The 121,089-nt window shown below is 52.4% G+C and overlaps 1 protein-coding gene across 10 annotated transcripts; it reads left to right on the top strand.

The window, feature by feature from the left end:
• Nucleotides 1-666: 666 nt before the first annotated feature.
• SCN5A (sodium voltage-gated channel alpha subunit 5) lies at nucleotides 667-103,800 on the top strand. Of its 10 annotated transcripts, none has more exons than XM_035277747.3 (28): nucleotides 667-832; nucleotides 17,213-17,537; nucleotides 20,017-20,135; nucleotides 27,481-27,570; nucleotides 28,932-29,060; nucleotides 36,424-36,515; nucleotides 40,206-40,436; nucleotides 41,948-42,011; nucleotides 43,321-43,462; nucleotides 43,975-44,172; nucleotides 46,136-46,315; nucleotides 46,963-47,334; nucleotides 51,919-52,051; nucleotides 52,960-53,198; nucleotides 63,382-63,555; nucleotides 64,870-65,220; nucleotides 69,396-69,836; nucleotides 71,450-71,608; nucleotides 74,572-74,692; nucleotides 75,850-76,004; nucleotides 85,205-85,378; nucleotides 89,045-89,167; nucleotides 91,117-91,398; nucleotides 94,687-94,740; nucleotides 95,374-95,511; nucleotides 96,046-96,150; nucleotides 97,230-97,500; nucleotides 100,168-103,800. In XM_035277747.3, exons 2-28 carry the CDS (start codon nucleotides 17,265-17,267, stop codon nucleotides 101,403-101,405), a joined length of 6,048 nt encoding a protein of 2,015 aa, XP_035133638.3. In that variant the 5' UTR covers nucleotides 667-832; nucleotides 17,213-17,264; the 3' UTR covers nucleotides 101,406-103,800. The 10 variants fall into 10 exon arrangements, with proteins under 10 accessions (XP_035133638.3, XP_035133635.3, XP_035133639.3 ...); XM_035277744.3 differs by having other exon boundaries at nucleotides 71,447-71,608; XM_035277748.3 differs by lacking the exon at nucleotides 36,424-36,515 and adding an exon at nucleotides 36,196-36,287.
• Nucleotides 103,801-121,089: the final 17,289 nt, after the last annotated feature.

Here is a 121,089-nt window from a genome sequence, read left to right as displayed (position 1 = left end):
AGTGTGTGCGTCTCTGTGTCAGTGTGTCAGTGGATGTGTGTCTAAGTCATGTGGGTGTCTGAGTTTGTCAGCGTGTCTTCCTCAGTGTCACTGTGTGTCAGTGATGTGTCTGTCTGTGTCTGTGGGTGTGTGGGTGTGTGTGTCTGTCTCAGGGTGCAGGTGTGTGTCTGTGTCAGTGCAGGTATGCCTACGGCAGCGTGTGTCTGTCTCGGCATGAGTGTCAGTGGACTCCCGTGTCCACGTGGGTGGGTGGTTGGGTGTCTGCTGTAGCCTTCCCAAGTCAGCAGGTCGTGTGTGTGGGTGCGCGCGCGCGCGCGCGACAGTGTTTGCCAGTGTGTGCCTGTCCGCCTCTGCGTGGGTGGCCATTTGTGGCGAAGCGTCCCCGGGTCGGCGTGTGTACCCCCCGCGTGTCTGTCTGCCTCTGCGTGGGTGGCCATCTGTGGCGCTGCGCCCCCGGGTCAGTGTGGGCGTGTGCGCCCGGGCGGGCTGGGCGGGCGCGGGTGTGTCCCCCTCCGAGCGGGCGGAGCGCCACGTGCGGAGCCCCGAGCGCGTCGCTCTGGGGCGGAGCCAGCCCGGGGCCCCGAGCCCCAGGCCGAGCCCAGGCGGGCCCCGCCCCCGACCCCGCCCCCAGCCCGAGCCCGCGCCGCCTGCCCAGCCCGGGAGCCCGGACCGAGCCGCGCAGCCGAGACGGCGGCGGCGCCCGTAGGATGCGGGGATTGCTCCCCCGGGGCCGCTGAGCCCGCGCCCAGTGCCCCGAGCCTCGCGCCGTGCCAAGCCGAGTCCGCGCCGAGCCGCAGCCGCCCACCCCGGGGCCGGGCCGGGGGACCAGCAGGTGAGCGAGCGCCCCCGCGTCCGGCAGCCCCGGCCCGGCCGGAGCCCCCTCTGCCTGCCGCCGCCCAACTTTCCTCCCCGAGAGCCGAAGCCTCCAGACCCTGCGTGCTCCTCCCCTGCCCCAGGTCCTCCCGGCCGCTCCCTCCCCGACCAGTGCCCCAGAGGGCCGGAGTGGGAGAAGGAGCGCAGATCCGCCCGGCTGGAGGGGATCCCCGGGGGAGGCGTCCCTGATCACCGCGCGCCCCCCTTCCCTTCCCTTTCCTTCCGGGTTTCCCGGTGCGCTGTCGAGGGCCGGGGGAGGGGGAACTGCGGCCCCCGCTTCCCGGCCATCCCTGGCGCAGGCTCCGGTAGGGTCTGGGATTGGGACCCGGATTCCGGAGGCCGGAGACCCCAAGGTCAGAGCGGCGACTGGGCGCGCAGTGATCGTGGTTCCAGAGAGCGGGGGTTGCGGGGGCTGACTGAGTGGGGCTGGATACGAGGGAGGAAGCCAAGCACCCCCTTTCTCTGGGCACAGAGGGAACCGTCTGCTCGGGCTGTCCTCTGTGTGGGACGAGATCTCTGCGCCCTTAGATCATGGAGAGATTTCGGTGCCCTTTGACGCACTAAAGGGGCCGCATCTCTTCTGTCTGATCTCTGTGCTGCTAGAAGGGGGAGAGATCTCTACGCGCTGAGATGGGAGAGGGCTCTCTGCCTTCCTCTCTCTCTCAGCCGGACAGATCCACGAACCCTGATGGGAGGTGTCTCTCGAACTCTGTGTTATTTGATCGTCTTTGGTGGCGCCCTGGTAGAAAGTGGAGGTGCCAAGCCTTGTCTGAGAGGCCAAGGGCTGGTCGGGGGCAGAGGTGTGGGGACTGTTAGTGGTAGTGATGAGGGTGGGGGGAAACGATATTGGGGACAGTAGGCCTGCCTTGCAAACAACTGTTGGAAAGCAGCGCACAGCCAGATCAGGACGCCATGGCTGAGATAGTGCAGGACACACTTGTGCTCCTTAGTGCCTTCAGCCCAGCCCCGGGCCATGGGATCCATCTCCTTTTAACATCCTGGGCCTACGGTCCATTCCCAGGTGTCTGCTCACCTCCTGCTGAGACCCCTGGTGTGTTTCCCGGTGAGCCTAGGCGGTATCATCCAGACAGGAACACCACATGACCCCCACCATGCCATGGCATCCCAAGCCCTCTCCCAGGTTCCCACCATCCTTCAGGATCTAGCGGACCCTAAGCAAAAGCGGCACCAGCTACTGGAGTCCCAGGCCCTCGCCACTGCCCTCAACTCCATCTCTTTGACTTCATCTCCACTCAGTTAGAATTGGGCAGGTACACCTGAGTCGGTGGTAATGAGTGGGAGGAGGAATGAGGGCGGTCAGGCTGCTGTCTCAGGAGCATGGAGAGGGTCAGGTCAGTCGACAGCCAGGGTATGGAATGCAAATTCTATGTTTCAGTGTCCAGCCCTGTGCTGAAAAGAGCCTCATTAAACTTTTGATCCTGTCACCACCATATTGTGCAAGTGGGGAAACTGAGGCCCAGAGGGGCTCAAGGAATTATTCAATGTCTTCTAGAGAGTCAGTGGAATGGGAGCACCACTCAGGGTGAAGATACCTTGAGATCTGCTTTCTGTGGGGCAAATAAGCCTAGAATTGACCCAAGAGGATCTGAGCAGAAGAGGAACTGGCCCTGGGGTGCCAAGAGCCAGCATTCAGCCCAGTGTGGCATGGGCAGCTGCTGTGCTCCAAGGTGCTCGGCCCCTTCTCTGTGGTGATCAAAGCTCCTCTGAAAAAATTCTAGGATTGACTCACTCAGCATGAAGACTGGGCTTGGAGGACTGGTGGGAAGCACCAGAGGCAGCTGGGGTTAGGGGAACAGCGGAGGCTGGTGCCCAGGCAATCCAAGGAGAGGGGAGTCCTGAGGGCAGCCAGGGACAGTGGCAAATTGCAGTCTGTGTCCTGTTCAGAGTAGGCTGGCTTCCGCTCACTCTTGGGAAGGTTATTGGAAGGGTGTGCAGTGATAGAAGTGTGTCCGTTCCCGGAGCCCACTCACAGGAGAGGTGGTTTCCTTTGGCTGGGATAGTCAAGAGTCTTATTCTAACAAAAATAACCTTCCACTGGGTTTTGAAGGGTGAATAGGAGTTTTCCAGGCAAGGACAGTGCAGTCTAGCCACCAGGACCAGTATGTACGAAAGCACAGAAATGTGAAACAGCGCAATTATTAGTTAAGTGATTCCTTGGGCCCCATGATGTGAGGAAGAGAAGAACGGAGTTCAAGCCAAGGTCACAGTCACGGGGGCCCTTGTGAGCTCTGCTCAGGAATTGGGAATTTATCCTCAGTAATGTTACTAAAAATAGCTAACATTCACTGAGTGCTTTCTGCAGGCCAGGCACTAAGGGCTTTATAAGGTTAATCTCACTGAATCCTTGCATCAACCCTAGAGGTAGGGACCATCATAATGGCCATTTTGCAGATGGTGAAACTGGGGGTCCAGAAAGGTGGTACACCGTCACACATTTTCTAAGTAGCAGAACTTGGGTTTGAGCCCAGGTGGCAATATCTGCTGTGCACTATACCACCTCCCCGGCTCAGACCACGGGTGCCATCCAAAGTCTTTCCATTGAAGGAGAGGTGACTGGCAGGTTACCACAGGATACAGAATTTATGGTGTTCTATCTTCCTTCTAAGTGACGTGCTGCCCTCCCATTCCCCACCTCCAATGTCTCACTAAGCGAGGTGTGCTGCCCGCTGTCGCGCCATGAGAAGAGGAATGGGCAAGTGAAATTTGCGTTGGCAAGCCTGATGAAGAGCAAACGAGAAGGGACAGATGTTTCATGGGTCCGATTTGAACCTGTTGTATTTCTGGGGACAGATGCTGACATCCAGAAGGTAGTTGGAGGGAAGGGCCCAGGAAGGAAGTGTGTTCAGGATGGAGATCTGGGCTGGAAATGGAAACTTGGAGTCTTCAGCAGAGCTTGGTCATTGGAGGCGTGGCACCGAATTAGATTGCCCAGCGAGAATGCAGACCTGGGGTTCTCAATCCTGGTGACGTCAGCATCACTTGGAAAGCTTTAAATAAAAATACCTCTGCTCAGGCTCCACCCCTAGACATGCTCATTCATTTGGCCCTGGGAGGGGCCTGGGCATCAGGAGTTTTGAAAGCACCCAGGTGATTGTAACGTGGTGTAGAGGGTGAGAAGGAAGGAGGTTGAGTCGGGAGCCCAGAAGCATTCCAACAATCAAGGCAGAAGAAGTCTGCAGAGAAGGCTGAGAAGGAGGAGCCAGAGAGGTAGGAGGAAAGCCGGGAAGGCAGGAGAGTGCCCTGTTCCCTTCTGTGGAGAGACTTAAGGTGCATTCTCAGAAGTTCATGGATAGATAGAAAAAGAATGAATAATTTAAAAAGAAGTGTCCATTAGATCGAGCCACAGTGAGGGTGCTGGTGACCTTGGCAGGAGAAAAGTCCACTCAGTGCCCACAGAATTTAGTGCCCGACACAGACAGGTTCTTGTTGAATGAATGAATGGGTGACTTGGTGGGAATGGAAGCAGTTTGGAGTGGGTTGAGAACTCAGCTGGAGGTGAGGACGTGGAGACAGCAAGTGTAGACAGCTCTTTCAAAAAGTTTGATGGTTGAAGAGGGAGGAGAGAGCTAGAAGGGAGCGGGTGAGGGGTGGGGTTGGGGAGGGCTGTCGGGAGAGCCTGGAGCGGACGCTGTAGGCGCGCCTGTCCCGGCAGCACATGGCCTGTGGGAGCTTGGGGATGGCCTTTCCCTCAGTGAGGCTGCAGGTCTGTGCGTCAAATAGTGCCCATGCAGTGTGTAGTGGTTACGATTTGTTCCGGGGGCAGTTAGGGAGGCTGGGTGGGAGGAGTAACTCTTTCTGTGAATCTCCGAGATAGAGATTTTGATGGCAGGAACTGTGATTCCTGCTGCGGATGTGGGCAGGAAGGGGAGGGAGCCCTTGCTCTGCGGAGAGAAGGGTGTTCCGGAGAGCCACATTTGGGGACAAGATGAGGTTGTCTAGGGCAGGTGTCCAGGGTGATAGGATTGGGAAAAGGAAGCTGGAGTAAAAGTCCTGTGGCTACTAAATACGTGAAGAAGGCAGAGACAGAGGAAAAAACAGGGCCAGTGGGTAGCCTGTTGACAGAGGCTGGGCCCCATGGGAAGCAGACCCACTGCAGGGCTGGCCAGGGCTGCAGGGGGAGCCTGGGACGGGAGGGCCCCACTGCCTGCTGCCAGCCCAGGCTGCCCTGATGCAGAGGTCTGAGACAGAGTTCGTGCCTTTGGGCCATGGAAGGTTCTAGAAGGTGTACAAGCTATAAAAATTGCTCTCGTTAAATTTATGTACCAGTGGGGAAAGACAGACCGGATACCATTAAAGCAATCCATACAGAAGATCATTTGAGATAGGGGCTGGTGCTGTGAAGGAAATACAACAGGGCAGTGTGGTGGAGAGACATGGGTGGCTCTAGACTGGCTGGGCAGGGAAAGCCCCTTGAAGGAGGAGACTGAACTGAGACCTGAATAACATGAAAGAACCAAACCTGAGGAGATCTAGGGAAAGAACGTGACAGAAGGAATGGCAGGCGCAAAGGCCCTGAGGCAGGGGCGAGCTCCGTGGGTTAGAGTAGAGGGAACAGGGTGAGGATGGAGAGGTTCTGTGCCTCCGTTTCTGACCCCCTACTTTAGACTGCACAGCTTACACCACTCGCCCTGGGCTGGCAGCGGTTCCTGAGGATGAGACTATTTTTAGACATAACTCTCCTCTCTGTGGGCCTAGAACATACCGTGTCTTTTTAAGATGATCAATATGGAATTATGCTATTTATAGAGACCCCTCGTCAATTCCCAGAGCCTGGGACCCCCCCAGTGGGGGGCAAGTCCAGGACCAGGCTTTGTGGAGGTAGGCACCACCCCTGACATAACATGGGCCATCTGACATCAATTCTCTAATGCTCGTCTTACCTCCTCTACCCTGCCTGCTATCACGTGTCTTCCCTGAAGAGCCACAGCCAGGGGCTGGGGAGCTCAGGACCCACCACTGCCCCAGCAACTGCATTTCCCCACTGGGTACCTGGTGTGCCCCAAGCCCCGAAGAAAATTTAGTTGTGATTTTTGAAGCCAGAGTCTGATAGAACAGTTTCTCAACTTCTCTTGTCCATTCCTCAACTCTGTTTACTATTCTGGAGGGACAGAAAAGGACAGTGGAAATCCTTAGGACCTCCCGGGTTTGCCTCAGAGGGCCAGGGAGAGATCTGCCCAGCACAGGAAGAATGAAAGGTTGAAGTTAGGGGCTGACATTCCCTGGCGGGAGGTCAGTGTGGTCCAGAGCAGCCAGGGGAGGCTGCCTGGAAGAGGTGGGACTGGAACCCCACCACAAAGGATGCCTAAAACTCAGAGAGGTGAGTGCTTTGATCGTGTGGCCAGGCCTGTTGTCAGGCAGGACAGAATGTTCATGCTCTGAGGCTTCAGTTCTTTCTTTCCCCTTCAGTTTCTTCTCCTGATTAAATCTCCTAGGAAGGCAGTGGAAAGTCATCCCCACAGGGTATTAGCAGAGTGGAGGGATGGAGCTGCTCTCACAGCATCCGTGTGGGCCCAGGAGGGTCCCTCGCCCACTCAGAACCCTCTGTCATCACCAAGGGCTTTCCCTGCCCTCCTAACAGCCCTGGGTGGCTGAGGCTGGTGCTGGCTGCCCTATAGGCTCAAGGTCACATGGGGATGTGGACAGAGCTCAGACAGGACCTCACCCTTGCCCTTGCCCAGGGAGCCCCCGTGCTTTCTGGGAAAGGATTGTGAATAGGAGAGAGGCTTCTCCTGGCACCAGGAAAATGGCAAATGCTGTTCTGGTGGGTATTGATTCCTCGAAGGCTTGCGCAAGGCAGGAGGCCTGGCTCAAGAGGCTGCTTTCAAAGAGATGGCAGAACAGAGAGAGGTAACCTGGCCTCAGGCACCGAATCAGGGTACTCAAGCTACATTAGCCATCCCCCCACACTCAGGCCAGGCTGGGAGGTACCCCAAATGATCTAAGTTCGGGTAAAAAAATCAGACCACGTGCAGGACCAGCCCAGCCCAGTCAGTGCACCCGGCCCAGCCATCAAACCCCAGCCTCATCGACCTGGGCCAAGCACGGAAGGTAGCCCAGACTAGCCCCTCAGAGCCAAGGTGCCCGCCCTCGCCTGCCCAGCTCTGCTGCCTCTGGACATGCTTCTGGGAAGAACCCAGTCCCGTGTCCATTCTCTACTGAGCCCAGGGCTCCACCCAAGGGACACCAGCTGGTGTGGGGTACAAGGAGGCTGAGGGCCAGAGGCCACCCACCATAGCCCCTGTTCCTCACGTGTTGCTCACAGACATAATCGGGAGAAGACACAGGAGCTCAGCCGGCCCTTTGCAGCAGCAGCCCTGCCACTGTGCTGGGTCAGAAGCAGCACAGACTGCCAGTTAAATAAAGCGACAGCCTGTTCCATCAAAACTGGAAACCCGAGGAAAGCCCCCACTCACTTGCTGAGCCTGGGTGCCTATTAGATGTCTAATTGCTGAGCTTCTGTTTCAGGAAATGTCTGAGGGAAGGAGAGAAGAAACTCCCTAAGAACCCGTTGGGGCCTACAGTCCCCAAAGTTAGCTGGACTTCAGGTCTCTTCCAGTCCTCACTTAGGATCAAATTAAGGACGTGTCTCCAGGTGGGTGAGCTGTGTTCACAAGAGCATTACACACGGAGCTTAGATCACACTTGCCAACAAATGAAAAGCAAAAGTCTCAAACAGTGTGTTGAGCAAAAGCAGCCTGGCACAAAAGAGCCCATATGTTAGGATTCCATAGGCGTGAAGTTCTGGAGCAGGAGAAACGAGTCAGGGGACAGAAATCAGAGCCGCTGAGCGCAAGGATTCGCGGGGACCTTTCTGGGCGAGGGGATGTTCACTGTCTTATTGGAGTGGCACTTACGTGTCCTTTGTCAGAACTCGTCCAACTGTACACCTAAAGCATGTTCTTGTGTTTAAAGTATACCTCCGTATCAAAGAATATTGAGGAAAAAGGATTGCACGTTTCGTTCAGCTTCATCATGGACATTTTGTGGCATAAATGTAGCATTTCGGTGGATTGGCTTATTTCTCTCTGGACGCTAAGGGACCCTAGAGGTCGGCCTCCCAGGTTTCTGTCTCCCTTAGTGCACACAGTAGGCGCCCTGTAAATACCTTGGTTGCCATGCCATCAGTGCACAGTTCCTCTGTGAAGCTTTTTTTCAGCTCAAGTATTGAGAAAAATAAGTTGGGAGGAATGGAGCTAGGAAGAGTCGTAGAGCTCTGATTGCTGTGACCGGCACCTGTGTGCCATGTGGGTGTACACAGAGATGATCTGGGGTCTGGGGTGGAATGCTCCTGGGTGACTGAGCTGGCTCTCCAACTCTGGGTCTCTGTGGATGCGTGGTATTAGACCGTCCAGGTCCCCACCCTGGAGACCCAGGGCCAGAGGCAGTGCTGCCCTGGCTGACAGCACAGTGACACTCAGCGTATTCTAGATCCCCTGTGCATGGACCTGGGCATGTGTAAAGGGGCTGACAAGGAAGACTTGGGACCTGGGCATGTGTAAAGGGGGACCTGTACCCTGTGGAGGGGGTACCTGCGAGGAAGGGCCATGAAGACAAAAGCAGGGCCACCTGTCTTTCAGAGAAAACAGTGGCTATCCCCAAGCCAGTTTGTCACTGGGAGGTGGGCTAAGTTCAGTGAAAATCAACGGGAAGTTTCAGACTGTCCCTCCCGCCCAGGCAATTCTCTTCACAGTCTCGGCTCTCCCGCAGTTGGCCAAAGGGCCCACTCTCCGGCAGCTCCCACCTCTGCAGGGGACCTGGTCTCAGGGACTCCCATTTCATTTCATCCTTGCCTGGAGAATCACTTCAGCAGAGCCCCAGAGCTAAAGCGGGTGGGGTTTTCCAGTCAGCTGAATTAGCCTCCGCTTCAGCCTAAGTGTTGGAATAAATGAGATGCAAATGTATGTAAATGAGGGCATCCCTGGCTTCAGGGTGGGTGTGCTCACCTCCACCTCTGGGAGGGTCGGGGATGATTCTGCAGGACTTACCAAGGTCGTTGGAGGCGGAGATTAAGAGTAGACGAGGACTGGCGCCTCAGACTCTCCCACCTCCCCCAGAACTGGGCTCCGCACTGGACAGGGTTAACGCTTGTGCAGCCTCCAAGGAGTGAGCCAGTGGGGAGCTGGTTAGCGGAGGCCTCATGCAAGGACAGACCAATGTGCCTTTGATCTGGGAGCTGGGACCTGAAAGCACAGGCCACCAGCACCAGCTGGCACCCCCACTGAGCCTTTGTCCGAGTGGTTAGCCCGGGGGAGCCGAGACTATGCAGATAATTGCCTGGGCGGGAGGGACGGTCTGAAACTTGCTGGCGAGCCCTCCCACTTCACCCCCCACCATCCCAACCTGTGGCTTGAGCCTCCACAACCACCCACAGACGCTGCCAGAAACCAGGGTGGCCGGTTTCTGGTCTGTGGAGGGCAACACTCTTCACTCCTTCCCTGCAGCAGCCCCCCAGCCCTACCCCACCCACCACCTATCTTCCCCAGAGACTAGCCTGACGTTCAGCCCCAAAGCAGGTAGAATTCCTTTTTGTTGTTGTTTTCTGTTTTTTGAGACCGTCTCACTCTGTCGCCCAGGCTGGAGTGCAGTGCAGTGGCGTGATCTCGGCTCACTGCAACCTCTGCCACCTGGGTTCAAGGGATTCTTTTCAGCCTCCCGAGTAGCTGAGATTAGAGTTGCCCGTCACCACACCTGGCTAATATTTTGTATTTTTAGTAGAGACCAGGTTTTACCGTGTTGGCTAGGCTGGTCTGGAACTCCTGACTTCAGGTGATCCACCTGCCCCGGCCAGCCAAAGTGCTGGGATTACAGGTGTGAGCCACTGTGCTTGGCCTCAGGTAGAATTATTTAAAGGCTTAGGGCCTGGTAGCTGGAACTCCATGTCAGTGTCATTCAATAGAAATACAGTATGAGTCACCAATGCAAGCCACATATGTAATTTTAAATTTTCTGATAGCCATATTTTTTAAGCTAAAAAAGTGAAATTAACTTGAACACATTTAATCCAGTATATTGTCAACTTAAATATTATCTGTTCAACTTGTAATCGATACTAAAAATTATTAATGAAATAGTCAACATTCCTCATTATACCAAGCCTGCGCAATGGATGTGACTTCACAGCCACACAGCTCAGTCCACAGTAGCCACATCCCAAGCACTTGGTCACCATATGCGGTGAATGAGTGGCCGCGCTGCCTTGGACAGTGCTTGAGCTGGAGAGAAAAGCTGCTGGGGAATCGGTTCTGTCGTGAAAACTGCTAACTCTGTGGGCATGAGCAGAATCGGTTAGGTCTCCCTGGGGGCGTCTGGGCTGCATAGACAGAGAACCAGGCTCAGATGAGGCCAACAGGGCTGACTCCCAGCCTTAAAGTGGGGTCACAGACACACTCAGCCCAGGCACATGGGCCATAGGTAAGCCGTGAGCCTTTCTCCCACTCTCTGCACGCAGAGGTAGAGGACAATGTAGAGCCATGGGTGGGCTCACAGGTCCGGCCTCAGACAGACTGGAGCTCATTTCATCTCTCCTGGAGTTAGATTTCCCATCTGTACAATGAGGATAATAACCCCTGTCTTCCTAGGATTGCTGCAAGGATGAAGTAAGTTGATCCGTTAACAGCACTAAGTGCAGTGCGGGGCACAGAATGAGCATGTGACGCTGCTGGGGTGCAGTGCCGGGGCCGGAGAAAGTTAGGTCTAGAAAGGGGACCAAGTCCCAGTGTGAGTATGTGTCCAGGCAGGAGCGTGTGTCCAGGCACGAGTGTGTGTTCAGGCAGGAGTGTGTGTCCAGGCACGAGTGTGTGTTCAGGCAGGTGCGTGTGTCCAGGCATGAGCGTGTGTCCAGGCAGGAACGTGTGTCCAGGCAGGTGGGTGTGTCCAGGCAGGTGCGTGTGTCCAGGCAGGAGCGTGTGTCCAGGCACGAGCGTGTGTCCAGGCATGAGCGTGTGTCCAGGCACGAGTGTGTGTTCAGGCATGAGCGTGTGTCCAGGCACGAGTGTGTGTTCAGGCAGGTGCGTGTGTCCAGGCACGAGTGTGTGTTCAGGCAGGTGCGTGTGTCCAGGCACGAGTGTGTGTTCAGGCAGGTGCGTGTGTCCAGGCATGAGCGTGTGTCCAGGCAGGTGGGTGTGTCCAGGCAGGTGCGTGTGTCCAGGCAGGAGCGTGTGTCCAGGCACGAGCGTGTGTCCAGGCACGAGCGTGTGTCCAGGCACGAGCGTGTGTCCAGGCAGTGGGAAAGTGAATCTCGCACTTACTCATTCTTTCCTTCCTTCTTTCACCAGTCCTTGCTTTGAGAGACCAGGACAAAAACCCAGGGGAGACACAGGTGTTCAGGGAAACGACTTCGTACTGTGCTGAGGTAGGGAGGGGAATTCAAGTGTGCCAGGAATACAGAGAGGAGGGAAAGATCCAGCCCAGGCAGGGAGGGCTGCTGTGGGCAGCAAGGAGGCCTCTGAGCTGGATCTCCCATAAGAACAGTAATAATAACAGCAAAACCATAATAGCAACTGGATTTATCTGGCACTTTCTGTGCGCAAAGCATGTGCAAATACCAGTACATTTACGCTTCACAGCAACTCTGTGAAATAGATATTATTATTAACCCCATTTCAGAGATGGGAAAACTGAGGTAGAGAGACATCAGTCAATCAATCTGCCCACAGACACAAGACAAATGCATGGCCAGGGCCCAGATTTACTCGGTAGCTGGCTTCCCAGCACAGCCCTACTTCCTTATCCCTAGGAACACGAAATCTTCAGGAGGGTGAGGTGGGAAGCCAGAGTGGGAGGCAGAGATGGGTACAAGGCCTGGTTCTCTGGCTCAGGGCATTTCCTTGTTGCCAATGTCTGCGGGTCTGGGTGAGTTTCCTCGCCGGCCACCACGGACTCTTTGCTCGTGACTCTTCCTGTTCCCCGCACTATCCCCTGTTGGTCTGGGATCCATCGCTTTGGGAGGACACGTATTCTGTGTAGTCATTGTCAGGGCCATTGTCACAATGGATGCTGATTAAATGGTCACTGCATCATTCAGTTAAGACGGGTCTGTGAGGTGTTGACGGGTGACATGTTCTCAAGGAAGAATGCACTTGCCTTGCAAGCAGGACTAGAAGTTCTGATGGGGCTCCAGGCGAGGAAGCCCAGAGAGCGAGGTTCCTAGTTGTCATCTCCACATTCGGGGGCCTGTGGGTGACTGGGGTGAAGTTACAGCCTGTCAAGCTGCCCCTACTCCCGTTCTCCTGTCCCTGATCCTGCCAGTCCAGGAGCACCCACTCGTCTTTGTGGGATGTCCTGTCAGGCAGGGTAGAGAGGAGGGGCCCATGCCCGTCTGTGGAGTGTGATCAGGGCGTGGGCAGGAAGTCCTTGCACCCTGACCTCCACCTTTAGGGAGCGAGCGCTTGCTTTGAGGACACCCACACCCTCTCCCTCAGCCTCTTTAGCACTGAGGAGCAGGCCGAAGGGGAGTGCCCTGTGGCCGGGCAAAGCTGCACTGCGTTCTGGGGTCGGTGGGACTGCAAGCCTGAGGTCACCCCAACTGCAGGGCAGGAGAGAGGAGCTCAGAGCGGAGGAAGCCCACAGAGATTTTCTAGGAAGCCTGGGAACCACTTCCACACAATGCTTTGCATAAATTTACATGGCAAAGAATATTCTTTGCATGCCGTGTTCCAGAGGCTCCGATTCCAAGGCGACCAAAATGCCAGACGTGACTCAGGAGGTTGAAGTGTGCCTGCCTCTGGGATCAGGGAGGGAAGTGAGTAGGGAGGTGCTGCAAAGAGAGGGAGACTCCCCGGGGTGACCAGCCACCCTGATTTGTCCGGGACAGGTGGGGATCCCAAGATGCAGAAATTTTAGTGCCAAAATGAGGAAAGTCCCGTGTAAACTGGGACAAGTAGTTCCCCCCACGCCCACCTCCCACGTCAGACAGTGCCTCCAGCTGCACTCTACCTGCCTGGCTGTTGTGTGTGTGTCATAGCAGTGTAACCATTGCTGACTGAGTACCAGCTGTGTGCCTTTGCCTTCAGAAAACCCTCCTTCAAGAAAGCCAGTTGAGAAAACAGTGCAGGGGGGTCTAGTTTCTGGTGTGAAGAGTGAATATTCTCCTCGTGCAGCATCTCTGCCTTGACGTGAATACGCGTGCTTCAGGACCTGTCTGTAACCAGCAGAGGCCAGGAAGGGGCCAGAGCTGAGCAAGGGCGAAAGGAGGAAGGAGCCAGTGTGGGTGGGTGGGCAGTCAAGGGAGGTGCCCTGGAGGAGGTGGAGTGGAGAGGAGAGCAGGAGGTGACTCTGGCATGGCTCAGGGCACACAGCGATGGTTCAGGGCACACAGAGTGTTGGAGAATGTCTAAATCTAGGAGCAGGGTCTGCATGTGTGGGATGGAAGGCAAGAGGGAGACACTGCCATGGTCCAAGCAGGGGCAAGGAGGTCTGTCCCAGGGCAGCGACGTTGGGTGAGGGTTGGGAACTTATGGGCAGTGCCAGAAGAAGGGGTGCCAGGAAGAGCCAGTCTGGAAAGGAGGATTCAGAGCCTGCTCCCATCATGAGCCCCCAGGAGCCTTCCAGATGCAGGGACCGATGCAGCTAGTTCCAGAGGCTGATGAAATGGGGCAGGATGGAGTTGGGGAGGGGGGCAGGCTGTAGAGTGAAGCCCAAAGGACAGGGAAACCTGGCCCAGGAAGCGTGGATAACCGGAAGGAGCAGCCCCAGCCTGATGAGCTGCGGTAGGGCTGGGGCAGATGGCAAAGCTGATGCAGATGGAACAGCTGTCCTGCGGGGGGAGAATCATGAGGTGCTGGCATCTGGGGGATCAGTGACTGTGGACTTACAGTCAAGCCAAACACTGGGGCAATGTGAGATAGGTGTCCCCTGCTCACCTGTTTTCCCCTACAACCTTCCACAGCTGGGGATGGGTTCCTCTGAAATCTGGAAGCCTGACATCCTAGACCTGAGGGGTGTGACTGAACCTGTACCCAGAACATCCTCAGACCACCCCTGAGCCCTCCTCACCCTGGCAGCAGCGGAAACCCTGCAGCCGGGGCTCAGCCAGGCTTGGCCACAGCAGGGCGTGGGCCCTGAGCTGCTAGAGGAAGGGCAGGGCCAGAGCCAGGTGCAGGTGGCGGGAGAACAAGGGAGAAAGCGGATCCCGCCCGCCCACCAGGAGCCGCCTGTGGGGCCCAGAGACAAAAGACACTTTCCATGGGTTTACTTTGGAATAGGAGGCTGCAGCAGAGAACTTCATCTAGAATCTGGTTTCACAGCTCCCCTGGGCAGCCTGTCCCCTCCCAGGCCAGGCCCCTGAGGGAGTGGATGCTCTGTAGAGGCCAGCTGGGGTTGGCTCCTTCTCAGGACCCAGTGCTTCATCTCCAGGCCTTGGGTGGAAAAGACTGGGGAGGGTATGGAAATGCATGGGCACAGGACATCGGCCCCCCTGGTCCTCGTCCATCCCACAGGGCCACTGCAGGACTCAGAGTGGAATTTCTCAAGTCCAAGGGCGAGGCAGACTTGGGTCCCAATCCACACCCAGAAATGACACAAAGTCCAAGTCAGTCAGAGCTGGAGGCCAGGGGAGCAGCTGAAACCACTCGTGGTAAGAGCGTTATAGAATCCCAGAAAGGACTGGGAGGTGCGTCTCAGCCTTCCTCACTTACAGGGTCAGTACCTGAGCGCAGACCACGCCGGGTCTTAGCTTCTCTCCACCAGTGAGTGCAGCCCATCTCAGAGGCACATATTCTGAGACAAGATAAAACACAGGATTAAAAAGGAAACCAAGTGTATTGAAATGCAGCTATTGGAACACAAACAACAACTTTTGATAGTGTAAGGTACGTCTTTGTTCATGTTCTAAGTTTTAAGATCTAGCAGCAAAGCTAAGTGCTGTGATTTTGAAGTCGTGGTGAGTAGTAATGTGATTTGAGAGACCAGCAGCAGCTATGACGTGACAGGGAAGCATCTGCAGTTTCTTTTGGTCACAATTTCTGCTTTGTTGCCTACATTCGTAATTGAAGGAAATGCTAAATTTGAATTAGAGGTTAATGAGAAGGAGATGCGATTTCTTCCCTGAATTTTTCCACCACCCCTTCACGGGCTCTGTTAAGAAGGGCCCCTGAACTATTAATACATAGACAGGCAAAACCAATCTATGCCATTAGCAGCGAGGAGAGTGGTTCCCTTGGCAAAGGAGGGTACTTAGTGACTGGAGGGCAGCCTAAGTGTAAGAGGCTGGGAGCGTTTTATCTCTTTGTCTGGGTGCCGGTTACCAGGTGTGTTCCGTTTGTGGAAATTCACCCAACTGTACATTTATGTGTGTCTAGCTGCATGAATCCTTTATTTCACACAAATTAAAAACACCTTTACTAGAACAGATTTACGTGCAGGTGGAAGGGAGCACCCGCACACACGCGCTCGCTCTCTTCTCTGTCTCTCTCTCTGTCACACACGCACACACACACACACCCTTGCCAGTGTGTACCAGTGAGCCTCTGCAGACCCATGGGCGGGCTTGTGTCCCCACAACCCTTGCAGGCATATGGACACAGATGGATACAGTGAGACAGAGAACACTATTTTTAGGAAGTAAGTCCAGGCAAAAGAGGTGGCTTCCCAGTTTATGGAACTGGTCGCTCACAGTGGAGAGGGTTGCCCTGTGAGAAGCTGCTGTCATCCAGACTGGTTTCTTTTTTAATTTTTAAAATAAAAAGACGAATGAGTTTATTGTTTCCGTAAAAATAATGCAAGCTCATTATAAGGAATTCAAGCAATGGAGACAGGTATAAAGAAAATAATTTAAAATTACCCACATTTCCTCGAGCTGGGAGAAAGAAGTCTCCACTCACGTGTGTTGATGAGGGTTGCAGATGCCTGCCTGTTCACTCAGAGATGGAAGGGAGACAGGGAAATGCTCTCATAGAGTGGAAACCTACTCCCTCACCTGCTATTTTTAACAAAGATGTTCCTTTAACTTTATTTGAATGAAACAAGAAAAAGACACACAGTGGCTCTTAACGAGCAGGTCCTGGGACTCTGTCCTGCCTCCCTTCACAGTTTTCATGCTGCACTTCCCCAGGGACCAAGGCACCTTTTCAGGCCTGAGTGTGTTGTGTTTGCTCACTGTTTACCTGCCTTGTGGCCAGGTGCCTGCTTCACAGCAATCCAGTGCTCAGGGCTGCGCCCCCCAGGTCCAGGCCCTTTGCTGCCAACGTGCAGGGGTTGGCACAGCAGCAGCTCACTGGGGTCATCGGTGACAGGTTTTGCAGGAGGAAGATCAAGGCAAAGCTGACCCTCGTGAGGGAAAAGGATTCTGTTCTGGCAGAGATGTCCAACAGGTGTCCACCGTGCCCTTTTGAACGGGCGCCCGCCATTCCCGGGTTTGATGTGGTCATTAGCCATGCAGCCTCCCAGCCTGGTGTCAGAGTCAGGAGCTGCCCTGACCACATCCTGTTTTGGTGGGGCAGTTGGGACTGCATTCTTCTGCCTTGGTGTCATAGGCAGAGTGTGTTCACACCAGGTTCTGGATTGTTGGAGGCCACCAGGGGCCACATTCTCCCGGTTTGGCGTCACATGCCTGTGCCGGCTGGATGTCCTCGCTGATGAGTGGTCACCATTTTCCGGTTCTGCTGTCACTTGGGATCAGCATTCATTTATTCACATTTGGGAGGAGGGGAGCAAGGAGCAGTGTGAGGAGCCAGAGATGCTCCATCAGCTCTTCCCATTATGATTCAATCTATTGCTAGAATTTTATTTGGTTATTACAGAATCTGTAAGAGTGTATGTATTTTTAAAGGGGATGGGGGACATGGAAGGCAGAGTTATCTTTAGGTTACCTAAAGTGCCAAGAAAGGAAAATAGGTCAGATGGGCAAGGGAGGCATTGCCCATTTTTTGAGCCAGATTGTTTGGGAAGGTTGCAGCACCCCGGGGATTTCCTGGGGAGCCTCTCTGCAGGGGCTCCGCTGCAGCTGTGTACACCAGGGTGCCAGCGTCTGGATGAGAACTCCAAGCTGAGAAATGTCTCAAGTGGTGACAGTTAAGGAATCAAAAGATGCAAGTGGGGCAAAAAGAAGGTGCTTGGATGACACAGTCACTCTTGCCTGCTTCAATTCAGACATGCTGGTTAGGAGGGAAAGGGTAGGTGGCCCTGCTGCCTGTCCACATGCGTGCCCCGTAGCCGGCCGGTGTTGCCCAGGTGTGCCTGTGGAGTGGTTGACATCCTGGGGTCTGGAGCCTCTCCACAAACCGTGTCCCTCCCTCCGGTAGCACAGCCACCCCCAGGAGGTCTGCCCGCCCTGCCCTTTGTCCCTGGGCATAGCATCAGGGCCACTGTCTGTGTCTTCCAGCTTCTCCGCAGGCAATGTGAGGAGAGCCTGTGCCCAGAAGCAGGATGAGAAGATGGCAAACCTCCTATTACCTCGGGGCACCAGCAGCTTCCGCAGATTCACACGGGAGTCCCTGGCAGCCATCGAGAAGCGAATGGCGGAGAAGCAAGCCCGCAGCTCGGCTGCCTCACAGGAGAGCCGAGAGGGGCTGCCGGAGGAGGAGGCTCCCCGGCCCCAGCTGGACCTGCAGGCCTCCAAAAAACTGCCAGATCTTTATGGCAATCCACCCCGAGAGCTCATCGGGGAGCCCCTGGAGGACCTGGACCCCTTCTATAGCACCCAAAAGGTGACTACCACCCACCTCCAGCCTTGCCTGCCCTTCTGTGCAACTCCCTTGTCAATGGAGCAGATGTGGAGAGGGCCTGGCCTCCATATGGGGCTGTGTTTAGGGCAGCCTGCCAGACTCTGGGGGAATGAGTCACTGGTGATCTAGATTCCAATCACCTTAATTTTGGAGTTCTGGAATAAAAGACAGGGATCATGCAGCCCGAGATGCTGGTTTGCTGTAATGAAGAAAAGAGAGGGTAGCCTTAGGGCCAGTCATGCCTCCTGACTGCCTTCTTTGGGAATGCCCTGTGGTTAGATTTTCACCTCTGAAGGTCCTCCCCATTGTGTGTGTGGGGTGTGTGTGTGTGTGTGAGAATTGGGATCAAGCCCTGAGTTTCAGCCCCTACTGGGGACAGCATGTAGCCCCCACACCCCACCTGCCTGACAACATGAACTTGCCGTGCATGACTGTGCTGGCTGGCTCAGGCCATCGCCACAACAGCAGCTCCCTGAGCTTTGAGAGCCGGCAAGGGACTAGAAAGGCCAGTGGGGAATCTGAGAGGGATGGAGGGGGCAGTGACTGCTGGGGGATTTTGGGGTGAGGGTGGCATGTGCTGTTCTGCCATTGTCCCTTCCATGATAGGGAGGAGAAGTGGCTTTTGTCCACTAGGGCAGGGAGACTCAGGCTTCCTCCCAGCATGGCTCTGGCCCACGAGGTAACTACCCCTGTCTCAATCCCCTGCCCTGGCCTCCCTCCTCCGGATCTCAGGCCCATTTGTGCCCCAAGCGTGCACCCACCACACGCAGACGTCCCGCGGAGACTTGGTCCCCCAGCTGCCCACACTTCAGGCCTTACTTCCAGAGGAAGGGGAATTGGAATTTGGGGAAGGTCTTCTTCCAAGAAGGCTGAATACAAGGAAGGCAGTGCCATGCACGGTGCTGCAGTCAGCACCAGGCTGAGGAAGCTCGTGGGGGCAGACAGGGCTGGTGTGGCCAGTGCGAGGATGTGACTGAGGCGGGTGGGACTGCAGTGCAAGACCAAGAGCCTGGGAATGGGCCTGGGGCGCGTCTTTGGGTGTGCATGCATGCCTTGTGTGTGTGAGTGGGTGTGCGTGTGAAGGAAAAGCCCACCCAGTCCACATCAACAGGCGGGGGGGGAGGCCTTGAACTTGGTCTGCTCCCACCCTCAGATGAACTTTGCCTTGGTTATAGTGACTCCAGTGGCATCCAGGCCAAGTTGGGGCCACAGCTGGTGTTCGAGTGAGGCTGGAAGGTGGGATTAGTCAAGGTGGGCGGGCCTAGGTCATGGCTGGTCAGAGATGGAAGTGGGAATTGGGGTTGGGGTAAGGCCACAGCTGGTAGTGAGTCAGAGTTACAGTGGGAGGATGAGGGGCAGTCAGGCTGCAGTTAGCTGGGACAGGCAGCTCCACGGCAGGTGGACCCCACTGAGGTTGAGGTCGAGCCTGGGCTGGGCTTTTGGGGGCTGGTGGCAGCTGAGGAGTCAGGGACACCATGTCTTCTGTCCATGGGTCTGGGAATGCTTTCACAGCAGCTGCAGGGATGATTCCGGCCTCTCACCTTCTGTTTCCACTTGTGGATCCCTGGCCACGCTGCCCTCAGCCCCGCAAGGCAATGGAGGCCACAGCAGAACTTTCGGTCCTAATCTATCTGGTCAGCTTGTCTTCCCAGACCAGGTTAGGCAGACCCTTGTCCCAGCAGCTCAGCCTGTGGAGAAGTGAGACCGCAGAGCTGTGACCACCGCACACCAGGGAGGCACTGCTGTCCTCAAGGGCTGCTTGGGCACCTGACATGCATGTGGCTCAGCATTCAGCTCTCATCTCTCCCGTGCCCCATTGCTGTGTAGAAAGGATCTTCTATACAACCCCTCCATTCTAGATCAGGGAGGGGTTGCATTGCACTGTTCATGACCCCCTTGGGGGGGCAGTGGGTTGTAACCTGCAGGATGGGCTGACATTTGTCCTGGACTCCAGGAGACAGGGTCCCAAGCTCTCTCAGGGGACTGCTTCTGCCTTTTCTTTTTCCCTTCTCCTCACCTCTAAGTCCTCCCTGCTGACCCAGCCTCCCATTCACGCCCTCCTTCCCAGTGGGGCTGGCAGGGACCCCATGCATGGTGAAGAGGGGTCAGCTAAGGAAGAAGGGGAGAGAGGAGACATTCTCAGGTCTGCTGAGCCTCTGCTGTGACAACAGCTGGGCAAAGACTGTGAAAGTTCCCTTCTTTTTGTTGACTATAATTTTGAAACTAAATCTCAACCAACCTGACATCCCCCTAAACTAGACCTCCCTCCCCATGACCCTTGGGCAAGACAGGGAGTCCACCGACCTGCTGAATGTGCTGGCAGCCTCCCTTCCCCTTTTCCTCCCTCAGTCCCTCTCCTCCTCCTCCCACCCCATCCCTCAACCACAGTCCAAGGCCTCTGAGCCATAAGCTGCCCCAAAGCCTTGCTACACAAGGGCCTAATGTTACTGTCTGTCCCCAGACTTTCATCGTACTGAATAAAGGCAAGACCATCTTCCGGTTCAGTGCCACCAACGCCTTGTACATCCTCAGTCCCTTCCACCCCATCCGGAGAGCAGCTGTGAAGATTCTGGTTCACTCATATCCTTTGCAGTTAATAGCTGCTGAGTATCCCCTGGGGGCCCACACTGGGGATGTGCACAGGGTGCTGCCCACCTCCATCCTAGTTTAGGAGTGACAGTGCTGCTGATTCCTTGCTGGTCCTAAGACAAGCAGCATGGCCATGACCTGGGAACTGGTTAGAAATGAAGACCCTCTGACCCTGCTCCAGACCTGCCCAGTCAACGTCTGCATTTTCATTTGAGCCCCAGGGGATTCTTGAGCACATGAAGGTTTGAGAAACCCTCTTCTGATTCTTCAGGAGAACAATCTAAAAGCTAAGCTACTGAGGATGCCAGAAGAAATGACATCTGTCGGGCTCTGCTGTTGGCTCCAGATGTCCCTCCCACCACACCCCCTTGGGCCATCCTCCTCCCCACCCACTTGCAGGAACCTTCAAGCAGGTCACCAGGCCTCAGCCAAGGAAAAACCAATCCCCAGTAAAGAGGCCTCCAGTTATTCACATGTGGGCATCTTTCGAGGGGGGGCAGCACTTGCTTTTTGATTAGGTGTTGACAAAATGTTTGCAGTTTCAGAGTATCTCAAAGAACTCTGGTTAGCATTAAATTATATAAACCACAGCTGAAAAAATAAGCGTCAGCCTGCGGAGGAGAACCACTGGAGTGACGCAGCGTAATGACAGACTTAACAGGCGCGGGTCTGAGAGGGGCGTCATTTGGGCAGCACACAGCATGGGGCGCCAGCAGCTCATCACTCTGTTCTCTGGACTTCAGAGAAGGGGCCCCGCAAATGGAGCCTTCAGGGAGGGGGGTGCCAGCTGCAGAGTCAGAGGCATGAGTATTTTACTTCGAGGGCCTGGGCAGTCCTCCCCGTGGCAGTGGCAACCAGGGTGAGTGCACCCATGCAGGTGGCTCTGCTGTTCATCTGAGCAATGCTACCAGCTCAGCAGTGGGACCGATTGTGGGTCTAGTAGGCTGGCCCCACAGAGCTCCCCAAGGTCCCCTTCAGCCACTTCTCTGAATGGACCTTTTTGAGGCTAGGATAAAGACTTCACTCACCTCCGGCCAAGGCAGGAGGCTTCGGGATGACAGCTGCCTACTAAGGGACTAAGTAAGCAGGACAGAGGCCAGCAGGTCAGGAGCTTTTCCTGTCCAGGCAGGGATGGAAGGTGCTCCTTCTATGGCTCCACTTTCTTCCCACTTGTGTCCAGTGCCTGATCCTGACCCCAGAGGGTAGTTGGAAGGGTGTCCGCTGCAGGCAGTGTCTGCGTGCAGATGTGAAGTGAAATGCATGCCTCCAACCACGTGTCTGCTCTCCTCCAGCCCGCTCCGCCTTTCTGTTGGGGTTCCTGAGAGCCCCACATGCAAGCCATGGCTGTGGCATCTGCAAGGCGGGAGGCAGACACTGGAGAGGGACATATGCAGGGGGCAGCCTGCCGTTCACAGCTGTGTCTTACTGTGTGGGGCAAGTGTGGGTCCAGGTTTCATCTTGAGCCATCTCGAGTTCCCTGTAGGTGTCAGGGGGCTTGCTGGGCACCCTGGGGTATCGAGCCGACAAGGACTCCATCTGACCCTCGGGAATTTTATAGTCCCCTAAAAGCGATAAGGCAGCTTCACAGATAGTTACCATTTCTATTTGGTTATCATTTCTGCCAGAGTGCGGTCACGGCCTGGTAAGCAGAACAGAGCAGCAGGAGGAGGAAAAGCCAGCTTCTTTCTTGCTCTGAGCCTGTCTCCAGCCCCGCTCCATGGGCGTGGCCTCTCTCAAACATCCTCCAGCTCTCACCTGGGGCTTCTCCTCCAGGTATCTAACCAACCTGGCACTGTTTGGCAGCCACAGAAGCCCTTGGGGAGGCAGCAGCAGCTCCAGGGCTCCCACGAGGGGCTAGGCTAGGCGTGGGGCAAATGAGAGTTCAAGGAGGCAGGTGGGCAAGGGAGGCAGTAGGGCCCCTCGAGTGCCCAGCCAGGCCAGGGGGTCCATTGAACAATGGCTCTGAGGCTGTGAGGTCCTGCTTCCACCTGGCAAAACTGGCCCTGAGGACTCAGAGCCAGCCTGCCTCCCCCAGGACAGCTGCCCCAGGGAAGTGCGGAGCATTAGTGAGGACCTGTGCTGGGTTCCCGGTGGCTGCCCAGGGATGGCAGCACATTGCTGGCCCTCGACAGCGCCACTTAGTGGGCTCAGTGGGCACTGGGGGGAAGAAGAGGCCTGGATTGTGGGGTTTGGGAGCAGAGCCTCTGCAACACCATTGAGCCTTCACATTGAGTGTGGCGTGTGGACCAGTAGCATCAGCTTCACCAGGACGTTGTAGGCATGGCCGAATCTCGGGTCTCACTCCAGAACCTGTGTTCTAGCAAGGTCCCGTGTGCACGCGACCCTCGCACAGCTGCTCCCAAATGCCAGTCTGAGGGCCGCCTCAGTCTCACCTGGGAAGTTTGTTACAATGCAGATTCTTAGCTTTTTCCGGATCAGAATCACCAGTGTGAGGCCTAGAAATCTACAAGCACTCCATGAATTATTTTTTTTAATTTGAGGTATACTTCATATACCATAAAATTGGCCATTTTTCAGTGCACGGTTCAGTGGCTTTAGCGTATTCTTCAGGTTGTGCAGCCATCCCACCGTCTGCTCCCAGAGCATTCGCACCACCCCAGAGGAAATCCTGTGCCCATTGTCAGTCACTGCGCGTTCTAAACATCATCACGTCTCATGTTTCGAATGATGAACTTTTGCTCTGCTTAAATTTTTATATTCATTCAGACAGCTACCAAGTTCTCCGTGTGCAGAGTTCCATGCTACACCCTTTGGGAAGGGCAAGTGGGGCAAAGATGAACTTAAAAGGGGGCAGGGATGCAGCCCGGTGAGGAAGCCTGCTCACTCGTGGCGATCCGGGAACTCACAGGCAGTAGCGAGTGTGCACTGATCCCGCTCGGCCTTGTTCTGGGCTCCACACTTGCCGTGGCTCTCTGGGAACTTACTGAAAAAGCAGATATGGGCACATAGAATGTTTTTTCTTCATGTGTATTTTTGTTATAATCCTGCAGAATGTGTTCCTGCCGGTATTAAATAAAAGAAAGCAGCTGAACTCCGTACTCCACCGCAGTCACATTCAGAGAGGCCTCACGCACACACCGAGACGCGTTCTGCCTTCCTGGGTGTACAGAATCTGTGCACAGAATCCTCCCACGTTCCTCTCCCAGATTCAAATGGGCAATCAAACCACATGTCTCTGGGTGTATGTGTGCATGTCGATTTAACAGCACAAATACGTGAAAATGCCCCACCCCACCCCCAGCTACAGTTAATTCCCTTTCTCTGGGAGGTTTTTTCTTTTTTTTTTTTTAAAACTCCCTGGGATCTGAAGACTTAGGCAGCCCAAGTGTCAGGCATTCCCCACAACTCAAGCAGTCCTTGCTGGCATTTTAATCACGAGGCTAGGAGTGGGTGTTTGGGGACAGTGACATGACAAGATTGCAGATGTTCGGTGGGGCGCAGACCTGGAGAGCTGGCCTTTGCCTCGGCCCACACGAGGGACCGGCTCCATCTTTGGCCTGAAATGACAAGGCAGTGCAGACAGGTGTGCCCTGGCCGGGAGCTCAGTTGCCTCATCTCTCTGGCATTGACTGCGTGCTGGGCTCCATGGGGTCCTGGGTGCGCGTTAGTCAGAGTCATCTGGACCGGGGGCTGAGTCTAGGAAGGAAGAGATCTCATACATGCAGAAGAACTGACAATTGTATAAGTGCTGTCCTCAAGGCCACGGGAACCAGGCAAGGATTTTGAGCAGTGAAGTGGCAGAGAGAAGAGCTTGCTACACCTCACCCTAAGCCATTGCTGTGTCTGGAAAAGATAAAACCCAGATAGATAGGTTGCCCACCCTGGGACCCAGGCCCTGGCTGATGGGATTCAGAGGGCTGTATGCCCTGGCTCTTCCCTGAGTGTGGGTGTTCAAGTTCTCACTCACCTCTGTCTAGGTCCAGCCCATCCTGTAGTAGAACACAGCCTGTCCACCCTGCTGCTCCCTGCAATGGGGCCTGTTCCCCACTCTTAAGAGGAGCTGTGAGTAGTCCCCCTAGAGCTGGGAGGGACTGGGCCCCACTGGGTCCACCACCCAGCCTTCAGCCCACCCTGCTTCACCATGACCAACTGGGCTGACTGGTTGCTGGAGCAACCCTGGCCAGCCTTGGTGCTTATCTAAATGCCTCCCCCAGGAAGCCTTCCTGCCCAGCCCAGCCAGAGACATGTCTAGTTTTCTCATAACATCCCATGTCAGAGCATTTTGGGAACGCAGCTCCATCGCCTCCCTGGCTCCCACTCACGGCCACGCACACATGCTCAGGTGGGATTTCCTTCCTCCTGTATGGTAGTCTCCCATATTCGACGGTGCTCTTTACCTCTTTTGGTTTTCACACTGCCCCATGGGTGACAGAGGCCAGGCGTGGAATAGCTTACCTGCTTGGCAGGTGAGCACTGGAAGCAGCGTGACTCACGCAGGCCCTCCAGTCTGGAGGCAGGAGAGTGGCCCGGGGGGGCCTTGAATGTCATCTTGCAGAGAGTGCAGCACAGGGCCTCGGAGTAGGGCCAGGATCAGGAGAGCTGGGGTGCAGGCTAGTCCCTGGAGTACTTTCCCAGGACTGCTGTAACAAATCACCACCAACGCAGTGGCTTAAAGCAACACAGATTTATCATCTTACAGCGCTGGAGGTCAGAGGTCCAAAATGGTTCTTGCTGGACTCAACTCAAGGTGTCAGTAGGCTGCACCCCTTTTGGAGGCTCCAGGGGAGAATGTTTTTCCTGGGCTTTTCCAGTTTCTAGAGGCTGCACTGGATTCTTGGCCCGTGGTCCCCTTTCATTGTCAAGCCGGAATGGCCAGTTGAGTTTCAGATCACAACAGTCTGCATCTCCTTCTTTTACATAAAAGGACGCCTGTGATTATACGGAGTATACCTGGATCATCCAGAATGATCTCCCAGCCTCAAGATCTTTAATTTAGGGCCAGGCACAGGGGCTGACACTTATAATCTAAGAACTTTGGGTGGCTGAGGTGGAGGATCACTTGAGCCCACGAGTTCGAGACCAGACTAAACAACATGGCATGACGTCATGTCTACAAAAAAATTAAAAATTAGCTGGATAGTTAGTGCACATCTATAGTCCTAGCTACTCGGGAGGCTGAGGTGGGAGGATCTCTTGAGCCAAGAGTTCAAGGCTGTGGTGAGCTTCGATCATACCATCGCACTCCAGCCCCAGGGACAGAGCTGGACCCTGTCCTCGGAGGTGGGGGAGACACACATGTTCCCAGTCTCATTTTCTCACACAAATTAGCATATTCACAGTTCCGGGGATTCGTCTATGGCTACCTTGGGGGTGCTGGGGGCATTAGTCTGCCTACCACAGTGACCTTCAACTTGACCACTTTGTGCCTCAGTCTTCTCGCCACCTAAAATGGAAACAAAGTCCCCACTGCGTAAGGTTGTTGGGAAAATTGAATTAGCAGATGGACACGGAGAGGAAATTCTGACATCTAGAAAGGGCTCAATAAATACTCACTCTCAGCATCATTGCCTGCGTATTCTAGGGGTCACCTGGGATCCTCATAGACGCTGAGCGATAGATCCGTGGGAGTGAGTAAAGACTGGTTGGGGGGGCTTGTTAACAGTCTACCCAGTGAGGAAAGCCTTGGCACATAGCCCAGGTGTGGGCTGTGTGTGTGTGTGTGTGTGTGTGTGTGTGTGTAAGGGCAAAGGGGTGCTGATACTGAGATGATTATCTGATCCTGCCTTGAAAGCTGGAGAGGGATGTAAGCCTGGGCCTAGAGACCCTCACACAGGCAGAGAGCTGGGCAGATACCAAGCTGACGGAGGGACCCCAGGGCCTGAAGTGATGCCTTCTGGCCAGGGAGGAATCAAGGCTTCCTGGATCCCAGAAGTCCTGTTGGCTCAGCCCTCGTTTAACTAAGGGAGATTCCCAAAGCCTAACTCCCTCTCTCCCAGATGAGAAATTAGATAATTATAAACTGGTGGCTGGTTTGAGATGCTGATTTCCTGATTGCCTGACTCCCTAGAAGAGGACTGGTGGCATGGAGGGCATCTACCTGGTTACATTCCTGAGAGGCCTCCGCACTGTCCCCAGCTGGGGCAGTCAGCACCGCAGCCGGCCTGGTCTGTGGTCGGACTCCACTGGCCTCCCCTAGCCTCCCCGTCAGACGAGGCGGAGCTGTGCTAGGGAGGAAAGAGGAAGCCCCCGAGCTCAATTACTGCAGCTCCTGGGCAGCCCGTGGGAATCGCCAGTTTGGCAGCTCTGCATACGGGGCTGAGGCCGGGTGTGGTGTCGTGCTTGGGGGCAGCCATGGGGTGTGGAAGGCCCAGGCTCTCCTCTGAGGCTGGAGGGGGAGGTTTGTGAGAGAAGCACAGGGTCCCTGCTCTAGGCCAGGCTCCCAGGGGTGCCCCAGTTCACAGGAGGCCCAGAGTCTGCCCGCTTGTTCCCCTGCAGGCCTGCAGGAGTGAGGTAGAGGTGGAGGAGGGCAGCCAGAGCTTTGTCTAGCCGGAAGCAGCAGCCAGGACTGTAGCCAGAGTTAGGGTCACAGAAGGCCTGGACAGCTCATTTCACTGCTAGGAGCCCACAAGCAGGCCTGAGGCACAGTTCTGGCATTTGAGGACAGATGGACATTGCCATTCAGTGAGCCACTATGGCTAAAAGAGGGGTGCCCGAAGGCCCCAGGGCACAGAGGCAGCAACATGTTACCAGAAAGGCAGGGCAAGCTGTGGGGAGTTGGGTGGGGTCCCGCTGAGGGGCTCCTGCAGGGCGAGAGGATTTCTAGGTGGAGCTTGAAGGGTAGGTGCACACGCAGGAAGCAGCAAGAGGGGCGGCCCTTGCCTCCCCAGGGCAGCAGGCCCCGGCCACGAGTGTAGCTGTGTGGCAGCAGAGCGTTCTGCAGAGAAGCCCTAGACAGAGCCTGCCACCCTGGCCTCGCCTTCCCCTGAGGAGCAATTTGTGAATGCCCACTTCTCTCCTATGTGACTGAGGACAGGGCCCCTCGCCTGACTGCAGTGAAAAGCCTTTGAGGCCTGGTGAACACCTTTCCTGCCTTCCCTCCACACGAAACCCTACCAACGGTGTGGTTTCAGGTCTCTGGTGCCTTCTGGGTGTCATGGAGCAGGGCAGGGCCAGCTGAGGTGCTGGGGAAGGGGCAGAGACCAACCTGGGTGGAGGGGGGTTGGCATGGACTGGTCACAGCCCCAGTGTTTCTCTTTAGAGACCCTATTTATTGCTCTGGTAGCACTGGCCTGGCAGTGGTGACCCCAGGGGCAGGACCCCCAGCGGTGGTGGCACAGCTGACCCGCGTGGCTCGGCTTTCCTTGACCCCACGCACGCTCTTCAGCATGCTCATCATGTGCACCATCCTCACCAACTGCGTGTTCATGGCCCAGCACGACCCTCCACCCTGGACCAAGTATGTCGAGTGAGTATCTTCTCCACGTGGCCCCTCCCTTCCTTTCCATTCCATGCCGTGGCTTCTGAGGCCGCCCTGGAAGGGGGCTGTGTCCAGGCCCAGGAACGTGCCCGTGGCAGTGGGGAGGCCCTGGCCTCAGCTGCTACCCTCTTTTGACGTTCCCAGTCCTGCCAACTTCTGGCTTTGAGTTGTGCCTTCTGTGGAGGAAGCGTTCCAGATTGGCAAAGTAGGGAGTTTCTCCCTGCCCCACCTAAAGAGGGGTGATGACATTGGAGAAAGTTCTGAAATAGTAGGAACGTATTGAGCATTTTGTGCACACCGGGCACTGCCATAAGGACAGTAAGCATCATCCTTTAGCCCTCATGGCGACCCAGTAGTGTGGGTGCAGCCATGTGGCCCGTTCCACAGATGAGGCTAAGAATTGGAGAAATAGCTGGCCTGAGTCACGCAGCTGGGAGGTGCCCCAGGGCTCTCTCCACTTCAGTAACACCCTCTGCTGCCTTTTTTTTCCCCCAAGTCCTGCCTCCTATAACCATCTGCACGGTTTGAGAAAACCACCTCTGGTCTTTTCTTCTTGAATAGAAGTACCTTACTGAGAGGTTCTAAGCAGACTTGATAGGCACTGACTGCATCTGGCTGCTGTTTTGAGGAGGCCGGCAGAATGCTGGGGCAGCCTCTCTCCCCAAAGCAGCCTGTCTGGTCGTTCTGCACGTTCACATGCAGCTGCTACATGCAGCTGCTCTGAGTCTTGGGATGCGGTCCTCTCCCAGTCCAGCCCTGGAGGCCCCAGTCCCAGCATGCAGGCATTGTGGGTTCCTTAGGCTGCCCCAGGCAGAGAGAACAGCACCCCCACTCCCACCAGCCCCATGCATTAGAACATCAACACCCCTTCCAGCCCAGGGTGGACAGCTGGACCCACCTACCCTGTAAGCAGCTGAGGATTGACTGGGCCCATTGCTAGCTGCTGAGGCCCCACAAACAGGGCTGAGGGCCCATGTATACTGTCCTGCAGCACAGACCCTGTGCCACTGCATGCCTGTTGTGCACATGGCCCCCCAGGGCTGGGGGAAGGAGATTGGGAGGGGGTTTTATTCCACCAAGACAACCGAGAGAGAACACAGAGTTCAGATGGACACATGGCAGTTACTCAGTAATACGGAATTAACAGATTGGACGATGTATTCGTTAGCCAGATGTTTATAGCAAAGCTCCTTCCCCCAACTGCAGCTCAGCCATGGGGGCATTGCAGACAGCGTCGCTTGATGGCCCCTATTGAAGGGAGCTATGTGGGCTTCACGCCATGTAGGGAACCTGCAGAACCTGGCCTGCTTGGGCCTCCCTGAGAAACTCCACTGGCCTCTCCTGCCCAGGTACACCTTCACCGCCATTTACACCTTTGAGTCTCTGGTCAAGATCCTGGCTCGAGGCTTCTGCCTGCATGCATTCACCTTCCTTCGGGACCCATGGAACTGGCTGGACTTCAGTGTGATTGTCATGGCGTAAGTATCTCGTTTGCTGTGCGGTGCGGTGCGGTGCTGTGCTGTGCTATGCCAGCCGCACTGGGATGGGGTGTGCACCACCCCAGGCCCCGGACCGCCCTCTCTTTCTGGCTTCCTCCCCGCAGTCCACATGCACACACACTGGAGCAAGGCAGGGCAGGGGCCCTCAGCTTGTCCTGTGGGTAGAGACGGCTCAGGCAGGCCTTGGTGGTCAGGCCCGCTGGCTCACCTGGGGCTCCACGGCAGCCCTGGGCTCTGGGGACATCATTAAGGTTCTGGTTTTGTATCCTCTGCCCTTTCCACCAAGAGAAACCAGTATTTCTACCCCTGGCCCACTGTGAACGGTGACCTGGATTCCAAGATGATTAAGAATGAAATTGCAGTAAAGAGAAAGAGCCTGGAGAAGTGACTAAGCATCCGCCGAAATGCACGCCGGGCACACCCGCACATCAGCTTGCTCCATCCAGAGGCTGAACACTTGGCACATTATAAATGCACGCCGGGCACACCAGCACATCAGCTTGCTCCATCCAGAGGCTGAACGCTTGGCACATTATAAATGCACGCCGGGCACACCAGCACATCAGCTTGCTCCGTCCAGAGGCTGAACGCTTGGCACATTATAAAGCACCCGGCCACTCACAGCATACAGTGGATCCTCACACCAGCCAGTAGGCTATGTGGCGATGGCCTAGCCCATTTTATGGGTGAGAAAACTGATGCCAAGGACACACAGAGAGCCTGCCAGGAAGTGAACATGACCCCAGGACTGCTGCAGCCCAGGCTGAGGCCCCACCTCTTTGCAAGGAGAAACTCTTGCTGAGGGGTCTGTCCTGTAATTCCAGCAGTTTGGGAGGCCGAGGTGGGCAGAATCCTTGAGCTCAAGAGTTCCAGAGCAAACTGGGCAACATAGGGAGACCCTATGAGAAACACAAAAATGAGCTGGGCATGGTGGCACACACCTGCAATCTCAGCCATTGGGAGGCTGAAGCGAGAGGATCACTTGAGCCCATGAAGTCAAGGCTGCAGTGAGCTGTGATCACATCCCTGCACGCCAGCCTGGACAGCAGAGCAAGACTGTCTGAAGAAAAGAAAGAAAAAGGCCTTTCTGAAGTCAGAGGACCCAGTGTGTGCGGGCTGAGCACTGCACCTCAGCAAGGAGCAGAGCCGGTGAGGCTTAGATCCCCTGCCCTTGCAAACCCTGCTTCCCGACATGTGAAAGGACATGTTGGGTGCTGTGGTGTCAGAAGCTCAGCTCAGCTGTCACTTTCTAGGATGCCTGAATCCCCAAATCTACCTACTGAAGATAGTCTTTAGCCCAGACGTGAGCAGCCCTGAGCTCAGCCATGCTGTGGGGGGGAGAGGGCAAGAGGGAAGCTGTCTCCTGTACCCTATAGCCTGTTCCCTGAACCCTGAACCCTGGACCCTGTTCCCTGTACCCTGTACTCTGTACCCTGAACCCTGAACCCTGTACCCTGTACCCTGAACCCTGTACCCTATACCCTGAACCCTGAACCCTGAACCCTGTACCCTGAACCCTGAACCCTGTACCCTGAACCCTGAACCCTGTACACTGTACCCTGAACCCTGAACCCTGTACCCTGTACCCTGAACCCTGTACCCTGTACCCTGAACCCTGTACTCTGAACCCTGTACACTGTACCCTGTACCCCGAACCCTGTACCCTGGTGAATGGGGCACTTTCAAGCTAGGCAGTGAACCTGGCAGTGGGTAAATGCATCAGAATCTCTGTTTCTGGGTATACTATTTGTGAGCCAACTCTCGCCCTATTTTACAAGTGGAAAAACTGGCTCTGAGAGACAGTACCACATACTTGCCCCAAATCCAGTATGGATTTAGGCCTCAGTGGCACTGAGCAAGCAAGGGAAGAGTGGCGGGGGACAAAGTTACAGAGCGGTGGAATGCAGGACAGATGGTGGTAAAAGGCAGGTGTGATGGGAGCCCTGGGGTGTAAGAACAGGCCGAGCCGGGACTTGCTTTACATCCTGTAGAGACTCCCCTGGCTGTGGTGTGGACCACAGACTGGAGAAGGGCAGACAGAGGCAGGCAGAGTAGTTAGGAGGATCTCTTGGCAGCCAGGAGAGAAGGTAGTGACTGGAGCCAAGGACCAGGTGGAGAAGGGGAGCACCTGGTCAGCTTCTGGAGCTGTATTTTGCAGGTAGGGCTGATGGGAGGCCCCCTCGGTGGTTTTTGGTTTGGGCAGATTCTGGGTGGACAGTGTTCCCATTGGTTGAAATGGAAAATTGGAAAGAGTGGCACTGGCTGAAGTAGGAGGAAAATCAAAAGTCCAGAGTGAGATGTGTGACATTTGCAGGCACCCAGGGTGAGATACCGAGTAGGCAACGGGATATTCCAGTCTAGGGTCCAAGAAAGAGGTCCAGCATGGAGGTATACAGATGTTATTTAAAGCCAGGAGACCAGATGGCATCACCTAGGCAAGAGTGTGGCGTGTAACCTGAATATACTGTGGGGCGCTCCGACATCGGGAGGCCAGGCGCGAAGACTGGAGCGTGTAGGCAAGTCAGGAGAGAGAGGTGTCTGGGAAGGAATGTGGTCCACTGGAAACCCACCGCCGGGTGGCTGCGGAAGGCAGCAACTAAGAATGGACTGCTGGACTTGACAGTGGGAAGGTCACTGGTGGTAAAAGGCAGATGTGATCAGAGCCCTTGACAAGAGGGGTGCACCTGGTTAAGGAGGGTTGGAGGAGTGGGAGGAGGGGGGCGTGGGAAGTAGAGACATCTGTTTTGTGGGGCTTGCTGTAAAATGGGACCGAAAATGGTGTGGTGATTGGCAAGGAATGTGGGTCAATCAAGGGAGAACTTTTAAGGAAGGGGGGTGTCTTTGCAGGCCGGTGGAAATGATCCATTCTAGAGGGGGGATGCCAGGTGATGTAGATGAGCAAGGGATTGCAGGAACCAAGCCCTCGAGCTGGCCCAAGAGGGTGGGAATCCAGCGCCAAGGGGGAGCATCAACCTGAAGAGCGGGAAAGGCAGAGTTTCAGGTGGAGATGGAGGTGGACTCAGAGCTGATGAGGAAAGAAAAAGGAACTTCTCTTCTGATTGCTTCTATTTTCTCAGTGAAATAAGAAGCTTGATCATCAGCTGAGAACAGAGTGGGGAGGCATGTCTGAGGTTTCAAAGAGAGGGAGAACTTTTCATGTCAGAGCCGGGGAGGTTGCACTGACTTAGGAATGGAGTAGGATTGCCAGGCTGGGCCCTGGGGTGCCCAGGGGCTGGGAAGCAGTAATCCATGGGGTCCTGAGGCTGGGTGTCACACAAGGAAGGAGGTTTCGGGTAGGAGAGGATACAGCATCTGCCTGAGCCTTTCCTAGCTCCCCAACCTGGAATCTGGGCAAGACAGTGTCACCACAGAGGGACCCCCAGCTTGCTTTGGGGCAAGCTGTGGCTCAGGCTCTGTATCTGGGAGAATCCTGAGTGACTTCAGGCCCTTAGCAAGTCCTCTTTGCCCAACTCCTGGGAGAATCCTGGTTTCATTCCCAAACCGCTTCTTCCACTGAGAGTCACAAAGCAGATGTGCCTTCCTCACCAAAACCTGCTTGCCTTCACTGTGTGCCAGCGCTGGGGCTGACAAGGCAGAACCTGGCCTCAGAAGCTCAGACACTCTCCACATTTCCAAGCATCTCACAGAAATGGCACATCCACTTCCCACAGGGCTGTGTGACCTATTGGCACATCAGCTGTGGGCCCTTGGCTGGCCTGGCCTGGCAGCTTCAATTGATGGGGATTCTGCCTTATGAAAACCAGTTAATTACTGCGTTTAAAATGCACTCTCTTAGAGATGCAGTGGTTCAGTAACAAGGGACTCTAGGATGATCAAGGAGACGTGAGTGAAGGGAAACATTCCATTCAGTGCCTCCATTACACAGATGGAGAAAGTGAGGCTCACAGAGAACCTGGCACCTGCCCAAAGTTATAGGTTGAATCGGCAGCAATGCTGAGACTCTAACCATGAGATGGATGGGAGAGGCACCCCGAGTCTGATGTTTCTGTGGGGTGATCCTCCACCCCACTGATCTAGAGGCTGTGGGAGCATCTGGGGCAGGGTGCTGGGAAGCCTGCCAGGCTCGGCTCTCAACCCTCCAGGCAGAGCTCTTCCTGTGGCCCTACTCACACAAGGGCGTTACCTGCTAGTTAGCACAGCCTCCAACCTTCTGAGTTGTTATGGAAACCAAACCTGGAGGGGAAGGGAGGGAGGGCAGAGAGGAGGGTGGCAATGCCCATAGTCACTAACAGCGTGGGCTTCACCATCTCAAGATAAGGGCGGGGCAGGAAGAAGGCTTCCCTGCGCTGGGGCTGGTGATGGGTTAGGATTCTCACCCACCACCCTTTGCTCTTTCTGTGCCATGGCCAGCAATCCTGTTCCCGTTGTCTGCCCCTGGCTGGTAGTATAGCCATCACGAAAGGGGAAGACTGGCTTGGAGGAGGGTTTGAGAGGGGCAAAGTTCCATCCCCTCACGCGACCCCACATTTGACACCTCTGTAACTGGCCCTGTGTCATACCAAGCATTCATCCTGCTCTGCCACACTCAGAGGACCCAAAAGAGGCCTTGGTGGGGATCTGGGCAGAATAAAAGAGGGAAGCAGCTCCCCCTCCATGTCACCAACATGGTCCCGGACATTCAACACCCTGACCCTTTCAGTCCTCTTTTAAGACTTCCTCTAACTTATGATTGCTGTCCCAGACAGACACACGGCCACCAGCTGCACTCCTATTTCCAGCCACTCAGCTGGCTTTGCAAGCCTGCCAGGAGCACAGATACGGTCCTCCCTTATTCTGTCATTAAGCTGTCCTTGTCACCTTAGGACACCAGCTGCCTAGAAGGCAGACAATGAATGGAGGCCAAGCACTGTCTGTGCTGGGGACACTGTGCTGGGGGCAGCTTCCACCCTGGGACAGGAAAAGACAGGCAGAATCTAAGCTAGAGACAGGCAGAGTTTTCAGTGGAGACACCGGGGGACAGACTGGGTCTGTAAGGGACAGGAGGGAAGCAAGGACGGTTGGTTCCCACCCTGGGACAGGAAAAGACAGGCAGAATCTAAGCTAGAGACAGGCAGAGTTTTCAGGGAGACACCGGGGGACAGACTGGGTCTGTAAGGGACAGGAGGGAAGCAATGACGGTTGGTTCCCTCTCTGACCTGCACACTATTCCACTTATGCCCTGAAACTGGAAGAGACAGCCTTGAAGCCAGTATCCTGGGCAAGGGGAGCTGCCTTTCCCGGCCACTCAGTAGACTAGCAGCCGAAAAAGGGGCCCAGTGCCTCTGGCTGGCCAGAGCCGTGGTTTCCATGGGATGGACACGTCAGCAATATCCCAGGCCCAGCCAGAAAGTCCTGTGGCAGCACCATTTCTGGATAGAGACCAAGAGAAGAATGTGGGACGGAGGCCTGAGGGTCTGAGCCATCATGGAGAATGGAATAGCTCTCAGAAGTTGAGAGGACCTTGGATCAAATTAACAGGTGTATATGGGCCAGAACAAGCACAGTGACTTCTGCTCCCCAGCACATGATGGGACTGCATCTGACTGCCACACTGGAGAAGATGGACATGCTGAAATCCATACAGGAAGCAGAATGGAAACCACACCACAGAAAGGGTCTGGTGTCACCAGAGGAAAGCAAGCTCTGGCAATGTGTCTGCTGACGCCCCATCTGTGTAGGGCTTTGTAAGGAGAGATCAGCGTGGCACATAGGGCCAGGTGAAGACGGAGGGGCTCCTCCAGTGGATATAGAAAAAGCTAGTGTCAGCCCAGGGTCAGTTACAGCCAGATCTGCGGACCTCAGGGCACTAAGCCCCTTGACTCAGCTGGCCAAGTTCTTTCCTGTAGGTATCCAAAGCCTGATGGGGAACTGGAAAGCTGGGAGCAGTCAGGAAGGTCCAGATCTGGAGGTCCAGATCACCCGGCAGAGTGAGTCTGGTGGCAGCGCCAGCCCACCCTCACACTCTCCCAGAGCCACGGGGCTGGCATCCTGTGTCTGACGTCACTCAGACACCTGCGTCAGACACACTTGGTTAAACATCAGACATCCAGAGACCAATGTCCTTTGCTAAACACCAGACACCTTCGGTTAAATGTCAGACACCCTGGATGCAAAACCTTTGATTAAATGTCACAAGTTACTTGCCACTGTCCCGATGGCCTTGGTCACACACCGGCCATGGTCCTCATGGTCATGTGGCCCATCTACTGCATGTCATCATGCTCTGCTTGTGCAGATCCCTGACCCCCGGAGACCACCTTCTTCCTCCCATTCCTGTGGAGGCCACAGATCGGCAGCTGTCTGAGCTCCAGGAGGGGACCCACAGCCACTCACCCTGCTGAGCCTACTCAGACCCAAGTGGCACAGACCCCAGGGAGGGCATCGCACCTCTGAAGGCCACTCCTCCAGTGGAGACCCAGGGCCATCCCTGGAAGATACCAAGGGTCTGGGGGTGGGCTGGTGGACCTGTGTGGGAGGCGCTCTACCGCCTTGGGGCTCCTCATCCTGTCCCTTTGTCTTCTTGGGTTGCTCCTTGCCCATGAGTAGTTGAAGAACAGATATTCAGGCGACCTCTCTTCCCATCTTCCAGTGCCTCTGTCTTGGGAACTCTGGTTTTTTTCAATGAGTATTCAGGCTACCTCCACCTCATGACTTCAAGGACTTCTGAGCCAGGCACAAGCTGATCACAGACCACAGAAGATGTGGACAGAAACTAGGAGCAGAAACACCCTTTCTTCCTGTATCAGCTGACCTGAGCCTCCTGGAAAACAGGCTTCCCTTTCACTCTGATGTGTCCCCAGCCCCAGACCCCACATGTGACTGCATGTCATGGGCCTCAGTGGTATGGAGAGTGGCAGAGCAGCTGCCTCCTGGCACTGGTTTTCCATGGCACTGTCACCAAGAGAGCCACCTGGAAGCTTGCTGTGTGGCACTCAAGCTGAAGTCCCGTGTTAGGAGGATTGAAATCCAGAGGAAAACCTGAGGGAGGCCCTGGGCTATGCCAGCACTGCCCCAACCCCTGCTTGGTGGGAGGGGCCACAGGAGAGGGCTGGTCGGGGAGGGCAGGTAGAGCTTCTGCTTTGTAATTCCCAATAACTGTGGTTTGATTCTGCAGGTATGTATCAGAAAATATAAAACTAGGCAATTTGTCGGCTCTTCGAACTTTCAGAGTCCTGAGAGCTCTAAAAACTATTTCAGTTATCCCAGGTAAGATGCCCAGGTTTGCCTCTCAGATCTCAGCTACAAGTGACTCTCTCTCTGTCTTCCCCACCCCTCTCCTCTGACCGTGTGTCTCCTATTGGCGTGTTGTCATTGTCTCGTGTGTGAATTTCCCTTGTTACAGATACACAACTGAATTTGTGGACCTGGGCAATGTCTCAGCCTTACGCACCTTCCGAGTCCTCCGGGCCCTGAAAACTATATCAGTCATTTCAGGTGAAAATCGGGTTAAACGCCAAGGCTGGAGGGATACGCCTGGGCCTTCCCAGCCTCCTGGGAGCCAAGGCAACCCTCCAGAAGGCCCTTCGACTGTGCCTGTCACCAGAATACCTTTCCCAGGGCTCAGGTGGCAGGGGCTATTGGCAATGGACCTGCCTGTCCCCCTGGTGCCTCAGAATGGGCTTCAGGCTGCCCACCCTAGCAAAGCCCACTCTCACAGACACCAGGGGGCACAGAGCACCCCAGGCGGGGCCTACATTGAACCAAAGGTTTTCCAAGATAATGGACTGCTTTTCCAAACCACACTCAGCTATTTGAATAGCTAAAAGATTTCACATGAATCGCTTCAGCCCGAAATGTCAGCTTCTGATGAGGAAGCCAAAAGAAATGTGTTTGAGGGCACCCCCAAACACACCCGGAATGTAAAAGGAAAACTCTGGCACAGTCTTCGATGACTGAAGGCCTCGGCCTGCCTTGTGCCCCGTCTGGTGGGATGAGCAGGGCCAGGGCCCCAGCCCCGTTTATGAAGCAAAGCGTGCTCTGTGGACAGGCGCCATTGGGCCTTGGTGTGCGGTAGAGGTTTAGCAAACCACGCATGGTAACCTCAGGAAGAAATTCTCCTTGGCAGATGTTGGCAATTGCACCTGGGGAATCTCTTAAGCCCAGAGGGCCTCTCTAGAAACTGTTCCGTTTGTCCATCCAGGAAAGCTCTGAAAAGACTGATTTCTGAGCCTGGTTGTGTGATGTGCCCGTGCTGAAGCTGAGTTCCACCTGGGCGACCTTCCTATCCTAAGTTTGAATTCCGCTTCCCCACACTCAGAGCTCCTCCTGTTTGGAGGAACTTCCTCTGGAGGGGCAGTGCCCAGAGGTTCCTGCCTGGAGTCTTTTCCGAAGGCAGCCACACTTAAAACTGGGGAAGTTGCTTCTTTTAAGAAGGCAGCTCGGCCGGGCATGGTGGCTCACACCTGTAATCTCAGCACTTTAGGAGGCCGAGGTAGGCAGATCACCTGAGGTCAGGAGTTCAAGACCAGCCTGGCCAACATGGTGAAAGCCCATCTCTACTAAAAATATAAAAATTAGTTTGGCATGGTGGCACACTCCTGTAATCCCAGCTACTTGGGAAGCTGAGGCAGGAGAATTGTTTCAGCCCGGGAGGTAGCGGTTGCAGTGTGCCAAGATCACACCGCTATACTTCAGCCTGGGAAGACTCTGTCTCAAAAAAAATAAATAAATAAGAAGGCAGGTGGAAATAAGCTGCATGCCGTCATTCTGGGGAGGTGTGAGAGCAGAAGGGAGGATCGGTTGAACCACATGGCTACATCCACTCCTGATGTGGAACTTTGTGGCTTCCAGGCCTGTGGCCTGCTTTGAGCTATCGTCTCCCCCAAGGAGTCCGGACTCCCCCTGGTAGGGCTAGTTATCTTGTCAGAGGAGCCCCCAGTTATGCCGTGTTCATGCTGAGCTTTCTGGCCTCCTAACCCACTATTGTATGTCCATAAGGGCCACATCTCCCCTAGGGCTCCCACAAGTGGCCCAGACCCCTGCTAAGGGCCAGTAGCAAGGGGGCAGTCTCCCCGCTGTCTCCCATGGAGCCACCTGCATGGAGACAGACATCATGGCCAAGGCACACATGGAGTCGGAGCCCACACGCTCTGTCCTCTAGGGCCCTGCACAGCCTCACAGGCACACACCCACCACAGTAGACGAACACACTGACCACAGGACTCAGGGCATGTTCCTGGTATGTTTTGTAAGAAAGATTTACAAAGGGAAATATTTCTCGGTCCTGGGGAAAAGGAGAAGCCCACCAGTCTCAGCCTGGCTCCGTGGGAACTCTTCAAAGCTGCCAGCAGCCTGATGAGACAGCAGGCTCTGAAAGCGGCCGTTAGAAAAGTGCCATGGTCAGCATTATGGAAGCCTCTCGGGAGGAGGTGTCCTCTGAGCTGAGTCTTAAATAGCCCTAGTTCTCTCTAGACTCAGTCTCTTTTCCATAAAATGAGAGTGAAATCAGAGTTGGTGGTTTCCAAGGGCTCTTCCACCCAGCCTGGTAATTCGGTAGCAGGAGGACTTCCCAGTCGGTCTCCTGGGGCCCATGCCTTCCTGGGTCTTTTCTGAAAGAATCCTGCAGTTTCGTTGGAGAAGTGAAGTGATGATTTTCATATCATCAGTATGAGAAATGTTCAAAGGGGTAGTTACCCTTGGCCACTGTCTCCACAGAGCAGGTCGGGGGTGCTTTGTTGGTCTTGAACGGGATATTTCAGCCCAAAGAGACTTTATCCTAAAACTGAGGCAGAGGCCAGTTTGGGTACTCGAGCTGCTGTCCGTCAGTCCTCACTCTGTTCCCCTCGAGACATGCAGGTCTCCAGGCCCAGTAAACCCACCAAAGAGTACAGGAAGCTCTGCTATGGATAAGGAGCTCTGGACCACGAAGAGCTGTGAATTCCACCACTACCACTACTGTGGGCCCAGACCCCCACTGCCCAGGCAGTTGCCAACATCTGCCAGGACGATTTCCACAAGGAGGCTCAGAGTGCCTCTGAGCCCTGGGCAGGCAGCAGCGTCAGTGGCACCATGGGGAGGGCATCCTCTCCCCATCTTGTGTTTGCTCACTCACCATGGCCTCCCTGCCTGTGGGTCACAGGCCCAGCAGCAGGCACAGAAGCCACAGGTGCTCCTAATACATTAACCGGCTGGACAGTGGTTGGATGGAGCTTAACCTGAGATCTGGCCGCTTGGACAGGGACATGAGGGGCAAGGCCCTGCAGCTGGCAGAGGAGCCCCTCATTCCCCATGCTCTGCTTGCACTTGTCCTAGGACAGTCGCTAAGGGCAAGACTGGTGTCTACATGTGCTTTTCTGTCATTCGCTGTGTGGTGCTGGCTTCTGCAGGGAGCTGGGCCGTGCAACTAACGGATCACAGCCTCTCAGCTGTGGGGAATGTGATGGATGGGGCGGGGGGCGGTCCTAGAGGGACGGGGCAAGTGGGAAGATGCAACGCAGGTCAGCCCTGCTCCTGAACCTTCTTCCCTAAAGGCCGGCCCGAGCCAGCGCAGGCCCCTTAGACATCACCCACCAGGACCCTGCCAGACCCTCACCCACAGCCCCCAGCACACACCTGACCACAGCCCCCAGCCCCCACCCAGCCAGACCCTGCGCCCCTAATTTCCGCCAAACAATCCACACTCCCTGGGCATCAAAGAGAGCCAGCCCCAGCAGTGGGGCAGGAGGACCTCCTAGCATGGATGGCTCTGTTTCTCCCCAGCTCAGGATTGAGGCTGAGGCCCCTCCATTGTCTCCATCCCCTTTTCCGTGGTCTCCATTCAAAGCAGTAGGCCTGGCATGCCTTGAGACCAGCCAGAGGGGGACATGCTCTGAGTGTGTGTTTTCTCAAGGAAACAGCACTTTCTACATCCCTGCCATATATTTGGCTGGTGGAGAGCAAGGAGGAGCAGGGGCCCTCTGGAAATACAAGGCCAGCCCAGACTCTTGCCTAGGGATGTCAGGACACAATCTCAGCTGCTGAGGAAAGTGGGGCTTGGATCCCAAAGCCCAGTAGCCTCCCTTATTCTGTCCCCACCTCTGGTTGCCCACTCTGGCTCCAGCCCAGCTCACCTCTGGCCCGGCCCCCACCAGTGGAGCACAGAGCTTTGTGCCCGAGTGACATGGAGCTTGTCCTTGCCTTCCCCAGGCCTGAAGACCATTGTGGGGGCCCTGATCCAGTCCGTGAAGAAGCTGGCTGATGTGATGGTCCTCACGGTCTTCTGCCTCAGCGTCTTCGCCCTCATCGGCCTGCAGCTCTTCATGGGCAACCTAAGGCACAAGTGCGTCCGCAACTTCACCGCGCTTAATGGCACCAACGGCTCCGTGGAGGCCGATGGCTCGGTCTGGGAATCCCTGGACCTCTACCTCAGTGACCCAGGTGCGGACTCGCTCTACAGCTGGGGAAGGCTTTGCGAGACCAGCAGGGCGGGGGCGCCTCCCACACAGGCGTCACCAGAGGGCAGGCCTCCAGGGCTGTTCAAGCCCTGCCTCATCCCCCAGAGACTCAGACCGAGGACAGACGGAGCACACCTGGGGCCTGCCTTGTGACTTCTCGGGCTAGATGGGGAGGCGATGCTTGAAGAGCATGAAGGATGGAGTTAGGTGGAGGGGAATATGGGGGGACAGCAGCTGCAGCACTGGGAGATGGGACGGACCCCAGAGTGTTACAATGGCAAGGTGACAACCCTGCCACAGAGTGTCAACTTAAGAGAAGGGACACAGAGCCGGGGTAGTTGGCTTCAGACTGAAACCCCACCTACCTGGCATGGAGATTTCCTGGTTGACATCAGTGTTCCTTGCTAGGATGCTAATTCCATATACATGTACCCCAGAACCCTGCAAGAGGGTTGGAGCAAGCCCAGTGATTGTGCCAAGGTGTGTGAGTCCCTCCAATGTTTCCCTGCTCCATGGCTCACACCCCCGTGCTCCAGGCTGACGGCCAGCACCACTCTTGACTAGAGCCATTGGTCTGCTTCATGGCACATGCTGGCACAAGGCCAGATTCCAGGCCACATGACCTGGGCCAGGATGACCGTGAGGGCCATTCTGAAGTTAGGGCCTCTTCCATGCACCAGACTCCACTTTGGAAAAAGGAACATAGAAACCTAATGAGGGGTTCAGCAATGGCCTTATAGCGGTAGTGCTGAGACTTCCGTGTGCTCCTGAATCACCGAGAGCGCTCTGGAAAACAGCCTGTTGGGCCCCACCTCTGGAGTTTCTGAGTCAGGAGGTCTGGGTGGCAGTTGGGAAGTTGCATTTCTAAGCAGTTCCCTGTTGATGCTGATGATGCTGGTTCAAGGACCATGCTTTGACAACCGTTGCCTAAGACAAAGCCGGGAGACAGTGAGTGTTGGGACTGATGACAGCCGCAGAAAGAAGAGGACAGTGTGGGCTGTCCTGTCTGCTGCAGTCCCAGCCCCATCCAAACAGACCACAGTGCTGCCATGGTGACTATGGCAGGCGTCACTTCCACCATTTCGTGTGATGGAAGTGAATACAGAGCTGTGCAGGAGCCGGCCAAGGCCCCGCAGTGACTCGCAGCCGAGCTGGGACTCTGCGCAGACTCTTGCCTCCTGGCCTTGGCGGGCCCCCTGAGTGGTTTCGGGTAGGGTGTAGAAGCTTCCTGTGGGGACAGCTGAAGCCCTGCCCAGAGCTTCCCGTGTCTTCTGAGAGCATGGGGCACTGGCAGCAGGATGTCTGCAGAGGAGCAGGAGGAAGGCCAGAGGACCAGCCGGAGTTGTCTCAAGCCTGGCCAGGCAGAGGGCAGGGGCAGGGCAGGCGCCGAGAAGAAGGAAGACCATTAGTGAGGTCTCCACCTCCCCAAAGCCTGGATGCAAGGTGGGAACTTTGGCCAGAGCGCCCCTCGCCGTCATCATGTTTCTCTTACAGAAAATTACCTGCTCAAGAACGGCACCTCCGACGTGTTGCTGTGTGGGAACAGCTCTGACGCCGGGTATGTGACCCCCCCCACCCCGGGTCTCCTTGTCCTGCCAGGGGAGTCTCCTGGTGTTTGCACAACTGACTGTATTTTCTATTTATGCCTGAGCCCAGGGACATATTATGCCCTGAGCCCTCCTTTTGTCTCCCTTCCCTGCCGGGACCCTGCCAGCTTCCCCACCCTGCCCCCAGCAGAGGAGATAGCTGCTGGAGAGAGTCGGGGCAGAGCTGCAGGGAGAGCTGACGGGGCCCTGGCTCTGGGCCGGGACTGGGGGATAGCTTGGGATGCCTTGCAAAACCCCGACACCAGCCCACCCCCAGCTCCATTCCCTTCCAGAAGCTCCCCCAGAACTGCTCCCTCCAGCTCCCGTCTTCCCTCCCTCACTGCTGCTCTGTGCCTTGGAGGAGGGAACATGCTTTCCCTAGCAGCCTGGACTTTCCTCGAGATGCCCAGTAGCCACGTGCAGCTTCCAGGCCCTGTGCACACCTGGGTCCAGATCAGTGTGACAGTGCCATGCGGTGTCAAGAAGGGGTCACAGGGGGTTACCTCATGGGAGAAGTACTGAGTGTGCTGCCTCCTTCCTGTCACGAAGACATTGTCTGGAGGATCTTGGGGCATTAGCAAGACACAGAGGTCCCTTGGCTGTATCCATCCGCTTACTAAGTCCCTCGTGTGTGTGTGTCTCACACACGCACATGCACACGCACATGTGACCCCAGACCAGCATTTCCCCTTTGGGAGAGGCTATCACCTCAGTTCGGTGAACGTGGATCTGCCTCCCTGAATCAGTGTCTGTGTGCACCGATGTGCAAATGGGCTCCTGACATGGCCGAGCCCCAGCCCCTCCCCTCCAAAATCATTTCTCAACCCCAGGGCCCTGCCTTTGCCCTGGGCTTATCCTGTTCAACTCGGCCAGGGCTCACTGCTCTCCCCAACCCTGCTCTCCCCTGTGCCCGTGCTGTACACAGCTCTTCATGGGGTAGACGGGCAGAGGAAGAGACATGAGCCAGGCCTGTGTGCTTCCCCTCTGCGGGGAGAGGCAACTTGATAGCAGCTGAGGATGGAGTGTCATATGGGCAGAAGGGAGTTTGATTTAGGCCTGGCAGAGTACAGATAGGTAAAGAGGAAGATGGTGTCCCAGTGGGAGGCACAGCACAGTCACGGAGGCAGGGCCCAGCAGTGTGGCACTAGGTTTTACAGCTCAGCTGCGCAGAGCGGTGGGGCATACACCGGGTTGCCCAGGGAGATAAGTCTGGCCCAGCAAGGGTCTCAAGGGCAGCAGACCCCTGAATGCATGGAACAAAGTCTCTGCGTGTGGCTGCAGGACGTGTCCTGAGGGCTACCGGTGCCTAAAGGCAGGCGAGAACCCTGACCATGGCTACACCAGCTTCGATTCCTTTGCCTGGGCCTTTCTTGCGCTCTTCCGCCTGATGACGCAGGACTGCTGGGAGCGCCTCTATCAGCAGGTGCGTGTGTGCCTAGAGGGACAGGAGGTATGGGCTCCAGGTCCAGGCTACACAGCTGACTAGCCAGATGTGGCCCCAGCAGCCTCCCCACTGGTGAGAGCTTTGGAGGGGACAGGGGACAAGGACCCTTGCTTCTGAGGGAGAAGGGATCATCAAGCAAAGAAACTTTCTTTTGGCTGGTGAGGAAGTACCAGTCCCTTTATATAGGATGCTCTCACTCTGTGAAGACACTCTTCCTCTCTGTAGGATGGAGTAATCTCCCTCTGTGGGCATGGCATCCCCCGAGTGTGACATTCTGCCTCCCTTCTTGGGTGGGATGTGGCCCTGCTGTGTGCAGGTCATTCTCCTCTGCAGGTCAACACATGTCTCTCTCTTTAGGTGGGACATGCTCTACCCTCCTCCCTAGGCTGTGGCTCTTTGCACCCCTGGCACAACTAGACTAGGTGACTTGGGAATGTCATAACCCAGAAGAGGCCCCAGCGAGGGTGACATCTGCCCCTTTGCTCCCCCAGACCCTCAGGTCCGCAGGGAAGATCTACATGATCTTCTTCATGCTTGTCATCTTTCTGGGCTCCTTCTACCTGGTGAACCTGATCCTGGCCGTGGTTGCCATGGCCTATGAGGAGCAAAACCAAGCCACCATCGCTGAGACCGAGGAAAAGGAAAAGCGCTTCCAGGAGGCCATGGAGATGCTCAAGAAAGAACACGAGGTGGGTGAGCGGTGCCACTAAGGAGCTCCCAAGCCCTCACCTGATTATGGGTGCCTATAGGCAGGGTAATTGCTGGGTAAAGCTGGTACCTGTGGGCATGGTGCATGCTGGGTAAAGCTGGTGTCTGTGGGTGTGATGCATGCTGGGTAAAACTGGTGCCTGTGGGTGTGGTGCATGCTGGGTAAAGTTAGTACCTGTGGGCATGGTGCATGCTGGGTAAGGCTAGTACCTGTGGGCATGGTGCATGCTGGGTAAAGCTGGTGCCTGTGGGTGTGGTGCATGCTGGGTAAAGTTAGTACCTGTGGGCATGGTGCATGCTGGGTAAGGCTAGTACCTGTGGGCATGGTGCATGCTGGGTAAGGCTAGTACCTGTGGGCATGGTGCATGTTGGGTAAGGCTGGTACCTGTGGGCATGGTGCATGCTGGGTAAGGCTGGTACCTGTGGGCGTGGTGCATGCTGGGTAAAGCTGGTGCCTGTGGGTGTGGTGCATGCTGAGTAAAGCTGGTGTCTGTGGGTGTGTTGCATGCTGGGTAAACCTGGTGCCTGTGGGTGTGGTGCATGCTGGGTAAAGTTAGTACCTGTGGGCATGGTGCATGCTGGGTAAGACTAGTACCTGTGGGCATGGTGCATGCTGGGTAAGGCTGGTACCTGTGGGCATGGTGCATGCTGGGTAAAGCTGGTGCCTGTGGGCGTGGTGCATGCTGGGTAAAGTTAGTACCTGTGGGCATGGTGCATGCTGGGTAAGGCTAGTACCTGTGGGCATGGTGCATGCTGGGTAAGGCTGGTACCTGTGGGCATGGTGCATGCTGGGTAAGGCTGGTACCTGTGGGCATGGTGCATGCTGGATAAGGCTGGTACCTGTGGGCATGGTGCATGCTGGGTAAAGCTGGTGCCTGTGGGTGTGGTGCATGCTGAGTAAAGCTGGTGTCTGTGGGTGTGTTGCATGCTGGGTAAACCTGGTGCCTGTGGGTGTGGTGCATGCTGGGTAAAGCTGATACCTGTGGGCGTAGTACATGCTGGGTAAGGCTGGTACCTGTGGGCATGGTGCATGCTGGGTAAAGCTGCTGCCTGTGGGTGTGGTACACGCTGGGTAAAGCTGGTGCCTGCTGGGTAAAGGTATTTCCTGTGAATGTGGTATCTGCTGAGTAAAAATTTGGAAGCTGCTGGGTTAAGCTGTGCCTGTTGCTGAGGGGCCTGCTAGGTAAAAGTGACGTCTGCTGGGTAAGGTGGGTCCTATGAGTGTGGCTTGTGCTAAGTAAACTTGTTACCTATGGTCATCACGTCTTCCAGGTAAAGGTGGTGCCAACCAGGTAAAAATGGTACCTGCTGGGTGGTAGCTCCTGGGTAAAGATGGTTCCTGTGAGCATAGTGCATGCTGGATAAGAGATCCATGTGTCCATGGACATAGTTTATTCTGGTCAAGGGATGCCTTCTGCTGGGGTCCAGTGAAGAAGGTCCAATGTCAGAGAACAAAGCTGTCTCAGAAAATAAGCACTGACAATGCTGTCCTGGCCACCCACAGTCCCTGCCTTGGTGGAACCTAGAGGCTGGCTACAGAGTGAGCTATTACAAGGCAGGATGTGGGCATCCACTTGTTCTTCTCACTACCCCTCACCACATCTTCCAATACACTTTCGGCTGGCTAAACCTTCTAGAAGAGCCTCTGCCCTCTGGTTCTAGCCACTTCTCTGTTCATTTACACCCACCTCCCTTCTGTTCCACACATGCCCCTCTTCTAAGGCTGCCCACTTCAGCCACTCCTGTCTTCCCTCCTGGATCTTGGTCTTTACCAAAGCATTCTGGTCTGTCTGAGTTTATCGCCATAATGTCCTCATTTTGGAGTAGGTGTGCAAGATCACCTACTGATAGGGAAAACCAGTCACTGAGAGTTGCCTGGCCTGCCTGAGCCTGAGGCAGCACAAAGTCTCAGTGATGGAAACATCTCTTTCTCTATTCTTCCAGGCCCTCACCATCAGGGGTGTGGACACCGTGTCCCGTAGCTCCTTGGAGATGTCCCCTTTGGCCCCAGTAACCATCCATGAAAGAAGAAGCAAGAGGAGAAAACGGATGTCTTCAGGAACTGAGGAGTGTGGGGAGGACAGGCTGCCCAAGTCTGACTCAGAAGATGGTCCCAGAGCAGTGGTAATCCCAGCTATGGTTCTGGCTTTTCCAGGGTGGGTCTGGCACTAAAAGTACACCATGCTAGACTCCTGTACAGTCACAGCCCCCATGGTTGTTCCCCAAAGAGAGCAGCCTTGAGCCCCCTCCCAGCCCTTCCTATTTCCCATGGCCTTTCTTAGAGTAGGGGAGCTCTGCATAGAGGGATAGGGTAGGTTTGGGTGTTATGATATCCCCAACCTGAGGCTAGCATCCCAGCACTGGGGCTGGGGTTGGGAGACAAGGCCACATGGTATGGGTGGTAGGTGTCCAAGGACATGCCCCTAAGAGCAAGGGGCCATGCCAAGTGCCCGAAGTCCTGCTAAGGCCAAGAGCCTTCCTGCCTCCTTCTCCCTTGCCCAGCCTGAGCTCTACCTCCAAGCCCATATAAGCTTCAGGCTCCCAGCTCCAGAGACGTAGACTTGATGTGACTAGCGATCCCAGAAAATACAGGATTATCTCTCACCCCACATCCCCTCTTCCAAATACCCCCAGCCCAACCCACCCAGTTCCCATGTGGCCAACACAGCCCTCAATGCTCCGGGAAGTTAGCCGAGGCCAATGGCACAGAAGACAGATTGAGAGCACATGAAGAGCTGTCGTGGTCATGTCCCCTCTCCTCCTGCCCTCAGAATCATCTCAGCCTCACCCACGGCCTCAGCAGGACGTCTATGAAGCCACGTTCCAGCCGCGGGAGCATTTTCACCTTTCGCCGGCGAGATCTAGGCTCCGAAACAGATTTTGCAGATGATGAAAACAGCACAGCGGGGGAGAGCGAGAGCCACCACACATCACTGCTGGTGCCCTGGCCCCTGCGCCGGACTGGTGCCCAGGGACAGCCCAGTCCTGGAACAGCAGCTCCTGGCCACGCCCTCAATGGCAAAAAGAACAGCACTGTGGACTGCAACGGGGTGGTCTCCTTGCTGGGGGCAGGTGACCCAGAGGCCACGTCCCCAGGAAGCCATCTCCTCCGCCCTGTGATGCTAGAGCACCCCCTAGACACGGTGAGCCAGCCCCGAGATGCAGGTGCCAGGGTAGGTCTGGTCTCCCAAACTGATCACCAGTGCCAAGTCCAAAACTACTTTCTGTAGGTTTATGCACCCAGAGCCCAGCACACAGCAGACTGCACATGAGCGTCTATTGTGTACTGGGTTCTGGGTACATAAACCTACAGAAAAATCTCTGCCCTCATAGAGTATCCATGCTAATGGGGACAGAGAGACAAAAATCAAAAGAAAGCCAGGCGCAGTGGCTCACACCTGTAATCCCAGCACTTTGGGAGGCCAAGGTGGGCAGATCACTTGAGGTCAGGAGTTCGAGACCAGCCTGGCAAACATGGTGAAACCCCATCTCTACTAAAAATGCAAAAATTAGCAGGTCATGGAGGCGTGTGCCTGTAATCCCAGCTACTTGGGAGGCTGAGGCAGGAGAATCACTTGAACTCAGGCAGCAGAGGTTGCAGTGAGCCAAGATCACGCCACTGCCCTTCAGCCTGGGCAACAGAGTGAGACTCTGTCTCAAAAAAAAAAAAGAAAAAATGTCTATATTGTGTGTCATGGTGATAAAGAAGGATCACAGTTAAATATGTCACAACTAGTAAGGCCATCATTACCATCATCTGGAGAAGCCTGTTCCAGGCACAAGGGACAGCAAGAGTGAAGGCCCCAAGGCAGAAGTCTGCCTAGCCTGTTGGAGGAGATGCCATGAGGTCAGTGTGGCTGGAACAGAGGGAGCGAAGGGGAGAAAAACCGCAGTTACTGTTACAAAGGTGATAGGAAGGGACTGGCCAGATCACGAAAGGCCAATCGGTCACTTAGTCAATCCTATGACAGACCGACGGCTGCCCAATCAGCCATCAGGTGTCCTTGCTGACCCTGGGCCCCCAACACAGTGACCAGAGAAGCCCACCCAGGAAAAAGCTGAATGTGTGGTCTGCAGGGTGCACTTGGAGAGGAAGCTAGAATGGACGGGAGGCTTGACCGGGAAGGTGGAGGACGGCCTGAAGATGCCGGGCTCCCAGCCACATGGCTTCTTTTGTGCCACTCAGACTCTTACTTAATCTGTGGGACTTGGTACAGATTAATTAATCTCTTTGTGCCTCAATTTCCTCACCTATTGTTTATTGTAAAGTGGAAATAAACAATATGCCAGTGGGCTGTGGTGAGAACTGAAAGAGTGCACTAGGTCCAGTGCTGAGACCCGTTCTTGCCTCATGTTGGAGTCATTAGTATGATCTGTCATTGGTATTAGGGAGCAGGAAGGAGTCAGGCTCCTGGGGCACACTGCAGAATGCCCGCGCCCCACACTCCTCTGGAGTGCAGTGTGAAGGGAAGGAAACTGGGCACCCCTTGGGACAGACCACAGCTCTAGATAGAGCTGGGGAGGCCCTGGCCCATCTGAGGGGTGGGGTGTCTAGCTTCCAGGCAGGTTCAGCCCTGGAGCCTCAGCCTCATGGAATTAGGTCAGCAACCGGGAGCGCTAACAGAATTTCCTAATCTCATTAAGGAGAAAATCATCTCATTGTACTGCACATGTCGGGAGGAATCCAAGTTCAAGCACTTCATTACCAGGAATCCTGACTTCACCCATTCTCACTTCTGTGGGGCCCATTTGTAACCTTAAAGGGATTAGCAGGCCAAGACAGGGTCATTTGCAAAGTTAAAGGAATTAACAGACCAAGATGGAGACATTTGAAAAGTCAAAGAGATTAGCAGGCTGCAGGCCCCTGGGAGTGCCTTCTGTGTTTCCACTGGGACCCCAGTGAGACGTTTCTGGGGGGTTCTAGTCTGAAAACAAAGCACCGTGTTGGGCTCACTGTGGGTGCCTAGTCAATAAGGATGGGGGGAGGGGCTGAAGACTGACTTAGCCCTCTGCTTGTATGAGAGTGCCTGTTTCCAGAAGGCCAGATAAAGGTAGAAGCAGCACACTGAAGATCCATTCCTCTTCTCCCTCCACATTCCCTGTGGTCACCTAGCAAGTTAGGACCAGAGCTGGAACTCTAACCCAAGCGTTCTGATGGATTCCCAAGAATTTACCTATCCAACCAGTATTTATCTAGTGCCAGCCTGCCATGTGGAATGCCAGGCAGTGCTGAGACTCCAGGGTTATAGCAGGGAACGGAGAAGACGAGATCCCTGTTCCCCTCGGAGTTTATACCATAGTTGGGAAAACAGTAAACTAGTCAGTACTTTCAGGTAGTAGTAAGTCATGTGATGGAAAGTTGCTAAGAGGAGGATGGGGATGAGGCTTTTAGAATACCCGGGAAAGGCCTTCCTGAGGAGGTAAGTTAAAATTGACAGGCAAAAGATTGTAGGGAGCCAGCCCTAAAATGTAGAGGAATAGCATTCAGGCAGAGGGAGTAGCAAGTGCAAAGCCCCTGAGGGGGACACATCCAAGGGGTGAGAGGGGCTAATAGGGCCACGTGTGGTACAAACATTAAAATGAGTTTCATGAGTTAGGACTTGGGCTGTGCAGGACCTTGTAGATCATAGAAAAGTTTGGATATACTTTGAGTAAGAGGGGGAGCAGTAGGGTAGAAGGAGTTGTTGAACAGAGGTGTGACATTATCTGATTTACTTTGTAAAGGAATCCCTTCCTACTATGCAGAGAATCGAGGGACTAGAGTGACAAGAAGCCAGTTAGGAGACTGTTGCAGGGTTTGGGAAGAGAGATGCTGACCACTGGACTAAGATGGTGTATTAGTCAGCTGTTGTCACAGTAGTGCTGTGTAACAGACTACCCCAGAAGTCAATCTCTAGCAACAAGACTTTATTCTCATGCTCATTCATCTGCAGGTTGGCTACAATGTGGCCCATGTAGGTTAGGTTAGCTGGGCAGCCCTGCTTCAGACTGCATGCTGGCTGGGCTTGGTTCCATGTTGTAAGTTAGGCTCAGGGCTGCTCCGCGAGTCTTTGTTCTGAGGCCCAGGCTGAAAGGGTGACAGCTATCTGGAAAGCTCTTTTCATGGAGGGTTCCTGGAGCACAAGAGCAAGATAAACTGCACTAGCCCAGCTGAGGTTTCTGTTCACAGCATGTTCACTAATATTCTGTTGTCCAAAGCAAGTTGTTCATGCCCGGGACACGGAAGTTTAATTCAGCCCTGGTGGGAAGGGAAAGAGAGTGCATATGTGCTAAGGGATAACCAAACCGTCACAGATGGCAAAGGAGGGGAGAGGTTGGAAAAATGTAAGACATGCTTGTGACTTAAGCTGGCTAAATTTATGGTTGCATTGGACCTGGGGCAGTACCATTGCACCAGCCACCTCTGCCCTCTCGGGGGCCTCCACTTGAATACTTCCATCACTGGGAGCTCACTACCTCCCTAGGCAACATTTCAGAGCAGTCCTACTGATGGCCAGGATGTCCTTAACTTGAGCCCAGATCTATCTGGTACCACCCCACACCCTGTTTCTTCTACCCTGGGTAGTCTAGACCCATCTTCCCTCTGCCCTACAAAGATTACAGTCTTGCATGCTGAACAGCTTGGCACCTGGGCTGTGGTCATGCAGAGCCCTGCTGAAGTGAAGACTTTATGGGCCCTCCTTGGTTTTGTGGGAGGCTCCAGGTAAGTCTGGAGAATGCCTGCCTGCCACCTCTCTTCACCAGGGCTGTCTCCAGACCTCAGGTTTTTTACTGATAGAAATGGTGCATGCATGATGAAAACAAACCCCCGGTGCAGAAGCACATGAAGTGGAGAGGGAACGCCTCCCTCTCTTCCCCTCCCCCACAGTCCCGTTCCCCAGATATGTCCACCTTAATTATTTGGCATGCATTTTCCAGATCTTTTTCTTGTTTTTTTCATCAAACTGTTTGTCTTGGAGATGTTCCCATGGGAGCATACACAGAACTGCCTCGTTCTCTTTGTAGTCGATCTGAGCCCAGGCTTGGAGTGTGTCTGTAATTGATTTTAATATGGTTGCTATTGATTGGTTGTTTTCTGTTCTTATGGTATTAGGAACAGTGCTGCAATGAACATCCTTTATGTGTATTTTTGATGCACGTGTGTAATTATTTATGAAGTTAGATTGCTAGGTGAGGACTTGGAGGGCCAATTTAAACTTTTCTTGGTAAATCCAGCCTAACTGCCTCCCCAGAAGACACAGCCTCCCACCAGCCACGTGGAAGCATTGCACCTTGTCCTTCTATTAGCATCCTCTTAGAACATGTTAGGTTTTTGTTTTTTTCAGCTTCTTTCTGCTCTTGACTCTAGGAAGCTTGTGGTCAATTAAGACTTCCACATCATTTTTGCGTGTACTAATGTGTATGACAGCATCTGGCTCAGGGAGGCCCTATGAGATGTGCAGCTTCCTGACCACACTCAGGAATCACTGCTGATGAGAGGCAGTGAAGAAGAAAGGAGAATGAAGGAGACAGTGATTGGCAGGAGTGGGGAGGGAGCTGTTAACTGGGAGGGAGTTGGGAATAGAGAAGCCCAGCATTCAGTGTCCCATCAAGACCTGCATCCTATCCCTGTGGCATCCCCAGCCTGAGTCTGGACTGGCCACCCCAGGTCCAGCAGGACTAGAGCTGGGGGCAGGACCCCTTTCCCCATTTCCCCAGGCTGACGCAAATCTCCTGATTGCACTCAGACCACGCCATCGGAGGAGCCAGGCGGGCCCCGGATGCTGACCCCTCAGGCTCCGTGTGTAGATGGCTTCGAGGAGCCAGAAGCACGGCAGCGGGCCCTCAGCGCAGTCAGTGTCCTCACCAGCGCACTGGAAGGTCAGCACCCCCAGGACATTTAAACACTCCCCGCTTCTGCTGCAGGTGCCCTCACCTTTATCCCAGCCTGACCCAGGCATCTGCCATTGGACTTGGCCTGCCTTGGGTATCCCCACACTGTCCCAGCCTTCTCTGTCCTGCGCAGCCCTGCCTGTCCTCACATGTCTTTTCATCTGTTTCAGCTTGTTCTTCCCTGGGAGTTACCATGTCTGTGTTTCCCTCCAACACTCCCACATGTGACCTGTCCTAGGCACTTATCAGTCCCATTCCACCATCTCCCATCTATAACCACGTCTGTCTAGAACCATCCTGTCCTGAACACACCCGTGCCTGTTCTAAGCTATTCCCATATCTAGTTCACACTATTCCAGCCATTCCCACCATGGGCAACTTCACACCTGTCTAGTCTGAACTTGCACCCCCATCCCGGTGTTCCCTCCTGTCCCGGAGGGATTCTCATCTTTTCCAGCCTGTCCTTGGCACCCCCTCCCTTTATCCTGACACATCCCAGATGTCCACGTCTGTCCCTCCCATTCTGTCGCAGGTGTCCTTGTGTCTGAACTTGCCTGTCCCCATTATTGTCTCATCGTTTTCAGCCTGTCCTCCCCTGAAGATCCCCAGGTCTCTGCGGGTCCGCTGTCGAGCGAGTGCACATTTGCCCTGATGTCCCTGTTTTCCCCACCTCCATCTTGGCTTCCTGTCCCGATGACCCTTTCTCTCATATTTCTAGACTAATGAGCTAGGACACAGGCCACCCATTCCCTCAGCCTCCCCTGCCCCCACTGTCCTGCTGTCACATAGCAGCCCTGTCATCTCCTAGAGCAAGTCACAGATCTTTCCTGGAAGGTATTCCAGATACATGCGGCTCGGTCGACAGAACCAAACCAACTCACTGGCTGTCTCCTCAGAGCTGGAGGAGTCTCAGCGCAAGTGTCCGCCGTGCTGGAACCGCTTCGCCCAGCGCTTCCTGATCTGGGAGTGCTGCCCGCTGTGGATATCCGTCAAGCAGGGAGTGAAGTTCGTGGTCACGGACCCGTTCGCCGACCTCACCATCACCATGTGCATCGTGCTCAACACACTCTTCATGGCGCTGGAGCACTACAACATGACGAGTGAATTCGAGGACATGCTGCAGGTCGGAAACCTGGTAAGGGCCACCTGCTGCCGGCTCTCAAATGGGCATCCTGGCAGGAGGTTCTCGGGCAGCTGGCACAGCCTTCATGGGTGAGGGAGAAGGGATCCTGCACACAGAAGGATCTTTTGAGGGTGGAAATCATTGTGGAAGACGCCTTGGAGAAGGGAGGGAATCTGAGTTGGCTTCTAAGGAGCTGAGGAATGTAGATGTGGAGTGGGAGGGTAGAGTGAAAAGTGCATGCAGTTGCCCAGAGGCTAGAAAACAAAAGTGAGTTGGGGTAAACCTGAAATGTGTGGAGACCTGAAATTCTGTAATCTGTAGATGGAGGAGCGTGTGTGCAGAAGGAGGTAGTTCTCTTATGAACGGAGCTAGCATCAGTGTGGTTGGAAGGGGGAAATTGTGGATGGATGGTTGGATAGAAGGAGGGAAGGAGGGAAGGAGGGAGGGAGGGAGGGAGGGAAGGAGGGAGCGAGTGGTACATGGATAACTGGGTGTAGTAAGTAAATCAGGCAGAGCCAGATTTGAATTCTGACTCAGGTCTTACTAACTAGCTGATCTCAAGCAATTTACTCAGTAATTGGCTCAATAAATATTTGTTGAATTCAATAAATGTGAAATCAGTATGACAATGTCAACCTCACAGGATGAGGACTGAATAAGATAATGTGTATGACATGCTTGGCTCGCAGACAGACAGACAGCACGCTCTCAGAAGAAATGATAGCTGTGCTGTGCTTGTCGTTAGACTCCTCCCGGAAGTCAGAACGTCTGGGTTCTAATTCTGATTTCTTCCGAGACCAAATCAAGTCCTCCCTCTTTACTGTACAGAGGGGGAAACCAAGGCCCAGAGACAGGAGGGGTGACACGGCAGGGGCAGAGTTGGGCATCTCTCAACTCCCAGGGACAGGGCCATATTGGATCAGTCCAGGCAAACAGAGTCAGCACATCTTTAGCAGATCCTAGGACAGAGCTGCCATGAGCCCACTGGCCTCAAAAGGAACTTCTGAGATCATCATTGAGGTTGGTATGGGGTGGTAGGGGGCATTCTGGCCCCGTTTCATCTAAGCTCGCTCTTACTGCAGACCCAGCCTGTCTCAGGCCCAGCTGTTCTCGTGACCCCCATAGGCACGTCTCTCACACTGTGGGGTATGAGGATTTTCTTTTCTTCTTACTTTCCAAACCCAGGACTCCAGATAGTTCTCTGCAGGGCCCATTCAGATTTTTCCACCAATTTGAGTCCGCTTGCTATAATTTTACTTTTCTTTCCTTCTCTATGTAAACAGAGGGGAATGCTCTATCTCAGTCTGTAGAAGTCTTATGGCACTCTTGGATGGTCTTCAGATGGTGGTCGTCCAGGGTTTCAGTTGAGTGTGGTTTTATCAGGTTGTGACGATTGGGTTGGACTGAGCAGTAGGTGTGAGACTAGCACTGGTGGCTTCACCGGGTCAGCAAGTTGTGGCTGAACTGCAGTTATATTAAACTTGTCATTGAATTACTGATAACAGGTTCCAGCTATATTCTGTTCTGTTTGAATAGCTTTATTGCTAGTATGTAAGGTTTTGATTTTATTGCACTTAATGTAGTCTAGGTAGTTTAAATATTAAGTGTTAAGAAATAAAACCATAGAAATAAGCATGAGTAAATAATCAGTATGGGAAAAGCCTTTCTAACGTGTCTCTGAAGACAAATTCCATAAGGGAGAAGATCGACAGATTTGACTAACTTTTTAGCCCATCACACAAATAAAGGTAAAAGGCAAATGAAACTTGTGTCTCCAGCCACATTCTGGACAAGAAAATCTGAAGTCTCCTATTAATAAACAATTTAAAATACAGCAAACACTCTTTGAATTAATAGCTAAGTGCATAAGAAAGTACAGTAGTTCCTCTTATCCACAATTTTGTTTTCCATGATTTCAGTTACCCACAGTCACCTGTGATGTGAAAATATTAAATAGAAAATTCCAGAAATAAACAATTCATTTGTTTTAAATGGCACGTTGCTTTGAGTATTCTGATGAAATCTCACACCATCCTGCTCCATTCTGTCCGGGGACATGAATTGTCCCTGTATTCAGCCCAGCCAGGCTCTGTATGCAGCCTGCCCATTAGTCACTAGCTATTTCTGTTATCAGATAGACCCTTGTGGTATCACAGTACTTGTGTTCAGGTAACCCTTATTTACTTAATAATGGCTGGCAATACAGGTGTACCAAAGAGAAGCCAAATATATGCCAAAGAGAAGTTGCTAATCTCTTATTGTGCCCAATTTATAAATCCAACTTTATCAGAGGCATGTAGGTTTAGGAAAAGGCATAGTATATACAGGACTCAGGTTATCCATTGTTTCAGGCACTCACCAGGAGTCTTGCTGGAATGTGTCCTCCATAGATAAGAAGGGGCTACTGTAACAGAAACCCCAAGTGCCATAAACAAAAAGAGGCTGAAAAACCATGGCAGTAAACATGTAAAATGGTTCTGTAGTTGCCCTGGGTGGGGTGGGGAGGTGTTGATTTGTATAATCTAGAGGCTTGGGTTTTAATGGGCACGTAGAGGTAAGACACTCAACCTTGGGATAGCGTGAGTAGGAGTGGAAACTGAGTAGCCCCGTAAGAATATGACCATACATTCAGAAAAACGGTGAACCAAAAAAAAACCTACACACAGACCCTGGGAAATTATAAAGAAGCCCTGTCTCCACGGCTGGAAAGGAAAAAAGTGAACCCTGGAAGGCTTGTGACTGTGGATTTGGCCTTATACAGACTTGGGTTTCAGAGTTACACCTGAGTAGTCCTGGAACCGGTATCTAAAACATTAACCTAGAAAGTGATCATAGGATGATGTCTTGGGGCCCCTAAAAGGGAACAGAACTTCTCCGGAAGGACACGCCTTTAGTCCAGGTCAAGCTGGATTCCCCACATATAAAACACAGAAGGAAATATTCCACCATGAGGAAGAGTCAGCAGACACACACACACGTGCACACACAATCAGGCTACCCCTTAAAAGTGTCACATAGTAGAAGTGCTTAATAGAGATGATAAAAATGTTCATCATTGGCCAGGCATGGTTCCTCATACCTGTAATCCCAGCACATTGGGAGGCCAGGGCAGGCAGATTGCTTGAGCTCGGGAATTTGAGACCAGCTGGGCAACATGACAAGACCCTGTGTCTACTAAAAATACAAAAAATAGCCAGGTGTGCACCTGTGGTCCTAGCTACTTGGAAGGCTGAGGTGGGAGGATCACTTGGTTCCTTCACAGGGCCAAGATTGCAGTGAGCTGAGATCATACTACTGCACTTCAGCCTGGGTGATAGAGCAAGACCCTGCTGGAAAAAAAAATGTTTATAATAACTAAGGACATAAAAGAAGGGATTTGAAATATAAGAAAATAATACAACTTTGGAAAAGAGCCAGATCTCTAGAAATAAAAATATAGCCACTGAGATTAAAATTTCAAGGTACCCATCAAATAGCATGTTAATCCAGTTGGGAAGATAATTAAATGATTGCAAATTTAGATCTAATAAAGTTTTCTAGAATGTAATGTAGAGAGATGAAGAGGAGAAACAGAAGAAAGAAGGAGGAAAAACATATCTGACATGATTTTCCAGATAATGTTGTTGTCTATATACATCATCTGAGAAAATCCAGAGAGGCTCTTAGAACTAACATGAGAGTTCCACAATACAGCGTACGGCCTCAGTATAACAGTGTTCCTAGTCATTATCCGCAATCGATGGGAGAAAATAAATATTTAAAGTTATCGCTTATAATCACAATAAAAACTATGAGAAATTTAGTAATAAATATAACAAAAGGTGCACAAATTTCATATGAAAAAATTATGAAACTACCAAAAAACATAAGACACACAAGTGGAGAGATGTGCCATTTTCATGAATGAAAGTGTGAACATTGTAGCGATACCAGTTCTTCCCAAATTAATCTATAAGTTTAATGTAATTCCAATCAAAATCTCAATAATTTTTTTAATGGAACTTGACAAGATAATCCTAAAACTCATGTGGAAAAGTAAAACAGATCAAGATAAATTAAGGACTAAGGTGGGGGATTTACCATAGTAGTTAAGATATCTTATAAAGCTAAAAATATTATAGTATCGGTGCAGGGATGGAAAAACAGATTGTGCTATAGAATTGAGACCACAGAAATAGAACAATCCATATTCTGTGACTTGATAAATAACAGAGATGGCATTATAAATCAGTAGGAAAAGCCTGCGTGTGGTGGCTCATGCCTGTAATCCCAGCATTTTGGGAGGCCAAGGTGGGCAGATCACCTGAGGTCAGGAGTTCGAGACCAGCCTGGCCAACATGATGAAAGCCTATCTGTACTAAAAATACAAAAATTACCCAGGCATGGTAGCATGCACCTGTAGTCCCAGCTACTGAGGAGCTGAGGCAGGAGAATTGCTTGAACCCGGGAGGCAGAGGTTACAGTGAGCCAAGATCGCACCACTGCACTCCAGACTGGGCAACAGAGTGAGACTCTGTCTCAAAAAAATAAATAAATAAAATGAAATAAAATAATCCATAGGGGAAGGACAGGACTCATTCAATAAATGATGTTGGGAGAATATCTACATGGAAGAAAATCAGTTTAGATCCCTACCTCACATCATATTCACCAATTAGACATAGGGGAATTGGACTTAACACCTAATGTGATAAAACAAAACTTTAAAGCTTTTTGGAATGAAAACAGGAAAAAAGGCTTTAAGATCTTAGGATTGGGAAGGCCTTCAACAATCCAAAAAGCTTATATCATGAAAGAAAAGATTGCTAAATTATAAATTGTTAAAATTTATCGTCTCTGTAAAACAAGGGATACTGCAAACTGAAATCACTACCACAAACTGGAAATTGATATTATAAGTATTTAACTAGAAAGATATGGAATCCAGACAACACTGAAGATTTGCACATCAATAGGAAAAGAGGGACAGTGATAAAATAATAAAAACAGAACCACAATCATGGACAAAGGAAATGACAAGCAAATCACGAAAGAGGAAATTCAGATGGTTATAAACAAATGAGGAGAAACAGAGGAATGGAAATTAAAGCAACATTGAAATACTTTTTCTTATCCTAACAGAATCAGAAATAGACTTCTGTGTGTTGACCAGGAGGTGGAACAGTGGGAACGCACAGCTTGTCAGAGTGTGAATCTGGTACAACCATTTTGGGGAGCAATTGAACAATATCTGGTAAATCACAGATGTATACTGTGTACCCTGCAACTCAATTCACAGCACTATCTTATATATCTTTAAGGTATATATGTATATATATATAATGTATATTAAGTATCTTAAATATATAGGTACACACACACACACACACACACATATATATACTTAAGAAACCTCACACATCTGTATGAGGAAACATGAACAAGAAAGTTATTTACAGTATTTTAAGTCATAGGGGAAATTGGAATCAACATAAATGTCCATCCATGAATTTATAAAGTGGATAAATGTGGTATACTCACACAATGAAATACTGTACACAATTAGAATGAATACATATACATGTGCCAATAAACCTCTGAAGTTAAGAATGAAAAGAACCTGAAAGAGGTTGTATACAGCATGGCCCATTTACATAAAGCTAAACAATACGTGGCTCAAGCCTGTAGTCCCAGCACTTTGGGAGGCCGAGGCGGGTGGATCACGAGGTCGGCAGATCGAGACCATCCTGGTCAACATGGTGAAACCCCATCTCTACTAAAAAAAAAAACTACAAAAAATTAGCTGGGCACAGTGGCACGTGCCTGTAATCCCAGCTACTCAGGAGGCTGAGGCAGGAGAATTGCCTGAACCCAGGGGGCGGAGGTTGCAGTGAGCCGAGATCGCGCCATTGCACTCCAGCCTGGGTAACAAGAGCGAAACTCCATCTCAAAAAAAAAACACGAAAATACTATGTGTTGTCATTATATACATTAAAAATGTAAAAATGTGTAGAAATGATAAACATCAAATTTGGGATAGTGATTACCTTGCAGTGATTATAGTACTCTGGGTGACTCCTGGTTTATCTGTGATGGCACATGATGGGTAAGAATTCATGGAGGAAACCATCGTTTGAATTACTGGTTTAACTCCTTTGTATCTCAGTTTCCCTACCTGTAAAATGGGGATAATAAACATTGCATATCTCATAGGGCTATTGTGAGGGTTACATGATGTAATATATGTAAAACACTAGAACAGGGCCTGGCATATATCAAATGCTATTTAAGTCTTTGCTGTTGTTGTTTTGTTTTTTGGTAAGGAAAAAGAAAACAGGACTTGAAACCAATATGGCAGAATGCTATTCATTTGAGTTTGGTGGTGGGGGCACAGGTAATCATTTTATTATCCTATACAAAGTATATATCCTGAAATATTTTAAAATTTAAACAAATACAATAAAGGTAAATGACAAGTCAGGAAAATTGTGACAATACAAGCAGTGTCAGTAGACAACGGGTAATATCCTTAATATGTAAAATACATTTATAAACCATACAAAAAAGCAAACACCTTAATAGAGCAATTAACAGCAAAGGATATGAATGAGAAATTTCATCTAATAAGATGTACAAAAATTAAAAGAAATGTCCAATGAAAGAAGAGTGCCCTGTTGGATTAGAAAAGGTAATGGGAATGGAATGCGCAGTATTTGCATAGCTACTCCCAGGCAGCTCATGGAATTGGTTAAAACCTTTCTCTGGGGACCATTATCAGTATGTGTCAGAATCTCTAAAAACGTTCATTGACTACACAGTTTCATCTCCAGAAATCTTTCCTAAGAAAAGAATTAGACAGGTTCTTTTAAAACAAGCACGTAAAAGGATATTTCTGGGCAATGTTTCTAATAGGGAAAAAGGGATAACTATTACAGGGAAATGGCTAAACCAGTGACAGCACATTTCTATCGTAGGGTGTGCCACAAACGTAAAAAAAAGAAAGAAAATGACGCTGTAGATTGTGCTTAATTGGCTTGGAAGGACGTTCACAAGGTATTAGGTTTTAAATGCAGGTTTCCAGTGCATGGAGTATGTTCCCATTAAAGTCATATGCCAAAGTCAAAGGGAGTCTGGGGTTCCCCATAAGTCCCCCCAGTTCCTGGAAAGCCGCCATTTGCATTCATTGCTCAGTGAACCTCCTGCCAGAAGTTCGGGGAAGTGGGTCACCACGCTCAGAGCCTCCGTCTGCCAGATCTCAGTGAGCCTGTAAAACATGCAGTTGTTTATATCTGAAGGCAGCCCCTGCCTGGGTCTGGAGCTCTTGGCCACTCAGAGCAATCACAATAAATGCTGCTGACAGTAACAATAACCGCCCTCTCGTAGGGAGTACCCACTTTACCGCCATTAGCTGTAACTCCTAGAAACCTCCTACGGAGTTATTATCCCCATTTTATGTATGGGGACCCTCAAGGCTCAGAGAGATGAAGAAACGCCCAAGATCACACAGAGGCAGCCCCTGCTCTGGAATCCGGGCCTGGCCACCATTCTCTGCACATCCTAAGCCATCAAGCTTTGATCACATGGCCTTAGAGAGCATGGCATGAGCCTGTGGAAGGAAGAGGCCCGTTTCCAAAAATGTCTATATTTCTCCAGCTCAGCTGCACATTATAATCACCTGGGAAGATTTTATTAATCCCCATAGCTGGGCTACTCTCCAGTACAATGTAACTAGAATCTCTAGGATGGGACCCAGGCATCCATATTTTTAAAGTTCCCTGGGTGATTACAGAGTGCTCCAAGTTTGAGAACTCATGGTCAGAAATAGCATTTGAACTTTGAATCCCAGGAATCTAGTCAAAATGCAGATTCTGATTGACCAGATCTGAGGCCTTGTAAGATTCTGCATCTCCAAAGAGCTTCTGGGTGATGCTGTTGGTCCCTGAAAAATCTTTTCTTATTTCCCCAAAGAGCATTCCCCCAGAGCCTCTTCTGTTTTTCTTCCGGAGTCCTAGCTCCAGTGGATAACTGCCATCTTGGCACCAAAACAGCTGGGAGCCTACACAAAGTGAGGTACAGGGCTTTTCCTGAGCTCCATTCTCTAGAAATGTGTGTCGGTGCTCATGGGTGTCAGACCCACCCTGGTGCACCCCAGCAGTGCTGAGGAAGACCAAAGGTGGGGTCCAGTGGAGGCGCTCCCCAGGCCCTAGCTGTAGGGGCTCTCAGGGAAGCTGTGCAGGGTGTGCTGCTGAGTGAGGGCTCCACACACAGCTGTGTGTGTCTGAGGCTGGGTAAGGAAGGCTCCTGGAAGTCAAGCTGAGCAGCACAGGACAGGCAGGACATGGTGCATGGAACTCAAAGGCTCAAACATTTGTACATCTATTCAACAGATACTAATGGATCACCTGTGGGCTGGGCACCGTTCCAGGTGCAGTAGGGAAAGGTCCTGCCATCACAGAGCTTACCTTCTAAACACAAAAGGCTCGATAAACAAATAGCTGTTGGATGGTGGTGTGAGGCAGACGAAAATCAAGCAAGGATGGGGGATAAGAAGTGTGGTGGGAGGGAGGCACATTCTCAGTTGCCAGGACGCCTGTGGATCAGGTGCTCTGAAGGGAGTGAGTTGTGCGGCTGGGGAGAGGCATGACCCAGGAAAAGGGAGCAGCAAGTGCAAAGGCCCTGAGGAGGGGACAGAAAGAAGCAGGTGTGGCTGGAACAGGAGAGCAACAGGCAATGGGGCCGGGGGTTGGAAAGTTCCGGAAGCAGGTTCCAAGGCTGTCTCTCTATGCGTGAGGGCAGCCCAGGAATGCAAACTGAGGCTGGAGGATTTTAGGGTCCCTCCCTTTCCCAGCTGGTGGAGGAGCAGGTCCCTCTGGGCACAAACACTAAAGGGACCACCGAAGTCAGGAGGGCTGGGCTGTAGGTGGTGCCCTGTGTGGCAGTGCTGAGGAGCCCAAACACCTGCCCTCCTGGTGCCTCTCCCTGAGCCAAGAGCATCCCACTGCTCTCCAGCCCACCTCCACACGACCTCTTCTGAGCTGGTGGGGAGAGGATAGCACTTAGGTGACCAGCAAATGCCTCTCTGTCCTTCCAACACAGAGCCCCATCAGAGTGCCCAGACCAAAGTGACCTCCCCTCCTGATTGCCAACCCCAGTGAGGTGCCTTGGCCATACCTGTCTCTGACCGCAGCTCTTCAGAACTGCTGCAGCCCTGGCACTGTTCCATGGGTACTGCTCCCTCTGGTTTTAGCCCCCCTCCGAAAGACCTGGAGTGCCTCCTCACTGCCTCAGGACAGTCCCTCAGCTCCCCAGCGCGGTCAAGAGGCCCTGCGTACAGAACCCCAACTTCCTGCCATCCACACTGTCGCAGAACAGTCTCCCCTCCGGGAACCATCCATGGGCACACCGCAGGGCAGCTGGCATGGCTCTCGGGTCCCCTGCACCATGGGATGCTTAACCACAGGGTTCTGCCAGCCACGGTTGGGCAGCTCGGGACTCATAAGTCAGTGAACCAGACAAAGCTCAGCCTCTGCCCACTCAGGCATGTTTTCAGAAGAGGGAGGTTTCCCTAAATCCCAAAAGGCAGCACTGAGTTCGTTTCCTCATTCTCAAACTTAATAGCTACGTGACCCCAGACAAGTTACTTAACGTGTCAGTGCCTCGGTTTCCTTACCTATATAAACTGCAGGCAACAATACTTCCTCATAGGGTTGGATGAATCAAAAGAAACACGTGCAGAGTGTTTGGGCCAGCACTTGGCACATAGCCCTCGGGAAGCAGTGGCTGCTGATTATCGCAGTGGGCACAGTCCAGCATGTGGACGAGGAGGAAGGGCCTCCTGGGGAGCAGGAACAGCAAGAACAGAGGCTCTGGATCGGGGAAGCCATGAGCATCTGTGGTGGTGTGTGGATGTGGCATGTGTCGGGAGAAAGCCCTTCTGTGGACACACAGACCGAGAGGAGTCTGGCCCTGGGTCATGTGACCATCCACTGCAGGTTCCCCCTAGAGCCTGCAAAGGGCCCAGGCTATTCCTGAAGGCCCGGCTGGTGTGCCTGGTGTGCTTGGTGAGCAGCTGCAAGGGCTGGGGGAGCAGGCTAGAGAAGAGAGCTGTCCCCAAGGGGCTGGGCTATGACCAAGCAAACCCCCACGGGGAGCCTGGCCCAGTCAGAGCAGTTGGGAGGCAACTTTCCATCCCGAACAATTCCTGTTCCCTTCTCAGGTCTTCACGGGGATTTTCACAGCAGAGATGACCTTCAAGATCATCGCCCTCGACCCCTACTACTACTTTCAGCAGGGCTGGAACATCTTCGACAGCATCATCGTCGTCCTTAGCCTCATGGAGCTGGGCCTGTCCCGCATGAGCAACTTGTCAGTGCTGCGCTCCTTCCGCCTGGTACCTGGCTGGACCCGCGGCAGGGAGGGCGGGGGCGGGGCGGAGGGCGGGGCACAGCCCAATCTGAGGTCATCCCTACTTTGGTCTGTCATGTCTTCACCCAACAGCCATTGGCTAGGTATCCCTGGATGCCTGGCCCCTGCTGGTGACGTGGGGGGTGCAGAGGCAGGCAAGACAGGAGACATTCCTCCAGAGGAGCAATTGTGGTGGCCATCCTGATGAGTGCCTTTCATGGTCCACAGTAACCCCTTTAGCCCTCACAGGATCCACGAGTGGGGCCGGTATTACTTCATTCCCATTTCACAGATGAGGAGACTCAGACTCATAGAGGTGAAATGAATTCCCACAGCCACGTGGCAGATAACAGAGGGAGCTGGGCTGCTGACTTCTCATCTGAGGTTCTGCCTGCTGGCTTCTGAATCAGCATCATTAAAACCCTAATGCACATGCAGATCACCTGGGGATCTTGTTAAAATGCAGATGCTGATTCAGTGGGTCTCAGGTGATGTCGAAGCTGCTGGTCTGTGGACCACACTTGGAGCTTGAAATGCTTGAGAGGTCCAGACATGGGGCAGGAGGTATAGTCAGGAAAGGCTTCTGGAGGAAGTCCTGAGCACTATGGGTCGCGGCACATATAGTGGATGGGAGTTGAGGGGTGGCGGGGTGTGTAGGAAGGCAGGATGATGGGGGCAGGAGGGAAAGCCAAGGCTGTGGGTTCTAATCCTGACTCCACTGCTATGAGCCAAGGGACTTAGACAAATTAGTCTGCCTAAATGAGGTAATGCCCGTGCCAACCTCATGGTTATTGGGAGTTCTGAATAAGTTCATCAATTCTAAGCACAAGGCCTGGCACAGAGGCATTCAGTGAGCATTGAGCACCTGCCCTCTTTCTCTCTGATGACAGAGAGAAAGGCGGAGGTGACTGGACAAGTCAGAGATGGTCTGAGCCGCCCCACAGGACACCTGATAAGGACAGGTCTGAAAGAGCAAGGACACTCCCTGTTGGGAGAATCTACTGGGAAGTTCCTGGAAGTGAGGCCAAGGCAGAGAGAAGGTGTGGGGACAAAGAGAAGGGCTGATGGGGGAGGTGAGGCTGGAGCTGTTGACCTGTCCCCAGAGCAGGGCCCAGTGAAGCCGCCCTCAGGCTGCAGAGAGGAACCGCAGGAGGTGCTCTGGGAGATGGGGGGAAAATAGGTGTCAGTGCCCTGCAAGGGCTCTCTTGGCTTTCAGGCAGGAGCTGGAGAGAGTGACGGTGCCCATGGGCAGCAGCAGCCAGAGCCCTCATAAGGTCCCCTCCTCTTCCTCCTTCCCCAGCTGCGGGTCTTCAAGCTGGCCAAATCCTGGCCCACCCTGAACACACTCATCAAGATCATCGGGAACTCAGTGGGGGCACTGGGGAACCTGACGCTGGTGCTAGCCATCATCGTGTTCATCTTTGCTGTGGTGGGCATGCAGCTCTTTGGCAAGAACTACTCAGAGCTGAGGCACAGCGACTCAGGCCTACTGCCTCGCTGGCACATGATGGATTTCTTCCACGCCTTCCTCATCATCTTCCGCATCCTCTGCGGAGAGTGGATCGAGACCATGTGGGACTGCATGGAGGTGTCTGGGCAGTCATTGTGCCTGCTGGTCTTCTTGCTCGTTATGGTCATTGGAAACCTTGTGGTAAGTCGGCCAAGGGCCTCACACACCATCCATCCATTCATCTACCCAGCTACCTACCCATCTAATTATCCATTTACTTACCCTTCTGTCCATCTATCTACCCCTCCATCTACCCATCTACTCATTTACCCACATTTCTTTCTATCTACTCACTTATTTATTTCATCCATCCCCCCATCCACTCACTTGCCTGTCCATCTATCAACAAACATCTATTCATGCGCCTGGTTACTCCTCCACATATATGCTCTACAGCCATCTATCTAGTGACCATCCGCTTATCAATTACCCACCCACCAATCAACCCACCCATCCGTTTACCACTCCAGCAATCTGAAGGATCCATAGATCCTTGCCCAGTTAACAGGCCACCCATCCATTTATGTACTTACTAACCTGGTCATTCATCCATCAACCCCCTTTTCCTCATTCGCTCATCTATTCACTCATCTGCCTATCAGTCACCCATTCACCACCCCATGCACACGCTTACACATCCATATGCCCATTCACTTACACAGCGATCCATCCCTCCCTTCATCCACCCACTCACCCATTCATTTCTCTACTCATTCACCTCCCATCTGTCAACTCAGCCATCCATTCGCTTCCTCACCAATCCCATCTGTCTACTCATCTATGTATCCGGTTGTCTACTTCCTTACTCATTGACCCATCCATCCATTCACTCACTCTTCATCGCATTTTTTTTTTTGAGACTGAGTTTCACTCATGTCACCCAGGCTGGAGTGCAATGGCACCATTTCAACTCACTGCAACCTCTGCCTCCCGGGTTCAAGTGATTCTCCTGCCTCCCAGGTAGCTGGAATTACAGGCATGCACCACCACGCCTGACTAATTTTTTGTGTTTTTAGTAGAGATGGGTTTTCACCATGTTGGCCAAGCTGGTCTCAAACTCCTGATGTCAGGTGATCTGCCCACCTCGGCCTCTCAAAGTGCTGGGATTACAGGTGTGAGCCACCGCTCCCGGCCTCTTTGCTGCGTTTTGCTTGTTCATTTACCCACTTGCCTGTTTATTCATTATTTACTCATTTTAATTCCTTTACGTATCTGTTCATCTACCCATTATTTCTCCGTCAGTCACTCTCCATGACTTATCACGTGGCTTTTCAACTCATCGTAACATGTGCTAAGCCCTTGTTGCTGGGAAAACATTGTGCCACATACAATGGGGCATACAGAAGCAAATGAGGTCCCGCGTCAGCCCTGACATCATTCACCAGCTTGAGGGATTACTGGGGAGGCGGAGAGTTCAAACAGGCCTGAAACAACTCTCAGACTGGTCAGAGTGATCAGAGCCATTAAGGAAGAGACCATGGGTACTGTTCCCATCCAGCTAGGAAAATCAAAGAAAGCTTCCTGGAAGAGGTTTTGGAGCTGACCTTATAAACAGTAATGAAGAGGGAAGGAGTAGGATGGGCAAAGCACAGGTGCAGACAGGTGGTGGTCCAGGTAAGGTGGGACCCATAGGAGCTTTCTTCATATGTCCCCCTGAGTGGCATGGTAGGAGTCTCTACTGTCCCATCGTGAGGGCTCCATAGCTTTGTTCCTGTGGGTTCCTGTATGTCCCTGGGCAGGTACATCCTGTCTTGTGTCTTTACAATGTGGGAAATTCTGGAACTGAGAAAGGTCAAAATTTAAATACCAGAGAAGGAGGCTGAGGAAGAGGCAAGGTTGTGGTCAGTCAGTGGTTCAGGCAGCAATCAGTGTCCACTGTGGACATGAAGCCACATCCTGGTGGCCCACACATGCTCAAGCACCATGCCTGCATTGTCTGACTCCCACCCGTAGCTGTGGGTCTCTGTCGTGGACCGTGCGGTCACATCAACTCAGAGAGGTTTTCGTTCTCTTTTTCAGCCTGCTGTGGGGCAAGTACTGTAGGCTATAGATTCAGAGCCTTTCCCCAAACCTGCCTGCTTTCTTCTCCCATGTGCCTTAACCAGGTCAGGATAGGACAGGCCAATTTGGGACTCAGTCCCCTGCCGGCCCATGAGTCCAGAGGCCAGAGGAATGTAGAGCCCAAAGAGAAGGGAGCCAGGACTTCTGCACAGTGCCAATAGAACCCTGCTCTTTGGCTGGCCCCGAGCCCTTCACATTCCCCCAGACTAGCTGTCCCTCAGGGTGGAGGGTGGAGGGTTGTTCAGCCCATCCCAACCCCAGGGCCTGCCAGACTGCCTATTCCAAGGAGAATGAGAGTTGCCGAGCACTCAGCCTAGGGCCAGGCTGAGCCACCCCTCACACATGGAGCCCTGCGATTTCCCAGCAGATCTGCCTAGGGATGAGAAAATTAGAGGCTGCTGGAGGACGGAGCTAATGCTAGCCCACACAGCCCCCTCCCTGGCCGCCTCAGGAATTGGGCCGCTGCCGGGCGTGGGAGGAAGCAAGATTGCCATTGAAATGGGAAGTGATGATCAGGCAAGGCTGGGAGCAGCAGCACGATTGATGGAAGCACTGGAAGGAGCTGACCTTCTGAAGCCAGTGGCAAGGGGGCCTAGACTCCTGTGTGGGTGCACATGGCTGCCCAGGTACCCCACCCTGTTCCCAGCCTAGGCCCAGGACTCCTGAGGTTAGGGGATGCAGGGACTGGAGTGAATGAGGGCTGCGGGGGAAGGACCCTCAGTGGGCATCCTTCCTGGGAATGGAAGCGGGCCATGCCTGGGTCCTTGTGGAGAAAGGCAGGGGCCAGGCCAGATGTCAGTGCAGACAGCAGCTCTGAATCCCATCACATGCCCCACCCACCTAGTGATGACAGAGAAAGCTGTCAGGTATCAAATCCAGAGATTGTACGGGAGAGCCTACCTCTTCACTTTCTTACTGTCCGCATGAATGCCTATTACTTTTAAGTCAAAGGCATGTTTCTGAGGCCACTTGTATCAGAATTCTTATTCCCAGCTTCCTGATAGGTCTGGGGTCTCTGGTAACGGTGTCTTTTAGAGGCTCTTGAGAAGCCAGAACAGAGCCTCGGAGTGGATTTCCAAAAAGAACTGCGCACCGACCCTAACACAGCACCCTGCAGTGAAGGTGCTGGGAGGGAGGAGACACCAAGCCCATGGTGGTCTGACCTATGCATGTGGGAATCAGCCCACCGCCATCCTAACTGACCCTCCATGAGACCTGGAAGTGGACACAAGCCCAGCCTCTTGTCACACAGCAAAAGCCTTCTTTTTAAACAAAAGCTACAGCTTCACATTTGTCAGAGGGCTTAATGACAAGCAACTCTCCAGAACCACCCAAAGGCAGAGGGGTTATGCAAACCCCCTTAAGGGGTCTCTAGTCCTTAAGCCCTGATGAATGACCTCAATAAAATACTGTGCCTCGTGGAACCTCTGACACTGCAGTGCCTCCCCTGGCTCCCTGCAGTATAGCAGCCCTTCGCCTGCACACAGCACCCTTCCTGGCGCCCCTCACAGCCTGGAAACGGTGGGCTCTCCATGGCCTGACCCCATGGTTAGGCCAAGTGCCTGAGGGCTGCCTGTGCCCTCCTGACCTCTTTTCCAGCCATTGCACATTTCCATACGTGGCAGACCTGGGCCTCAGGTAGTGCGTGCCCTACAGCAGCAGCCCCAGGCCTCTGAGCTCCGAGCTGGCTTCAGTGGGGAACTCAGAGGCAGCTCACTGCTCTTCCTCTTTCCAGGAAAGTCTCAAAAGCTCTGGGTGGCTTCTGGGTGGGATTCTGTCTTGTCCCCGGACTCACACTTCCCAGGAAGGAGACCTGTGCCCACCCTGACCCCACTGCCCCTCACTACTCCTCAGGCGGCAGGAAGAGGTGAAGGGAGAAGAAGGTGTGCGTAGAAGCCGCTGGTGCCAGGACAGGGCTGCATGTGTGTGGCTTTGGGCCAGCCCCTCGCTCTGACGCTGGATGCACTCATAGTTCTCCCATTGGACCTGAGCCAGGACGCGACGCTCGGTTCACACTGTGTCTGAGCCCTTGGAAAGAGGGACTGGAATAGTACTTTGTTCTCTAGCCACACCTTCCATATTCAAGAAAATCAGGGGCTAGGATGAGGGCTCAAGGCCCTGGATTCGAGCCTCGGGGCCGTTTGTCACAGGCAGTCTTGAAGGTCTCTGGGCCTCAGTTTCCCCATCACAGAACTGGGACTGGATGCCTTGGCATGGCGCAGTGCCTTGGTGAGCCTGGCCCATTATGTCGACAGGTCCTGAACCTCTTCCTGGCCTTGCTGCTCAGCTCCTTCAGTGCAGACAACCTCACAGCCCCTGATGAGGATAGAGAGCTGAACAACCTCCAGCTGGCCCTGGCCCGCATCCAGCGGGGCCTGCGCTTCATCAAGTGGACCACCTGGGACTTCTGCTGTGGGCTTCTGCGGCAGCGGCCTCAGAAGCCCGCAGCCCTGGCCGCCCCGGGCCAGCTGCCCAGCTGCATTGCCACCCCCCACTCCCCACCACCCCCAGAGACAGAGAAGGCGCCTCCCGCCCGCAAGGAAACACGGTTTGAGGAGGGCGAGCAGCTGGGCCAGGGCACCCCCGGAGATCCAGAGACTGTGTGTGTGCCCATTGCCGTGGCCGAGTCAGACACGGATGACCAAGAGGAGGACGAGGAGAACAGCCTGGGCCCGGAGGAGGAGTCATGCAAGCAGGTGAGCGCACCCCGGCAGGCACGAGGCATTTGCTATGCAGGGCCCAGAGCTCTGCTGCCCAGGCAACCCAGCCTCGTGCGAAGCGGCTACCTCTGCCAGACTGCCTCGGTGGTGGGTAAGGTGGGGTAGAAGGCAGGCCCTTCCCACAACAGCCGGCCTCAGAGGAGTGCTGAGACAGCCCTCGACGCTCTCTTCCTAACTCAGTCCAGAAGCTGACCTGGGGAGGGGCTGCTGCCCATCACTCATGCCCTGGCTGGGCACTGGGAGCTCATTGTACAGAAAGGGAAACTGAATCATGGCAAGAGACTTGCTAGGCATTCCTCATGAGTTTGGAACAGAACCTCTGGCCCCCAGCTCCCATACTGACCATTGTTCCCCTCCAGGACTGGCAAGGTAGAGTGTCTTGGTGAAGGAGGAATGTGGTTTTCTGACCTCCAGACTGCCCCTTCCCCTCCTCCCATACCCAGGGCTCATTCTGAGATTTAAAAATAAGCATCCCTAAGACTGAGGTGTCAGGAACAGCCCTATCTTATCTCCCAACCTGTTATTTTTAACACTTGGGACCAGAGTCTGCACGAAGTAGGCAGGACCCCCCGCTCCTCCCCTCCACTCCCCTCCCCTCCACTCCCCTCCCCTCCCCTCCCCTTCCCTCCTCTCCCCTCCCCTCCCCTTCCCTCCTCTCTCCTCCCCTCCCCTTCCCTCCTCTCCCCTCCCCTCCACTTCCCTCCTCTCCCCTCCCCTCCACTTCCCTCCTCTCCCCTCCCCTCCCCTTCCCTCCTCTCTCCTCCCCTCTCCTTCCCTCCCTTGGCCTGAGCCAGGCTCCAATACTTCTCCTTAGGGCTTTAGGTCAAGCCCCAAGTAGTGTTCTCTGCCTGTTGAGTTGGGCCCATCTCAGCTGCTTCCTCCATGGGCCTGGCCATGGAGAGCAGCCGCTCCCTGTCTGTGGACCTGGATCTAAGGCTCTGGGCTTGGTTTCACGTCCTCCTGCCTCCTGTGGTCCCAGAGGCCAGCTTTGGCCCTTTCAGTCAGGTTGCAGGACAGTGGCAATGCCTGCTCGGGGAAGGGGAGTGTTGGCGTTGCCCAGACCACTGCGTCCAATTATCTCCAGCACAGGAGGGGAGGTCCAGCTCCTCTCCTTTCCCTTCTCCTTTCCTTCTCTTGAGACTGTTGACTCTGGCTCCCTTGGGTGTGTGTGTGTGTGTGTGTGTGTGTGTGTGTGTGTGTACGGGCATGCACATGTGTAGGCAAGCTGGGAGTGCCACGGGGACTCATAAAGGAAGTCAGTGTCCCCTTCCTAAGTATTTAGTGGCCAGTGTTTGTGAGCTGGGCATTGCAACCCAGCTGCACCTTTCCTTCCAGGGAGTCTGGGGAGAGGGAGTTATGCCAGGCTTTGTCTGGCTCTATACCCTTTGCCTGGACATACCAGGAGTCTCGCACGTGCCTGCTCAGGGCCCCTGAGGGAGGGGTCTTCAGTGAGATGGAGGCCCCATGGAGAGGGCTGGAGGCAGTGCTCCAGATACATGGGCAGGGGCTGAAGGCCCCAGGGTCAGTGTCCTGGAGACCCTCTAGCTGGGTGCATGGACTCAGCTCATGGGCTGGGGTCTTTTCAGCAGGAATCCCAGCCTGTGTCCGATGGCCCAGAGGCCCCTCCAGATTCCAGGACCTGGAGCCAAGTGTCAGCGACCGCCTCCTCCGAGGCGGAGGCCAGTGCATCTCAGGCCGACTGGCAGCAGCAGCGGAAAGTGGAACCCCGGGCCCCAGGGTGCAGTGAGGTAATGCACACCGTTGTCCCTGCAGCCGGCTGGGCGCTGCTGCTTGGGTTGGAGCCAGGCTGTGAGAGGTGCACGCCTGCATTTGCTGCTGGAAGCCACAGCCGCTATCACAGGCAGTGTGGAAGAGCAGTCTGCAGAGGGGAGGGTGGGCATCCCAGTCCTGACGGGAGAGATGGCGCAGGGCCCAGGGCTGTGTGGAGATCCTGGGAATTCTGGCCCAGAACTCTGATGCAGGACCAACCCACCCTCTCCACACTCTCCATCCTTGTGTTTTGGTCCTGTTTGGCAAATGCTTGTCCTGTGAATCTCCCCATCCAAAGAAGACTTCAGGAGGCTGGGCACAGTGGCACATGCCTGTCATTCTAATACTCTGGCAGGCCAAGGCGGGTGGATCACTTGGAGTCAGGAGTTCGAGACCAGCCTGGCCAACATGGTGAAACCCCATCGCTGCTAAAAATACAAACATTAGCCAGGCCTGGTGGCACATGCCTGGTAATCCCAGCTACTCAGGAGGCTGAGGCACAAGAATCACTTGAACCCTGGAGGCAGAGGTTGCAGCAAGCCGAGATCATACCACTATACTCCAGCCTGGGTGACAGAGCAAGCTCCTATCTCAAAAAAAAAAACAAGAAACAAGACTTCAGGGCGCTCTGAGAACAAGTTCTGGACACATCGGCCACCAGCAGCTTCTCACCTGCACCAGAGCAGAGGCCATGAGTGAGAGACCACCCAGCCTACCATTGCATTGGTCTGGCCACAAAAAGGTTTTACTTTAAATTAGCTGCCACTATTTAAAACTTGGGAGATGTTATGTAAAAAATCTGCATTTCTGGCTTCTCTTTAAAACTCAGAAGACATGCCACCCTGCCAGAGGCAAGAGAGAACCACCTCCCGGAGGCCGGCTGGAGGTCTCTAGGTTGCCACAGACCCACCTGCCTGATCCTGTAAGCACTGGAGTTCAAAACCCCTGAGCAAAGGCTTGTGGCATTGCTGACTAGTCCGCCCAGCCTCACTCACATCTAGCCCTGGGAGGTGGAGGGCAGGTGTTGGGCGTGCTTGGTGACCATGTCTTGCAGCCTGACCTCAGTCCAGCACTTGCGCCTTTTCCTCTTTTGTGAGAGGGGCCCACGTGAGCTTGGCAAGCAGGGGCAGTTTTTGGAGCGCAAAGGCCTACTAGAGTCATCTTCCTTGTGCAGACGGTGGTTCTCCCCACGTGGTCTGGCCCATGAAGGCGTAGGAACAGGGAGACAGGACAGGCCGAATGTCATGGGAGAGAAGGGGCTCTCTCCCGCAGATGCTAAGCTTTGAATTAGTTTTGTAAGTCTTCCTTTCTTCAAATCAGTTCATGGGGAAGGCTGTATAAGAGAGAGACAGGCTGCGGTTTTCCTGGGAAAGGGACTCCCTCATCTCACCTGCAGTAGGACCTGAGAACTTATCCTCTCATGGGCTTCAGACAGCTCCAGTGTCTGGAAGGGAAAAAGAAGCATGCTGCTCTCCTCAGGCCCACCTCTTTCATCACCCACTCCTTTCATCCCCCAGCTGAGCTGGGAGGAGAGGGGAAGGACCCCTCAAAGCCCACAGGGGGCCACAAAAGGCTGAGCCTCACCTCTCTGGCTGAGGACCCACCTGTCCTGGGCAGTCGGCTCTGCTTTCCCTCCAGAATCCAGCCGTTTCCCATCTCAGGTCTCAAACATGGAAAAGAAGCCACTGAGACATCAGCAGATAGATTCATCTAAGGAAAAGAAAAGAAAGAAGGCAACCGTAGGAGCATGGCCGCACCCAAGAATTCAGACAAGCCCTTTCCAAATGGAGCCTGGGCCTGAGCTGATGTGATGTGGGCAGCCGGGATGGGGACTTTGGACCTGACCTGCAGTGAATGCCCGATTTCCTTCCTCCCCTGACACACTGTCTTCAGGCCTCATTCCCTAGAAGCAGAGTGATTTCTGTGCAAATGACTTGTTGAGGGGTTCTCAGGAGAAACCCGTGGAGAAGTAAGAAAACAGGATGAGGCAAAGGAGGAGGCAACGGAAAAGCTTCAGCTGGAGTCAGTAGAACTGTCCCAAGTAGAGCTCTGGGGCCTGAGTAGTATGACAGCATTGTCCCGACTCAAGGCTAGGGGCTGGCCTTCTGTATTCTTGTATCAATGACTGCTGGGCACCGGCCACCCCTTGGGAAGGCAGTTCCCTGGCTGAAGATGATTTTCTTAGCTGGAGGAGGTCCAGCTAAGCAGCCTAGCACTCACAGCAGCTGGGAATGGGTGCACTGGTCTCATGAAGTAGAATTGGGCAGGGTACCCACAGTGGCCCCTGTAACACCCTGATATACCCATGCCCACAAGTGGCACACGGATACTCACAAGGGCACACCTGCATGCACATGCCTGTGTGTAGCCTCCCTGTAATCAGGGTATCGAGGTCAGGGCAGCAGGCCGGCAAGGACAGCAAAGGGGGGCCCCAGCACCTTCTCGGTCTCGCTCCCGGCTCTGCCCTGCACACCAGCACCTGTGGTGTGGGTGGGGCTGCTGCCTGTTCTCTGTGGTCTGGACTTGCTGCCTGTGTGCCCAGGATCCTGGTTCTGACTCTGTTCTGGATGTGCCATGGCTGTCCCCACTGTGTGTGCCGTGCCACCACCATGCGTCCCACTGTGCGTCCATGTTGCTATGCTATATCTGTTTTGCTCCCAGCTAGATGCAGTCCCCATCCCCAGTGGCTTCCCAGAGCCCTTTCACAGCCCCCACACCCCCGCCCTAGAGTCCAGCAGACCAGAATCACAAGAGCCCCTAGGTCCAGCCTTGGCTCAGCCCTGACCAGCCTATGGTGTAGCAGGTCCCAGGGTGTGTCATGAAGAGGCTGCCTCCCTTCAGGGTGCCCCAAGCTCCTACAGACTCTGGGCTTGAGGCCAAAGGCTGCTACTCAGCCCAAACTCACACCTTTGCCCGCCCTGGCCCACACCCCTGTCCACAGACCCCAGAGGACAGTTACTCCGAGGGCAGCACAGCAGACATGACCAACACCGCTGAGCTCCTGGAGCAGATCCCTGACCTCGGCCAGGATGTCAAGGATCCAGAGGACTGCTTTACCGAAGGTAACGTCCCAGGCCACCCTCTGCCCCGGCCTCAGTTCCACCCAGAGGGGACAGGAGGACCAGCAGCTCCTTGGACCCAGGGCCACGTGGCACTGACACCCTGCCTTAGATATCTGCCTACCTCCTCCAATGCCTCTGTGACCCTGGAGGTTCCTCCCTCTGCCTGACCTGTCTGCCCCCGGAGTACTGGGCTGGACGTTCACCAAAGACTGGAGAGACTGTGTTTGTGGTGTGGTAGCACCACTGTGTGCCCCACAGCAGTAGGGTCTGGGTTTAATTCACTGCTGTACCACCAGGCCCTGGCACGGTTCCTGACACACAGTAGGTCCTCTCTAAACCCTTGAGGCAGGTGTGACATGTGGCTGTGTTGATTGGCATCTATAGCTTTTGTGGATTGATGGTATATTTGGGGGGTAGCTGGGGATAAAATGAGAGCGTGGCTGGGTGCAGTGGCTCACAGCTGCAATCCCCACACTTTGGGAGGCCGAGGCGGGTGGATCATTGGAGGTCAGGAGTTTGAAATCAGCCTGGCCAATGTGGTAAAACTCCATCTCTACTAAAAATACAAAAAATTAGCCAGGTATGGTGGTGGGCACCTATAATCCCAGCTACTCAGGAGGCTGAGGTAGGAGAATCGCTTGAACACAGAAGGCAGAGGTTGCAGTGAGCCAAGATTACACCATTGCACTCGAACCGGGACAACAAAAGCAAAACCACATCTCAAAAACACAAAAAAAATCATGAGAGCTTGCCCTCCATGTGACAGATCCACAGGGCTCTCACTGAGGGATCTGTCCTTCCCAAGGCTCAGAAACTACAAACATGGAGAAGGCCCAGAAGTTCCTGCCCTTTCCCTAGGAGGATAGTTTCCCAGAGGAGCAGAGGACAAGCTAGAACCCATCCCAGCCCCAGCCTTGTCCCTGCCCAGACCCGCCAGGCTGTTCACCCACTTGCTGAGTGCTGGGTGCATCCATCCTCCTCAAAGTGCCTGCAGAGTGTGTGGCCCTCGCCCACCATATCGCCCCGTTCTCCTTCCACCCCTCCACATCATCGTAGGCTCTTTCTCTCAGTCTTCCCTTCAGCCATCCAACCCTCTGCCGTTAGACGTGGGCATTCACAGTCTCTGAGCTGGGCCTGACCCTCACGCTCCCCCACAGGCTGTGTCCGGCGCTGTCCCTGCTGTGCGGTGGACACCACGCAGGCCCCAGGGAAGGTCTGGTGGCAGCTGCGCAAGACCTGCTACCGCATTGTGGAGCACAGCTGGTTCGAGACATTCATCATCTTCATGATCCTGCTCAGCAGTGGAGCACTGGTACCCTCCTGGGGATGCAGGGTTGGGGCAGGGATGGTTGGAGGAGGAGGGGAGGGCAGGGAAAGGAGGTCTCCAGCCGGAAAGTCAGGTCAGAAACTGGGGCAGAGCCTCTGCTGGAAATGGGCTCCTCAGGTCCCCAGAACAGGGAACAGCTCACAAACTCTCTCAACACCCACGGCACGTACGGAGGCCGGAGCAGGAAGGGCTCGCAGAGCGCAGGTGTCCAGGCCTTCTTCTTCCACAGAAGGGAAATGGCTCCCACACCTGAGCTCTAGTGGCACACAGCATCAGCGTTCTGTCACACTGTCACAGTGCAGGTGGCCATGCTGGCTCCATGTCTTCTACAGGCTGGAGGCTGCGCCCTGTAGTCCACACATGATTACATTTAATCCCCATGACAACTCTTGTGGAAACAGCAAGTAACTTTTCCAACGTCCCAACACTCAGGAACCTCAGATTTGGCATTTGAACCCAAGCAGTCAGATTCCAGAGTCCTTTGTCTTCACCTCTCATTTGTTCTGTCGGTCTTCTAAGCCCTTCTTGTATCTAGCTCTGTGTATCCAGCCATGTGCAAGCCACAGGAGGAGGAGACCCCAGCCCTGGCCTCAGGGGTGCCCAGTCTAGTTGGGGAAACGAGATTCAGCAGGTGTGAGATAGCCAAACACCAGCACAGGAGAGAGTTGAGCAAGAACAGAGTAGAGGACTCAGGGTGACAGGAGGTCAGAGGGGGTGGAGCAATCAGAATAGTCTTCCTGGAGGAAGCAAATAGAGCTGGACTGTGGAGAACAGGGAAGTACTGAAACCAGGAGGAGCAGTGAGGCCCTCCAGGGTGCCCCATCTGGCTCCAGGAACCGACTCTAATCTCTCAGACCACTTATAGGAAGAGATGGAACAGCCCTGGAGGGGGTTCTGGAAGGTTCTGGTGAGCAGGGAGAGATGCGATTAAGAAGGCAGAAGACAGCTGGCTGCAGTGGCTCATGCCTGTAATCCCAGCACTTTGGGAGTCTGAGGCGGGCAGATCACCTGAGGTCAGGAGTTCAAGACCAGCCTGGACAACATGGCAAAACCCCATCTCTACTAAAAATACAAAAATTATCCGGATGTGGTGGTAGGCACCTGTAATCCCAGCTAGTTGGGAGACTGAGGTATGTGAATCACTTGAACCCAGGAGGCGGACGTTGCAGTGAACCGAGATCATGCCACTGCACTCCAGCCTGGGAGACAGAGTGAGACTCTGTCTCAAAAAAAAAAAAAAAAGAAGAAGAAGAAGATGATGATGATGAAGGCAGAAGACATGGAAACTTTGCCAGACCAGGGGAGTAAGAACCTGTATTACTGGGGAGGTGAGAACTCCATAGATAAGCAACTAACAGAGAATGGTTTAGACCACAGAGTGAGAGAAAGGGCACTTTGATCCAAGGCTGTGTGCCTCTACTCCATGCTGCCTCCTCCTGTGGGGTTAGGCCATGGGGAGGCACTGTGACTGTCACTTCTAAATATCTGGGCCTCCCACCCCACCCCATGCTGCCCACTCCTGTTCCAGAATGGGCCTGGAGCCATGACTTGCAGCTTGCCTGCTGTTTTACCATTGGCAGCTAGAGCTAAATCTCTGTAGGTTTCAGAGAAAGATGGTTTGACAATATGTTAACGAGTTTTGTTTTTAAACAGCCACAAACAAGGGCAGCCAGAGCCATTTCGTCTGGGCTGTGGAGGAGAAGCTCAGCCTGGCATAAGTGAGGAGGAGTTTTGGCAAGCATCTGGTGAATCTAATCAGGGTAGACAGCCAAGCTCTGTTGTTAAAAAATCACGTCAATGATATATTGAGAAAAAGAGAAATCTAAGTGTGTTATTTAAAGTTGTAAACTTGTTTAACAGAAAGCAAACTATATGCCTTCCAAACTGCTGAGGGAAATTTTAAGAAAAAAAAAAAATCTCACAGCAAAAGATAAAGAAAAAGAGAAGCAACAAGAAAACATAAAATCAGAAAACAAAATGATGTAATAAAGTCAAGATCAAACGTGTTTTAATAATAAATGTAACTGGATAAAATCCATCTTTTAAAATAAAAGGACTCGGCCAGGCTTGGTGGCTCTTTGGGAGGCCAAGATGGTTAGATCAGGAGATCAGGAGATTGAGACCATCCTGGCCAACATGGTGAAACCCCATCTCTACTAAAAATACAAAAAAATTATCCAGGTGTGGTGGCACACGCCTATAGTCCCAGCTACTCAGGAGGCTGAGGCAGGAGAATTGCTTGAACCCAGGAGGCAGAGATTGCAGTGAGCCAAGATGGCATCACTGCACTCCAGCCTGGGTGACAGACCTAGACTCCATCTCAAAAAAAAAAAAAAAAAAAAAGGAAAGGATTCAGAATGTATCCAAATTAAAAAAATAAAAAACCTTTTAGCCATTTGCTTTCAAATGACAAACCCCCAAACCTAAAACAATGTGACTTGGAAATATTAAAAGCCACCAGGATTGACAGCTTGCACCTGTAATTTCAGAACTTTGGGTGGCCAAGGCAGGAGGGTGGCTTGAGCTCAAGAGTTCAAGACTAGGCTTAGTAACATAGTAAGACCCCACCTCTACAAAAAGATTTATTTATTATTTTTTTTTTTTTAGACAAAGTCTAGCTTTGTCACCCAGGCTGGAGTGCAGTGGCGCCATCTCAGCTCACTGCAACCTCCACCTCCCAGGTTCAAGTGATTCTCCTGCCTCAGCCTCCCAAGTAGCTGGGATTACAGGCATGCCTCACCACGCCCAGCTAATTTTTGTATTTTTAGTAGAGACAAGGTTTCATTGTGTTGGTCACGCTGGTCTTGAACTCCTGATGTCTTGATCTGCCTGCCTCAGCCTCCCAAAGTGCTGGGATTACAAGCATGAGCCACCTCACCCAGCCTGTAAAATGACTTTTAAAAATTAACTGGGCATGGTGACATATGCCTGTGGTCCCAGCTACTCGGGAGGCTGAGGGGAGAGGATCACTTGAGCCTGAGAGATCCGGGCTGCAGTGAGCCCTGTTCACACCAGTGTCCTCCAGCCTCGGTGACAGAGCAAGACCTTGTCTAAAAAATATATATAAATATATATATTTATATATATGTATCATATTACATAGAGAGAGATATAGTGAACTAATAAAGTAGATCAGGCAAGTACAAACAATGACAACAAATTCACAGTGCTTTTTGTTTGTTGAATTCAAGGTTAAAAGCTTGAGATGAGACACAGAGGGTCCAACCTATAGCATAAATATAACTATTGGCTGGGTGCAGTGGCTCATGCCTGTGATCCTAACACTTTGGGAGACTAAGGCAGGAGGATCGCTTGAAGCCAGGAACTCAAGACCAGCCTAGGCAACATAGTGAGACCCCATCTCTTCAAAAAAGAAAAATTAGCCGGGCATGATGGCACATGCCTGTAGTTCCAGATACTCAGGATGCTGAAGTGGGAAGATTGACTGAGCCCAGGAGGTGAAAGCTGCAGTGAGCCATGAACATGTCACTGCATTCCAGCCTGGGTGACAGAGCAAAACACTGTCTCAAAAAAAGAAAAAATGTGTGTGTGTGTGTGTGTGTGTGTGTATGTGAGATAGATATATATGTATATATTCTTTTATATATATGTGGTCACATATATATAATATGAATATATATTTATACAAAATATATAAATATATAAAATATATAGATTTATACAAAATTTATAATATATACAAATATATAAATATATTTATATCTATATTTTTATATATATTCTAAATATATATGAATATATATTATAAAAATATAATTATATGTACATATGTTTATATAATTATATAAACCTATATAAATATAAGTATATATTTATATATTATAATACATAATTATAAATATCCATATAAATACAGATGCATATTTATATATTATTTTATACATAACTACTATGTATACATTTGCTTGGGATAGCATAGCACTTAAATATATAAAGAAAAAAAAAACAGGAGAAAGTGACAGTAGTGCACTGGTACTGGGAAATTTTACCATATTTCTATTAGTTCTTGACATTCAAGTAGAAAGAATGAGATAAGTGATCTAAATACATATATATTTTATATATAATAAATTTGGCCTAACTTAATAGTAAAGATAATAACTATTAAATAGAACTCACTATATTCCAGATACTGTTTTAAGCATTTTACAAGCATTAATTCATCTAATTCGCATAATAACCCTATGAGATAGGTGCTATTATTCATCCTATTTTACAGATATGGAAAGTGCTGGAAATGGAAAAAATAGAAGGATAAAAACCAACAACTAATATGTAAAAGTCATTCTTAAATAAATCTTGGATCAAACAGAAAATAGTTTGGTGGTAGTTCATTGGTGTTCAATTGATTAATTAATTAATTAACAAAAGAAGGCCATTCATGGACCAAAGCTGATGATAGCGTGCAATAAGTCAAAGATTGTGATTCAATTAATTCTGTCCATGTGGGATCTGGAAAAATAAGAAAAGTGTAGCGGTAGAGAAAAAGCTGTGGCTAGTAGAAAAAAACTGGAACATGACAGTATTGAGAATGCTGCATGTGGAGTACAGCCAAAGCTGCCATAAAAGGCAAATTCATTGCTTACTTTTATTATTAAATAAGAACATAAATAAATTATTCAACTCAAGAAATTAAAAATATAATAATCTTAAAGAAACCATGGCAAGTAAGTAATAAAATAAAGATATTTTTCTTCTGCCCCATATGATCTGCAATAATAAAAACACATATTAATAAATTAGAAAATAAATAGTAAAACTGATATAAAATTCCAATGCTGATTCCTTGAAAATTTAAAGCAATCAAATTGATAAACACTAGCTAATCTAATTTCTCACATCTCCAAGAACAGATTCTTTCACATTCTCAAGAAAGAAAATAATTCCAGTGCTATTTGAAGTACTCTAGTGCATGAAAAAGGATGGGAAGTCTAGAAATTATTTTTTTAAAGCTAACTAATGCTGATTTTTAAAACCTCAGGTATACTAACAGGAAAACGTAGTCCAGTTTTCATGCTTCATACTCCATACTTTTGAATAGTGATGCAAAAATCTCAAACAAAATATATACAGATAGGATCCAGAAATATATTTAAAAGATTGAGTACATCATATGGCAAATATGTCATAGCCTAAAATGTGAGAATAGTACCATATTAGGAAAACTATCTTAATAGGACCAAGATGAAGAATCATATAATTATCTTAATGAGTGCCTGATTTTAAAAACTCTGGTAAGAATAGAAAAAAAAAAGTTGGGCACGGTGACTCATGTTTGTAAGTTCAGCACTTTGGGAGACCAAGGTGGGCAGATCAGGGGGTCAGGAGTTCGAGACCAGCCTGGCCAACTGGCTGTCTCTACTAAAAATGAAACCCTGTCTCTACTAAAAATACAAAAAATAGCTGGGCATGGTGGTGGGCGCCTGTAATCCCAGCTACTCGGGAGGCTGAGGCAGGAGAATCGCTTGAACCTGGGAGGAGGAGGTTGCAGTGAGCTAGATTGCACCACTCCAATCCAGCCTGGATGACAGAGTTAGACTCTGTCTCAAAAAAAAATTTTTTTTAAGAAATAAAATGTGTTTTCTTCTATTGAATCCAAAGGACAAAAAAAAAAAAGAAAATATATTTTCTTAGTTTAGTAAAAGCTGACTCTCAAATTAACTTATGTCATCATTAGTAGTAAAACCACTTGAAACATTTTCATTACAGTCAAGATTAACTACTTTTTTTAGCTATTGCTCATTATTTAATAATAGTCTTGAATTACTAGCCATTATAATTTTAAAAATTAAACACATTATATAAAAGTTGGAAAATAAAATAATTGAAGTTAATCCAGTCAAGTATAAAAGCAAGAGTTAAAAATGATAGAACTATATTATTATTTATAGATAATATGATTGCCTAGAAAATAATTTAAACCTATTTTTAAAACATTATATGGCCAGTTATGAAATAAACATGCCAAGAATTGTTGCTGTTGATGTTATTTTATCCTAAGAGAAGCTATTTAGTCACAAGTAACAGCTCTCAAATATTTCTTACATGCCATGTACTACAAGCATCAAATAACTGGGAATAAATATTATAATAAATGTAGGCCGGGTGCGGTGGCTCAAGCCTGTAATCCCAGCACTTTGGGAGGCCGGGCGTGGTGGCTCACACCTGTAATCCCAGCACTTTGGGAGGCCGAGGCGGGTGGATCACGAGGTCAAGAGATTGAGACCATCCTGGTCAACACGGTGAAACCCCGTCTCTACTAAAAATACAAAAAATTAGCTGGGCATGGTGGCACGTGCCTGTAATCCAGCTACTCAGGAGGCTGAGGCAGGAGAATGGCCTGAACCCAGGAGGCGGAGGTAGCGGTGAGCCGAGAATGCGCCATTGCACTCCAGCCTGGGTAACAAGAGCAAACTCCGTCTCAAAAAAAAAAAAACGGAACAAATAGATAAACATACCCTCGTTTTGGGTTGGAAGACTTCACTTTAGTTCCTAAAGTAAGTAATAGATTCGGTGCAACAACAAGTTTTCAATAGCTCTAAACATGACAACACATTGGTAAAGTTTATCTGGAAAACGATTTAAAATGTCCAGAGAAATTCATGTGATACTAATTCAGGAATAGACAGAGAACAGTAGAACCACATAAAGAGATCTGAAATAGATTTAAGTAAATAAAGAAATGTGCTGTGTGATAAACTTGACTTTTAATCAGTGGATTTTAGGTGGATTATTTAATAGTGTTGGGGCAGTTGATGAGCCAGATTCTGAGGAAAGTATTAAAATGGATATTTACTCCTTACCAAACTACACTTCATTTTTAAAATTGTAACGTAAAACAATGAAACCTCAAAAAATGTTTTAAGAATCTCATTTTTTTTCTAGCCTTGGAATAAATAAGGGCTCTCTTAGCACAACACCAAAAATTTTACTAAATGAAAATGATAATAAATGTTATAATAATGGAAAATAAAGTATATAGAACTTCAGTATGAGATTTAAAGGTACACAAAAGTATGTGAGATTTAAAGGCACACAGCAAACCAAGATGGTGTTACCAAAGAGTTAATATTCCCAAATAAACCAGACACTCAAATACAAAAACCGGCAAAGGATGCGAACAGATAATTCACAAAAGAAACACTGCAGATATCCAAAGAAAGCATGTCGGCATTGCTCCTAATAAAATAAATGAGAATGTAAAGAAATACAAGTTTCTTTCATTGGGCCGGGAAAAGTGAAAAAGGAGAAATGACAGCAATGTTGGGTGGGGGCGCTGGAGAAGAGCCTCCTTCCTGCCCCGGAGATGGAGTGTCGGTTGGTGCTGCCTTCGAAGGGGCCCATTCCCAGACTGCACCAAAAGCGCACCTCTGGCCAGGCAACCCAGTTTATCCTCAACAATCTTCTGTTCACTGCAACTTTATTTCTACTAGGGAGAAACTGTAAATAACTGAAATGTGCATGATTAATAAGGTTATTGGCTAAATAGTTGTGTGTGCAAATAATGAAATCATGCAGCCTTTTAAAAGAGCGATAGATGCTATTGCGTATATTCATGTTACTGAGTGAATAAATGTTCACAACATATTGTTTAATGGAGAAAGTAATTTCAAGGCAAATATTTAGCATGTCTCATAAGATTGTGATCGTGTGTGTGTGCACACACATACACACTGTCAGAAAGAATGCTCGTGTAAGTGTTAGCAGTGGTTACTTCGGCGTCATGAAATTAGAGATGCCTTTTACTTTCTTTTTCATGCTTTCTATACTATTTAACTTTTATAAGATGTACACATTTTTATACTCAAAAAATATACAATACACCTACCTTTTTATTTTTAATCTTGAACAACTTCCAAAGTCCATTTTGGCACCTGAATGATCCTGTCATGCTGTCTATACTGACCCAGTGAGCCACATGTATGCCTCAGCAGTGCCAACGGCGCTGGTCTCCTGGGTCACAGTCGCTCACAGAGGCCCTGAAGTCAGACGGGGAGGCCCAGTCATGGCAGGTGGAGGCAGCTCCCCCAGGACTCTAGTGATGTGTTCAGTTGCCTAGACGGGAGCCTCAGAGCACACCCTGGACAAAGAAAGAAACAGGAACAAGTCAGTGGACTGGAGGTAGAAACCCTCTGGGAGCCACTGGAGTTTCTCTGTTAGCTCAGGAATTTGGGTTGAAGCAGAAATGAGGAGGTGGAGAAAGACTGACAACTCCTAGCATGCTGGAAACTTTGACTCCTAGGGGGTGAGAACGGCAGGAGACTGGGCGCTACGCCTGTGGTTCCTAAACATCACATCTGCAAACCACTTTCACTGTCATTTCTTTAAAATTCACCTTTACATCTGCTCTCACTGGTTTTTGCTTATTTCAATACATGTTTTGTAAAGTGAAACTTCTTCATTATTATTAATTGAAAACCAATATTTTTCCCACGAAAAGTAAGTAAAGGTAAAGCAAAATGAAGTGAAAACAGAAATATTTTATGTTGTTTCCAACAGAAAGCTGTGACCCGAGCCTGCAATACCCTCTCTCCTTGTTAAAATGGCAAGTTTTGGCTGGGTGCAGTGGCTCAGGCCTGTAATCCCAGCACTCTGGGAGGCTGAGGTGGGCGAATCATAAGGTCAGGAGTTCAAGACCAGCCTGACCAACATGGTGACCCCATCTGTACTAAAAATACAAAAAATTTGCTGGGCATGGTGGTGGGTGCCTATAATCTCAGCTGCTAGGAGACTGAGGCAGGAGAACTCTTGAATTTGGGAGGTGGAGGTTGCAGTGAGCCGAGATCATGCCACTGCACACTAGCCCAGGTGGCAGCGCGAGACGAGACTCCGTCTCAAAAAAAAAAAAGAAAAAGACACAAAATGGCAAGTTTTAGAAAGGCCTGGCCCAAAACTCAGACTTGATCTCCATTGTGAAGGGAGAGAGGGTTGCCCCATTCATTCTGCCTTGCTATCCACTACCATGTAAGGCCATCTCATGGCCTGCAGTGGCACAGCCCCGACTGGAAGGCACACTCATCTGGTCCAACACTGACTGGGAGGAACCCCATCCACTGCATTTCTCAGCTCTTCCCTGCTCTCCTGGGCAGCAGGACATGCCAGGTGCAGGGTGGGGTCAGCAGTGGTCCGGACTTCCTGTCCGCCTTGTTCGGCCTTGTCTGCAGGCCTTCGAGGACATCTACCTGGAGGAGCGGAAGACCATCAAGGTTCTGCTTGAGTATGCCGACAAGATGTTCACCTACGTCTTCGTGCTGGAGATGCTGCTCAAGTGGGTGGCCTACGGCTTCAAGAAGTACTTCACCAATGCCTGGTGCTGGCTCGACTTCCTCATCGTGGACGTGAGTGTGGGCACCCGAAGGGAACAGAGGGCGGGGAGACCCACTGCTGGTGCTGGTGCAGGTGCAGAAGGAGGGGCTGAGGCAGAGGGCCCAGTGGGAGCCAGCAGGCTGAACGGGAGGCAGAGAGCAAGGAGGACATGAGTCAGAGACCCAGGCCCTGTCCTCAGGTCCCCAGGCTCAGAGGAAGAGAAGAAATAGGAGACAGGGTCCTGCCACAAGAGCCCCCAGTTCGGAGCCACAGCAGTGAGAAATGGAGGCCCCTGCTTCTGGGGGATAGTTTGAGAGTAGTCAAGGGTGTGAGCCAGGACAGGAGCCGGGGGCTCAGGGTCCAGAAAGGGAAGTAAGCAGACAAGTTTGTGCTCTACAGCAGACTGGCCATCAGACCCACTCGACATGTGGCCAGTTCTGAGCCTCCATGCACGCAGGAGGAGAAGAAGGCTGCTGAAGGGATGCTGGGTAGGCGGGAGAGAGCCTCTGTCTCAGGGAGAAGGGACCAGCTGGGGAGGATGAGAGAGGGGTGGAGTCATCCGGGAGGAGGAGGAAGCCATGGACACTGGAGGGGCTCTGGGTCACTGCCCTAGATGATCAGGTGGCTCTGAGGGCTGCCTGCCAAGGTTGTGTCCAAGGAGGGCCTGGAGCAGGGGGTCACTGTGGCTTCTGGACACCCTGTTGGCAGATGGAGTGTGAAGCACCTGCCCCACAGCTACCCAGGCCCCACGACTGCTGGGTGCCAGGCAGCATGAATGCAGGGTCTGACAGGGGCCCTGGCCTCAGTCAAGAGGGAGAGTAGCTGACAGGGGAGGAATAGGGGTCAGTGCAGGGCAGCCCTGGGTCTGCACTCACCCAGGGCAAAGGGAGTGAAGGCCAAGGGTGCAGGTGGGGTGCCTCTCTGCAGGGTCCAACCAAACAGAGTGGGAGGCTGGATCTGCAGCCCGACACAGGATTTCCAGAGGCACCGGGTTTGCTGACAGCTTCTAGCCTTGACACCGGGCTCTGCACACCAGCAGGGGCTGTCTTTCCTGTGGCTGCAGAGCAGGCTCAGGCCCGTGCCGTCTCCATACCCCACTCAGAGGCTCAGGCCCCAGCAAGCCTGGCCAGAGTCCAGGTTTAGGCTACCAAGGCTGGGCGGGAGGTCAGACTGTGGGTGGCCGTGGTGGCAGAGGTGGCTTGGGCTAGAAAGGAGGCACAGAGATGCAGACCCAGGCCCTTGGACCTGCAGTCCAGCGTCTTCCTATCACCCCAGGTGACTGAGAGGTTGCTAATGCTGGGGTGAGGGGTGCTGGGATGGAAGGGGGGCTCTAGACATACTGGACTGCCCGGCCTAGCCCTCAGAACCTCCCTAAATGAAGGAGAGGCTCGTGAGGCCTCCCTGTGGAGGGCCCATGGGAGGGCCTGGGGTCCTGGCAGCTCAGCCCGGAGCCTCCCTGACCCGCTCTTCCCACAGCATCTTGGGCAGTTGGGCCTGATGAGGGTTTCCCGCAAGGCAGGCCAGAAGGACTCTGCACAGACTTCTGGGAAGCCCCCCCCCCCCCCACAGCCACCGGCCACCTTGGGGAGCTCAGAGCCAAGGCAAGAGAAAGGGAACTGCCAGTGCTTCCCTGTCCAGGCCCAGGAGAGGAGAGGGAGCCTGTGGAGAAGGCAGCCGAGGCTCACAGCAGGAAGCGGCCATGCCCCAGGCTGAGTAGAAGGACTGGCCACGCTGCTGTGCCCATCCCATCCACAGGCTTCACAGGAAAGTTTGTCTCAGGCCTCAGAGTCTAGGGAAGGATGTTTCCGAGATGAATTCTGCGTTATTTCTCAATACATGCTACTGGGTCTCTACTGTGTGCAAGCACCGTTGCAGTGCTGGGGATCTCAGGAACAAAATAAAAGCTCCTCCCCACATGGGGAAGTGGCTACAATCAGCATAACCAGTCAGCCACTTTCACCCTCTGTGAGGAAGCGGTATCTGCCGTGGGGCAAAGAGAACTCGGGAAGGGACGCGGGTGGCCGGGGGAAGGCGCAGGTTACGCTTTAAATAGGATGATCACAGTAGGCCCTCTTTGGTGACATTTGAGTGCGTTTGAAGTTGGGGTTAGCCAGGCTGATGTCTGGCAGACGTTCCAAGCAGAGGTTGGAAGAGCAGCGCGAGGCCCGTGTGGCCGGAGCACGCCTGGCGTCCTAGAGGGAGTACAGGGAGGCTTGGGTGACTGAGCAGAAGGAAGCACAGATGAGGCCAGACTGCAGCCTCCGAAAAAACATGGGCTTTGATTTACAATGACATGGGGGTAGCGGGGCGGAATTGGAGGGCTCTGAACGGAAGAGTGCCATGAGATGACTGGTTTTCTGAAGGGGTCACTTAGTCACGGGGCGGGGGTAGAGAGGACTTGAGTAGAAGCAGGGAGAAGAGCTGGGAGGTTCAGGCAGTGAGCCCGGGAGACGTGGTGGCCGCCGGGCCAGGATGGTGGCGGTAGAAGTGGTGAGAAATGTTTGGACTTCAGATGTATTCTGAAGGCAGAGCCAACCGGAAATCCTGACGGGTTAGACACAGGGTGTCAGAGACAGAGAGGAGGCAGGGATGACAGCAAGCGTTGTGGCCTGCACAGCTGGAGAGACGGAGTGGCCATCACCTGAGACGGGATGGGCAAGCTTTGAGAGAGCGGAGACTGCAAGGTGGCCTGTTAGGAACTGGCAGGCACACCAGCTGGGCCCCGCCCTCCAGGAGAGGTCCCTGAGAGATGCCCCGCCTCTCCAGGATTGGGGGCCCACAGCCCAGCATCCTTGAGGGGTGAGTAGGGGAAACACAGAAATCAGTCTGGAGCATCTTCCTCCCCCAGGCCTCTGCCCAGCTCCCTCCCACCTGGTGCTGCCAAGCCTGGGCGGAGGCTGTGGGACTCAGGCCACTGCCCCCAGCCTCTCCCAACCCCAGGCTGGCCTGGGCGCCAGGGTGGTGTTAATGGTGACTGCAGGGGAGGTCAGGCAGGGGGCCATTTTCAGCCTGTGATCACAGGCCAGCGGTGAAGTAAGAAGGGAGCGGATGCCCAGGGAGCTTTAGAAGGATAAAATCCACAGAGTGGAAGTGCCCTGGGAGGGGCAGGGCAGAGGAAACAGAGGCCTGAGGCTCCTGGAGCCACCAAGTCCCCACATTTGCTTTTCTCCTTTGAATTTGCTGAAATGTCGCACGGTCTGGCTTTGGAGAGATGCCCCACGACTGTCTGTTTGTTCCTGTTCAACCCAGGACTGCCTCTCCTTCCCAAAAAGAGGCTTCTCTGGGGAAGAAAGAGACAGGTCCAAGAGTTTGAATTGAAGGAAAGAATGTGGAGACAAAGCCCAGTCTTGGTGTCCCTGCTCTGCCACAGCAGCAGCACCTCTGGAATTCTTTTCCCATCTGTAGAACAGGGGTGCTGCATCCCAGCATCGCAGGATTAGCGGGGCTCTTACAGAGCATGTGTGTGAAGTACACACCGCTTTCAGTAAAGATCCGGAAGCCAGGACACTCTTCGGCTTGTCCCAGCTTGGGCTCCGGGAAGCCTGGCCCAATGTGTAGCTGACCTGTGATGACGGTCCAACCCAGGACTAATGAAGAGTGGACCCAGCACCGTCTTAGGGGCATCAGAAGCCCTACCATCTGTCCCCAACAGTGGGGAGCTGTCCCCATCCTCCTCACTTCCACTTTGCCTCCCACAGGTCTCTCTGGTCAGCCTGGTGGCCAACACCCTGGGCTTTGCTGAGATGGGCCCCATCAAGTCACTGCGGACACTGCGTGCACTCCGCCCCCTGAGAGCCCTGTCACGATTTGAGGGCATGAGGGTAAGAGAGACTGCTGCCTTCCCACCAGGGAATGGGAAGCGGTCCCACAGAGGGATGCCCAGCCTCAGCTTGCTGGCCAACAGGCCTGGCCCCTTGGCACCCAGGGCCCCTCTCTGTGTTTCTGCTGTCCTGTGGCCACCAGGACTGTGGCTATGGCTGACTTGGTAGGAACATGTTCCAGAACCTCCAGGAGAGGCATAGCTAGGCATGGAGGCACCCCGAGGATAGATGGCTGTGAAAACCCACCCCCAGGGCTCACCCAGCCGCAGGGCTCATCCACCTCCAGCCCTGTGGGCTCCTGTGAGGGCTGGGAGAGCACCAGACAAAGGAGAGGAAGTAGGACTCGCTGGGCACAGGGGTCTCAGCTGCACCCCGGGCCACTGGCACCAGGGCCCCCGTGCCTCTGCTGTCCTGCTGGGCTGTGTCCCTATGTGCCCACTCTGTGTGCCCCTCTGCATGCCCTGCCTCCTGGCAGACACAGGCTGCCAGCCCTCTGTGATGGGCAGTGGGGCTGTGGTTGGGAGGGTGAGGGAAGAGGCATAGAGCAAGCTGCATTCCCAGGGTCAGGCAGACTGGAGAGGAAATGACCCTGTGATGAGTGACCTCCTTTATACTGCTTTCCTAGTACATTTCCAAGTCACCACATTTCACCAAAGAATGTGAGCAAATAAGGCAGATTTGAAAGCCCACCAAGAAAAACATCAGTCATGACATGTAGCAAGAAAACGAATACATGTGTGTGTTTGTGTGTACCTGTGTGGGGCATTTTTTTAACAAAACATACACAGTTCTGTGTGGCTTCAGAAGACATATTTGTTTGTCTCTCACTGACCCAGCAGGCACCGTCGCACCGCTCAGCTCACCAGTTGGTTGATGGGTTTGAACCTTGCCCACACCCCCAATCCATGGAGAAACATAGAGCTCATTCCTAGTGGGAAACCATCCACAAGTTATTATTCAGAGTTAAATGTCTCTTTGGGAGCAAGGACATTTGATTCCAGAGGGACACGAGGAGACACTAAGTGCCAGGAATGCCTCTGTGGTGTCCATTGGCCACAAAGCCAGCCAAGGGCAAACTCCCAGGGCTTCCCCACCTCAATCTATGCCCTGATGTTTGGTGCCCTACGAGCTGAGTTTCCCACCCTGTTCCAGGGTTCAGCGTGCCTGCTGGGGAACAGTGGCCCCAACCTGGCATCTGGGCCACACAACACAGTCCACACCATCACCTCCAGTCTGTGTGGCACACATGTTCCTGGTGCGTGGACAGCTGGGGACTTGGTCCTTGAGTGGGGTGGAGGGTCCCAAATGCTTCTACTAGGGAATCCTCTCCAAGGTGCTGTGAGTTTAGATGCAGAGCATGAGGCCGTGGCTCCATGAGATCTGAGAGCCCCTCACTGGGAAGCGGGTGTCACGGGAGTGCCCGTGCCGCCTGCTCTCTGGCTCCCCTCTTACAGGAGCACTGGAGAACTGCCACAACACCCTCCAGACACTGCACTGAGGTCTCCTGGGCTACTTCAGGGGAGAACACCCATCCATCCAATGGCAACAATCTAAAATAAGCCAGAATTTAGCTCTGAGAATGTAAGGACTCGTGAGATTTTTAGGAAGCCCAAAGTCCTGGGGACATATTTTGAGGAGTCCTTTCCCATCAAGTTGCTGGTATCCTCAACCAGCACACACCTTGGTGAAAAACAAGTTTTGAAGATCACAGATTCAGGGCAAGAAGGAAAGCAGACATTCTGAGGCCACAGCAGACTCTGCGGTGCACTCCCCTCACTCCCCATGAGGGCTGCCGGCCGTGGAGCTGGCCTCTCCCATGATGGGATCTGCACACACACCTGCACAGCCCCCTGCGGCCAGGGAGTTCAGCCAGTGGGGGCGGGGAGGTGTTGAAAAGGGCATGAGCTGTGGGCCCCCCAGGAACTGAGCCACCTCTCTGTCCACTTGAGGTGGTAGTCAATGCCCTGGTGGGCGCCATCCCGTCCATCATGAACGTCCTCCTCGTCTGCCTCATCTTCTGGCTCATCTTCAGCATCATGGGCGTGAACCTCTTCGCGGGGAAGTTTGGGAGGTGCATCAACCAGACGGAGGGAGACTTGCCTTTGAACTACACCATCGTGAACAACAAGAGCCAGTGTGAGTCCTTGAACATGACCGGAGAGTTGTACTGGACCAAGGTGAAAGTCAACTTTGACAACGTGGGGGCCGGGTACCTGGCCCTTCTGCAGGTGGTAAGTCCTGGAGAGAAGGGGACTTCCTTCCTCCCTCTGGCTGTCAAGCAGCATGGCCATCACCCACAAAGTGGGCAGGAGGGGGACTGTGGGGCCATGCTGGATCCTCTAGGAGGATCACGGTGCCCAAAGGCGGCTCAGGACTCTCCAGGGATTTGGATCCTTGGGAGATCCCCAGACTTTCAGTTCTAGAACCAATACTACATTCTCCAAAGTACAGAGTATGGGGACAGGTCAGTGCTGCTGTAGAACTGACTCCCCAGCCAGTGTAGGACTGAGGGCCCCACAGGGTCATGGGGTAAGCCTTATGCTGTGCTGAGGCACAGGATCCAAGGAATAAAGAGACAGGACACAGAAGTACAAGGAAAATGCAGCTGGGCTGGGGGGGAGGGCAAGCCACCTATAAGTGGAGTCAGGTGAGGCCCCCAATGTCCAGAAGCATGAGTATTTATTGTGTATAGATTAGGGGGCAGGGCAGTGAGTGAAATCACCTTTAAGAATAGTGATAGGGTCATGAGCAATAAAACATGGGGTCCATCCCCATTAGGTCACCTAGGCCAGGAGGTGGACAATGTGCAGCAAGGGGCCCATTCTCATGAAAAGAGGGGCTGTGTGCAGTCCTACTGCACTACCCCCATTAGGTCACCGAGGTTTGAAGGTGGGCCATGAGCAGTGAAGAGGGTGCAGTGTGCAATACATCTATCTATGGGCAAACTACTTCTAAGAAGATTTATGGGGGGATGCTTTAAGTCACACAGCAGTGACAGAGCTGTCAGGGTTACCGCCACCTTCTGGCAGCTTCCAATGAGTTCTATGGGAAGATGCTTTTCGAGCAGCACAGTAGCAAGAGCTGATAAAGTTCACAGTCACCAACGTGGATTGCTGGTCTGAGGGCAGCCTTCCATGAGAACTGGAGCAAGGTCCTACAACTCCTTTATCAGGAGGAGTGGCTCTTGCCCCAAGTCTGCCACACAGCAGGTATCTTTAGGATACTGAACGCTGTCTCCCTGGGCCATGGATTCTTGTCCTGGTATAACTGTTTTTCCCTTAAATCATGCTCTGCACTGTGTCTGCTCTAGGCATTCCTCTGATTATAAGCTGCTTCTTAATTCATGATCTGTACTGTGTCCACTCTAGGCATTCCTCCGATTATGAACTAAGTTATAATTATAGGTATATATGTAGGGAAATATTCTTTAGGCACTCATACTATCAACTACTATGTGATTATATGTAGAGGATTATATAAAGGGATTCTTCAAGCCCTATTTCTATAAACTAATATATGATTATGTAAAGGGTTATATAAAAGCAAACAGCTGAGTAGTAACACTGTAAAGTGAGCTATTCCTCAGGCCCTAACTGTGCCAGGGTCTGCTTAGCTCTCCTATATGGGGGGTTACCCACAAGCCAGCAGTCAAGTTGGCCTCTTCACACTCTAAGTTAGGCAGTGTGATGGCACAGGTTGAAAAATGAAAGACTGTAGACTACCCAGGAACTGAACTATTAGCAAGGTCGTGACTGTGGCCACCCTCTGTTATAAAAGATAGTGACAGCTCTCGCGTTGTTTAAAAGGACATATTTCCATCTTTGATGTGCAATGTTTAAGCACACACAATCCTTCTAGAGTTTCCAGTGATTTTGTGAGTGTGGTGGCTTCAGTGATTATAACACATTCCATAAATTTAATTTACCATTGGCCTTGACAGAACCACAGTGCATAAAGCTGCCACTTGCTTGTCTTGCTATCCCAATCTTAAGCCCAGACACCTGCCCCTGGCGCCCAAAGCAGAGGAAAACTCAGCAGACTCTCACCTGAAAACTTGGTATGCACCCACTCACACCTCCACCCATCCCTTCAGCCCCTGTGGTAGACCCACAGACACCTCCCTGCACTGCCTAATGGAGAATGGTAGATTAGCACCAAACCCAAAGAGCTGTCTCTTCCTGCAGCTGTCCCTCGGAACGTCAGAACTTTGGAGGAAAAGGCCTCCTTTGTAGATTAAGAACCGCTCACCTTTCAGGCAAAGGCACCCCGTGTTTGGGAAGAATTCAGTCCGTTGGGTGGTCCCCAGCAGTTTCCAAAGTATTTCCAGACCTACCTATAGGCAAGGGCCTCTTGGTACACGGAGCTGGAGTAGCTTGCCTACTCTGGGCGGCCTTAGCTTCCCCATCTGCCCTGCCTGCCTCATGAGAATTCATAAGACAGGAAGTTTGTCTAGCTGGGCTGGTGCTGAGAAAGGAGGCTCAGGGTAGGATTGGATTTGGCCAAAAACACAAGTGAGGCTTCACTGGAGAGTCAGTCTCGCTACCGAGCATGTCTCCTGGGCTCTTTCTGCATAGCAGCCCAGACTAGGGCAGACAGTGCAGCCAGCACCAGGGCCCTCTGTGGTTCAGCCTCCCTCCTTACTCCCTTGGTGTGGTATGCTGGAGCTGGCTTGTGCCACCTCACAAGAGCTCACTGGTACATTTTCAGAAATTTTGCAAGCTGTTTATTAAAACAAGGTAATAAATACTGAAGATTCATCATTACCTTTTAGTATTATCCTCTATGATCTTGAGGTTTCCCACATCTATTGTGTCTGTACAGCGGAAGTGCCATAATGCTAAGCTCCTATGCATCTCTTCTCCACTCCATTGAGTAATTCACATTGGTAACCTGAAATCGACCATGGTGGGAATATTTACACAAGAGAAATCAGCAAACCAACAATCAGGGTTTTTTCTTTCCTTCTGGGAAGTCAGCCATTAACCATTTACAACACACCATTGGCAAAAGAACCCCCTGAAGTACAAGGGAAGGTTGAGATTCTTCGGGAACTCGCCTTGGAAGTCCATGGAGCAGAAGCCACATGGTTCTCTGAGACGTATGACGAGGGGGACTAGGTCAGCCCTAGAGTCTAAAACACAGAGTTTAAGCTCGACCTCTTTCTCCCTGACAGAATCACTGCAGGATTCTGTGATGTTTTAGAAAGGGAAATGAGTATGGATCTGAAGGGCAGACCTCCTGCAAGCCCCCTCAGACTCTTGGCTTCAATCAAGAAGCTTTATTCCCTGCTGCATGGCCTTCTTGGGGTGTCCGCTCAGCTTCCCCTCCACCCCCAGCCCTAAACAAGGTTTTTCTCTGACCACCCAGGCATTTGGATGCTACTGAAGGGGTAGGGTGGGGTGGGGTGGGGTGGCTTGCTTTTTGTAGGAGCTTGCTTCATCTCTCTAGACTGGAGCCCTGAGCAGCTCAAGCAAGATGCAGAATTAAATGATTATCTTGATCTTATCTTTTCCTCCCAGGCAACATTTAAAGGCTGGATGGACATTATGTATGCTGCTGTGGACTCCAGGGGGGTAGGTTGCCACAGTGGCCTCTCCTACCAAGTCAGGCGCCGGAGGCTCCTGGTCACTTGGCCACCAGGGAATCAGTGTCTGTATCTGAAAACCTAGCCCACAAGGGCAAGATCTCATGTCACTCTGGAGGTCAGCCTCTGGAATGCCCAGGCCTGGTTGCTTGGTCTCCTAAGAAGTCCCCAAATTCTCAAATGTCTTTCAAATTAAACTCACTGTAGCTTGCTGACTTTTACCCCAGGAGGATAGGGTGGAAGCAACAGAGATGCAAATCAAGTTTCTTCTTTGTCCTGCACCCCACCCAGTCACACCGACAGCTCAGTCAAGACTGAGAGAGGTCCTCATGTACTACAGCCTCCCATTGGCCCAGGACCGGAATAGGCACTGATACTATGCCAGCCCTGAGCCCAGCATGTCTGCTGTCCTCTCCTGCCACCATCCACTCCTCCAACCTCTATCCCCACCCACCTCTGGCTCACAGATTCACAGAACTGGGCTGGTGACCTTCCTCTAGATACACCTTCTCTCCCACAGAATGGACACCCCTAGCCATCCCTCTGCCCCTGCCCCCGCCCTTCCCCATGCGAGAGCCTTCCCCCAGCTGTCTGATCTTCCTGTGTGATTTCCCCTTCGCAGTACGAGGAGCAGCCCCAGTGGGAGTACAACCTCTACATGTACATCTACTTTGTCGTTTTCATCATCTTCGGCTCTTTCTTCACCCTGAACCTCTTTATCGGTGTCATCATTGACAACTTCAACCAGCAGAAGAAAAAGATACGTAGAGCAGCAGCTCCCCACTGGGCTGGGCAGGGAAGGGCCGGGTGCCAGGGGATTGAGGAGCCATCTCACTGTCCCTGTTGGGGATGGTCCTCTTCTTGCTCCTGTGGGAATGAGGTGGGGAGAAGGGTGTGGGCAGGGATGTAGCATGCCTACGCCTGTAAGAACACAAGAAGGGGCTTTGGTGGGAGGCCCCGTGCCTGCCCTAATCCACCTGAGAGATGAGGCTTCTGGGAGAAGCTGGGGTGAGGGCTGCAACTGTTCACCTGGGCCATAATCAGAGGTCCTGGGTAAGGTCTATGTGCAGGCCCTGGGTCTTTCCAGAGCTTCATCAGAGGGGCTTTGACTGAGTTGTAGGCAAACCAAGTAAACAGAGAGAACCCACAGGCTGGCTGAGCTGGCAGGGGGAAAGGGCTTGTGGAAAGGGCAGTCGGCTGACCCTGGCATGCCCATCAAGGAGGCAAGATCCCGGTGCCCTCATACTGGGACCTCTGAGAACCCCAGAATGAAATTGGCGCCTTCTCTCTGCACTTAGGAGGCCAGGACATCTTCATGACAGAGGAGCAGAAGAAGTACTACAATGCCATGAAGAAGCTGGGCTCCAAGAAGCCCCAGAAGCCCATCCCACGGCCCCTGGTGAGCTAGGCTCCTGCTTCTGTGGGAGTGGGGAGGATCTTCTGGGGGTCCCTGGGAAGCCTTCGTGCCACATGGCCAGCCCTCAGGGCCACCTCACAGTCTTTCAGCCCAGCCTAAGGGGCACTATCAGATATCTGATCATGAAGAGAGGTCCCAGCCTGAAACAAATAGGGAGGAAGTTATGAGAAGGATGTAGTATCCTGGGGACACTCCCCACCCACAGGAACCCGTCTGTCTCTGATCCAGGCTTTCCTCAGGAAAAGCAGGGGAGCCTTCAAATCCCCACCCCACCCCCACTCAGAGCCTCATCCTTGGACCCCCAGAACAGTCAGGGAGCCAGATTCCTGAGTCACCTGGTTGGGAGGGCCAGGAGCTCTGGAGAGCTGTGTCCTCTCCAAGACTGACTCCCTTGGTTCAATCAAGCCATTATCCAAAAAAGGTGTGTGTGTGTGTGTGTGTGTGTGTGTGCGCGCGCATGTACGTGTGTGTGTGTTTTACTTATAATCTTTAACAAGTGGAAGAACAGAAATATATATTACACATATATATACACATATACACATAAATACATTATATATATATATATATAAAATTTCTTCCCCCAAATAATCTAGGCTGATTTACAATTAAAGACACATAAATATGGTTAGAAGAATAAATAAAATAAAATCTATTTCATAGAAAGAGTAGAGAAAATATATTAATCTAAGCATTGACATAAGCATTAGTGTTGAAGTTTAAATTTCCCCTCAAGCCTTCAGAGTGTGGGAACTAAAAGACAACACAATGAACAGTGTGCTAAGGATGCTCAGGGAAGGAGAAACCTCTCCCTGAAGACCCGTCATGGAAGGCCTCATGAAGGATGGAGCCCTGGGGTGGGGTCTTGAAGCCCAGGAAGCATTTCAGCAGGAGAGCCAGCGGCGTTAGCCTCCGGGACTTCTTCCCCTACAGTCTCTGTGGCAGTGAGGCAGGGGCTTTGAGTGGGAAGGTGAGTGGTGTGGGATGAGAGGCAGCAATGGGCAGTTTGCCAGCCTGCCCGAGGGCCCTGCTGAGCCCTTTCCATTTGCCTCTCCTTTCAGAACAAGTACCAGGGCTTCATATTCGACGTTGTGACCAAGCAGGCCTTTGATGTCACCATCATGTTTCTCATCTGCTTGAATATGGTGACCATGATGGTGGAGACCGATGACCAAAGTCCTGAGAAAGTCAACATCTTGACCAAGATCAACCTGCTCTTTGTGGCCATCTTCACAGGCGAGTGCATTTTCAAGATGGCTGCCCTGCGCCACTATTACTTCACCAACAGCTGGAATATCTTCGACTTCGTGGTTGTCATCCTCTCCATCGTGGGTGAGTATCCGAGTCAGCTGGACAGACAGCCCTCCCCAGCCAGGCCTCTCCTCCAGCCCCTGGGTCTGTGATGGCAAGTCCAACCCTAGGTTCTTTCATTCCTTTTCTGGTGCATTTCTAGCCCACCCCCCACCTCACCATATACACACACCCCTCCAGAGAGAACTTATCTGAGAGGGCCCACTCAGGCCAAGGAGACCAACCTGGCAGAGGATCCAGCACTCCCTCCCAGCCCCACCTTCCAGAGGAACCTGGGAACACAGTTCTCTAACTGCTTAGAGAGCTTCAAGGATGAATCTGGGAAAGGGAGCAGGTGCTGTGGAGGCTAGTTCTGCCTGCACTCTAGGTTGAAGGAGAAGGAAGCTCAATCAGAATGAGGTGGGCCCCAGGGATGGGGGGTAGGTGGCCCCTCGGAGTAGCAGTTATCCCTTGAAGATGGAAACTTCTGCAGCTAACCGCCAAAGTGTATGCCAGGCTCCTTTAGACATCACCTGCCTCATGCAGTTCACCTAGTCCATCCAGCATCAGAGGAGGGAGATCGTACAGATGGGGAGCAGCAGAGACCCAGTTCTGACTCGTGTCTGTTTCACCTTGGAGCCCAGATCTTTTTCAATATATAACAGCTTTACTGAGATATAACTCACATACCATAAAATTCACAGTTAATTTTAAAGTCACTTTAAAGTATACAATTCGGTGTTTTTTAGTATATGGACAGAGCTTTGCAATGATCATCAGTATCTACTTTTAGAATATTTTCCTTTCCCCAAAGGAAACTCTACCCATGTAATAGTCACTCCCCATTTCTCCTCTCCCCAAGCCCCTGAAAACCACTTATCTAAAATTTTTAGGGACCGCCAACTGTTTTTGCAATTGGCTGCAGCTTTTTACATCCTCACCATGGATGTGTGAGAACTGCAATTATTTCCCCATCACCAGCACTTGTTACTGCCTGCATTCTTTTTATGGGAGTCCTCCTAGTGGGCATGAAGTGATATCGCATTGAGGTTTTGGTTTGCAAAAGCAAATGGCTGATGACTGATGATGCTGGACATCTCTCCATGTGTGTGTTAGTCATTTGTATATCTTCCTTGGAGAAATCACTATTCAGATACTTGGCTCGTCTTTTAGTTGGGTTCTCTTTTTATTGTTGCGTTGTAAGAGTTCTTTACATATTCTGGATCATAGTCCTTTATCAGGTATATGACTTGTAAATATTTTCTCCTAGTCAGTTTTTTCATTTCCTAGTGGTGTCGATTAAAGCACAAAAATTTTAAACGTTAATGAGGTCCAGTTTACTTATATTTTTTTCTTTTGTCACTTGTGCTCAGAGCCCAGACTCTTAACTCTACCCCCATGGGGCTCTGCCTTGGGATGACTGTGACTTTCATCTTTCTGCCATATACAACCTCTGCCTCTGGTGAATGAAAAGCACAATGCAGGGGCTAAGGCAGGTGCTGCTGTGGCTACAGTGAGGGGCAGATGGAAGCAGGAAGTAGGGTCAGGAATCTCCAGGGGAGTCTCAAGCAGGGTGAGGGTGAGAGTGTGCCTCATGGACTGGGGAGGAGCTTTAGAGAATGCAGGACGGCAGCAGGAATGGAACCATTGAGGGACAGTCTCAGAGGCTTTGGACGGTGCAGCGTGTTCTTTGAGATCATCTCCTGACCCGGTGTTTGGGCAGTACCAGAGAGGAGTGGTTCAGAGGTCAACTTGGAGCCAGAATGTCTGAGTCAAATCCCAGCTTCTCACTCACGAGGTGGCAACTGGGTAAGTTACCTCACCTCCATTTCCTCTTCTGGATATGAGCATGATGGCATCTGCTCGCTTCCTGGGATAACAGGAAGGAGTAAATGAAACGATGGCTGTAAAGCACTCGGCCCATTGCCCCATGACTGCCAACACTGGGCACATGTCAGTGATGTTACATAAGGAGCCTGGAGGGGGCACTTGGGCCAACATAAGACAAGTTTATTTCACTCTTTATTCTGTCATTTATATCCATGCCCTTAAAACTCCAAACCCAGGTAGTCACTGGAGACCCAGGGGTAGTGAAGCCCTAAATGGAGGCAAGGTTAGGAGGGTGATAAGAACCATCACGGAGAGGCTGAGAGAAGACACTGGCCGTGGTGGCGTCAGGGAGCACTGATTTTTGGGCCAGTGTTTCATGCCCTCCAATGTGCACATAAATCATTTGGGCTTATTAAGAAGCAATGGGCTGGGGTGGAGCAGAGATTCTGCATTTCTAATAACCACCCAGGCTGCTGGTCCTCAAACGGTACTTAAAATAGCAAGGAGCTAAAAGGCCTGAGTTCTGGTCCAAGCTGGGCCAGCAGGGTGCTAAGCAGATCCCCTCTGCCCTCAGAACCCAAGATGCAGAAGACGGGCCTAGGACAGCTCTATTGTGCAGGTATACCCTGAAGATTAAGGAACAAGGGAGCTGAGAAGGCACCCTGCAATGGACCCATTTTCTGGGACACAGATGCAGACAGGGAGACTCGGAGAGGCAGGAACAGGCAGGGTCCTAGCACGCCCCGTGGACCCAGTCCTCCCGGAAGGGCCACCTCTCCTGGGCTCCTTGCTGTACAGAGGCCTCCGCACCCCTGCACAGTGATGCTGGCTTCAGGAAGAGGTGCCACCAGGAGTCACAGTCTCTATTGTTTCCCACAGGCACTGTGCTCTCAGACATCATCCAGAAGTACTTCTTCTCCCCGACGCTCTTCCGAGTCATCCGCCTGGCCCGGATCGGCCGCATCCTCAGACTCATCCGAGGGGCCAAGGGGATCCGCACGCTGCTCTTCGCCCTCATGATGTCCCTGCCTGCCCTCTTCAACATCGGGCTGCTGCTCTTCCTCGTCATGTTCATCTACTCCATCTTCGGCATGGCCAACTTTGCTTATGTCAAGTGGGAGGCCGGCATCGACGACATGTTCAACTTCCAGACCTTCGCCAACAGCATGCTGTGCCTCTTCCAGATCACCACGTCGGCCGGCTGGGACGGCCTCCTCAGCCCCATCCTCAACACCGGGCCCCCCTACTGCGACCCCAATCTGCCCAACAGCAACGGCTCTCGGGGGGACTGCGGGAGCCCAGCCGTGGGCATCCTCTTCTTCACCACCTACATCATCATCTCCTTCCTCATCGTGGTCAACATGTACATTGCCATCATCCTGGAGAACTTCAGCGTGGCCACAGAGGAGAGCACCGAGCCCCTGAGTGAGGACGACTTCGACATGTTCTATGAGACCTGGGAGAAGTTTGACCCAGAGGCCACTCAGTTTATCGAGTATTCAGCCCTGTCTGACTTCGCCGATGCCCTGTCTGAGCCACTCCGTATCGCCAAGCCCAACCAGATAAGCCTCATCAATATGGACCTGCCCATGGTGAGCGGGGACCGCATCCATTGCATGGACATCCTCTTCGCCTTCACCAAAAGGGTCCTGGGGGAGTCTGGGGAGATGGACGCCCTGAAGATCCAGATGGAGGAGAAGTTCATGGCAGCCAATCCATCCAAGATCTCCTACGAGCCCATCACCACCACACTCCGGCGCAAGCACGAGGAGGTGTCAGCCACCGTCATCCAGAGGGCCTTTCGCAGGCACCTGCTGCAGCGCTCCATGAAGCACGCCTCCTTCCTCTTCCGTCAGCAGGCGGGCAGCGGCCTCTCCGAAGAGGACGCCCCTGAGCGAGAGGGCCTCATCGCCTACATGATGAATGAGAACTTCTCTCGGCCCCCTGGCCTGCCCTCCAGCTCCTCCATCTCCTCCACTTCCTTCCCACCCTCCTATGACAGTGTCACTAGAGCCACCAGCGATAACCTCCAGGTGCGGGGGTCTGACGACAGCCACAGCGAAGATCTCGCCGACTTCCCCCCGTCTCTGGACAGGGACCGTGAGTCCATCGTCTGAGCCTCGGCCACACCGAAAAGCAGCCTGTTGCACCGTGGCCAACCTAAATGCAGTCAGTCGCAAACCACCCTGGGGCCTTCCTGGCTTTGGGGGTGAGAAATGGGCCTCGGCCCCTTGGCTCAGCCAGCCAGAGTTCCGTGGCACTGCGTGGACACCCGGAGCAGCTGGCCTGTGCCTGCAGGCCTCGGGCAGACCTGTGGCCTGGTCTGGTCAGGCAGTCCCTGGGGCTCTGAAAAGCAACTTCACCCCAGCTGCGGAGACGAAATAGAAAACTGAGACTCTATATGTTGTGAATGGGCTTTCATAAATTTATTATATTTGATATTTTTTTACTTAAGCAAGGAACTAAAGATTTTTCCATGGGCATGGGCAGCGATTCACGCTGTCTCTTCTTAACTCTGAACAAGAGTGTCTATGGAGCAGCCAGAACTCTGTTTTCAAAGCCGAAGTGGACTCCAGTGTGGCTCCCACAGGCCTTCACTGCCCAGGGTAGAATGGGGTCCCTCTCCCACTTGAGTTGAGATGCTGGGAGGGCTGAACCCCGCTCACACTAGCACACACACACGGTCCTCACACATGGAGGCCAGACACAGGCCATGGGACCTAGGCTCCCAGCCTAAGGGAGACAGGCCTTTCCCTGGTGGCCCCAAGGGTGGGGTTCTTGTCTGCGGGGTTCCCCCTGGCCTTCTGTTATCTCCACGCTCCCATTTTCCCTGTGTTTTTACACAGGTCACATGGGGTCAGTCCTACAAAATAAAAGACTTCCGGAGGAGAGTGGCCTGGGTCCCAGGGCTGGCCCCAGGTCACTGATACTGCCTCTTCTCCCCTCCCATAAGAGTATTAACCTTGAAACCAAAGGGCACGAGGGTGCCAGCCCCACTCGTGCCTGGCATACAGCCTGTCCTTGCTCCTGGAACCTGGCAGGCCCTGCCCAACAGGCCAAGGGCAGAGAAGGCTGAGGCATGTGGGTTTGGGGCTAAGAGGCTCAGCATCCCTCAGCCACGCGTCCCCTCAGCCTGCATGAAGACAGGAAACTTCTGCCATCTCCCGGGGCTCTCTGGACCTTTCCACCTCTGACCATACACAGAGGAGTTTTCTGTGTGATCCCAGCTCCTCTCAACACGCAGAGACATGGGAGTGAGGAGAGGAACTTGGCCCTGCACCCTGTGCAGGGAAAGGGGTGGTCAGGCCCAGTTCTCCCACCTTAGAGGGAAATGAACCATGGCCCCTTTGGGAGAGGGGGCTCTGTGGTCAGGTCTAGCCTCTGTGGCTATGCCCGGGATCCTGATGGGACCCACACACAGGACCTCGAGTGGAATGAACCGTGGCCTCTTTGGGAGAGGGGGCTCTGTGGTCAGGTCCAGCCTCTGTGGCTCAGCCGGGATCCTGATGGGACCCACACACAGGACCTCTTTGGGGCAAGGTCCAGGTGGCCCTACAGGTCTTGTCAGAAGGCTTTTTCAGGGAAAAATATTTTACTAGTCCAATTACCCCCAGGACCTCTTCAGCTGCTGACAATCCTATTTAGCATATGCAAATCTTTTAAGGTAGAGAACTGTCACCATGAGGTCACAGGGTCAATTGGCAGAGCCTGAGCAGGCAGGGGCTTGGCTGCCCGATTCCAGCTCTCCTTCAGAGCCCCCTCCAGCGGGCACTGCCTCCCAGGCCACCTCAGTCTCACCTGCCCACTCTGGGCTGGCTGCTCCTAACCTACCTCGCCGAGCTGTCGGAGAACTGGACATTTGTGACACCCATGGCAGTGCTGAAGGGGGCATTGCTGGCGAGTAAAGTATTACGTTTCTTCTTGTCACCCCAGTTCCCTTGGTGGCAACCCCAGACCCAACCCATGCCCCCGAGAGGTCTATTTCTCTTCTCCCATGTTCCCTTTGAGTCCAGTGTGGGACATACATAGTTGAACTGTCCCAGTGACGTTTCTCTAAGTGGAAATCCTATTTTTGTAGATCTCTGTGCTTTGCTCCCAAGGTTAGAGAGGTGTGTGCCCCTCCTGGGTGCTCACCGCCCGAGGGACAGGCAGGAATGCAATTGAGAGGTAGGCCGGGCTGCCAGCCCAGCTGGCCGGAAGGAGACTGTGGTTTTGTGTGTGTGGACAGTCCCGGATCCTTGAGACAGGTGCCTGGGGCTGGCTGCAGACGGTGTGGCTGGAGGCAGGGGGAGCCAGACCCAACTCCTTAGCTTTTAGCCTGGCTGCCACTTTTTTAAGTTCCAGAACTGCACAATGACCAGCAGGAGGGGAGAGGAGAGTAGGAAAAAGGAGGGAGGGACAGACATCAAGTGCCAGATGTTGTCTGAACTAATCAAGCACTTCTCACCAAACTTGATGTATAAATAAAATGCATATTTTTAAAACAAACCAATAAAGGCTTACATGACCTGGTCTAGGCTCTGTCCTTGTGCTGAGACTTGACGAGAGTGGTAGCAGAGGCCCGAGGGCCTGGGAGATGGCCTCGTCCTGAGCAAGTCTGGGGACCCTGCTGAGAGCATGACAGTGACCACAGTAACCACGGTTTACATGCACACTGCCGCACCCCCATCACCCCCATCCACGTCCAGAACGTTCGTATCAGCCCAAATTACCCCAAACCCATTAAACACTAACGCCCCACTCCTCCCTTCCCCAGCCCTGGGGAAATGCCATTCTACTTTCCATCCCTACGGATTTGACTAAGTGCCTTCTCTAAGTGGAAACACACAATATTTGTCCTTTTGTGACTGGCTTATTTCACGTAGCATCATGTCCTCAAGGTGTATCCACATTACAACGTATCTCCTTCCTTTTTTAGGATTTTTTTCAGGATTTTCAGAATTTTCTTTTTTTTTAATGTTCAGAATTTCCATCCTTGTTAAGGCTGAATAATATTCCACTGTATGTATTTTGCTTATCCTCTCATGCACTGGGGGACACTTGGGTGGCTTCCACATTTTAGCTATTGTAAATAATGCTGCTGTGAACATGAGTGCACTAGTGTCTGAGACCTTGCCTTCCATTCCCTTGGGTAGTGCCCAGAAGTGGAATTGCTGCATCACGTGGCGATTTCATTTTTAATGTTTTTAGGAACTGCCATACTGCCTCCCACAGCCAGGGGTTCTAGTTCGTCCACACCCTCATCACCTTGTATTTTCTGTTTTTTTCAAATAGCAGTTATCCTAAAGTGTCTGAGGTGGTTTCTCATTGCAGTTTTTTTGTTTGTTTGTTTGCTTGCTTTTTGTTTTTTTGAGACAGAGCCCTGGTCTGTCGGCCAGGGTAGAGTGCAATGGCGTGATCTCAGCTCACCTTAACCTCCACCTTCCGGGTTCAAACGATCCTCCCCGCTCCTCCCGAGTAGCTGGAACTACAGGTGCCCGCCACCACGCCTGGCTAATTTTTGTATGTTTAGTAGAGGTGGGGTTTCACAATGTTAGCCAGGCTGGTCTCGAACTCCTGACTTCAGTTGATCCACCCACCATGGCCTCCCAAAGTGCTGGGATTACAAGCGTGAGCCGCCGCGCCCGGCCTCGTTGTGGTTTTGATCTGCATTTTCCTAATGATCAGTTATGCTGAATGTCTTTACACGTGCTTGTTGGTCATTTGTATTTCTTCTTTGGAGAAATGTCTACTCGAGTCCTTTGAAGTTGTGTTATTTGTCATTGTTGACTTTTAGAAGCTCTCTCTATATTCTGGATTCTTTATCAGATATATGACCCGCACACATTTTCCCCCTTCTGTAGGTGCCTTTTTACTCTGTTGAGGTTGTCTTTGGATGCACAAAACTTTAGTTTTCATGAAGTCCATGGTCTGCTTTTTCTTTTGTTGACTGTGCCTGCTCAGCTGCCTTTGGCAGAACATCCTCTGGTGTCTAAGGTTCAAGTTCTTTAGGCCCTATGCTTTCTCCCAAAAAGAGCAGAAAACACATTGTCTTCCCCTTTGAAGAGTCTTGATCTTTCCTGAGGCCAACCCTCTCCCAAGAGCCCCAGGACAGCCCCAGGACAGCTGCTCGCTTTGCACATCTCCAGAGCTTTCAGGCCCAGCCCAGCCAACTCTGAGCTCCTCCGCCTCCCCGCGAGCCTGTCTGTGAAGGTGCTCCCACAAATCCATCCCCAGCCACATGCAGCCCTCACTCCTCACCCCTCACCTGGCCCAAGCCCCGCTGGCTCCACCTCCTTTGTATCTTTCAAATCCCACCTTTTGGCTCCATCTTATTGTCCGTTCCTTGGGTGAGGCCGCCATCGCACCTCATGGAGGCCACCAAGAAGCTCCTTCCTCTAACTTCATCCATTCCAAACTCTTCTCCACTCAGCTACCAGAGTGATATTTTCATCCAAGATAACTACACTCTGGATAAGACCTCACAGTGGCTCTCTATTGCCTCAGATCAAGGCAAACCCCTCACAGGTCCCCCCAGCCCTGCCAACCTCTGTAACAGCATCTCTTCCAGCCCCCAAAGGCTCCAGGCTCTTCCTCGTCCCAGCCTTGCCAGAACACTCTTCTCCTTTCCACTCAACCTTCAGGCCTCCCTGAATGTCCCTTCCTCTGGGAACCTCCCCTGACACCGCCGGGCCCCTCCCCACAATGTGCCCACTCTTGATGCTTCCCTGTCACAGCCCTCCACGCTTCTTACAAACACCTGCAAAGCCATTATGTGAACAAACACAACCCCGGATGTAACAGAACCCAGCCTTGGTCTCTGTCCTTTCCTGTCCCTTTCAGCTTTATTCAGTGGCGATCATCTTCCCTGGCCCTGGAGAAAACCCGGGCAGATCCTGTAGCTTTGAAGCTCAGTCTTAGCTCAGTCTAATCAGTTTGTGTTGTAAATACAGGCTCAGCCAGGCCAGGAGAGCATCTGATCCCATGACTTGTCAGAGACAGGGTGCCTGATGGCCTGTCCTCCCCAGGCCAGGCAGATGGTTAGAGATGCTCTCACACAGGGCATTGTGGGATCTCTCTTCTGGGTTCCCCTGGGGATGTCTTCCTTTGCCCATGGGCACTGTGAGCCTAGCCCTTCCTGGCAAGGCCCCTCGGCCCTGCCATAGTGGTGCACATTGGCTGTCTGTCTCCCTGCCCACCTCTGGCCCACAGGAAACACATGGAGTGCTTGTCCCACCCACTCTGGGTGGGGGCCATGCTGACAGCAGTGCCCTCTGCAGCCGTGCCTGGCACACTGACCTGCAGCCCTTGCTCTGGGTTCCCAGGGTGGGAGTCAGACCACATCTGCTCATCCGCTTGAGCTTTCCTGGATCCTAGAGGCCCGGTTCTCCATGTAGCCAACATCTCAAAGCTCTGTGAGCAGCTCTGCCCCTCGGCCTGCCTGTGGTGAGAAGGTGGGTGTGACTGCCATGGGCCTTGCCAGAACCTCCTGCAAGGGAAGGCTGGGGTCCAGGAAGCAGCACAGCAACAGCTCTCTCCAAAGAAACCGGCTCCCGGGCCCCGCAGCCCTCCACTCTCTGACCGCTTTTTACATCCTTGATGTGACTAGGGGTCCAAGTGGGTGGCGCCATTTATTCCCCTTGTAAACCAACTTCACGTGAGAGGCATGTGGTTTGGTGGCCTGAAACCTCCAATACTGGTTCTTTGGTTAAAACTGGGGCAGGGATAGTCCACTCACCGCTGGGTTAATCATCTTTCCCCAATCAGACATGAGCTTTTCAAACAGCAGACTACATCCAATTTTTTTTTAAAGAATATCAGAATTTAAAATACTGGTATATCTCATGTGGTAAGGGTGAGTGTTTTGCAAAACTATGGTTTCAGCTCTTATAAAACTTGGGTGAGTGCCCATGTGCGTATCCTGGTGAGTGAGAGAAAATAAACTTACCAGGAACCTCAGTGAAAAGAACTTAAAGGCAGCACAAGAACAGAGTCCATGTCTGCTTTCCTCAGCACTGCATCCCGGGACTAGCTTGGCGGCTGGCACGTGGTGGTAACTCTGACTATTGCGCGTGTGAGGCTGCAACCCACTGTGAGGCCGTGAAGGGGGTCAGGTCTCTCTCACAAGCTCCAGGGGTCCTGATTACTGCCTTGGTCTGGGCCAGCGGGCAGCTTCCCACATTGTTCTTGAAACCAAGGCTTGGAGCCCAGACTTCCCAGCCCCTTGGGTGGGGTCTCCCTGGCTGCCTGAGGTGGGCCCTCACTTGGCCTGGGACCTGGCAGGAGGAGTGAGTGAGGCCGGGACATGGCTGAGGCTGAGAGAGGAGGCCTGTGCTTGCTACAAGGCTGCAGCTGTCACTGGGTCACTCTGGAGTGAGGCTGGGGTCCAGGCAGCGGGTGGCTCTGTGAATGATGGATGCCGGCTCCTGTGTCAGTGGGAAAGCATGCAGCCCAGAGATCTCAGCCCTTGGCAGAGAGAGAGATACTCCTGGACAGACGTCAGCTCTCACCCTGGGGGCCACGGCAGCATTGGCAGCTTCCCTATCCCCTGTGCCAGCAGCTCCTCTGCCATCAGCCCTGATGGCCACGAGACTCAGAGGCCAGGAGGTTGGGAGGGTCAGGGAGACAGAAGCCCAGGCACTCCTATAGGCAGAGACAGCAATGGGGACAGCGACAGAGTGAAGCAAGGGTGTTGTGGCAGGCAATGATGCCAAAGGGCATCCAGTGATGGGCTCAGAGAAGCCGCAAGAACTAGTGTCTCCTGACCCTGGCTGCTTTTGAGAGTCTGCGTGTGCTGGCATGGTGCCTCTGCACACCACCATGGCTCTATGCACACTGTCACTGTGCAGGCTACCTGTGGGTCTAAGGGCTGTGCAAGGCCAGGCTAGAGCTGTTAGTTCATAACACAGTCTCCAGCCCCTGCTCCAGTACTTGGCATAGGTGAGGAGCTGGGAATGTTTGCAGAAGCAGCAAACCGATCAACGAGCTGATTCACTCTCTGCTGAGTTCCCCTGGACCTGCTCCTCCATTTGAACCCTTCTTGTTCCCTCAAGTCTCCTGCCCCTTTTCTCACCAGCAGTCCCACCTTCCACTCTTTGTTTTTCTGGAAAGGGGTCAGACACAGGACCATTTGAAAGTCTCACCAGATGGAGAAACACGGGTGGATTCACCATGCACTCATGTGCATGCAAGGCACGGAGGCTGTAGTCAGAGTCTGTGTCAGGGACAAGGCGGAGGGGCACAGGGAGATACCTGAAACCCTAGGAGAAAAGGGTAGGCTTCTGTCCCAAACCCCCTCGGGCCAGGGCCCCCAGGACATTCCCAGGGACAGAGGCAGGCAGACAGGCTGGAGAAGAGTCAAGGAGAGGGGATGGGTGAGGAACTAGTTCAGAAATGATGCTGAAAGGCTGGCAGCTACCAAGCTCCATCTGAGGGCATCCCAGGGGGACCCCAGGGTCCCTTCGGGAAGCACCACCTCATGTGGGTATCCCAAGCCAGCCTGAGTGGCAGGGGTCAGGGCCAGGCCAGCCTGAGCCCAGCACGTGTAATGACCATCCTGACAAGCATTTCCTCCCACGCCAACTCACGGAGCTGGCATCCCCGAGCAGCTGCCAGGCACCTGCTGTCAGATAGAAAAGCCCCATCATCTCAGCCTTTGTGGACAGACAGGCCGGCTCAGATTCCAGAAAGGCGTGCAAGGTCAGAGTGGAGCCCCCTCCCCGGATGTGGGCTGACCAGCTGGCAGTATGTCCTGTCCTTCTGCCTGCCCGACTCCGTGCTGGCCTCAGCGTGAGGCAGAACGTCACGGAGTGAGTGCTGGGATCCTAGGTGCAAGCTTGCCTCCAGTACGTGTCCTGGGAACTGTCTCTCCTTGGGGCCCGTGTCTGCCACTCATCTTCCCAGGTATCACCCCCTCCCTGGCAGGACCAGGCCACTTCTGTACGGAAGACTGTAGGAGTTGTGGCAAGGAAGGCAGAGGGCAGGGAGGGCTTGCCCAAGAGGAGAGGCCAGTTTAAGAGAGAGAATTGGGACTCCTGTATCCTGTATCAACCTATCACATTTGTAGCCTTCACTCCAGACAGGAGACAAGAAGGAAATGACAAACCAATAAAGCCAATAAATAAAGGGTAATGGAATCATCAGTGTGTGCAGCCTATTCCCCGAGCGGCAGGGCCAGGAGCAGGGCTCAGCCCCTCCCTTGGGGCTCTGTCTCAGCTTCACCCACAGGCCCTGGGAGACAGTTAAAACCACTCACCAGCCCCCACGGGGGTGCCCAGCTGGATTTCCAGCTGCTCAGGCCAAAACGCTTGACGTCATCCTTGCCTCCTCACTTTTTCTCACACCCCACATCCAATCCGGCCGGAAATCCTGTTGGCTCTGCCTTGGAAACATATCCCAAGTTCAACCACTTCTCAACCTCTCCACTGTCACTGCGCTGGTCTGAGCCGCCATCATCTCTCTCTTGGATTCTTGCAGTGGCCTCCTCCCTGGCCCTTGTCCCCCACACAGCAGCCAGTGGGGTCCTGTTAAAATCGAGTCAAATCATGATCACTGAGAGCCATCCAGTGGCCCCATCTCACCCAGAGGAAAAGCCTTTACCCAGCCCTGATCCATCCTTCACCCCCGTGCCCGTAGAAACCCTCTATGGCCCGGCCTCTTGCTCCACTTCAGCCACACAGGCTCCTTACTGGTTCCTGAGCAGGCCAAGCATTCCTGGCCTGGCACCGGAGCACTGGCTGTTCCCTCCTGCCTGGAATGCTCTTCCCCCAGGTATCAGCTTTAGCTCCCCTCCTCCTTCTTCCAAGTCTTAGAGGTCACTTTTGCAATAAGGCCATCCATGACCATCCTATTTTCTTCCCTTTCCCAGCCCACTGTTTTTATTTTTTAATCAGTTTTAGGAAAGTATAATTTATATACAATAAAAGACGCCCTTCTGAAATGCACAGTTTGATGAGTTTTGGCAAATATGTAAGCAGCACAGCCACCGTCATCATTATGATATGGAACAATTCCATCACATCAAGAAGTTGTCTCACCACTTCATGGTCAATCCCCTGTTCCTGGTAATCACTGATTGATTTTCTGTTCCTATAGATTTGCCTTTTCTGGAGAGTTCGTGTAAGTGGAGTAATTTTTGTGTGCAGCCTTGTGTGCCTGGCTGCTTGCACTTAGCATAATGCATGAGAGATCCATCCATGTCATTGTCTGTATGAATTTGTTCCTTTTTATTGTTGAATAGTATTCCACTATATGGACATACCACAGTGTGTTTTCCATTCAATAGCTGATGGGCATTTGAGTTGTTTACCATTTTTGCCATTGTGAATAAAGCTGCCATGAACATATGTATATATGTGTCTGTGTGGGCTTATATGTTTTGGGTTTTTGGGGTTTTTTTTTTTTTTTTGAGATGGAGTCTCACTCTGTCACTCAGACTAGGGTGCATTGGCATGACCTCAGCTCACTGCCACCTCATCCTCCCAGGCTCAAGCAATCCTCCCACCTCAGCCTCCCAAGTAGCTGGGGCTACAGACATGCACCAACATACCCAGCTACATTTTTTGTATATCTGATAGAGACAGGGTTTACCACATTGCGCAAGCTGGTCTCAAACTCTGGAGCTCAAGTGATCTGCCCGCCTCAGCCTACCAGGCATGCTGGGATTACAGGTGTGAGCCACCACACCTGGCTATGTTTCTATCTCTAGAGTAAATAGCTAAGAATTGAATCTTAGAGCTATATGAGTAGTGTACGTCTAATTTTACATGACATTGTCAAATGTTTTCCAAAGCATTTGTTGGCTTTGCATTCGGGTACTGTATGTCCATGTCAGCATTTAGTACTGCCAGCCTTATTTTCCCTTTAACTTCAGCCATTTAAGTGGGTGTAACTTGTCATTTTAATTTGCATTTCCCTGATGACTAATGATGTTGAGCATGTCTTTTTTTTTCTTCAAGAGACAAGGCCTTACTCTGTCGCCCAGGCTGGAGTGCGGTGGCACAATCATAGCTCATTGTAATTTGAAATCCCAGACTCAAGGGATCCTCCCACCTCAGGCTCCTGAGTAACTGGGACTATAGGCATGAGCTACTTTTTGTTTTTTAATTTTGTAGAGATGGGGTCTCCCTATGTTGCCCAGGCTGGTCTCAAACCCCTGGGCTCAAACGGTCCTCCTGCCTCAGCCTCCCAAAGCCTAGGATTACAGGCATGCGCCACCGTGCCTGTAACGTGAGCATCTTTCCATGTGCTTATCGGCTATTTCTCTATCTTCTTTGGTGAAATGTCTGCCACTGTTTTAAAGAGCTCTCAACAATGCTTCTATGCTTACATCATCACTGGAAGGAGCAAGCCTCCCTGTGTGTGATAAACTTCCACTGCTCTGACACAAGCTTTCTGTGTGATCTGGGGAAACTGACCTCACTGCTCCAATCTCTGTTCCCTTGTCTATAAAATGGGGAAAATAACAACAGCTGCTTCCCAGGGTAGTGCGAGGACTAAGGAAATTAAGATTTGTAAAGAATTTACAATGATCCCCAAAATATAGCAAGCACTTAATAAATGTCTAGTATGATGACGGTGATGATGATTACTAACCCCTATGTGACTCATTCATGTCAATCCCATTTCCCTCTTCAAGCCCAATGTTTTAATCTATAAATGGCTGTGGGAGAGGCCGGGGGCTGGACAATCTCTAAGTCCTGTCCACAGTAGCATCCCTGAAGTCTAGAATCATTCTGTTTATGGACACACACTTACAGGTCCTTTCCCCTCCCAGGGCATGCCCAGCAGCCAGCCACCTATGGACTCTAGAGTTACACACACAAGGCAACAGGAAGCTCACCTCCAACTCCTAACCCCCAGAAATGGCCTAGGCCCAGCTCCTCAATCATCCAACAGAAGGACCATGAGACACTGAAAGGATGAGGGAGATGGAGAAGTCAGAGGCAGAGCTGGGAAGGGCAGGTGACACCAGGCAAGACCAAGAGACAGCGGAAAGCTGGGGAGAGCAGTGTGGCCGTGCAGGGCTGCATGTCCTGCTCCTGCAGTGGCTCCACATGCTCTCCCACTCCAGCCTCTACCTGCCGCTAGGCAGCCCCACAGGTCTGCAGGCCCAGGCCTCCAGCAGCCCTGCTTTCACCCCTCTGTGACTCGGGGGGAAAGCTGGGCCCCCGAGGGAAGCATCTCAAGTCCCTGAGCCCCTCCCTTGCAGCCCGTGGGGTGGGGAGGAGGACAGAAATGTTGGGAAATCAGTGTACACAGATCTGGGGCTGGTGCCAGGGTGCCACAGGGAGCGAGGAGGAGGTGATGAGAGAAGGGTATGGCAGCTCAGCAGGGCCTGGGCCGCAGGCAGGGCAGGAGGCACGGTGGGGATGAGACTGGGGCAGCGGAGGGGCTGGGAGGCTGGGAGAGCAAAGGGTTATAGAGGGTAGAGGCCAGAGATTTCTGAAAGACCAGATCAGGGAGGAGAAGAGGTCCCGAGCGGCCAGGGTGCAAGAGGGGTGAGGAGGACGAGAGAAAGGAGCAGGGGTGTGGTTGGAGGAGACGAACCTCTGGTCCTCCCAGCCTCCCAGTCCTTCACTTCCACTAAGCATGCTCTTCATGCTCATTGTCACCTCCTTGACTGTGGGCAGCCCTACCCAGCCACCAGCCCCTGCCAGGACCCACTTGGCACCCTGGCCACCCAATGTCCTCCTCCCCTCCAGGCCAGCCACCACCTCAGCTGCCCTCGCCACCCATCTGCTGCAAGGCCCCACCACAGAGCCCCCACAGCCAATTTCTCTGCTCCCACACCCTGGCTGAAACCCACCCACCCCCAAGCATAGATTCACTATAAAGCCACACATCTCCCCTTGCCAGCCCTACCTACTGCCCTCTCTCTTGTGGACATGCTAACATTTGAAGGAAGGATGAATACTGAGCAGTGGGGCCAACTGGAGGCTCCAGAACCAGAGGGTCCCCTTCCTCACTCACTCACTCCCACCAGGTGAGATCAGCCTACATATGGGACCCACTGCAGAAACCGAGGCATCGGCCCACTCTGTTTAGCAACAACATATGAGCATCTTAGAGATAATGGAGTTACAATAATGAGCAAAACCAGACAGGGTCCCTGTCCTCACATAGCTCACAGTCAAGTCAGGAAAACAGATATTAGCCTCCAAATCCACAAACAAGGCTGTTTATAGTTACAAAACTATATGGTGGGGTGGGGAGTACAAAGAGCAATGAGGGAGAATCTCCGGGGAGCAGGGGCAGGAAAGCCTCTGTTGAAGATGTAGCATTGGAGTCCACCCATGGCAGGCATTTCCAGGCAGAGGGAAGAGCAGATGCAGAGGCCCTGAAGTGGAAGGGACGTGGCCCACTCTAGAAGGGAAAGAAAAGGCCCATGGCTGGACCCAGAGAGTGAGAGGAAGCCCAGCCCACTGAGGTCAAGGAAAGGAGTGAGGACGCGACTTTGAGGCACCGTGGAGCTGCTGGAGGGGTCACTGTTCCACATACTTTGTATTATTTGGGGATGGGGGTGTGGATGCTAATCAGGTTTGTGCTTTAGAAAAATCCCTTTCTATTCTCATGAGGAGAAACTAATCAGGTGATCTACAGAGAGAGATGAGGGTGACTTGGACCAGGATGGGGACAGTAGAGAATTAGAAACTTGGGAGCCATTCTGGACACAAAATGGGTAGACAGGGCACTTGGAGGTGGGAGAGGAGGTGTCTCTGGTCTCTGGCTAGGACAGCCGTGAACGTACCACAAGAGGCTTCCTCTGATCACCTCCCAGGCAACCCTCAGGCCTCCTACGTCTGCCTTAGGAGACCTTGGCAAGCAGAATGGACGACCACTTGGGACCTGTTCTGTCTAAGAATGAATAATTCCAGCTGCCATCCACCCAGATCCTGCCTCTTACAGCCACCACAGGGAGCCAAGCTGTAAAAAGAGCAAGTTCCCAACACCTGCTGAGGCAGTGCCCATTCGTCGCTGGTGATGGTGACACTGGCTTCTCCAGCATCTGTGGATGCAGCTGTCTGAGCTGTCCCTTGGGCACAGAGCACAAAGGTGGCCTCAATCCACTCTTAATTTTTTCTGTTAACCCATCAAGAATTTACATGGACATCAAGAATTTACTAGACATGCCATGTCTAGTCCCTCCCTTAAGGAATTTGCATCTTCTGAATTGTTTTTTAAAAAAAACAAGTGAAATAGGGATTGGGGGTCTGACCAGCTCTACCACGTCACTATTGAGGACACGCATAGCATCCTCACAGGGACAGTGTCACTACTCAAAGTCAGCTGGATCCTGGGCCCCCCCACTATGACTCATATCTAGGTGGCACTCCTGTCTATAACCACAGTCCCTGGCCAGGAACACAGGCACAGTGTCAGCACGGCCGAGTCTCCAGAGCTCCCAGCAGGTAGCCTCATGCCATGCCAAGAACAGCCTTACCCCCGGAAACACAGGTGAGTCCTGTTGTAAGCCCCATTCACCTCCCTAGACTCGTGTATTCCTCATATTCATCTCATTTCAGAAGCCCCGTGGCTCAAGGCCTTTTTTGTGGCCACCTCACTCCATCCCAACAAATGCCCTTCAATTCACATCCCAGGAGCGGCAGTTGGACAGTATTTTCTTCCCTTGCAGAGGTTCTGGGCTCCCTATGTCAACTGATGCACTTCCTCCAGGAACCAGCTTTGCGTACCAGAGATATCAGGGAGAGGAGGCTTTGGATCTAGTCTCAAAACGTAAACTGACTCCAAGTGGGGGAACCAAGGCCATCACCCTACATTTGCATAACTAAGAAAACTATTTAAGTGGCTTTCACTGAACTCCAGTTATTTCATTTTAAACTGTCCCTGTGACTTGTGGACACAGAGAGTGGACTTCACCAGGCATTTAAATCCTCCTCACTGGTCCCCAGAGCCTTGAAGAGGCTTATCTGAGAACAGACCTCCCACAGCACCCTATCCCAGCCTCCACATAGGCTCTGCTCTGAGTGCTTCTCAGGCAGGGAAAAGGAACACGTCCAGGTGGAAATCTTCCAAATGTGTCTTCCCCAATCACCTTGTCACCGGATTGTTCTCAGCAAAAACTTTTTCATAAATTATCTTTGCCTTTGGCTGTTCACACACAAAGGTCACATAGTTGTCTGCCTCTGGTATCACATGTCGCTGTAGATGGTTTCAGAGGTTCCCACAGCTGGAATCTCCAGAGGAATTTTGATGAAGAAAAGAGAAATATGAGGTCATGATAAAGAGGGAAAGGGAGGAAAGAGAAGGTGGGAAAGGCCTGGAGAGCTAGAAGGGGAGAGGGGAGTCTCTACCTAGGTGATCCGGCTCCTTTCCCCTTTCCATCCCTAAGCCACACTTCCTTCAGTAGTGGCCTCACCATCTATGCATCCAAGTGAACAGCTAATAAAAAGGGCCAACTGGAAGCAATAACACAGCAGTATCCATGAGCACACACAGCACCCAAATCTTGGTTTCTAAATATCATTCTCCCTTAAAAGGAACCAGGACTCCTGGGTGAAATGGCTGATTCCGGGCTAGAGCCAGGAAAATACCAGAAAACCTGGAACATGTTATTGTGCCAGAAAACAAAAAAGTGCTCAAAGACTGATGAAGAAAAATGTCAAAAGACACAGGAGCCAGTATGAATGGGCCAGCTGGTAAGTTTAGAAGTAATGATGGTGTAAAAAATTATTAGTGGGCAAAAACTAGTGGGTAGAAGTTTGATGAGGAATATAGTCTCAAAGTATCTCCCCACAATTACTTACTAATTAGAAAGAGAAGATGGTAATTCTACAGGAGGGGAACTTAACAGACACCACTTAAGCTGAGTGGTCAAAATTATATCTCTAACAAATGGAAAAGCTGACATAGTGGGCCTCCTGAGGTAAGACTGTGAGAAAGATGCAGCATCACCTTCAGAGTAATCATGTCCAAAGCGTGTCGCCTGAAAGGAACAATGAGGACACATGCAACAGAATTTCAGCAACATTACTCTTCAAATAACTGGCCTGCACGCTTCAAAATTGTCAAATATAAGAAGCAGAAAGAAAGGCTGAGGAACTCTCCCAGATTAAAGGAGGCGACAGAGACATGAAAGCTGAATACGATGAGTGACCCAAGAACAGGAAAAAGAAATAGAAAGAAAGAAGATATGATGAGAGAACTGGTGAAATGTACTCATGGACTGTGGATTCCATAACAGTTTTAGACCAATGTTAGATTTTCTGATTCTGATAACTGTACTGTGGTTTTGTAAGAGAATATCCTTGTCCTTACCAACACACACAAGTAGCTAGGGCCAAAAAAGCATGATGTCTTCAACTTATTCTCACGTGATTCCGCGAAAATTGTGTGCATGTGCATATGTGTATATATGCTATGTATACTTATGTAATATATAGTATACCATAAACATATATTTATATATATGACAAAAGAGAGAATGATAAAATACATGTGCAAAATATAAACAATTGCTGAATCTGCATAATGGGTGTATGGAAATTTCTTGCAACTTTTCTGCATCCAAGTTTGGAATTAAATTTACAAAAATATTACTAATGGCCAGCAATTACACTGTACCCAATATGGTTTAAAACAGGTTACATATTTCAGCTTATTTGGCACTTACAACAGTTCTACAAGGTATGTAGTATGATCTATCATTCACATCGTGATTTTCATTTTACAGATGGGGAAACCAAGGCACAGGGAAGTCGTACTACTTGCTTGGGCTCCCGGACCTGGTTAACATGAGATTTGGCCCCAGGTCCATCAGCCTGGCTCAAGAATGTGCTCTTAGCACGCTTTGATGCCTCCTAAGCCAGGTAGAGGCTGAGAATGGAACCCACAGAGGACGGCAGGCACACCCTGGCCACAGACCACACACAGCGGGGCTGCCTAGAGGAGCGTGGTTGCAGCCTGCTCATCAAAATAGTCTTCAGATCGAAACACAGAAGAGAGCCATTTAGATCAGAGTTCAGGGCCATAGAGCCTGGGGGCCTGATGTGCAGGGGGCTGGACACCCAGACCAAGACCCTCCACCCTGAAGGGTTTCCTGTAGCCTCTGGCTTTGTCCTGTTTGTCTTCTCCTTCCCCTTCCCTAGAGCTCCAAGTTTCTGTCTCTTTCTCCAAGATTTTTCTCCTCCCTCCACTCCATCCCAGTGAACCCAGAAATAAGGAGTTTCTGGCAGGGACTTCTGGTGAACAGTGGCCTTAGAGGAAAGAGGTGGGCCAGGACAGAGAAGTGGCCCAAAAGCCAGGGAATGGAGTTGGAGGGGGAAGACTGGAAGCTGACGGTCACAGGGATAGAGGAGATGGGGTGAGGAGAGGAGACAAGAGGACCGGCCATTGAAGTTTGCCCAGTGATAAGAAGCAGTGTGTGTGCCAGGCCCCAGCATCAGCAGGCACTGCAGGAACAGGCCTGGCGGGGGTGGGAGGCGGTCATCCTCCTTGGCACTTTGCCAGAAAGGACTGAGGGAGGTCTGTCTCCTACCATCTCTGAGAAGGCTAAGGTCACGTGGAGCAGAAACAAATCTCCAGCGAGGGGCTGTCAGGGAGGGTGCCTGCTTGCTAGGGCCTGTCTAGTCTGACAGGGCAATGGGGGTTGGGGTGAAAAGATGCTGACGTCTGAATTCAGAAGTGGAGTGGACCCCTACCATCACCCTCCCTGCCGAAGGGCCTGTCACAAGGTGGCCGTGGCTCACACCCGCTTATCAGCGCCGGGGTGTGGAGAGGGTGTCGCAGACGGGAGATAGGGCTGGGACAGGGCTGTCCACACCGTCCCTGCTCTGCCTCCCTCATTCACACCTCCTCAGAGGCCCTCGGCCCACTTTGCCCCTGCGGCCTCCGGCCCGCCCCACTGTGCCTTCTCTACAAACCACCCCAGCAGGCTGCCTTGCTCCAAGGATTGTTGTGCCCTGGACAATTAAGAGACCAAAGGGGAGGGACCCTGGACACCTGTCTAGCCCCAACTCCTCACTTTACAGATAGAGAAACTGTGGAGTGAGGAGCTGCCACTTACCTAAAATCCTGCGGCAAGGACACCGAGGAGCCGGAACTGGAAGGCAGGCTCTCACCCAGACGAGAACACAAAAGAGTCTGAACCTCGGCTGGGGGACCCCTGAGAGCAGAGTCCCAAGGGCCATAGTGAAGGAAGACTGAGGGGGCACATCATCCTGAGGAGGGCCAGTCTCTGCACACTTGAGACTCATGCAGGGAAGGAGAGCACAGTCACATCAGATCATCCCAGGCTCCACCTGCCTTGGGTAGGAGCCCCCCAGGGCAGGGCTCTTTCATCCCTGCCCCTAGATTAGCTCTCCCCCACCTGTGTCTGAATGGTGATGGGTGGCAAGGGGTCAAAGACTCTCTCTGAAGTGGTACGCAGGGTAGGGGCACAGAGCACATCAATCAAGAGGCTAGTGGGGGAAGCCAGGGGCTTTCCTGGGTGCGGGGATGGAACCTGAACACTGTCCTTCCTGGTGGTCTAAGAAGCTGGATGGGCCGCATTTGCACCGAGGCCTCAAAGGGGCTAGGAAGGCTCAGCAAACTTAAGGCCACTGCCTGCCACTGTCCCCGCCCCTTCAGCCTTGGAGGACATTTGGGTAGATCTTTCTCTCTGGGCATCACCAGAGCTAGGACATTTCGTCCTGTGCCTGTGGAGTGACTAGAGCTGGAGGAGGGAGAGCATGGAAATAATTCTGAGATCCTGTTCGGGGGTCGGTAAGGGGGGCACGCAGTTGGAAGACTTAATTTTAGCTCTGCTTCTCCCAGGGTCAAACACACACACTCTGACAGTCACCTCCACGCTTCCATCTTCCCACCAGGGTGACTGCCTCAGACCAGAGACCATACTGCAGAATCTAAGGCAGGGTGCCCGGGAAAAGCATGCCTGAACTCCAAGGGCACTCTGAAGACACAGGCCTGCCCACAGCCTCGGAGCAGCTCCTAGGTCTCCACCCTTCTGTGTCCCCATGCCCCCCGCCCTGAGTGACTGAGCACATTAGGACTCAAGCAGGATACACTCAACCTTTCTGACTTGTTGCATAACTGCAAAACATTACTTGAACACTGACTATTTGCAAAACCCTGCAGAGGTCTCAGAAAAAGAGTCAACTCCATTGTGTGCCTGCCTCTAAAGAGTTAGCCGGGCACTGTAGAACCAAAATGAGTAAATGCATGAATGACCGAATTATAAGGCAGATTAAAATAACTGCAACAATCTTGAGGGGGAAGTTGAGGGTAAACATTAGAGAGGAAGCTGGAAAATCTTGGTAAATTCCTAGTTTGTTTGTTTGTGAAATGAGATGAACTGCACCGATCCAAATGGTGGTGTGCATAAGCTCTGACTGGAAAGCGCTTTGCAAACTGCAAAGCACTGAGAGGCTCAAAGGGCTGGTAGCAACACATCAGTCTGAGGATTTGGGAAGAGACTGAACCATTTCCACCTGGTCCAGAGGTCAACACCATACTGAGGTCTGGCTCTGTCCTTCACCCTCTTAGATCAGGATGACCTCCATCAGTCACCAGTAATCATTCTCAAGAATCCACAGTAATTGGCTACCATTTAAGAGCTTACCAAACTGCATATATTATCTTATTCAATCCTCAACCAATCCTGCAGGTCCTTCTCTACCTGATTCAGAAGGATGAAGTCGGTTGTCCTCAATCGCCCTGCACTGGTAAATAGAAAGATGATTAAGTGGGACCCCAAGTCCCCACAGCAGCCTCCCCACCCACTGCTGCTGTCCAAAGCACTGACCCAGCCATGCCATGTGGACCCAGAGATGCGGCAGGCACTCTCCCTCTCCCAGAGTGACTCACAGGCAAATTGTGATGGAGACCCACTTCTGCATATGGCAATCAGTTCCGTGTTTTTCTTTCTAAAGAAACAGAAATGGGCGGAGCAACTTGGCCCAAGCCCATAATCCCAGCGCTGAGGTAGGCCAAAGTGAGAGGATTGCTTGAGGCCAGGAGTTCAAGACCAGCCTGGGCAACAGAGCAAGATCTCACCTTCAGAAAAAAAAATTAATTAGGCAGGCATGCTGGTACATGCCTGTAGTCCTAGCTACTCAGAAGGCTGAGGCAGGAGGGTCACTTGAGCTCAGGAGTTCAAGGTTAGAGTGAACTGCGATCACATCACTGCACTCCAGCTTGGGTGACAAAGTGATACCCTGTCTCTATAAATAAATAAACAAAGAAACAGAAATGAATAGAAAATATCAGAGCACATGATCACACGAAACTTGCTGAGCATATGAAGCGGGTTGCCATGTAAAATGAGTTTTTTACCAAAGGGGTCTTCCGTGGCTCTGTCATGTTCAATGTTTTTAACAAACACATTGAAGGCTTGTTTATCCAATCTGCTATCTCAAAGCTGGGATGCATAGCCAACATGTCAGATGGCCAAATCAGGATCATCAAGGATGTGAACTCACTTGAAGATGGGTAGAAACTGTAACAAGACGAAATCTTAACAGTTGGGCATACATAAAACCTCACATTTGTGCTCCAAAAATTGGCTATGTAAGTGCATAATGGGAAAGTGATTTGACAGCAGATAGATCATGTGAAAAAGACCGGAGGCAGTTAGTTGGACCGAGTTTCACAGGAACCAATGGTGTATGGTGTGAAAAGTGGAGTGTCCCTGAGAAAAGCAGCCAATCTCCCGGACTCAGTTCAGGACTGCTCTCACTGCGTCCTGAAAGCCTTGCTCAGATGCGGCTGCCGCATCATGAAGGCATGTAAGATCATCATGGTGAAAGGTCTGAAATTCATGAGCACCTGAACGCGAAATGAGATGCCCCATGTCCTTATAAGCTG

Source organism: Callithrix jacchus, chromosome 17, assembly GCF_049354715.1.
Source record: "Callithrix jacchus isolate 240 chromosome 17, calJac240_pri, whole genome shotgun sequence".
NCBI classification, from domain to species: Eukaryota; Metazoa; Chordata; class Mammalia; order Primates; family Cebidae; genus Callithrix; species Callithrix jacchus.
This window is presented reverse-complemented; position numbering and strand designations above follow the sequence as displayed.

Excerpts from the sequence above, each read along its gene's own strand:
- SCN5A (XM_035277744.3), top strand. The coding sequence starts at position 17,265 with ATGGCAAACCTCCTATTACCTCGGGGCACCAGCAGCTTCCGCAGATTC. Across the intron at positions 71,609-74,571 it reads GGGCCCCAGGGTGCAGTGAG|ACCCCAGAGGACAGTTACTC; the intron begins GTAATGCACACC and ends CCCTGTCCACAG. Across the intron at positions 91,399-94,686 it reads ACCTGGCCCTTCTGCAGGTG|GCAACATTTAAAGGCTGGAT; the intron begins GTAAGTCCTGGA and ends TTTTCCTCCCAG.